The sequence below is a fragment of the Notolepis coatsorum genome, assembly GCF_963971535.1.
Source record: "Notolepis coatsorum genome assembly, chromosome: 14".
Classification (NCBI taxonomy): domain Eukaryota; kingdom Metazoa; phylum Chordata; class Actinopteri; order Aulopiformes; family Paralepididae; genus Notolepis; species Notolepis coatsorum.
Genome location: NC_140178.1, coordinates 66,230,652 through 66,336,204, shown reverse-complemented (window position 1 = coordinate 66,336,204; position 105,553 = coordinate 66,230,652). Strand labels below are relative to the sequence as shown.

The following is a 105,553-nucleotide window of genomic DNA, read 5'->3' as shown; positions in this document are numbered from 1 at the left end:
AATGTTGTACCACATCATATGAGTTTGTACTGTGGGAATGTTGTACCATATCATATGAGTTTGTACTGTGGGAATGTTGTACCACATCATATGAGTTTGTACTGTGGGAATGTTGTACCATATCATATGAGTTTGTACTGTGGGAATGTTGTGCATTTTATTCCAACATCTTTTCTTATTGTAATTTCTATTACCCTGCCCCCCCTCCCCCCTCCCCCCGTGCTGCTATGACTCCTGAATTTCCCCAAGGGGATTAATAAAGGAACATCTTATCTTATATGAGGATATACCATTATGTTTATCATCCATGGGATTTTCTCTGAATGTGGTCCACTCTTATCGGTTTTGTTATGCAATGCCTGCCAGTGAGGAACGGGCCTCATAACAGAAACAGCCTTCTCCTTCTGTCAGCAGTCTCCCAGATTTGGTTGCATTATGTCTCACAGGTAATCCTCCTGCCTGCTTCATTTTAGCTAATGGCTTACTACATCTCTTCACTGTAATCTACTGCATCATGACAAACACAAACACACACACACTGTGCACACATGTCTGTCACACACACACACACACACACATACGCAGATACACATTCTTTTTCTTGCTTGTTATGTTTTCTCGGTCTCTCTTCACACATAGGCTACACACACATAAGCACACATAGGCGTGCACACACACACACACACACACACACACACACACACACACACACACACACACACACACACACACACACACTACGCATACAGAATTAACTAAACATTTAGCTATTCTTGTATTAAATGGCTGTAGTAGTCTTTTTTATTTTTCATATTTTGGAAGTTAGGAAAATGTTTGGATGAGGACTCATTTAAGCTCACTGGTAAATCCTCAGTAATTAACCAGCGAGCTGTTAGGCTTTGGGGTTTAGGCCCTTTGTAAATATGAAGACCATGTATCCTCAGAGAGAGAGAACAGTGAATGGCCGACATCCATAAGCCCTACACAGTACAGCATGTAATTTGGAAAACAGGCCTGTGGTAGCCTACTCAGTCTTGATGTTGAGACCATTCTTGGTCTTGACTCAGATTCTGATTCAATCTTGGTCTCTCACATGTATTTTCAAAATGTTCATACATAAAACTAAAATAATTACGCTACTAATTAATTATTACTAAAGACAGTAGTGTTGTGGTAGCATGGTAGAGCATAGCTAACAGGGATGCAGGTAGGTACAGTATAATGTAATGTTCTTATTTATGAGTAGTGGAAGAGGTGGGCGTAATTACAATATGGTCCTTCACAATATGGTTGCTTGTAACTTATTATGTATTGTTTTTACTTTTGTTTAACTGTTAATAAATAAATACAAAATAAATACAATTACATAATAACACATAACATAATTACACTACCGCCGCTATGACTTTCAAAACAACATTCAGAAAAGACTTTCTAGTCTCACTGACTTTGAGACTCAAAATCTCTTTGGTCTTGATTTAGACTTGATGAGGCTGCAGTCTTGATTCATCTTGGACTCAGATGCCAGTGTGTGAGTGTGTGTGTGTGTGTGTGTGTGTGTGTGTGTGTGTGTGTGTGTGTGTGTGTGTGTGTGTGTGTGTGTGTGTGTGTGTGTGTGTGTGTGTGTGTGTGTGTGTGTGTGTGTGTGTGTGTGTGTGTGTGTGTGTGTGTGTGTGTGTGTGTGTGTGTGTGTGTGTGTTTACCACAGCCCAGCTACTTTGGGAAAAGGGGTTGAGAAGGCAGGACACACACTCGTAATATATACTGTATGTGTGTCAAACCCCTGCAGCATTTATCCCCCACATGCACTGGTGGACTCAGGGGGGGGGGGGGGGGGGGGGGGCGCGCCAAAGTGCCCTCTTGAGTGGTGAAAATGAAAGGACATGCCCTATTGGCTACCCTTCACATGGGAAAACATAGGAAGAAAATTCAATAACGTGTCTTAGTGAGTGCTCTGTTAGTGGATAAAATGTGATGGAGTGCCCTATTGGTGCCCTTCCAATGGTCTAAACTTGACATTCCCTATTGGTGCCCTTCCAATGGTCTAAACTTGACATTCCCTATTGGTGCCCTTCCAATGGTCTAAACTTGACATTCCCTATGGGTGCCCTTCCAATGGTCTAAACTTGACATTCCCTATGGGTGCCCTTCCAATGGTCTAAACTTGACATTCCCTATTGGTGCCCTTCCAATGGTCTAAACTTGACATTCCCTATGGGTGCCCTTCCAAAGGTAAAGTACAGTGATAAAGTGTCCTCTATGCTGCCATTACATGACAGTGTCCCAAAGGGTGACCTTTCCCGTAGACAAGTGGGATGCAGTGCTATATGGGTATGCCTACATGTGTGTGAGAATGTTGGAAGATTTCCTAATGGATACCCCATCCAGTGGAGAAAATATATGATGCCATACAGTAGGTGCTATGATAAACTTGAGGTTCCCTACATGTGCCTTTCTGATGAAAACTCATGAAGTGTCTTCTTAAATGCCCTTTCAAGTGAGAGGCGGAAAATGGGGAAAAGGTATTGAGTGTCCTCTGTGCCTCTTCATGCAATAAATGATTATGATGTGCCCTCTAGTCTAGAGCAAGAACAAAATGTGTATAATGCATCTTAATGGGTGCTTTTCTAGTGGAGAAAACATGACGCAGCATTTTCAGGAAAGGGGTGCTGTTATGAAGTGCCCTCTTACATGCCCTTCCAGGAGAGAAAACCCTATGAAGTGCCCTTGCAATGAAGAGAAAAAATTAAGTGAAGAAAATGAGATGCAGTGCCTGCAGTCTCCCTAAACTTACTAGGGCAGGCTTTCCCAAAGTGGGTGCCATGCCGACAGTCTAGGGGTGCTGCCAAAATAAATAGTCAAACCCTGCTTACATTGATTGATTGACATTCAAAACACATTGTATGGACATTAGCAAAAAATTATGTATCCTTTAGGTTAGGTTAGAGTAAGTTGGGTTAACAGTAATTAAAAGTAAAAGACAAAATAAATTGTTGCCAACGATGAAACAATACAGTTTAATTAATACTTTATACTCATTCCCATTGTTTACTGGTCCAACAATTTACATTTTACACCCCCTTTTGAATGTTCAGGTGTGTGAGGTAGGTAATACAGCAAGCTTTCTTTGAAGATGCAAAGCTTGAGTTTTACCAATGATGCATTAATAAATACTAATGTATGTACACTGCAAGTGCTTTTATTGAAAGCAGTATGACATGTTTTAGCCTAGGCTACTGCCTAGCTAAGGACGGAGCCAGCTAACTAAACAGTAGCTCTATTGAGCTTTGTATATACAAAGCTCTATAACGAACCACCATGGATTCTGAGGGTTAAGTCAATAATTCGCCCTAACTAATTATTGCAAGTTTGCATTGTGAGGTGAAAACACAAGCAGCTGCTTAAATACAGTATAAACTTCACAGAAGAGAAGACTGCAGCGCCGTCTGCATCTCTCAGTGGCTCAGGAAGTAGAGAAGTCATCTGCTAATCAGAAGACTGAAAAGGTGAAAGGTCACTGATACATCACAGCTCGAGTTTATGTCTATTTACGCTGTATTTCCACTTGGTCGGCCGTATCTTGTGGTAAACTATGAAATGTTACGAGTTGACGAGGGCAGACCAATAGAATAGAATAGAATAGAATAGAATAGAATAGAATAGAAATCCTTTAATAATCCAGAGGGAAATTCGGCACTACAGATCTCTCACATTGAACAACAATAAACATTTAGGTAGTCAATAGGACTAAAATAGGAATAAGAATATAATAATATAAAAAATAAGGATAAAATAGAATAAAGAATAAAATACGGTCCGAGATATACACTCTGGTATGTATATAATCTTAAATATACAACTATCCAGCCAAAGATATACATAATATACAGTAAAATGTGTGAAAATGTAAACTGAAAAGTGTCCAGGAAGATTTCGCCAGGCTGTACTGTCACCCTGTGCTCAGTGATGCAGTGAGGCACAGTAATGCATTATAGAGTCTAATGGATGTCGGAATGAAGGACTTCCTGTGCCGTTCAGTGTTACATCTAGGGAGTCTTAGTCTAACCCTGAACGTGCTCCTTCTTTTAGCCAAGTCAGTGTATAGTGGGTGGGAGGGGTTGTCCATGATGGCGTGGAGCTTAGCAAGGCTCCTCCTCTCCGCCACCACCGCTAGAGAGTCCAGCTCCACCCCTACCACGTTACTGGCCTTTCTGACCAGCTTTTCCAGCCTGTTTGTGTCCCCCGCTCTCAGTCCACTGCCCCAACAGGTCACAGCGGACAAGAAGGCGCCCATCACCACCGACTCGTAGAACATCCTCAACATCCTTGTACAGGTGTTGAAGGATCTCAGCCTTCTGAGGAAGTAGAGTCGGCTCTGGCCCTTCTTGTAGAGTGCCTCTGCGTGTTTTGACCCGTTCAGTTTGTTGTCAATGTGGACTCCGAGGTATTTGTAGTCCTCAACCATGTCCACATCGACCCCCCTGATGGAAACAGGGGTCACAGGTGTACTCCTCCTCCCCAGATCCACAGCGCCCCATAAACTCTTTGCTATCACCTGTGTGTATGATTTTGATACAAAGAGTTGATGAGGACAGACTGAACGCACCACTAGTCTTTTGGTAATAACTTGTGAACTAATTTATCTATTGAGAAAACGGTTGAGTTCAATAACATTTTAAGAGCACCACCATTCTTATGGTTCTGCAAAATGTTCTTAAAATGTTTTTTTATATCTTATCCATGTGTACTGTTATAAAATGTAATAATAATAATAGACCACTAGATGGCGACGGTCGTTATTTTTCCTCTCGCGCGTGAGGTGGAGGTTCACAGGTCAAAGGTTTTGGACACGTGCTGTGCTTGCTTCCCCACATGGATTGTTTTGTAAACAGCAGCTCCAAATCTCCGAGTAGCAGGTAACAGCATGGGGAAGAACACGCGGGTAAAACCCAATGAATCGGGAAAACAAGCTGACAAGACCGGGCAACATCCAAGGTAATGTTAGGCAGCATACACTTTATATGTTAGAATTAAGCTATGTTGTTAGCATCAGCTAAGCTAAGGATAGCTCCTAAGGTAATTATTACTAGCCAGCATACTAGCTAGGCTAACGTTAACTTACAAGCACCGTTGATGAATGCTACTCCATTGATTTAACGTTACATTTGAACATGTAACATAAACGTGCAGTTTCCGGTGTATTTGTCGTAGTTGGGTGTAACTGGTATATAGCTGGGTGAACATACTATAGTCCAGGAAAAAACGTTTAAGTCGTTATTACACTAAGTTTCAATATTCAGTCGATCGTTTGTAAAGTGCAATGTTAATCCCAGCACTGTTTGCATATGGCTTTTCCTCAAACTCAGACACGTGATCGCATGTTGCTGGTGATGCCATGCAAACATTAAGTGACCAGCAGGTATCTAAACTTTAACTCTAAAGGAACCTTCATTTTGGCACGGCAGGTCACCTGGAAATACAATCATGTTTGATTGATTGATTGACATGGGTACAATACAGTACAGCTCAATACACACAATTGTTAAGGGGATGCAGACCAGAGAAAGACTTTCGTCTTGTTTACATCAGGGTCCCCCATTTTCAATTCATCATAACACATTGTGTCACATTGTGCAGCGTAACTCAGTTTGAGGAAAATATTATAAACATTACACTACAAACGATCGACTGAATGTTGCAAACAAGGTAGTCTAATAACAAAGCCAACAAAGTAATTGCACGTCTTTAAATTACAAATGTTTTTCTGTAACCGATATCTAGCAAAATAGGGCTCCACTTCATAGTGACATCAGGAAATTGCTTTGCTACCTTGGTGTCATTGGTTGCGGGAGGTCGCTAGTAGTTAATTATGGAAGGTGGAGCAGGCGAAATGACTGAAGCAGTGTTAGTAACTTTATTTTTTTTGTTTTTTATTGTTTTTTGTGTGTGTGAATGTGTCCACACTCTGACTAAAGTAATAAGAAGCCTAAGTGGGATGGTAAACCTAAAAAACCTGAACAAGTCGACCACATCCAACAAATCCCCTTCCGCCTTCGTGAGATTATGAAGAGCAAGGAAAGAATGAAAATGGGAACCTCCAAGACCAAGAAAATAATAAAGGGTAAGGACAAAATTCAGTACAGCTCCCGTTGCATTTTGGTGAGAATATATCATTAACCCCATGTTTTCCACCACCCCCACAGCAATCACAGCCAAGGCCAAGACAGAAGAACCCCATGTAGAAGATATCCCTGTCCCGCATTTCAGGAGAAAGAAGGAGGAGACTGAAAAAGCCTATGTCAGTCGCATGCATATGGAGACGAATCATGTCCTCTTCCTCACCAAAAACCAGGTAGAAAGAAAGCCTGAGCTGGCGGAAGAGTGCCAAGAGAAACCTGCCGACAAGAGAAAGTCTGAGAAAAAGAAGGAGTAAGTGTTAACCTACGGATTGTTAGGTTGGTCCTAATTATAGACAAATCTACTGAATGTTAGGTTGGTCCTAATTATAGAAAAAACTACTGAATGTTAGGTTGGTCCTAATTATAGAAAAAACTACTGAATGTTAGGTTGGTCCTAGATTGGTCAGATATCAACAACACAGCCCCTGAGGTTCAGATATCAACAACACCCCTGAGGTTCAGATATCAACAACACCCCTGAGGTTCAGATATCAACAACACCCCTGAGGTTCAGATATCAACAACACCCCTGTGGTTCAGATATCAACAACACTGAGGTTCAGATATCAACAACACCCCTGAGGTTCATATATCAACAACAACACTGAGGTTCAGATATCAACAACACCCCTGGGCCCTATTCCCCGTACCTGGTTCAACTAAGTCGATCAAGAGTCTCATGATCCAGATTCAATTAACCCGATGTTTGAAGCCGGGATTTTCCTGTTCCTCGAACGCTGATTCAGTCTCGTTAACTCGAACCAGACTTGATACTCAGGATCAGTGCGCGCGCCCGCCTCAGCTGAGAAGACAGCAAGTGTCGATAGCAGAAATCCTGATTTTCTAACGGCATTGATTGATTGATTGATTTAAAACTTTATTAACAGATTGCAGTATGGCTCAATAGCCTCGCCGACAAGTTAAATGCATAATCTATAGGCAAATTTTAAGTCCCTCATTACCCCAATCAATCAGATTATATTTCTTTAAACGTGCCCTGCTGGCAGTAGGTTCATGGAATGGATAATCAAATGAGATCTTGCTAGCGAAAATAATTAGTTCAACAGTTTCAGAATAAGGATACGGCTCTCTTATCCATTGATGGATGTATGGTTGATGTTTCATTTGTCTGCCACCGTGGTCTGATGGTCGAGCATTTTGCCTTTCACGCGGACGACCCGCGTTCGAATCCCACTTCTTCTAGTTTTCTTTTTGAAATGTAAATACTTCAATTTGGTGCACGTTGAGAGCTATATAAAGAATGACATCCTCAATGCATGTAGATTTATAATATTTTAACTTAAAACCAGGCTACTTTTGCGTATAATCATTAATATTATATTCCAAAAAAATTATATAGGAAACGCGGGGTCTCGAACTCGGGTCGTCCGCTTGCCAGGAGTGAACACTGGCCGTTGCACCACTGTGCCAGACGGGATATATTCATTGTGTATCCATCAATGGACAAGAGACCCGTGTTTAGAATATTTTTCTTTTGAATGAAGTTTTATCTCTTTATTCTCAAATGCATTAATCCCAGTTACAATATCACAATAACGTGTGAGTGAAACTGATGATACAATTCAACAATCCTCAGATTCCTCGTAATTCATAATCTACAAAAACCACAATCCACGCATAGACACTTCAATTTTATGCTTGAATGAAACACAATCCAGGCGCTCCGTTAAACATCCACAGCGGAGAATATGAAAGGAATCAGAGCCAAACGGGCGATAGGTTTCAATCATTGAAAATATCCCCGCGGGATTCACATTTGCAATGCTGCGCGTTGTTAAAATAACCACATAATGTGTACATCGCACCTAGCGAGCGCCACGGTATATATAACGTGAATTATTTAGGACAAAGTGAATTTAGTATCAGCATTTTGGGTATATTTTACATTTCAAAAGCCCCCTCTAGAAGAATGAAGCACAAGAACATAATTCAGAATGGTATAATGCAGATCTAGACTGTGAGAATCATTTCAGGAAGCGAGCTGGCATTTCTTTGCGGGGGCGTGGCCATGGTTCATCCAGCTAACTGAACTTAACCCTGCTCTCGACCAGGCTCAAACTTTTTGATCTGTTACCATGGTGATTTTTAGACAATCGAGCGTCAGGGAATGGAAAGGTCTGGCTTAAGTCAGGCTATGCTGGAAATTATCCGGCTAACTCAGTTAGCCAGGTACGGGGAACGGGGCCCTGAGGTTGAGATATCAACAACACCCTTGAGGTTCAGATATCAACACCACCCCTGAGGTTCAGATATCAACAACAACACTGAGGTTCAGATATCAACAACACCCATGAGGTTCAGATATCAACACCACCCCTGAGGTTCAGATATCAACAACACCCCTGAGGTTCAGATATCAACAACACCCCTGAGGTTCAGATATCAACAACACCCCTGAGGTTCAGATATCAACAACAACACTGAGGTTCAGATATCAACAACAACACCCCTGAGGTTCAGATATCAACAACAACACCCCTGAGGTTCAGATATAAAAATAAGTACTAAAATGAAAATTCTCCTTTTTAATTTGAACAGTGTACAATTGATTCTCTGCTGACTCACTACAGGTATGTTACTGGAAGATTACAAAGGCTACACCAGAAGAAACTGGACAGACAAGAGGACGAGATGGAGAAGGAGAGGTTCATAGGTACCATTACTGTTGGATATGTCACCATTGATATTTATAACCCAATATTCTCTCCTACCCCACAGCTGTCCTCGAGAGTTGACTTGTTGATTAGTCTGTTTAACACTTTGATCGCCATGGGTTAAATTCATAATTTACCATCCCTCGCCATCTCTATTTGTCTATGGAGAAGTTCCCCTTCTTTGCAGGGCTATAACTTTTAAAATTCTATTGCTAAATTGCCATTATTATGGCCCATTCAATGTCCTATATGTATTGTTCAGGGTGTAGCAACGTTAAACTTTTTCATTCACATATTCATACTAAAATATGGTCTAAAGTATAAGTATGTTTTTATCGTTTTCTGCAGCTTTCTTCAGAACGTGATTTATAGCCCTAAATGCATTATATTGATGATCAAATACAGTTTGGTAGGAATCTGTGCGAGATAAAAAATGTCAACTGGATGTGCTTCTAGGAGTTACTACATATCATCTGATGATGACCGGATGGGCGGGGGATCATTTATAATTCCGTGGGCAGCGTTAGATGATTCATCCAGAGTGGGTCATATGTTCATCATAGCAGTTTATATGGAACACGTTAGAATATAACGCTGAATCTTACCGTGGCTTCCTCGCGCCGCTGGCAGATGAGCGTGGAACAGAATCTTTTCTATTATGGGATGGAGAAATGCCCGATCCATTTCCAGGTTGTATAATAGTATATGCGTCCAAATCATGTTGTTTTTTCGAGTTATTTGCACCGATCGATGTTCACTGTGTCAAGACGGAGTCTCTCTAACGATAGCGAGTGCCCGGACCACATATGGATGAGCACTACCGGTTCAAAGGGTCATTTCCGGTTGGCGATCTGCCGATCGGCCACCAGATGGCGCTCTTGAACCGCTAGAGAGTTGAGTGGAGCTTTGCAGTGTGTCTCAGGGCTCCGGAGGGGAAATATGATTTCGATCACAGATTTTTGAAATATTGACATCAAAGACGAGTTACGGCGTCTTCGGCAGAATGAGCATGGCTAGGAATGACGTCTTAACTCGTCATCGGCGATCATAGTGTTAATTGACAAATTAGTGAAAACAAAAGGGGTCTCTCATACAATCACGCAGGACCTCTGTAAATCTAAACTGCACTAGGGTGTGTATCATGTATTGCATATCAGTGTATCGTAGGGGTGGAACGGTTCACAAAATCGACGGTTCGGTTCGTATCACGGTTTTGGGCTAAAGGTTTTTCGGTTCGATATACGTTGCTTTTTATTTAAAAAAAATTTAACACTCAAATCTAAACATGCTTCTCATTTATTAAAAAAAAATTAAATGAAAAGTTTACAGTGTTTACAGCCTTAAATAATGTTTGGCACACAAAGACCGAACTGACTGAAAAATATAGGCTACATTTGTCAAAGTATTAACTTAGTGCAAACAAACAATATGCTCAGCCAGCACTAGACTTTCCTTTCTTTAATATATAAAAACACAAAAAAACAATGTCAACAATGTTTAAATTCCCTGATTGTCAGTTCTTAACAGTTTGAGTGCCAGCCATTTAACATGGGAAACCCTGTTGAATGCCAGCACCCACTTCAATGATAGCGTTGTGAACGCATAATCTCTCTCCTAAATTATGGCTATGTGTCTAAGCTGCCTGTCGTTTATCAATGACTTGTTTGCAGTCAACATTGTCGAAACGGATTGTTTTTTTATCGGTTCATTTTCGTTTTATAGCATTTTGAAAAGCCCTCGTTTTCAAGGAAAATATATAGATTCCGTGATAAACGGCATTTACTGGAATATTCTAACACACAAATACGTTTAATTTTTCGGCCTATTTATGAATCGTTTTCAAATAAACGCTAGATTATCGATAGTATATGTGTACTTATGCACGCTATAGAGGCGGGCTGAAAAATCGATTCTCTCATTTCCTCATCAGGAATCACAGCGCACACACACGCATAGGGCAAAAGCTTATATCTCCGTGAAAACAGGTCTGATTATCCTAAGACTGGTCAAATAAATTCCTTACCTGAGATCAGATGTTATCCAAAAAGATTATTCCAATTCCTGATCGCCATTCCAAATATCGATCACGCTTATTGATTACAGCGTTGGTACTGTAAATACATAATCCACGCTGTTCTGATGGCCGGTGATCACTTGGTCTCTTCAGTTGGCCTTGACGGAAAAGTAAAATGAGCAAACTGACCACTCCCCCTGCATCAGTCTAAAGCAGCGGTTCCCAAACTTTTTTGGCCGCGCACCCCCTGTCACCTGCCGACCTAGCTCGCGCACCCCCCAATGCAAACATAAAAAATTATAAATAAATAAGTCCAGAGACTCCGTGCTGCTGCTGACTTTAAATCAAATAGGTGTCTGTGGGCAGTCAGCCGACATTAATAAACAACAGTGTGTTATAATCACATTTTTATGAGCTAACGAATTCCGTTATATTGGACATTTGTATTAATTATATCAAGCGAATAACTGAGAAATTTGGCAGAGAGATGGCAAAATGTTGCTGCAACATTATCGTGAAATATAAACGTTGCGTGATGACTATTATATCTCCGCCTCCCAACGAAGCACATACCAATAGTATGCAACTGCAGAGCCGCAGAGCCAGCGGCGCTCTCATCCCGGTCTGGGGAAGCTCAGCAGAATTGCCAATGGCTGAATTGGAGTATTGCACTGTGCGTGCACAACTGTCTGCTCTGCGGCTGCATGCTTCTCGCAAATCTAGCTCTCGCTGCCAAACCAAATGAATCTCGACATCGCTTCACCAATAGTCGTTATCAGAACACTACACACATATCATAATTATAGAACACACATCGTTGTCATTATTACCCTGTTTTCTTGGTGGAGAGCCACCGGGCTGTTGTGTCTGTGCTCCAGCTGTCATCACCACTCTCTGTCTCCACTCTAAAACGCTGCTCTCCCCTTCTCTCCAATTCCTCCTGTCCTCTTTCATACTTTTATTGACTTTAGATTCACCTGACAGTTTCCCTGTTTTTAGCCAGCTCTGCATGTTGTAAGTGCCACAATCCCGCGCTGGTCCCGCGCTTTTGGCAGGAAGTTATTAATGCACTGGCTCGCGCACTGGCTTGCGCTCGCTACTGTCATCGGCCCGCTGTTAAGCCCGCATATAGGAGACCTGAGGAGACAGACTCCATGCAGAGCGGAGCGCAACAGCACAGACGAAGCGCACCTCGCCCGAGACATTGTTTATTATTATTATTATTATTAAAATGTACGTTTTTTATTAAAACGTTTCTTGAGAACTTCCGGTTTGACCGCGGAAGAACATGGCTGCTTAACTCGCGAGCTCCCCGACAGCAAAATGATTTAGCCCCGGAAAACATTTATTAACAGCACCAGGGTATATATTTAATAGGGATGAAAGAAGGGGCTATCACGAGACGTAGGGCGAACACGATTACAACTGAAAAGGACGACGGAATGGCAGAGAATGACGACGTAGCGGGAGGAAAAGATGGCGACAATGACTGTGAACAAGAGGCCACGCTGTTGAACATATACAAGGAGCTCAAAGACTTCAGAAAAGACAATGAGCGTCAATTTCGGGAAATAAAGAATGATATGAACAGAATGAACGACAGGCTCGGTGAAACGGAGGGGAGAATCGGAGAAAATGAAAATGTGCTTGATGCGGCGACGGTTTTAATCAAGAAACTGATACAGAGGCAGGCCGACATGGAGGCTAAACTGCTCGACCAAGAGGGCAGAACGAGGAGAGAGAACCTGCGGGTGTATGGTATCCCAGAGGAGAAAGAGGGAAAGGACATGCATGGATTTCTAGACGGCCTGTTTAAGGACGCACTCGGACTGCCTCATGACATGGACCTTCGTATCGAACGAGCACACCGGGCATTGGCCCCAAGGCCTAACAACCCGCAGCTGAAGCCACGGTCAATCGTGGTTAAGTTTGGGAGTTACAAAATGAAGGAAGCGATAATACGCCGAACGTGGCAGAAGAAAAACGTCTCAACGTGACAACGAACGCTTCTATGTCGACCATGACTTCCCCACTGAAATACTGAAGAAGCGAGGAGAATTTGCAGAGGCCAAGAGAATAATGAAGGAGAAGAATCTCAAGTTCCAGACACCGTATCCAGCGAAGATGAGGGTATTCTACGAGGATGGCACCCACCTGTACCAGAGCGCAGCGACGGCGGATATGGCAAAACGTGGATTCAAGATCACCGTGGTGAACCCGACTACCGACCCGGATCGAGAGGAGATACTGCGGCTGTCTACCTGGCAGACAGTGGGAAGAAAACGGGGACCGGGGGACGAACGCCCCGCACAGCAGGGCAATGGACATCACGGATACCGGGAGAAACTACAGGGATTCAGACGGGGACAGTCGGAGGCGGACAATTAAGATAAAGTTCATGAAGCGCATGGATACAGATAAGTCACGGGGGCATCGTCATAGAATAAATAACATCACAAAATGCCAATATGTATATGAAAAAAAAAAAAAAGTGATTAAAAAAAAAAGAAAGATGTGAAATGAGAATAGAGGGCAATGAATAGGAGAGTATGCTAAAAATGTGGGAGGGGAAATATCCCGGATGGATAAAGAAAAAGTATAACGAAATGAACCACAGGCCATTATGGCTATGTCATAGAAGTTACAATGTACCAATATATATCTAAGAGGTATACAAATGTTAATTGTTGGAAACGTTACCGTTTTGACAAGTTCAGTTGAATTGATCGCACTGTATATAGATTACAGTGTGAGCCATACGTTACATCAGGGTATACAAAATAGTAGGGGCACAGTTTTGGGCAACCTGCCTTGTGCCATATGCACTCCTCTGTTAGTCGAGGGGGACCAAGGTGCACGGGTGAGTATCGTTCTCACCCTCGGTACAATTGTTCTATCTGGGGTCCTATCGAACGTAGCTTGGGTAAATGTGGGGGGGGGAAATGTATTTATGTTTTTATATGTTCTTTTTTATTTCATTGTGTACTATACTATTGTATATATATCTTCACAGTCTCAGGAACTAGATATAGAAATGTGGGAGATTGCGCCCCAGACATAGAGGTACTACGTCCTGGATTGCACAGGGGAGATACATTACGAGGAATATGGGGCTGATTAAAATAGTATCGTGGAATATAGACGGATGTCATCATCCCATTAAGAGAAAAAAGATACTGACGTTCTTGAAACAAAAAAATACGGATATTGCACTAATTCAGGAATCGCACCTGGATGAGGAGGAGTCGGCCAAGCTTAAGAGGGATTGGGTGGGACAAATATTCTATAGTACGTTCTCTTCTAGGAAGAGGGGGGTGGCAATATTGGTGAGAAAAAACATAGACGTAAAGGTGCACAATAGCTTCTCACATGATGAGGGAAGATGGGTTATACTGGATGCTGAGTTAGAGGGACAGAGGACTACCTTAGCTATATATGCGCCCAACGGGTCGTCCTCAGACTTTTTCCATGAAGTATGTGAGGTGATCAGGAAAATAGGGAATAGCAACGTAATCATAGGGGGGGACTTCAACCTGGTTGGAAACACCTTAATGGACAAATCGTATCAACCCAGGACCGCTGACAACGCAGGGAGACTGGCGGTTGGTGTACTGATAGAGGAATTGGGTCTAGTGGATATTTGGAGGGTTATGAACCCACAGGAAAGAGACTACACGTTTTACTCTCACCCGCATTCCTCATACTCTAGAATAGATTATTTCCTGATCTCTAGCGCGCTGGTAGAACAGGTAGCAGATACTGGGATAGGGAACATTGTAATATCTGACCATGCTCCGGTTGATTTAGTGATCACATCCATGGAGGAAGGGCAACGATCTCGGAGATGGCGATTCAATAACCTGATGTTAAATGATGAAGGATCGTGTGCATACATTAGAACTATATTTAAGGAATTCTGGGAACTTAATGAAGGGTCAATAGATGATAGTGGCATAATGTGGGACACATGTAAAGCTTACATGAGAGGACGACTCATACAATACGGTGCAATACTAAAAAGGGCAGAGAAACAAAATGACAGCGTTAGATGAGGAAATTAAAATACTCTCGAAACAGCACAGTCAGAGACCAGACCCAGAAACGTGGAGAAACCTAAACAAATCCAAATACGAATTGAACAACATATATCAAAAGAAGGCTGAATATGCGTTATTTAGGACCAACCAAAGATATTATGAACAAGGGGAGAGAGCGGGTAAAATACTAGCGAATCGGGTTAAACAAATGCAAAATCAAAATATTATATCCTCAATTCGTAATAAAGATGACAAGATTATTACAGACAAAAAGGAAATTAATAATGTTTTCAGGTGCTTCTACCAGGATTTATATACCCCACAGAAGGCGGTGGATCAGGTAAAAATGGACGCGTTCTTCGACAAAATCAAATTACCGTCGTTATCGAAACAACAAGTAAAATCAATGGAGGGGGGGGTCTCGATAGAGGAAATACACGCGGCAATCAACAGCCTTAAATTGGGTAAAGCACCAGGAGACGACGGGTTTACTCCCGATTTCTACAAACAATTCAGTGATATAATCGCTCCGAGACTATTAAAAGTATATGAGGATTCATTGTTAAAAGGGGGATTGCCCACTAGCTTGAGATCGGCCACTATTACGTTACTACAGAAAAAGGGCAAAGACCCTCAATACTGTGGAAACTATAGGCCTATATCCCTGAGCAATTTGGAAGAAAAAGTATTGGCAAAGATACTTGCGAATAGAATAGAAGATGTACTACCAACTTTGGTACATTCAGATCAAGTGGGCTTTGTGAAGGGGAGAAACTCAGCTGATAATATCCGCAGACTCCTACACATAATGTGGAAGGTCAGGAATGATACAGAACCTACAGTGGCCTTCTCATTGGATGCCGAAAAGGCCTTTGATAAGGTGGAATTTGCATTCTTATTTCACACGCTAGAGCGCTTCGGGTTCGGACCATCGTTTACTGGGTGGGTAAAACTGTTATACACAAATCCGATGGCATCAGTATTGACCAACGGGATCGTATCCTCGCCCTTTAATCTAGGGCGGGGGACGAGGCAAGGTTCTCCGCTTTCTCCCCAAATGTTTGCGCTCTTCCTCGAACCACTTGCTATCGCACTAAGGACTAATCAAGACATCAAAGGGGTAATAGCGGGGCAGGTAGAACATAAATTATTTTTATATGCGGACGATATCTTATTGGTATCCAGCAATCCCCAAACAGCAGCTGGGGTCATTGGAACTATTATCGAGTCCTTCTCCGAAATATCTGGATACACAATCAACTGGAGCAAGTCAGAAGCAATGCCTCTCTCTAAATGTTGTCCCCCTGCTATCAGGAGGGGGTGGCAATACAGATGGATGCCGTCAGGGTTGATATACCTAGGAATAAAGCTGATCCCAGGTCTGAAAGAGTTAATGCAAGCCAATATTGCCCCTATAATCGAACACATTAGTGCTCTGACCCAGAATTGGGCCAAGATGAATATGTCCCTCCTGGGGAAGATAAACGTAGTAAAAATTATATTGGCTCCCAAATTAAATTATATCCTATATATGCTGCCGCTGACTCTCCCGACCCAGTTACTCAAACAGTATGACAAAGTCATTAATGTATATCTGTGGGGGGGCAAAAGGCCGCTATTTGGACGGGCCAAAATGTATTCAGCGAAGGAAAATGGCGGCTTATCCCTGCCTAAACTAGACTGGTATCACTATGCATTCTCGCTCTCCCAGCTCTCCAAACTGAATCACTCGACTGAGGAGGCACCTGCTTGGGTCAAGATGGAGGAGGAAATGATATATCCCTCATCTCTGGAATCCTTCCTGACACAATCAGACAGACCTATACCTTTTAAAAACCCTTTAATGGCATTTATCAGGGAAACTTGGAATCAATCGCACAGAATGATAGCCCATATTTAACTACAAGAGCCTCTATATGGTATAATAAAAAACTAAAGATTGGTAAGAAATCAGTCATATGGGACGATTGGATTAAAATGGGGATACATGTACTAGGTGATATAGCCAGGGAAGATGGGGTTTTGCCTTTTGAGGATATTAAAGAGGATTTTGATATAGATAATAAAAACTTTTATAAATTCCTACAGATTAGACATTGTATATCGTCATCAATAGGAGGGCCAAAGTGTGGCCCGATTACTGCAATTCAAGAAATATTCTATAAAGGATGGCGTAGGAAAGGCGGTGCGTCAAGATTTTATGATGTTATAAGAGAATACAATGCACCCAAATTGGCGGGTCTGAGGTTGAGCTGGGAGAACGATGTACGTGAGGATATTACTGAGGAAATGTGGGAGAAGCTGGTGTCCAAATGGAGTAAATTCTCTCGGGAGGCGCAATCACAACTTATCTTTTACAAAGTGTTGAACAGAAGCTATTGGACGCCTAGTAAACTAGCCAGACTAAAATTAAGGGACACTGACATCTGCTGGAGATGTGAGAAGGAGACAGGCACTTTACTACATATGCTGTACGAATGTGAGAAGGTCCGAAAAATGTGGGATCAAATTGTAATATTCCTAAGTAAGGTTCTGAATGTGAAGATGAATAACTCCCCATTGGCATGTGTTTTGGGTGTGGTGCCGAAAGGGATTAAACTGCCTAAATACCGGGGAATGTGGTATAGAATGGCCATGATATCAGGATGTAGAATTGCATTACGACATTGGAAATCACCCGTGGATATTACTTTTAAAGAATGGATGGAATTAATGTTCCATACAGCATCATATGAAAGGGTGACGTATAGAGTCGCAGGGAGAGAGGATATGGGAGGTATGGGACAGTTTTCTACACCTGACTGAACGGTCTGGGGACAAATGATTAAGGTGGGGTTACAATGATATCAAGGATGAATATGAAAAAGGGGATCTGATCTGATGGTACTTGTACTTTATAATGTATTATGTATGTGCATGGATTTTATGTCCGGATGGTGTATCTATGGAACGGTCACTGTAGGGCTGGGCGATATAACGATAACTATAAATATCGCGATATATTTTAATAATCGATATCGAATATCGAAATAAATTAATTAAAAAAAAAAATTTACCTGCAACAGGGCAGTTTTAAAACCAGAGACAGTGGACAGACTTGTCTTTCTTGCCTGCAACTTAAAGTAATGGCTTTGCTTGTCCAAATGACAATACTGACCAAATTCAGATTTCTTTTTCTCTTGTCCATTTATTTTGTTTGCTTTCTAATTTAAAATACATTTTGAAACCGTCTGTACACAGTAGGCTATGTGTGCTAGCAGAACTAGACTCCAGTCACGAGTCACAGTGCACATGTGCGGTGGTTTGTCCACCAAAAAAGCGCCAAAAGATCGAAAATAAACTAGCAGAGCCAGAACTGTTCAACTCCTCTGGAGCCACAGCCAGCAGAGAAGCCGGTTTACTTTAGCTTTTAAACCAGCTGCAGCCTGAGAACTGGAGTATGAGGGGATGTAACACTAAAGATGGCGGCAATGACAAAGAATTGCTGCAAAATAAACATACATCTGTTGTTAAAAAAAAAAAAAAAAAAATTATACTTATAACAATTCGATAATTATCGATATCGAGAAATAAAATAAAATTATCATATCGTTATCGCGATATGATTTTTTTCCATATCGCCCAGCCCTAGGTCACTGTCTCTATCACACTCACATATATCTAGGATACACATATTCGTATGTGTACATAATAGGTTTACACACACTCATATGCACATGGATAAGTTATACATGTCAGGGGCACACATACATGCACATACTCACTTATAGGAAATAGGCATACACACACCTACATATACACATAGTTGAAGTATAGGCTCTCACTGACACATATGGGGGATACACATGTACATAGGAGACACACACATACGTAGCTGAGACGCACATATATATACACACCTGAGATATACACTCACATAGGGGGCAGAGGCACACATGGATACGAGACACACACAAGAGATAGGAGTAGTCACATACCTGGAAGATGCGCACACACACACATGTGAGGCATGTACACATGCTTACGTGATACACGTACCCACATACGTGTGTTGGAGACACACATGCATGCATGCTATCATGCACACCTACATGTGTCTGGGACGCTTTCTCTCACATGCAATATGGAGAAGGGTGGCATCCCGATAGAGGATGCAGCACATACCTGCTCGAAGGTAGATCGGTCTACATGCAAAGTATATATATCAGGGATGTATACGCACAATGTATAGTATAGTATTTTTCTTTTTTCGTAAGTCTTTTTTTATTTTCCATGTCAGTTGTTAATGTATTTGTATGAGTCCTTTACATGTTTTGTATGTTCTTACAAAAAAGAAAAAGGCAAATCTTGGAAGTTGCATAATAGGTGATGTGGAAAGATGTTTTGAATATTGGAGAGATTTGTGCAAAAAATATCAATAAAATAAAAAAAATAAAAAACGTTTCTTGAATTTCATGATTTACACAGTGAAAATCCCCATTTGAAATAATGTATATTAGTTATATATTTATTAGTAAAATAACGCCATTAGCCTTTTCATGTCACGCACCACCTAGAGGTAGCTCGCGTGCGCGCACCACAGTTTGGGAACCACTGGTCTAAAGTAATGGGGTGCAGTTACACAGGGAGAGACGATAGGGGGCGGTATCTTCCCAATTGAGCTCAGAGAGACTCTGCAGCACTAACCCGAGGCTTGATTGATGAAATATGAATTCAAATAGCAAAAAAGAAAAAAAGGCAAACAGACGCTATATAGCGTCAGGTCGGCATGAACTAACGACAAAAAGCGTCCGTGGCATCCAATGTGTTAATGGAAAGATTAGTTTTCCGCTTGAAATTAAAGTGCAGTATTTGAAATACAATGAAAGGAATATGGCTGGATTTCTTATCAAAGGGAAAAGTGTCAGTTATTTAAAATAAATAAATAAACTAATTAGAAGGCCATCAATATAAATTGCAGCATACATCAAACTAACACACACACACTGTACTGTTTCAAAACAACACTGCTCTGTTCATTCTATTTTTAAAATACGTACATTATCTGTCTACATTTATTTAGACTAACATTATTTAAATATTGAGTGCAACTGTGGTGGATTACGTAATTCGGTGAGTTGGAACTATCTATGGGTTGGCGGGTCCGCAGGGACATTTTAGCGTGACGGACCATCAGCTCCGGTAACGTTAGGAGTTCATAACATGCAGTGGAAAAGCGGCAATAGTCCCGGTTGGAGTTAGTAAAACACAGTTGTATGTTAGCCTTCTTGGATGTTGAATAAACGCCTATCATTGTCTTTAAACACCCCGCCTCTCAGACTCCCATTTTCTCCTCTGCTAGCTAGTAGCTACGATAACATTTCATTGACTGTATTAGCTGGCGGGCTACCATAGTTAAAACGTGCGTTGTGTTGTACAAACTGCTAACGTTATGGCAAGATGTGTGTAGGCCTATGTAATGTTAATGGCTATGTTTTTAAAGTCGTAATGAAGATTGATTTAAGGCGTGTTCGAGATTGATTTCGGCTCGCCTTGAAAGTAGACGAGAGTAGCCAAGTGAAGCCGGGGGAGGAGTCAGAACGTCGGACACTTCAGATTTGACGACAGCCTGCTCGTCTAGTCTCGCATGGCAGATACGCGTTCACGTTACCACACACACATACACACCTGTCCAGCTCATTATGATCAAATCAAATCAAATTTATTTGTAAGGTCCGACAACACACGTTAATGTCCCCATGGGCCGGACACGTCTTCTTTAAACAAGTCAAGAAGAAACATAACAATAAGTCAAGAACAAAACAAGAACACCATAAGGTCCAACAAATTTAAAATAAATGCAAATAAATAATAGAATGCAAGCACTCCCAGACATATCCCACGTGAAGGTAAGGAAAAACTCACTAAAACCTAACAATAGGGAAAAAATGCTCCACATGCAGTGTGGAGGAGAGAAACCTTAGAAGGGCCATTCAAGGGGGGATCTCCCTTCTTAGATGTCGGTGATAGTAGTGTTGCAGACTAACAGTTGGTAAGCATGCACTCATGTGTGTAGTGAAACACAGATGAGTGCATGCAATAGCAACTGAACATTTTGAAAAAATAAAGATAGAGCTGATAGCGATAGCAACTGAACATTTTGAGAGATTAAAGATAGAGCTGATAGCAAATCTATTTGAGGCACAGGGGCGACGCAAAGAGGGTCGCATCCTCCCCGTCTTAATCACGGGACGTTCAACACTCCGGTCATCGCTCCGAGACAGCCGGAGACAGGGAGATGGGGGGCGGCGCAGAGAGGGTCGCAACCTCCCAGACATCATCACGGGACGTCCAGCACTCCGGTCACCACTACGAGACCGCCGGAGACAGGGAGACAGGAGGGCACGCAGAGAGGGTCGCATCTTCCCGGCCTTCATCGCGGGACAATGGGACATCCACCATGATGCGACTCGAGGGCCGCGTGCACAATTAGATTCGATTCAAATGTATTGTCATCACACAGCACACTAGACTGTATTAATATACCATATTTATATACCATCTTGTTGCGCGCTCCTGCCAACCGCAGGCGCACACGCACACACAACACACTGCTGAATAATCTGTTTTGCATCAATATATTATATATACTGTATATTGAGGCAAAACAGAATTATATATACAGTATATATAGAGGCAAAACAGAATTATTCAGCAGTGTATGTGTGTGTATACAGTATTAGCTGCTGCATCGTTAATGAACTATAGATTTATATGGAATTCGTTAATCTATTCTATAGGGCTGACCTTCGAAGCTTTTTTTGGCAATCGAAGCTTCGGGGCCAAGCTTCGATTTTAATTCGAAGCTTTGGAAAAAAATTATTTAATTTATTTTAACCCATTCTCTGCCGGGCATTGTACCCATCATTGTACCCTCTCTGCCAGCGCTATAAGTCTATGGAGATGTTCACCTTTCTTTGCAGGGCTATAACCTTTTAAATTGTATTGCTAAATTGACATTACTATGGCCCATTCAACATCAATTATCTATCGTTCAGGATGTAGGAACGTTTTACTTTTTCATTCTCACATTCATACTAAAATACCGTCTAGAGTATATATATGTTTTTATTTTTTTTCTGCAGTATTTCATAGAACGTGAGATATAGGCATAAATGCATATATTAGATGATCAAATGCAGTTTGATACCGATCAACGTTATATTAAAAATGTCAACTGTACATGGTCCTAAACGTCATGACTGGTCATCTGCGGGTGAACGGAGGGGTGGGGGGTCGTTTATAATTCAATGACCGACATTAAATAATTTATGTAGTGTGGCGGCTAGGTGGTGTAGTGGTCTAAGGCACTCGCCACCAGTGTGGAGACGCTAGGATTCGCGTGTTCGAATCCAGCTCTCCACATTGTTTTTCAGTTTGGCTGGTCGTCCGCAGTAATACACATTGGCCGTATTACGGGGAGGGAAAAACTGAAGGGTGGGGATCGAACGTTGTGAACAAGCGACTCCTACAAGTCGGTTGGTGCGCCTGCGCAGTAGAATCAGGAAGTGTCGGGGGCAGCGTGAGCCTCCCACGCGTTACTCCTCGACACTAAGAGGTCGAGCTGCGCAGGTGAAAAGATGCGACTGCTGTTACCTCAAGTACCGGAGGGGACTTGTGCTATGTATGACTTAGTCCACATTGCAGCCGGCTTGTGGGAGGCAAGAAACAGCGTTCGTGACAGGGGAGGGTTGAATTGGATGATACGAAATTGGGATGGGAGAAAATATAGAAAAATGGGAGAAAAAGTGGATCAAAAAAAAAATAATTTATGTAGTATGGGTGATATATTGATCAGAGCAGTTTGTATAGAAAATGGTAAAGAAAAAGGCTGAAACTCACCCCAGTCTCCTCGTAGCGTTGGGGCGATGAGAGTGGAGCAAACGGATCCCAATTTACATTTACATTTACATTTAGTCATTTAGCTGACGCTTTTATCCAAAGCGACTTACAAGTTCTGTACGACAAGACAGCAAGAAGGGTACAACTCTATCAGCTGAGTAACAATGTTCATCAAGTGTTGCGTGTTACAGTGTAGGTTAGTTTATTAGGACAAGTGCATGACAGTAAGGTTAGTCAGGGTTAGATTTTTTTTTTTTTTTTTTTTTTTATCATTTCAGATAATGGTTGAAGAAGTGAGTCTTTAGTCGACGGCGAAAGATTGGACGGGATTCGGCTGTCCTAACTGGGATGGGTAGTTCATTCCACCATTGTGGGGCAAGGACTGAGAATAGGCGGCTTCTCTTTGATGACCCTCCGGGAGCTTGGATAGGAGTAGGTCTGAGGCGGCCAGAAGATGCAGAGCGTAGGAGTCTTGAGGGTGTGTAGTTAGAGACCATTGACCGGAGGTAGGCGGGAGCGGTTCCCTTTGCTGCACGGTATGCTAGGTCGAGGGCCTTGAAGCGGATACGTGCAGCAATGGGGAGCCAGTGCAGGTCCCTAAGAAGTGGGGTGACATGGGCCGACTTCGGTAGGTTTGATATCAGGCGGGCCGCTGCGTTTTGAATGAGTTGAAGAGGGTTGGTGGCAGTGGCCGGGAGGCCAGCTAGCAGTGCGTTGCAGTAGTCGAGGCGGGAGATGACTGTTGATTGGATGAGGAGTTGGGTGGCTTCTTTTGTCAGGAAGGGGCGTATCCTTCTGACGTTGCTCAGGAGGAATCTGCAGGTTCTGGTTGTCGCTGCGATGTGAGCAGAGAAGTTCAACTGGTCGTCGAGGACAACACCAAGGTTCTTGGCGGTCGGGGACGCGGTCACAGCTGCATTCTCGATTGTGATGGAGAGGTCGGTCAGGGGGGAGGATTTGGCCGGCAGGTGGAGCAATTCTGTTTTGCTTAGGTTCAGTTTGAGGTGGTTGGTCGTCATCCAGGCGGAGATGTCGGACAGACAGGCCGAGATCCGCTCAGAGACGTGGATATCTGAGGGAGGGAAGGAGAGGAAGAGTTGAGTATCGTCGGCATAACAATGGTAGGAGAAGCCATGAGACGTGATAATGTTACCCAGTGATTTAGTGTAGAGGGAGAAGAGAAGGGGTCCTAGGACCGAGCCCTGGGGGACACCCGTCCGGAGGGGGCGGGTGGCCGACAGAGTCCCTCTCCATGACACTTGGTAGGAGCGGTCGTTGAGGTATGATGTCAGCCATGTCAGCGCAGATCCAGCCACTCCCATTCCTGCGAGGGCCGCGAGGAGGATCTGATGGTTGACTGTGTCGAAGGCTGCAGATAGATCTAGGAGAATCAGGACAGAGGAGAGGCCTTTCGCTTTTGCTAAGTGAAGTGCCTCTGTGACCGCAATGAGGGCCGTTTCTGTGGAGTGGCCAGTCCGGAAGCCAGACTGATTGGGGTCTAGGAGGTCATTCTGTAAGAGATAAGCAGTAAGTTGGTTGGATACAGCACGTTCAAGTGTTTTAGAAAGAAAGGAGAGAAGAGAGACAGGACGATAGTTGGCTATGACGGTGGGGTTCAGGGTTGGTTTTTTTATGAGGGGCGTGACTCTGGCTTGTTTTAGGGAGGTGGGGACCACCCCCGAGTTGAGTGAGGAGTTGATAGTTGCAGTTAGGAATGGGAGGATGTCCGGTGCTATGGTCTGGAGGAGTGGGGAGGGTAGCCGGTCCAGCTCGCATGTAGTCGGACGGTTCGACGTTACCAGTGTCAGGGTCTCGGCTTCTGTAATGGGAGAGAAAGATGACAGAGTGAAGGATGAGGTTCTCGATTCAGCGTTTGGAATGGGTGGGGGTTGGGAGAAGGAGCTGCGGATGTTCTCCACTTTTTCCTCAAAGAAGATCGCAAAGTCTTCGGCAGAAAAAGATGAGGGAGGAGGGGGTGGGGGGGGAGTGAGGAGGGAGGACATGGTAGCATGCAGTTTGCGAAGATTCTTGGCAGAGGCCTCGATCCTATGGTGAAAGAAAGAAGCTTTGGCATTAGTAATGGTTTTGGAGAATGTTAACAAGAGGTTGTGATATGTGTCGATGTCAGCAGTGAGGCGTGATTTTCTATACTTCCTCTCAGCCGCTCTCAGGACCTGTCTTTGTTCTCTCACTGCATCCGTCAGCCATGGACTGGGTGGGGAACGGCGGGCAGGTTTCTCAACGAGGGGACAGAGCTTGTCAAAGGAGGTTGCAAGGGCTGAGAGGAGGGTGGAGGTTGCCATCTCTGTGGGGAGAGCAGAGAAGGTGTCACTCAAAGGTAGAGCGGATATTATGTCAGAGGAGAGGGTGGAGGGGGATAGGGAGGCCAGGTTACGTCTGAGTGAGACGGTTTGAGTTGGGGTGAAGACCTTTCGGTTAAGCATGAGAGTTAGTGAGAAGGATATGAAGGAATGGTCAGATACATGTAGGGGAGTTACCGTGGTGTTAATGATGCTGGAGTTACGGGAAAATATGAGATCCAAGGAGTTGCCTGCTTTGTGGGTGGGAGGCATGGCAGTGGGAGTCAGGTCAAATTGTTGTAGGAGGGAGACCACTGGGACCGACTGAGATGAGTCAGGCAGGTTGAAGTCGCCCAATAGAAGGAGCGGGGTACCATCTTCCGGTAAGGAGCTTAGAAGCATGTCCAGCTCATCTATGAAGTGATCGAGGGGACCTGGAGGGCGATAAAGTGTAACAATGGTGAGATTGAAAGGATTAGAGACAGATATTGCATGATATTCGAGGGAGGAGAGTGACAGTTCTGGGAGTTGTGTTAGGTTTGAAGCCCATGAAGGAGATGTCATGAGGCCAGTGCCTCCACCCCGTCTGGAGGGTCGAGGTGTGTGAGTGAAGTTATAGTTTGTAGATAATGCTGCAGGTGTTGATGAGTTATTGGGAGTTATCCAGGTCTCAGTTAGAGCCAGGAGCTGCAGATTTAGACTATGGGCGTAGGCAGTAATGAAGTCAGCTTTCTTGACTGCTGATTGACAATTCCATAAGCCTCCCCGTACTGTGACAGGTGTATTAGTGGCTGTAGGAGGGTAGGAGAGATTTGCCGGGTTGCTAGCAAACTGGCGTGGATGGGTAGAGTCAGTTCTGGAGGAGCAGATTGTGGATATAGGTATGAGGCACATTGTGGTGTCAAGAGTGGCAGGGAGAAGGTTGTAGGGAGGAAGCGAGATAGTAGGGGAATAGCAGAGTAGGAGGGAAATATAGGATTATGGTGTACTTAGCACTGGGTGGATCGGTGGATCCCTCTGCTGAGAACTCCAGGAAAACTCCTCTTTGTCCCTCTTCGTTACTCGACGCTTCGCTGACGCTAGGCCAGCAAGTCCTTAAATCACTATCACTAATTACTGATGAGTGACACCTGCAGCAAAAGGCCACACCTCCAGTTTCTGTCAGCTGGGTGAAACTAATTACAAACTATTTCCACAACACAATTTAGTCACACACTTCAAAATGATGTACACAGTATTATTCAGTTCAAAGATCCTACCCTCTCTGCTGCTGTCATCAGAATGATTCCAACAGAGAAAAAGCTGGTCTTTAAGCAAAAAAAAAAACTGTCACAAGTGCCCACTTAACTTACAAAAGCCACATGCACAAAGGCCACACCTCCAGTTTCTGTCAGCTGGGTGAAACTAATTACAAACTATTTCCACAACACAATTTAGTCACACACTTCAAAATGATGTACACAGTATTATTCAGTTCAAAGATCCTACCCTCTCTGCTGCTGTCATCAGAATGATTACAACAGAGAAAAAGCTGGTCTTTAAGCAAAAAAAAAACTGTCACAAGTGCCCACTTAACTTACAAAAGCCACATGCACAAAGGCCACACCTCCAGTTTCTGTCAGCTGGGTGAAACTAATTACAAACTATTTCCACAACACAATTTAGTCACACACTTCAAAATGATGTACACAGTATTATTCAGTTCAAAGATCCTACCCTCTCTGCTGCTGTCATCAGAATGATTCCAACAGAGAAAAAGCTGGTCTTTAAGCAAAAAAAAAAAAAAAAAAAAAAACCCATTATGGGATGTTGATCGATGCGATCCATTTCCGGTTTGTATATTACTAATACACGTCCAAATCATGTTGATTATTGAGTTATGGCAAAGATCCATATCGACGGTGTCTGTATTGAGCCCCGGAACGATAAGCGAGTGGCCGGACGAAAATAGGGGACGGACCGATCTACAATGGGCACTTCCGGTTTGGCAACTCGCCGATCGGTCACCCGGTGGCGGTATTGAAGCGTTGCAGAGTTGTGATGGTTCAGACAGCATCACCCAAGACTCTGTGGGTGAAATATGAATACCATGACGAAAATATGAAATATTGATCTCAAAAACGCCTTACGGAGTTATTGGCAGACAACACATGGCGCTCTATAAATAAAGTGGATTGGATTAATTAATTAAGTAGCCCCTTTCGTGACTGTGACGCAGCCAACAAGGTTTCACTCGGCTGTGTGATTTAATTCAAGGTGGATTGCTGTTGTCGTTTGAACAACTTCAGATTTCATGGGAACTACCAATCCCCCAAATCAAGAATGTTTAAGATGAATGAAGTAAGATTTTGATTATTTGAAATATGGCCTGTGTAGACTAAACTATGCACAGAATTATGTCAGTCTACAAGGTCCGGATTCTACATGGTCCGGTGTTTTGTTTTGTTGTTTGTTTGTTTGTTAATTTCAACCACTTCATCCAATTGGACAGAACTTGCCTCCTTTTTATTTTTTTTTATCTCTTTTATCTTATTTGTTTTTTCTTGTTGTTACTATACACAGATCTTTTATGTATTTTATTATATTTTTTCAATTTTATTTCTTATTTTTTCCATCCTTTCCTTGTACAGTGTCCTTGAGTCTGAGAAAGGCGCTTCTCTCTTAAAATCCAATCTATTATTATTTATTAGACTCCACTACAGACCAATTATCAGTGAATGTTCATGCATTTTTAAGAAGGGCTACTTCCACAAAAAAACAAAACTCACCAAAACATCTCAGTAGCACCTTATCTAAATGTTCTATTTCATATATTGAGATTCATATTTATTTATGTATTGCATGCATTTCTAAATTTTATTTCCTATTTTGTTTATTCATCCCAGTATCTTTCTTTCTTATGTGTGGAATTCTACAAGGCATGTAGGTGTATATGTGTTTGAGGATGATATCCTTCAAACAGGCAATAGTGATGATATAATTTGGGCAGTGCTGAGCTGGGTTACTTTCCTCCAGTGTATTTGTCCCCCGGCCCCACCCAATGGCCCCATGCACGCACACGCACACACACACACACACAAATCGAAGTAAAAAAAAATTATAAAAAAAGATTTGAAAAGAAATTCATATATATATATTTTTTATTTCGATTATTTTTTTATGTTCGAAGCTTGTGCCATCGAACGAAGCTTTGAAGTATTTAAGACAACCCTACTGTAACTGAGGGGTACAATTCCCTGACTGTATTGATAAGTATGGTATCATTAAACCACTACCGCTTTATGTACTTTAACTACTGGCCATACAGTACACAATATATGAATATGATGAACACTTCCCACAATGAAATCGGTTCCAGTCAAAGGTATTAATCAAGTATTTAATGGAGCAAAAGGTACATATGATACTTATATTACATTTGATTGCACTTGTAAGGCAAATGAGTATTCGTAGGCAAATCAACACTGAATGTCCATTCTCTGGTTACGCAGGAGGCAAGTATACAACCTGGCTCTTAGGGAATTATATCTATGGTACACTTAATGATATAGCGGGATATACTGGAAGGGGTCCTCCCGGTTGTAAGCCGGCAGGGGGGGTAGGAGAGCTGTCGGTAGTAGAACGTCTGGTCAACGATATCTAGGGAGACTTCGAGTACAGAAGACAGTGCGATAGACTCTTGATCCGCAGACGAATACAGCTTGGTTCTCTTGTAGGCTGTAGCTCCACAGTGAAGAAAGCTAGGCGGCCTCAGGCTCTCTGAGCGCCGACTCGACCTTGACTCCTCTCGGGGGTAAATCCAACACTCACAGGCGTCGGCGAGTATCCGCTCCACAAATCACAGTACCAAAGCAAATATATATTCCAGCCGCACAGGGCTATGCAGACGTCGGGTAGGTAATCCAGTGTACATGTCCATTCGGTCCTCGCCTAGATCTCCTCGGATGAAAGCGCCATGTGGTCGGCCCAGCCTGGATAAGAATCTAGCTAACACGAGGAAGCGTTGGAGATGCTGGTCACTTTAGAACTCTAACCGCACGATGCACCATACACAATAGACTATTATTAACTTAATAGAAATACGTCGCACTCGACGGTACAGTGCCAAACTCTGACAATTCAGTTATTAATTCGCACGCGGTCTCAATGCTATTCTGGGGCCAAACAGGCCATACTTCACCGCACGTCGTATCGTGGGTGAGGCTTCACTTAGTGGGTAACAAACTAGGTTAACTAACTTCTGTATCCACCTGCGCTATATTTATATGCACGGTGAACAAATAGTGCCACTCTCATTTCTGTCGCCGTATCCCTGGGCAGGGCCGGGGCTAGTACAGACATGTCTTGTCGGTAACTTTGAACTTGGCTCCGGGGGCTGGTCCCCTGGCGCCTGGTCCTTTGTCCAATAGGAGAATGAACTATTATGGGCTATAGTAGGCTAAAGGGATATTCCGTGTATATGTACAAGGAATATACAAGGGATATCAAACTATATACAAATACTATTCAATATATATCAACAAATAAATATATATACTCGGTTTAATCTGATCCTTCGTAACACCTGCTATTCTATCTATTTCACTATATGCTTCCGCATTTTCCCTGATTGGCTGCGACACGCCCCGCGGCAGCACGGAGCGGAGCGGCAGAGCTTGCGGCATTATGTAGCCGTAATCCCCGATGTTTTTCATTCGACGCTTAGCTCAAGTGGTATGCCGCCGTGCTGTGTAGCCTGCGGTGCGGTTGGTCACAAGTTAGAATCACTTAAATTTTTTTTTTTTCATCTCTTGCTATAAACGTGCATTATAAACGTGCATTCTTCCGCTGGTTAAGTTTAGGCATTCTTTTGGAGTTGGTTAAGGTTAGGGTTAAGTTAAGGTTAGGCATTATTTCGGAGTTGGTTAGGGTTAAGTTAAGGTTAGGGAGGGTTAAGGTTAGGCATTCTTTCGGAGTTGGTTAAGGTTAGGGTTAAGTTAAGGTTAGGCATTATTTCGGAGTTGGTTAGGGTTAAGTTAAGGTTAGGGAGGGTTAAGGTTAGGCATTATTTCGGAGTTGGTTAAGGTTAGGGTTTGTCACAGAGAATGCCTGTCAAGTCAAGTCAAGTCGAGAGTTTTATTTGTCACGGCATACAAGTATACAATGAAATGCGGGTGGTCTTTCTTGACGTGGAGGATGCAGCCTATTTCCGCACTGCCGCTCTCTCGTGCTGCCGCGGTCACATGGGCGTCATGGCCAATCAGAGAAACGCGACGCACTCTTCCGCTGGGAATAAGCTACACGCGTACAGACTAAGTACATACGAGCGGTAATGCTCAGATTGCTCATTGAGTCATGACTATAAATGCAAAACGTAATTGTCGTATTTATTATCATTATAATTATTTAATTCCGATGATAAACAGTCCGTCTGTACTAGAATCGACTTGAAGAAGCAATCGCAAACTATTTGTTCAGGGGGGTTGATTGTTATTTTGATATAAACTCCATTGCAGATATGGTTATTAAGACAGCATTCATTACTCTGATAAAAATAATTTGGTGTCTGACGGCTTGAAGTTTATCATGATGATATGATGATAACTTTATTTGAATAAGCTCTTGGTACTCAAACTCCTGTATCCAATAATAATAATAATAAATATATCTGATAGACGGGACCCGTACTGTATTGTACCCATTCTGCAATCGGTTAATAAAGTTTTCAATCAATCAATCAAACGTCTCATAACTTCCTCTTGTGGCTGGTTACAATCAGGTGACTTTTCTGAGCCAATAGGTAGGCGCTTTGCGCAACGATAGCAAGTTGTTTCCCATCATGTATTTGCGTGGAGTAGTCGGGTGAGAGGTACTGTGGCGCCTCGCTCTGAAGGCTGAGCGTGGCTCGCTCCCGTGAGAGTTCCGCGGCTCGCCTCGTCAGATTTCCAGAGCAAGTCGGACAACATTCTAACAGTCATGCAACGCGCTTGGCGAGGCCGTAGTAAAAACTGCGCAGATCCGCGTATGCCTCGCCAATCTCGAACACGCCTTTATATTGCGCTTGCCATTTACACAAACTGACTAGCACCTGCATTGCTGCTGCTGCTGCTGCCAGCACTCACCTCTCCCGGCTCCGTGCCAAATAATTTTTTTTATTTGCGCATTCCCCTGAACCGTACGATACACAGACGGCCCGAACCGTGGAGGTCGTATCGAACGGTGTACGGTTCAAATGCGTATTGTTCCACCCCTAATCGTGATACTTGAGTCCACAATATGATATTGATAACATGATACCTAGTATCACAATATTGTTCACAATACTTTTTTAGGCCTTTAAATTAAATAACATACATGTTCACCATACAACTTCAGCCTTGTAGCATAATTAAGCAATAGCTCCTCGGTATGGTATATGGTTATTATATTACAGCTAAGGGGCGTATATAATAACCATATGCTACAGCCTGAAGTGCTTTTATAAAAATGGGTACCAAGTAGGCTATGGCAATGTGAAAGTAAGACACACTTCAATTTGAATAGTGTTTATTAGTAAATAAATAATGTTGAAAATAAAATAGGCCCTCCTGGCTGCCTGCACTGCAGGGTTGTTGCTATGCAACATACACACTTAACAACTAGCTGGCATTCTTTCTTTTATAGTCGGGCAGATATGCCGACTATTTACAGAGGCTGAACGCTGTTTTAACGTACAAACTGGAAATGCCTGTTCAACGTGAGGTTTAACTATAGTTTAACGTCCTACTATATTCCTCATCTGTAATTGATCAGTCTCCCCAGTTGGTAGCTAGATTATTTAGTGGAAGTGGCAATAATCAAATAATCTGGATAAAATCATCGCTTTACCTGTCTGATTTAGATGACGCTAACGGACATTTTGAGCCTCTCTTGGTCCATATATGGGCATATGTGCATGCCGTGACATGAGGGATTCTAATCTTGGCACCAAGAGGATTCCTCTTTTTCACTGGGCATGCATCAGCCCCAGTCTCCTCCATAGACCAGACCGTCTCATTTAATAATACTGATACTGACTTGTGAAAAGGAATTAGAATCATAACTGGATATACGCTCATTATATCATGGCTATGAACCAATCAGATTGATTTGAGCTACCCGTTTTTACAGATGCATTTATTGTCTGTTGAGCTTGTTTGCTTGCTTGAAGAATCCTGCAAGATTTTGTATTGATGAATACAAATGTAATCTATCTTCACATTGCATGAAAAGCAAAAGAAAGTCAACTTTTCCCTCAGAACTTTCTTTTTTTGTATACATTTATTTGAATTTCTTCTCTCAAATGTTGATATTGTAAAATCACAATATATTGCAGTGTTTATAATGCAATATATTTACTTGTAACCCCTACCTCGTTGATATGTATCATATCGCCAGATTCTTGCCAATACACAGCCCTAATCTTCATGGACATTCTCCCTCTTATTTTGTAGATACAGTTCACTTTGGTGAAGTTGCAATGGCCCCACCCACTCTGAGTGCCAAACCCAGAAAGGCACCAATCAAATCCCAGGTAATTGCCACAAGGCCTATATATGTGAATAAGGTAAAATATGTGAAAGTTGGCACACTTCTCTCCTGCAGTTAAGATTATTTTATTAGACTATTTTACCACCAACATGTTTCAGCCACATGGTGCTAACAGTCCAATCCAATCTTTATTGAAGGAGAGAAGTGTGCCAACTTCACAAAGAGTAAGCTCCAATGGAGGCCTGTATGATCAAATTCAATACTTTCAGTGTGATTGCACGGGATACGGTTTGAATGAGTGATTTGGCTGAGGTCCCTCTCTCCCTCCAACCTCCAGGTATCGAAGGGGCTCCTTCTGAACTCTCTCTTCGGCCACACTGCAGCCTCCACAGCCAAGCCCTCCATGGCCAGACAGAGGATAATGGAGGAGGAGAGGCAGCGCGTGGTGGAGGCCTACCGTCACCTGAAGAGACAGAAGCAGCAGCAGGAGGAGGTCCGTGTCGCCGCCCTGAAGAAGCTGAAGAACCCCAAGAACCATAAAGTGAAACCAGCTCAATGACTGTCTTCAGCAATGGGCTAAGCACTTTGCCATAGACCAGACTGGACCAACTTTACATTGAAATTGGTTGTCTAGCTTTACTGCAGCTACTGTATCTAAGCCCAAGGTCAGTCCATGGCAAGTGTACATTAATACCTCTCATCACCGTGCTTTCCTTACATTTCCCTCCTTTGTGGCTGCTGTTGATCACTAAAGCATGGAAGATCAATCACACCTAAAAAAAATTGTTAAACATGATGATTTTCCAAATGTACTATTTGTAACAAGACGTAGAAAGGAAAATGTGCTTTGATCACCTTGGAGTGATGAACCATTGCCCATATAGTGTGTGCCCACAAGGTGGCAGTCCTATTCAAAAATCAGCAATTCATTCTGTATTTTGATACTCATACCTTTTGTATGGAAAGCTTTCAACTTTATTTTATTAAATGTTTATTTATTAATAACAGACTTTGTGGATTTCATATGTGAGCTTGTTAACTATCCACTATATTGATTCAGTAATGGTGGTCATCACTGGTGTTGGAGAAAACACATGTATGGATTATCATAAAATATCTTAAAGGGGAACTATCTTATAAATGGCCTTTTTGAGTGTTTAGCATTGTTTCCTAGCTATGTGAACTTATATTAATATGATCTATGTCTCAAAATTCTCATATTGGCGCATTCTTCCAATTCTCCTCTCACAATATTCACCCTCACTGAACTGAGTCATTTGAAAATGTGCGCGATATGTGATGTCAGAAAGACACCGCTGCATGTTAATGTTCAGGCGAAGACGCCGCTGCGCAGTGGTTTAGGAGCCCAGGCTCAAAACAGCTCGAGATCTTGAGGTAGAAAAATGCTGTTTTTGAGGACTTGATTAGAAATACAAAACAATGAATAAAAAAAATATATATATTACAGAGGTGTTCCATAGACTCACAGGAATTGTGTAAAAGTGCCCAAATAGTGAAAGAAATAGTAAAATAGTTCCCCTTTAAGAAAACCTCCACAGCTGTAACAGGAAACATCAGTGTATTCTAAGAACTGCCTCACAGCCTTCTACAGTAGAAGTGACAGTTGGGGAAACAGTTTCTGGCTAACACAAGATAATCACTGGAAGACCTAGATTTTGTGTGAAAAGCCACAAAGGCAGGTGCGCTAAAACCAGTTAATCCATCGTAGGACTGGGCGATATGGGAAAAAATCATATTGCGATAACGATATGATAATGTTATCATATTTCTCGATATCGATAATTATCGAATTGTTATAAGTATAAAAAAAAATGAACAACAGATGTATGTTTATTTTGCAGCAATTATTTGTCATTGCCGCCATCTTTAGTGTTACATCCCCTCACACTCCAGTTCTCAGGCTGCAGCTGGTTTAAAAGCGAAAGTAAACCGGCTTCTCTGCTGGCTGTGGCTCCAGGGGAGTTGAACAGTTCTGGCTCTGCTAGTTTATTTTCGATCTTTTGGCGCTTTTTTGGTGGACAAACCACCGCACATGTGCACCGTGACTTGTGACTGGAGTCTAGTTCTGCTAGCACACATAGCCTACTGTGTACAGACGGTTTCAAACTGTATTTTAAATTAGAAAGCAAACAAAATAAATGGACAAGAGAAAAATAAATCTCAATTTGGTCAGTATTGTCATTTGGACAAGCAAAGCCATTACTTTAAGTTGCAGGCAAGAAAGACGAGTCTGTCCACTGTCTCTGGTTTTAAAACTGCCCTGTTGCAGGTAAAAAAAAAAATAAAGATTTTTCGATTTTTTTTAAAATTTCGATATCGATTATTAAAATATATCGCGATAGTTATCGTTATATCGCCCAGCCCTAATCCATCGAATATTTCTTGAAGAACCTTGAGTTCTTCCCCCAGCATTTGCATATTGGACATTAAAATGTGGGATAATAATTCTGATATACTGTATAGGGAACAACTCTGGCATATCTTTATGATAGCCTTTAGCTTCATACAGTAGCCTACAAAATCCTTATTGGGGCTCTATTCCTAAAACCTAATTCTTTCAAGTTTGACCTCTGCTTTAAATTCCAGTCATGAATGAGTCCTTTGTCTTGAGTATTTGCCTGAGGAGCAAAGTATACTGCGAAACAAAGCTGTTGTTGGATACTTTGTTTTCACAGATGTTTTACTTGCTGATTAGGTTGCATTTTCATATTATTATTTTTTATAGCTGCTATAGTCACTTTTCCGCACCTACTCCCTAACTCCGCATACGCTGGTTGCCTACGGAGTCTCTGGATTGTGATTTGAGATCTAGGTTTATCAATCTGCGCATGCAGAGTTCAGGAGTAGGTGCGGGAAAGTGACTAGCTCGGCCGAGAAAGTGCCATTCGACTTGGGATTGGTCTTTCCGTGTTCAGGAGACTCAGGCGTATAAAGGTCCATTGGATCATGTCTCCTGCACCCCCACAGCCGTAGCTACAACCACTTAATGTCAAGGCTCTCATCCACATTCATTCATTTTCTCCCCCCGCTCTCTCTCCCATGATTTCAGAATACCGGAAGTGTTGTGGTTATTCACCAGGACCAAATGCCCGGACAACCTCTTAAAATGAGTCCATAGATATAACTTATCAATTACCCATTTAATTCGTAAGAAAGATGGGGCCAAACCCAGTGTCCAGGGTTATGGTCAGATATGTGTATGGGTCAGCCTACACTCGCACATTACTCTTGGACCAACAGGTCAGTATGTCTATGTTAGATAGTAGTTTCAATAGAAAAAGTCATCAGTCATCCCTTATCCATATCTCGTTGGTGCTAATTTGAATATGTTCAGAATACATTCTGTCTGTTGTGTGCTCTACAGTATTTGCTGTATCACTGTGTATGTGATGGTTTGATCAGGCTGGTCTGACAGTGCAGTTGTCTATAGTCTTCCCATTCCCCATCAGTTTACTGTTTATATCACTAGTGATGGAGTTCAGGCTAGGGTTGGGTTGCTGAAAGATCATTGTGTTACTTCACTGAGAGCAATAAAATCAATAGACATTATTTACCTAAGAAATTATCTTTCCCCCCAAATAATAACCTAAAAGGAAAGTCTTAGTCACTATCCAGCTGAACATTTTACACTCATGTTTCAGTGCACATTTCCCTGTTGCTTGGTCTGTTGTAGAGATAATTAATTTCAGTTTGATTTTCCTCCTCCTAACAAGTCCTCATGGTTGCTGACAGTACATTATGGTGGGAGTAATTTGGAGAGCCATCTCAACGCGCTGCTAGGCAGCCACACAGTTCAGTAGAAAGCCTCTTGTCTGTGTGTGTGTGTGTGTGTGTGTGTGTGCAAGCACAGGGTGCAGTGACAAATTACATGTAGATAATTGTACTTCTCCATGAAGAGAACTCATTATAAAGGTACATAAGGCTATGTGTCAATACCAAAAGCTCTTGTTCTTTCACAATAATATAGTGAGCGTCCCAATAGTTGTAATGTTACAGTATTTACTCTAAATCCATGATCTATCACTATCACTGCAAATAATTTCTAAATAATAAAAGGTTGTGTGTGCAAACTGGATTAAATGTGTGATGAACGTGTTATGCAACTGACAGTTGCATGCAGAGTGCTCCTGGCAACCTTCTACTGTTGCCACAGTCAGGTGGAGCTGTTCCAATTATAATCCACATGGAACCATTCCAATTCCAATGCTTAAAATAGTTAAGAGTCCCCCATTGACTTCCAGTGGGAAGGATACCGTTGAGGTTCTTAGTCTTTTAGTTTAAATCAGAAAAGGGCATCAATGTAACTATATTATAATATGGGAGGGGACTACAATAATGTGATCACCCTCCTCAACAATATACCATGTGTTTCATTACAAAAAAAAACATAGTTACCTCATGTTCACTGGTCAATATTATTTTAAATTTAAAGCACATGATTACATCTGAAATTCAACAGATCTACGGTAGGCTATACAGGCAAAGTTATTATGAAATAAAGACTAAAGAAATAAGCGTGCAAGTGTGTTTTACTTGCATGCTACCAATAATTTTTCAAACTGATGATTATCTCGTTTTGGAACGAAACTTCCCCTCATAAAATGCTGTTCTGTTGTCCTCTGTCCCGTCTGGTTCTAAAGCCCTGGCCACCTCCACTCAGCAGCAGCATGTTCCTGCCACACAAAGGCTCCCCAGGCAGCGCTGTAAAAGCTTATCAGGCCCACACATGTAAATTATTTCTTTGGGGGGGTGTACATATTATTTTCATCTTTGCAAAGTTTCCTCTTGCAGTCTCTCCACACTCACCTCCTCACAGGTTTCCTGACTCTATCCACCTTCCACTGTCCAATAGAATCACTCTATCCACCTTCCACTGTCCAATAGAATCACTCTATCCACCTTCCACTGTCCAATAGGCCTTCTAAAATCCATTGTCCCAACAGCCACACTCTATCCACCTTCCACTGTCCAATAGGCCTTCTAAAATCCATTGTCCCAACAGCCACAAATCATGTTGAACAACACTTTTGTTTTAATGAGGAATAAATGACAGCTTTACTTACATTTACACAAACATAAACTGGGACTTTTGACATTTGTATCCTCGGGTGAGGTGACTTATGACTTACTATGAGCCATTGAGGACACAGTTTCTTCTCGTGCCTTCTCACATTTTGAGGGAACAAAATGACAAACGGGAGCATTATGGCTACTTAAACCTATGATGCGTCTACAGTGCCAGTATATGGATAGATTCATCTGGACCCATAGAAACCAAGGAGGGTAAACAGAGGAGATGTCACTCAGCATATCGCATCAAATATATGACATATGCACAGGTACAATTAGCATTTCCATCAATTTGGTCCTCAAAACACTCAAACAGCGCAATCTGAACATGCACCATACCCCCATCTCCCATTGGATGGCTGACTGGTGACATAGTCTACATGCATTAGCCTTGACCTAATCCAGGGAAAATAACACGTAGTGGGTGAGATGTACTGAATCTGGGAACAGAAGCTGTTGCGGGTTCTGAAACCCAGATACTTTTAAGGCGAAATATAATATGAACAAATACAATAGGATTCGAGCAGCTTCACTGCTGGGACCCCCAACAAACTCTAGAATATATGATGAATAAATTAAAGTCAGATTATTAATCACAAACAAGATAATTGTACAAATAAACAAAACAATAGATGCACATTATTTACAGTCAGTAGATTTAAGATGGAAACACATAATACAGACATTATTTACAGTGGTTGCAGCCTGTTGATACAAACACAGAGAGAGAGAGGGCCAGCAACCCATAATTAACACTTTCAGTGCCACGCCTCCGGTGCCCCGGAATCCCGTTGCGTGCTACCACCCACTTCAATGACAGAGCTCTCATATTTGCGAACGCATAAACTATATCTTAAATTATGGCTATGTGTCTAATATGGCCGTCGCTTATCAATGACTTGTTTACAGTCAACATTGTCGAAACGGATTGTTTTTTTATCCGTTAATTTCCGTTTTATACCATTTTGAAAAACGCTCGTTTTTTGAAAGTTCCAGAAGAAAATAAAGATTCTGTGATAAACGCCCTTTACTGGAATACACAAAACACATTGTCATTTTTCGGCCTATTTATGAATCGTTTTCAAATAAATGCTAGATTATCGATAGTATATGTGTACTTATGCACGCTATAGAAGCGGGCTGAAAAATCTATTATCTTATTTCCTGATTGCACACACACAGACACACGCATATGGCACACGCTGATATATAGGTGAAAATAGCTCTGATTATCCCAAGACTGGTAAAATAGATTCCTTACCTCAGATCAGATGTTCTCCAAAAAGATTATTCCAATTCCTGATCGCCATTCCAAATATCGATCGCATTTATTGATCCAACGCTGGGTACTGGAAACACACATTCTCCGCTGTTCTGGTGGTGGGCGATTACTTGGATCGTCTCCGGTTACTTGTCTGACAAGTAAAATGTGGAAGCAGGACTATTTTTTCTCCATGCGTTTCTGCGTTTCATTCAATCCAATCCAAAGGGGTGCAGTACCATCCGGAGAGACGATAGGGGGCGGTATTTTCCCTGTTCGAGTTCAGACAGATCCCCACTGGTAACGTGAGGCTAGATTGATGAAAAATGAATGGAAATCGATAATTAAAAACTAACGATTAAAAACGAGATCTCTCGTCTGTGGCACTCAACGGTTGGCATGAACTAACGAGAAATCTCGTTGCTGGCACTCAAAGTGTTAACCATGACCCTCTTCAACATTTCAAAAATATTATCTTTCTCAAACACACGCTATAGAAATCCCTCTGAGACTTACTTGAAAAGGAAAATCCTTCCCCTCTCGTGATTATATATGCAGGCTTTTATCTTTTGAATTTAGTTTTCTTTACAGGCTATTTATTGGATATCAGCGCCTTCTGTTGGGTTCCATGGGTGAGGCTGGCTGTGTATACTCCCTGAATGAATGGCTGTTTATGTTGGTTGTACACCCAGACACTGGCCTTGCTCAAGTCACTCATCCAGTTTGGTCATCTTTCTTTTGGTTATGATCTCTGAGCGGCTGATAGGAAGTGGGTCATATTGCTGTAGACTCACCACAATGCTTTCTTGCTGAAACCATTTCCCTGAGGGAGAGAGGGGGAAATTAAACACAAAATGGCATTAATTGGTTAGAAATTATTCCTTGGAAAATAATAATAAATGCATCTTTGGCATCAAAATAACATTCACCAAAGATTTTAAGTAATTTTGCACAACTGGATTAATTTGCAGACTTGAGAAATTACCTTTAGCTGCCAGAGTTGTACCCTTCCTGCTGACTTGTTGTACCCTTCCTGCTGACTTGTACCCTCCCTGCTGACTTGTTGTACCCTTCCTGCTGACTTGTACCCTTCCTGCTGACTTGTTGTACCCTCCCTGCTGACTTGTTGTACCCTTCCTGCTGACTTGTTGTACCCTCCCTGCTGACTTGTTGTACCCTTCCTGCTGACTTGTACCCTTCCTGCTGACTTGTTGTACCCTCCCTGCTGACTTGTTGTACCCTTCCTGCTGACTTGTTGTACCCTTCCTGCTGACTTGTTGTACCCTTCCTGCTGACTTGTTGTACCCTCCCTGCTGACTTGTTGTACCCTTCCTGCTGACTTGTTGTACCCTCCCTGCTGACTTGTTGTACCCTTCCTGCTGACTTGTTGTACCCTCCCTGCTGACTTGTTGTACCCTTCCTGCTGACTTGTTGTACCCTTCCTGCTGACTTGTTGTACCCTTCCTGCTGACTTGTTGTACCCTTCCTGCTGACTTGTTGTACCCTTCCTGCTTCCTGCTGACTTGTTGTACCCTCCCTGCTGACTTGTTGTACCCTTCCTGCTGACTTGTTGTACCCTCCCTGCTGACTTGTTGTACCCTTCCTGCTGACTTGTTGTACCCTTCCTGCTGACTTGTTGTACCCTCCCTGCTGACTTGTTGTACCCTCCCTGCTGACTTGTTGTACCCTCCCTGCTGACTTGTTGTACCCTCCCTGCTGACTTGTTGTACCCTCCCTGCTGACTTGTTGAGAACTTGTAAGTCGCTTGGATAAAAGCGTCAGCTAACATGCTAAATGACTAAATGCAAATGCAAATATTTGTCAATTAAATCAACTAGTCTACAAATTCCTATGGCAAACTTTTGACCAAGAATTGTTATTAACCGCTGCCTGAGAGATGACTGGACTGTAGAGTTTACTTACACTGCTGGCATGGCACAACATGGAAGGTGCTAGAGACTCTGCTGACTGAGGCTGGGAGCTACAACTGCCCTGGTTCAGGGGGGGGGCCGTGGCCCGCGGGAAAATCCTCTCTTGGGTCTCCCTCTGTGTACACACACACACACATACACAAAGAGACACAGACAGACACAAAGAAATCATCACAATATAACAAACATCTCAGTAATGGTTATACGAGATGATATATTCTGAGTTTGAGAGCATGATGTGTTTGAATGTTAAAAGGTAAAGCAGACTCACGATAGCGAGGCTCTTGGTAATCAGGGCTAATTCCGTGGGCTGGTACACACAGCTGCGTAGCTGAGCATTATAACCACCATAAGGTGACACTGGCTTCTTGACTGCTAGTGAAGAAAAGAGAAAAAAAAAAGTATACATCTGCCAATGTTTGAAGAGGATGCGTGGGCCACGGTTTCCATGGAAACGGCTCGTAAAATTTTACCATCGAGCGGTTTGCTTATAGAACGATTGACTGTTAGGAGCTGAGACATCTGTGAATTGACAAAAGCACAACGTTGTACTATAGAACCTTTATAACCCATGTGACCCTCCAGCAAGGGCTACAGTATGTGAGGGAGATTATGAGAAGGAACAAAGTTCACCAACCTGTCCCCCTCTCTCCACCATTTATTCTCTCTCTAATGGCTTTCTGTTATGTCGTCATAACAAAGCTCAACAATCGTCAGTATTTTGTTTACTCATGTGTAGCTCTATTGTGCTGAGTCGAACAGACGTGATACTATGTAAATACAGTATTGTAGATCAGATGTGTCCTAAAAAGTCCTTGATAGGTGTGAGTTTTTTTTCTTTATCCTACTGTACAAATCTCTATTTATATTCTAGGGCAAGAGGCTTAATTCCTACGAATACTACTTTGTAGAATCATCTTGTGTGCACTGCCAGAATGTATGCATGTCAACAGAAAACAATTCATCGTTTTGGCGAGCCTAAGGTCATGGTAAAAGTGACCTATGAATTTAAAGGGGTAGTAAGCAGGAAGAAAACTGTGTATTACAATGCCACACCATGTCCACTTTAATGGCCCTGGCTGTAGATGGCATCACACATGGTAAAGGTCTGTGTGGGTTGAGATTTAAATGTGCGCTATGTAGTCAGAGAAGCAAAAAGATTCTAAGGACATTTACATAACCGAATAAAGAAACTGTCCTTGTTGGGTCGTAGTTGTCAAACATTTTAAGCTTACATTTGGTTTACAGTGCCTCAAAATTTACATTAGTCATGTTGACATAAGATACAATAATTACAAGACGTACATGTAGTTTATAGTAAATATGTTTTGTAAACTCATTGTAGGCCCAACAAGTCCCCCTCCCCTCAAACTGCGGGAGGGGGATTTGTTTACATTTGGAGTCAACAATTACAAAACATATTTATAGTTATGTAATACTTATAATTATTCTATCTTATGTCATCATCAATCAAATAAAATAATTCCAGGTCCTGTGAACCAAATGTAAGCATAGAGTATGTTTGATTGTAAACAGATTGCAGGCCCTGCCTTTGTAAACAACAACAAGGTACCTTTCTAGCTTCAAACATTGTTCCAGGGACCATATTTTACCTTAGATTTCTAGTTTATTATTATTTTTTGTTTACTTCCTATATGCATGCTGTATGTAGAATCTAGAGATCTATTAGCCTTCGAAGTCTGTCATCTTGTTCTATTTCTCTACATATTCCTTTCCTTTGTTACAAGGATATAATGAGATAGCTAAACAGTTTTGTGCTTATAGATGCATTATTTATTCGGTTTGTGATTGGCAATATCCACACTAGCTACTATTTTTCTTTTTAAATACAAGCTACAACTGGGTGAATACGTAAAAAAAATCTGACTCTCCAAAAACTACATAGAGAACCTTTAACACAAGCCTGTTACAGCTCTTGAGCTGCCTATACCTTGCTTGTCTTCTCCCCAAACTAAGAGTTAATTTGACTCCCTCCTCACTTCCTATGGACTTTGTGTCCATTAAGGCAGACAATGCAAATAGTTGACATCCTGTGACAACCAGCCACCTAACTTCTGCTTTTGTAAACTGATTATGGATAAGGTAAGGGTAAATATAATGACTAATAACATGAAGTCACGTTGCTTGATGCCCAAGTAAAGAAACATGAACATAGCATGGCTTTGAATGTCAGCTTGGTACTCTTGCTATTTATATTTCACTGAGGTTAATGTTTCACAATTGAATGTTGATCTATGTTTCTATTACAGGCTGCAATGTTGTTTAAATGTCTTTATTTTATTTTGTAATAGTTTCATTTTTGCTGTTTTTTGTTTTGTATATTTTCTATTGGATGAGTGTATGTCTGTTGAAAAAAACATGAAGTCACTGATAGACCATGACTCAAGAGAAAGAAGCTGTATGATGCTCTACCTAGACTGAACTCATCCAGAGAGAAGGCCTTGTTCTCCAAGTACATTCTCTGGTCACATGGGCTCTGCTCTTTGAGAATGTTGTCATAGACCAGGCTCCTGGCAGGATATACAGGGTCTCCCTCGTGGGGATGCTCCTGGTCTGGATCCTCCTGGGTTAGGGAGCAGGTTTCTGGGATGATGTAGAGGACAAGGAACACCCAGGCATTGGACACCAAGGCCACAGCTAAGGTAGGGTCATCCCAGCCGGGGTTCCCGACCACCTGGTTCCCGTGTACGTACATGACGATCCAAGCCACCCAGATGGCCATGGTGAAGACCCCCGTCGCCAGGATGAAGGCCCCATCCCGCCGCCACCGCTTGTGCTTGTGTGTCAGCGAGGGCACCGCCATGAGAACCACAGCCAGCAGCAGAGCCATCACGTAGATCAGCGCCATCACAAAGTCCTGGTTGGCAATGCTGCAGGACCAGGGATCAGGGATGATGGCGGGCATGTGAGGGCTCCTGGCCACAGTGATGATCAGCCACTCTGTGTTGATGACTACCTCCACCAGCCAGAGAGCCAGCGCCCCCAGGCACAGCGTCCAGCCCCTGGGCCCCTGGCCGTGGCGCTCCAGTAGGGCCAGCCACAGCCCGTGCATCACCAGGCAGGCCAGGCAACCTGCAAACAGCACCCCGAAAAGGAACCTCCGTGCGGCACAGGTGGTGAAGTCCCGGCCCACGATGAAGGCAAACGTCAGGCCGAATAGTCCGAGAGTGAAAACTAGAACGCTGGCCTGCAGGGTGACCATCCCCTTCCTCTTCTTGTCCGTCACAAAGGGCAGGCTGGCCATGACAATGACCAGCAGGACAAAGGAACTCACCACACCGGCAGCAGCAAAGGCCTCCACTACGATCCCCCACACTGTGGCCAGGTCACATAAGTTGTAATAAAGGGAGTTGGTGGAGGGACCACACCCTTTAGGAGCACTGGTAGGGTACATGGCTTCACTGCAGACCAGAGAGACGGTGCCCTCTGCAGCAAGAACAGCCTGATTACTGCGTCACTCAAGTGCACCAGGCTGGAATCAAAGACACATGTAAAAGTGTATCTAGACAAACATTTGAAACCCAGCATCTATTTATTATTCATGTTGTACAGCCTAACAACTAATTGCAATACCGTTTTTCAATTGAATTGCTTACATAATCCAAAGCAGCGAAGAATTATGGATTTCATTTTTATTTTTTTAAGAAATGACTGGACTGGTGAATAGTTCTACCCACACACAATTATTTCTACCACAACTGCCCAGTAAAATCTGAACTAAAAGTTAGTCCCATATATGTAGCTGCTTCTTCTCTGTGGGTCAAATTATCAAATGTGAATTTTAAGATGTGTGAAAAGTTATGTGCATTACACTAAGCCCATCAGACTTTACGGATCAAGGAATTAACATGCATACTATACACACGCACGCACACATATATCCCACCATACATCTTTGACAGGAGATATGGGGTGGGAGATATATCACAAAAATATGTATGTATGTATGTATGTATGTATGTACAGTGTTTCCCCTGAAAAAATATTCAGCAGCGGTGCTGTGTCTCTAGGGGGGTCCTTTACATTTTAAAGTTAAATGCATCAATCTGGTGCACTTTGAGAGCAAAATAAAGAGGCTAGATCTATGATGAACTTTGTGCTCAAAACACAAAATCGACTAGACTGCAGTGTTTTCTCCCTGCAGCCTTTTCCTCGGGTCAGTCTTTTACATTAAGCACCCCCCACAGCCCAAATGAAATGGAAAAAAAATAAAAAAATAAATAATAGTCTATAGTTCATGCACGAATGCATATAGGGGAAACACTGATATATGTGTATACATGTATTTATGTATGCACGTCCTTACTGCGCTGCCCTGTCCGTAGCCTATACCTGTAGAGCTGATGACTGTAAAGGTAATGCCGCTGCTCCAATCAATCCAGATACATTTGATTCGGAAAGAATTTCCGCCTGGAAAGTTGCAAATATGTTGTTTGTTTCGTTGATAACTTTACTGTATTTTATAAATGAGAACTTACCCGTATTGCAGTTCGTTTAAATGTCCAGTTTTGTATACACACGGTGCTTCATACAAGGCACAGATGTCTACATGTGGAACTTCTGATCACGGACAGTAGCCTTGTCTTTCCGCCCACTCCCCGTGTTTCTGTCCTACCATCATGTCCGCCTACAAAACACAACCAAGTGTTCACTCCATCTAGCAGTATCTTGGACCAGCCGCCTCTCACCTGTTCTTAGTGCTTTCAGCTTTGCATATTCTGTGCGATTAATATGACCTACTTATTAACCAGCTTACACCGAAACAATAGACCCACTATTTATTACCAAGAGTGAGTGTGACACTACATTTTTCTAGTTTATTGTGTTTAGCTATAGGCCATTTTCGGATTATTGGGCTATTTTAGAAGTTATATGGCGGGACAAAACCTCATAACTCCAAAAACCCAACTTTTCAGCAGATGAAAAAAACGAACACAGATTTGAGGGTGAATAGTTAGGAGGTTTAGAGTGACAGATGATCGGTTTAATGCTTTCCCATTGTTTAAACTTTGTAAAACCCACACACACATATGGAGGATGATCTACGGAGTTGATTTATATAAAAAAAAAAAAATGTAAAAATGGAGTTATGTCCCGCCAGCAGCGAGATATAGATATGGTATGCTAAAATGACAATGAAGTATAACCAACCCGTATTTAAGGTAGCCCAGCCTAAAGGATTGCCTCTTGCCTGTCATAATAAATATAGTAGACAAATATTAATTGGCTAAGAACCCCCCCCCCCCCAATCGATTCTTATTGGATTGTGGTTGGATTATTTCTTATTGTGAGGAGTCATCAAGGCTCAAGCCCATAATAAACACTAGACTAATGCTGCCTTCCTCTACCGTCAGTGAGCGTTGGTGGGCCACCACAGCAAGGACACAACTGCTCCACTAACAAAACATTGTAATTGTGTTTAATTTCCCTAAAAAGGTACAGGCTTAGTGTCTAGAAATAGTATTCTAGCCATAAGAAAATACACAAATAAGAATAATGAAATAACCAAAACTGGGATGAACATTGACCCAAATACAATAACTGCCCCCATCCATCACTGCTACAAAATAATGGAAACACTGAGCAGGTCAGGTTTGGAGAGCAGAGCCACCTGCTGGGTGATATTGATACAAGATAAACTGCTATTGGTTTCTTTATGATGATCCCATTATTTTTGCTCCAAATATCTATCTCGATCAAGCTTTGCAGTTGCAACAGCTTGGACTCAAATCAGATTACATAATGAAATGGCCTACGCCATTGATCCACAGGCAATGTCAATTAGCAATTATTTGATCAAGAGTAATGTTGAATGCAGCCATTGATTTGAGGCTTTTAGATTGCCACTACTCTGTAGATTAGAGCCACGCTGCTATGAATAAACATGACTCTCTATATCCCAGAAGAATATAGAATAATACTGGTAGGTTTTCTCTGGGGTTATTAGTCCCATTAATGCTGTCAACATCATCATGAAAAATGATAAGAAGAAGTATTGTGACTGCTGTTAAAAATATAGACTATATCTGTGCTGTATTTTCTTAGACCAACGAGTCGCTAGAATGTTGGACTGTGGTGTGCACAGAATGATCTTGACAGCATGTGAGTACATTGATCTTTCTGTCTGTCACCTGCTTGACTGTTTGTCTCGTGGGTGTCTCTGTGTCTGACTGCAGATTTCCCTCTCTGTCTCTGTCATTCATGTCACATTGTGATTGCAAGTAGTCGATGCTATTAAGTGAAAATGGGACAGTTTATCACACTAAAGAACTAGTCAATTGAGTGTAGCATCAGCCTTCGGTGAACATCATCCTGTGTGTAACATGAAGGACACATTGGAACAAGAAGTCCTTTGATGGCTGAAATATTATGAATTTATGACATTAAACTTTTGTACACATTTTTGTACCTTTTTTATGTGTAGTGCCTCTCCTCTTATATAGGCTACAATAGATGCATTAAAATAACAAAATCAAATCAAATGTATTTGTAAGGCCCGACAACATGCATTAATGTCCCCATGGGCCGGACACGTCTTCTTTAAACAAGTCAAGAAGAAACATCACAATAAATCAAGAACAAAACAAAAACACCATGAAATCCAAAATAAAATGTAAAATAAATAAATGAATGAATGCAACACTCCCAGACATACCCCACGCGAAGGTAAGGAAAAACTCACAAAAAACCTAGCAATGGGAAAAAAGCACCACAGGCAATGTGGAGGGGAGAAACCTTAGAAGGGCCGTTCAAGGGGGGATCTCCCTTCTTAGATGTCGGTGATACTAGTGTTGCTATAAAACAGGCGAAACAGTTGGTAAACATGTACATATGTGTAATGAAACACAAATAAGTACATGCAATAGCAACTTGGAACATTTTGAAAGATTGAAAATAGAGCTGATGACTGATCCATTTGAGGTACGTAGAGAGGATCGCATCCTCCCGGCCATCACCACGGGACGTCCACCACTCCGGTCATCACCACGAGACATCCACTCACAGGGAGACAATACAATGCAATGCAATGGAAATATCACTGCAGGGATGTAGTGGAGTTTATTTTTGTATATTATATTTTCGTGGCTGTTGGCGTTACTGTGCCCACCTTTCATTTTACCCCTGTACCGTTGATGTTTGGCACGCAAGGCCTGCACATGGACCTGTGAGGTATTGAGTGTTTATATCCAAAGCCATTTGTTTAACCTTCCGTAGCGTGATGTTTTGGAGGCCTAGTTAACTGGTAGATCCCCTAGGGTTCTGTCACCCGCATGAGGTCATCTAGGACACCTTCTGATGCTGGCATGGGCATTTTGCCAGCGCTAAGCAGCACTGTTTAACATTGTATGATGGGCACCCCTGTAGTGCATTGATCCACGAATGGAAGCCCTCCCCAGGGGTGCTTTTACAAATTTGGCAGCTTGTCAATCTATCCCCAGGGATGGCTATCCTGTTAACAGATTCTTCAGTAGAAGCTGGCCATAGTGGAGAGGGCAGTATGACCTTGATGGAAGTCAGAAGTCCATGTGGACATACAGATGGAAAGTGGACTGGCATTGGTTTGGGTCGTTAGCTTGACTCCTAATGCAACTGCGCATGTAGAGAGTATTTGTTTTGGAAAGTTACAGCATGCATGAATTAGGTAGTGAACTGCTGGCAAACCCATCAGAGCAGAGCGGACCGATATCCTGCGCACACAGACATGAATCTTATTCTCATGCAATCTATGCCTGGCATCATTAGTGGGGTGATGGCAGGTCCCAAACTATCCTGTGTCTGTCGTGTGTGTGTTGGGTGCCAGTAGTCCAGTCTGTTGTAGCACACATCATTAGGACAGCTCAGCAGCCCAGCGGTCCTCTGAGAACATGTCAGGCTATTCATAGCCTGTAGCTCAGGTGGGACGCCTCTCCTCGCCTGCATTCTTATTAGAGCCACACAGCCTCCCGAGCTCCTTCACAACCCAATTCCCTCTGAAATTAAACTTCTCCTTGTCTGTTTTATAATGGCCATATATGGTAGACTGTTTGAATCGACATTATATGCATATATTCTGTACAGATTTATTGCATTTCCTTTGTATAGAAGTGTGCATAGGACTCATTGCCTTTTGTATTTTACCTTAGTATTTTTATCATGTCTATTTTATTTCTATTCTATTTTATTCTATTATTATTATTTGTATTTTTTTGCACAATCGAAGCGGACATGGCCACCTTCATTTCACTACATGTCTTGTGATGAATAAACCTCTTGAATATTGAATCTTGATTGACTTATTAATTATAGTTATAGTTTTGATGTCAGTCAGGGGTTATATACTGTATAATTCTATGGGTTTAGCCCACTGTAAGCTTGTCTCTCTGTGAGTTTAACAAGGATCTGAGTATTGATAGGCCATTCTCTGACAAAAGATCAATATTAAGGCTGAGTGGTGAATAGTCAGTTTAGTGTCACTTTAAACAATTAATTGAATTCAAGGTCATGGAAACCATGTGCCATTGTTTTCCGTTGCAACTTCACACTGGATCACACTTGCGGCGCATCATAGCTTTTATATGTTACTCTTGGCTTGGTAGTTCAATGACACTATGTGGCTCTTAAGCTCATTCTAAGCAGTTATAATGCTTAGTATTGATTGGCATAGCTCCATCCTGGCAATTAGCATGTCCCCTGGACCCTGCCTGCAGCAGCCTGTGAACTCCATGCACTGACTGGCTGTGTGTCTGTGAATATCACGCATATTTGTCTTGTTTTGCACACCACATATAGTACCCAGCATTCTGACACACATAAACTAATAAAGTTGGCAGCACTGACTTTTACAAAACTGATTGCAATGTTTGTAACAGGTGAAAAAAAAACATGTCTTGTCTTCATTTAACAACGCTTGACACATCTCAGGCAAGAGATCCAGTGAGCAGAGGTTTAGATGTATCTTATAATGTCATAATTGCTGTGATAATGTAGTTATTCTTCCATTACTTGGCACCCAGTTAAAGACTATACGATGATCATGTTTTTAGATAGATTGCAGGCTATGTTGACACAGATATCAGAACCTCCTAATATACTAACCTACACTGTAGCACTCAACACTTTGATGAACATTGTTACTCAGCTGATAGAGTTGTACCCTTCCTGCTGACTTGTCGTACAAAACTTGTAAGTCGCTTTGGATAAAAGTGTCAGCTAAATGACAAAATGTAAATGTAAACCTCAATTACTTGAGTGTAAATTACCTTAATGGTATGTTGATCAGATGTGGAACTGATCAGATGTTGATTGTTGATATATTGTGCCTAACCAGCCCTATTTCTAACCTCTCCAGAACACTGAACTGGATCCCCGTCTGGCCCGGTGCCACCGATCGATGCCATGTTGCATCCAAAAGGGAGGAATTCAAAATCAAAGCCGTCGTCATGGCAACGCCCCTGCCAGATTCCACCAATCAATGGAGTCCGTGAGGTTGAGAGATGCGCCGGGGAAAGGCCAGCGTCCTACATAAAGCGGGCGGGACGCGGAGTCAGGGCAACCCACGCACGCACAGACGCAGACTCAGCACCCAGGAGAAGGGCCGGAGAAGAGTGGAGAAAAAACTAAAGGACAAAGAAGGAAGAAGAGGAAACGGATGAGCAGAAATGGCTCACTCATGTGAAGGAGGAATCCCTACCTGGCTCTATCTGGGCACCCTGTTGGTCTCATTCTACTTCCACTCCGTCACAGTTGGAGGAGGTAAGATATGATGATATACTGGCATTAGTTGTTTGAATTGTTTGCATCCCTTCCCCCCCCCCCCATCGGGCAGTGGGACACGGCGTGAGTATGTCTCTCCCGAGGGCAAGAGGGGGGTGGACATCCTATCTGTCCTACTTGTCCTGTTCTCGTCTTATCGGTCTGCTGTGTGCAGGTGAAGGCAGTGATGTGAGCCAGCTCAGTGATGCTGTTTAAAAATAGAAAAAAGAAGGAGAGGAAAAGATAAAAGTAGATACTGGATAAAAGTAGATCTGACTTGTTGACCAGAGGAACTGAAGAACGTGCTCTAATGTCAAGAAATCACACATCAAAGATCACCTTTTCATTTGGAATTCCTTCGCTACACAGACCTCTTCTAATGCTAGATTATTAGGGACAAGATGTTTTGTTTCATGTAACTGTCCCTACTGAGAATCTCAGAATCTCACATTTCTTTCTAGGAAGGTCAGAAAAGGTACAATTTGCAGCACATAGCAAACACATTTACCTTTTGTTATCAATACAGATAGAAGATTTTTTTAATTGGCTGAACGATGAAACAAGAGTGTCCTACATTAAGTCATATGTCAGTGGCCCCCTAAGCTCAGCTGGCTCTGGATGCCGGCTAGCTAATTGGACAAAGGTTACTTTGAAGTGTGTGTGGGGGGGGGGGGGGGGGGGGGGGGGGGGGGCGCTTGATTGTGATGGAGATATGAAGACTGTGAGGCGGGCCAGGGAGTCTGCTTCCCCTGTGTCTCATTACGGCCAATAAGGCTGCTGATGGTTGTCCTGAAGCAGGGTGGGAACAGCAGCATGTCGTGCCGAGCCTTTCATGTGTGATTCACCAGTACATTGCCACTTGTGCTCAACCTCCAGAAGGCTCATAGCAGCAGCCATCTGTACCACCGCCAACAACTCCGGGGGATCATTTCTGAACACCTGGCACCTGAGGTTTTCTGAGTCAGCCACCTGGCATGCTGTCGTCCTTAGCGATGCATCGAGAGCACAAGAATGGGAAGCCACACAGACCTGCTTCACTCTAGACTGTCAGCTGTGGTTTGGTCATGGGCGTAGAACTTGATTTGATAATAATTCCAAAACCATTTCGATTCATTCCTCAATGGTCGTTTGGCTTGTACATCTTTAAAATGCCTGCCATAGAATGATTTACAATGTCATGGCAGTCAGTGTTGGTTTGCTGCATGCAAAGACTGTATGTATTACTTTGACAAAGGCATACATTAGAAACACTTCACATTTTTGAGTCTCATGCGCTGTCCATGCGTATAACAATGCTGATTCAAGGTGTAATGAAGCGATTACCATGATGCACTGAGAAGGGCCATTTATTCTTCTTTCATTTGGGTCCTGTGGTCTCGGGACTGTACCATGTGGATAAACAGTGATTCTCCAGTTCTTGTGATGTGAGTTTAGCAATAGATTAGAGTCCTGAACATTTATTATGCGTCTATTATTCTGCACTACTTGTTCTGCATCTGACCATCATTGTAGAAAAGGGGCACATGGTTTCTTACTGTGCTTCTGGGTCGGTCTGTGCTGCAGTTCATCTCTTACACAGGGTGTTGAGTCTAGAAAGGGCCTGGGTGAACAGCATGTAATAAGTGATAATAGGTCAAGTTTATTATTATCATCAGTTCCTGTTTGGCTTTTGTGAAGCTGCATAAACTGATTTTATTAGGGTCTTTTGATTTGATTAAATAATAAGATAAGTCAGAGTACCAATACTAGTGAGTTGTGGTGGGTCAGGCAGACTTAAGATTAATTTCCAGAGTGTTATCTAGACGTTGCTACACAAAGATCCAAAACCAAATCCCTTCACCATGTAATTGAAAAATACAAATGATTGTGATTAGGGATGTTCGATGTTGGCTTTTTTACAGATATAAAAAAAAACGAAATAATTTCAGGTAACTAACATTGCATATCTCTTTTTTTGTTGTAGCCTCCCACCCCCCCCCCTTCCCCCAAAAGGATTTTGCTTTTTGTTCAGGCTGCGTTTGTATATAATAATTTGTTCTTACTAGCTTGCCTGGGTTAATAGAGGTTAAATAAAAATAAAATAAAAACAATAATTTCCGATATTACATTTTAATGCCAATATCGGCCGATAATATCAGTAGGCCGATAATATCGGACATCTCTAATTGTGATTTGCGCTCTCTCCCATAGCTGTCCTCCTGAAGCAGGAGGTGGCACTGGAGAATGGTGCCACGGTTCTGAATCACACCATGTCTCTGGTGCAGCGCATGGATACCCTGCTGGCCAACGGGAACGGCAGTGACGTGACCCTGCGGGTGCAGACCATCTCCACGGACGAGGTGAAGGTGATCCAGGCTCACACCCTGGTGCTCACCCTGCAGAGCGAGGTGTTCGAGGAGCTGCTCCTCAGCCACAACAGCAGCACCCTGGTCCTGAGGGAGACCGCCGACTGTGCTGCCGTCTTCGACAAGTTTGTCAGGTAAGAAGAGTGACGGGAGAGCAGACCCCGGTTGTGTCTCAATGCCTTGAATAAGTAACTCTGGTTTAGGGGTTAACGTTAGATGAAATCCAAATTGTAGTTCCAATGTTGTAGTTTCATTTAGATAGCATTTTACAAATTTGATGATGCAAAAAAATATTGAGATCTTGATTTTTTTCATCCTCCCTTAAAAATATATAATAATATCTCAACATTACACTTGTTGTGAGTGACTCACATACAATGTACGTCTGATAGTGAGCATGTGGCTTTATATCTTCGAGTGACTCAGAAGTGTTGTCGGAATAAAAATGAAATGGCTCAACCCTCATAGTTACATTCTTATAAGCAGTGCTTTGTAGACCTTAGATGAATAATCCAGCCCTCATTTCCCCCCTGCAGATATATATACTGTGGTGATATCTCTGTGCGCCTGGATCAGGCCATTCCTCTACATAAGCTGGCCAGCAAGTATCGCGTTTGGAGTTTGCAGCAGGGCCTGACGCAGTACATGACCCAGCATCTGTCCAGCGAGTCGCCCTCAGGTCACGTGGTGGTCTGGTACCAGTATGCCATGCAAATCGGGGACTTGTCTCTGCGAGACAGCTGCCTCCAGTACCTGTCCTGGAACCTGTCCTCCGTGCTGCAGAGTGGAGAGTGGGGCTCCATCAGTGATGACCTGCTCCTGTCCATGCTCCAGCGTTCTGACCTCATTCTGCACAGCGAGCTGGAGCTGTATGAGGCTCTGGAGGCCTGGATCAGCCAGAACCAGCCTTCTGGCCCGACTGTGGAGAGCGCCCTGCGGTCTGTCCGATATGGCATGATCCCTCCTCAGCACCTCTTCCGTCTGCAGAAGCAGTCCCCTCTCATGCTGAAGTATTACGAGTCCATCCGTGACCTCATGTACTTGGCCTTCCAGTTCCATTCCGCCTCCCCTATTCAGCTGGCCAAGTACTTTGATGTCAACTGCAGCATCTTCACCCCCCGTAACTACTTGTCATCCTCCTGGGGCTCTCCTTGGATCATCAACAACCCCACCCGTGACGACCGCAGCTACAGCTTCCAGACCCAGCTGGGGCCCAGCGGCCATGACGCCAGCAAAAGGGTGACATGGAATGCGCTGTTCTCCCCCCGCTGGCTGCCGCTCAGTGTCAGATCCACCTACACCGAGGTGGGTGCCATGCAGCCCACCCGCACTGATGGAGGCCGCCCACGCATCATTGTCACACCTGCCACCTCCAGTCCAGACTTTGCCGGCGTGAGCTTCCAGAAAACAGTGATCGTGATGGCAAGGCAGCAGGGGAAAGTGGTGGTCCGCCACGTCTATAACTTCCACCAGAGCACAGAAGAGGCTGGGGACTTCCTGGCGGAGGCCGACCTCCAGCGCCGCGTGTCAGAGTACCTCATTGACAGCTCACTCTACCTGCACATCGTGGTGAAGCCCCTCTACCACACCCTCATTGTTGCTAAGAAGTGAGGACAGGGGGTTGGTGGTGCCTCACTCTCAGTTGTCCAACCCCCACTTCTCCCCACCCTCCACACCTCATCCTCCCTCAGCCGACACAGTCATACAAACACATTCAGAACAATACTCATATCACAACTTGTGTGTCTTGGCCTGGTATCTGACATCTCTAGTATTAGCAACTTTTTGCAATAGTGTTCAGTTTTGTCTTCCAACTATTTAGTAAAGAGATGTCCGGTACCAGAAATGGGCTCACTAAACAGCAATTTGAAGTTAGTTGATCAGCAATTACTTTTTGATTTTCCTACAGTGGGTATTTAATCAATTCATAAAAAAACGTTTACGAACAGTATAAAATGTTCTTTCTTTAATGTCCGGCTGTTTCCTTGGTTGTTTGTTATTATATATTCTGTATTACATTATTGTTCATATTATCTGCATAGTTTTAGAAGTTTTGCTTATAAATCAGTGTTTGCTACTGATTTCATTGTATGGAATTTCACTATGGTGCTACTGTACCACAATCCCTCTGAGAAAAGTATGCTGTAGGTCTATTTCTAGCATCCCACAAATGTGTAGTTTATAGCATTATAGTTATAATTATAGTATTTCAACAATACCATGTTTAATTTACATTACAAAATGTATAATTCCTGTATCAATGTTGCTTTGAATTCTGTAGATTATATGCAAGATGTTAGGTGACTTCTGAGTTCCCCCACTTCTTAATTTTTGTTTTACTGTAGTGCTTCAATTGGTGTTTAATTTCTGTTGTAGGCCTATGTGGTGTTACCCTCAACTGTTCCGCTGGGTTTACTAAAAAATTACATCTCCACTACCCTTTTCATCCTGAATAAAAACAAGAAATTGTTCATTTAGTCTGTTGCTGACTATTTATGCAATTACCCAGTGCACGTTTTCATTAGTCATAGAAAGTCATTTAAGAGGAATAAATCATTTAAGTTTCATTTCAAACTATTTATTTTGTATGTACATCAATGTCACATTATGTATATTTCTTATGTAGCATAGACCACTGCACTTAAAATTAATTCCCAAGTCGATCTGGTTTATCAATCTATGCATGCAGAGTTCGGGAGTAGGTGCGGAAAAGTGACTATAGCTCGGCCGAGAAAGTGCCATTCGACTTGGGATTGGTCTCTCCGTGTTCAGGAGACTCATGCGTATAAAGGTATCTTGGATCATGTCTCCAGCACCCCCACAGCCGTAGCTACAACCACTTAATGTCAAGGCTCTCATCCACATTCATTCATTTTCTCCCCCGCTCTCTCCTCCATGAGCTCAATGTAACGCGGAAGTGCGGTGGTCTATACACGGCACCTGGCGCAGACTACACGGCCCATGATTCTTTAACATGAGACAGGAAACACGTCATTGCGTACCAGCGTCGTTGGATCCTTCAGCTGTCAGACTTTGGCCACCCCAAAAGTGCAGTTTTTCCAGTAAACTAACTCGAGCTGTATATCCCGCGCAGTCTTTGTTAAAGTTGTGCATTAATCTGTTAATCGATTCGTAGTTCCGCGGAAAATAGATACAAGCACGCTGATTGCACGGAGATAAAAAATATTTTATCGTTGCTAGTTTTGCACGACAAGCCACCGCAGAGCCTGAGCGGGGGTAGGGTAGATGCAGGGAGGGAGGGAGTAGAAAAGGCAAAAGTCTTTGTTCCCTTCCCCCTCATCAAAGCAAAGGGGACATGTCTCTCTCTAAAGGAGGTAAGAATTTCTTACGTTTCCGCTTTTATAACGCATTCGTGCATCTACTTTGCATTTGTGAAGTGCAGTTACGTGGAAGTCGTGTTTAGCCACCATTGTAACGTTAGCCTACCAGGTGGAGCTGCATGCTTGGGGGAGAGAGAAAAAAAACTAGAACGTCTTTCCTGCTTTTATCAGTATGCAAAGTATTTGGTCGAAGCTCCGTCAGTAACTAACGTTACCCACCCTGGTGATATTCTGGACTAGCGTTTCAATAATAGATAGTCCCGTGTTGATGGCGATTTAACTATTGCCGATTGAACCATTTATCAGAATAATAAGCATTTTGCTAGCGTTAACTTGGGTTTAGCAATCAATGCAGTGGATGAGAAATGTTTTTGTATTTATCGTTAGCCAGCTGTGTCTCGCTGCACCGGTAAATATTATTTTGGCCTTTTTGGCGAGCAGCACCCACAGGTGTCCCCCCCCCTGGCGAGCAGCACCCACAGGTGCCCCCCCCTGGGTGTCATGACTGACTGTGTGGGTTCTTTCTGATTGGCCGACTCAACCACAAATATATATTATTTTTAGTCTCATCCTAAATATTCATGATTTACTCTCCTGGAAATATATCTATCTGTAATATTCCATTGGAAACGACCTCACACACACTTGGCCTCGCTCTGCTGGTATCTGTTGTTGTGTAATTCTGTAGCAACGGACACTGTTAAAGAAAATACACACATTGGAAAACCAAGGTCCTCCCCCTACGTCAGATACAGAGGGCACGATGATGATGTCAATTTACATTTCAAGTTCACCGCGTGCTATTACACAATCATGAATGAATGAATGAATGAAAACTTTATTTAACAGATTGCAGAATGGGTACAATACAGTACGGCTCAATACATACAATTGTTAAGGGGATGCAGACCTGAGAAAGACGTTTGTCTTGTTTCCATCAGGGTCCCCCATTTTCAATTCATATAGACATATATGACATACATGACATACAGATAGTCAGTACTGCTACATCTATACATTTATGACATACCAGATTTGCAAATACAGTACTGTTTGTGATACAGAAGGAGTCAAGAAAAGGGAGTATATACATTTGACGTAGAAACTGTACATTGGAGGTTGGGTGGGGGGGGTTGGGTACATTGGGATATTGACAACCATACTGGGTAATTTACATTGGAGGTGGTTGGGGGGGGGGGGGGGGGCGGGGGGCATACTGTATAAACAAGTAACACTGTACATTGAGGGGGGGGGGGAGGAGACACTGTACAAACAAACACAATTGTACATTGAACTATTGACAAAACCATACTAGGTAAATGACTGTACATTGGAGGGGGTTGGAATGATTGGGTTAGGATATTTACAGGGGCCAGTGTTACCATGGTCAGGAGCACACATTGTTTTGAGAGGGCTCTGCAGATTGGCTGTGTGCTGTTGTTCAGGCAATCGCAGCCTTTGGCCTACCATGGCATGTTTTGACTTGCGCTCTCAAATGATTAGTGCAGACGTTCTTTGTTGACAGTTCACTGGCTGCAGTCTGGCATAGCTGCTACACAGGTTCTATGCTGTTATTTGTGTAGACTGCAGCAAGTGAAAAAGGGCTTGTGGAAAGCATTTTCTGGCCACTATTTTGGCCTTGCTTTACATTTTGGGTGGAGTAGGGTAAGGTGTGTTACAGTGCAATTCAGCATTATTTAGGCATGTTTGATGGTCTGCTTCTCCTAACTGCACTGGTAGCGTGGAATATTATCTTTTGGTAGACTATATGGTCCCATTCCAGGCCTGGAGCTTCCTGGTGGTGCCTCGCCAAAGAGTCATTGGCACTTTGATCGCATGGACAGGCCAGGAATTCAGAGTATTTTTCTTCATGTGTGCCAATCTCTTATGAACAAGCTTCTGTTTTGAACACCAGTGCAAGCCTGTTCATTAGTGTGTCTGGTCTGTCCTTTTCTCTCTAAAGAATCTCCCATCTCTTCTCAATGTCCATTGACCACAGCTATCAGCATAGTAGTTTCATATTGAGTCCAATTCAGGGACTAGGCAACAGAAAGCTGCAGGAACGCTGGCCTCAGCTCAGCCTGATGAGGAAAGCAAGCAAGGCCCAAGTGACATCATGTTTCCCAAAGGGTCTTCCTGACAGCTGTTGCTCTGAGAGGATGTGTCCAGTGTGACTAGCTGTGAGTCATCGTCCACCCTGCAGTGAGGACAGAGGGACACAACACATACTCCCTTCCCGACCCTCACCCTGGCACCTGACCCCCCAGGGCAGCACCTTACTGTATAAAACCATGCAGACATTCAGCATCGCTGCTTGTCCTGCAGTTATGCTACTTCCAACTCTTTCAGGATGGTACTGGCAGAATTTATATGGAGAAATATAAATATGATTGTTTCCAAGTTCCAACTTAGTGTATACTGCTTTCTTTCAGTTTAGGACATGAGCAACAATGCTGTGTCACACTATACCTGATGTGCATTTATCATACATGCACAGGGAACAAAATAAGCACCCGCCAAGCGCCAATGGCGTGTAGATTTAAGGTTTGGCGAGTAAAAATGAGGTCTGCCTGCCACCTGGCATGTAGTTCATATCGATACTCTTATTTTGAAAATCCTGTGCGGGTCTCATTTCCGCCCCAAGCTCCAGTCATAATATCTATGGCTCCGGCAGCTAGCAACGTTCGGTTCATATGATACTCTTATTTTGAAAAACCCTGTAGCAACTCCGCGAGTCATATCCGCCCAGTCCGTGCTTCTGAAAGCAGAGCAGCGCTACACAGCAGTGCGCCTACACGACCCAAAATAAGTCTGTGGTGTTTTTTTCTTCTCACAACGGGTCAAATGCATCTACATGCTTTGCACCGTCGCCATTCCTTTATGCCCACATTGCCCCAAATGAACGTTTATGTACCATTACAATCACTACAACGTTAGCGTAAGCTAACAAGCTAATCCTGATCAGAGGCAGAGGCGCAGAGCCATAGAGAACAGCAGACAGTGTGGACTGGGGAAAGGGAAATGGGGGGGCACTCTCCCCTTCCCTGTATGTGTGCGTGCGTGCGTTTGGAAAGACGATGAAGTCACTAGTCAGGACAGGAGTATATTATAGTAAACTGAGGATTACTGAGGATGGACAGATAATGTTGATATTCAAATATAAAAAAGTTTCGAGAGGAGTGGAAGTTTGAAGACAGACTACACTACAATATGATGCAGGGGTGGTGAGTTGAAACAGTGTGTGTGTGTGTGTGTCCTGACCCCACTTCTATGTTTCAATAAATTATTTGCATTTAAAAGTATTAACGCTGACTCATTCCTTCAGTCCACTCAAAATTATGCTAATATTCCTTATGTTGTTTATGATATTAATTGAAAATAGCATATGAGAGTATTATATAGTAATAATAACACATGGCGATATACTAAAAAGCTATTTATAATTTTTGGCTGGTAAAAAATCTGCCTGGCTGGTAGTTTTTAAAATCTATCAGCCAAATGGCTGGTAAGTCAAAAAGTTAAGTTTGTTCGCTGACAAGCAGTCTGTTAGTGTTTCTCTCCTGCACTGTTGAAGCGAGAGCCTACCCGGCAAGTATTGGCTACTAGAGATTCATTAATAACCCGGGTTCACTGCAGATAGCAATGCTGCTGCGTTCTAAACGTTTGAGTATTGACTGACACCAAGGACCAGTCCGTTACTTTCATTGAACAGTATGGGTCATTAAATGAAAACAATTGAGATATCTGCTAATCTGTTGTTACGGCATAAGCCTTGAAGGGCTTGAAGCGGTCTAAATCAATCTTGGTCTCTCGTAAGTGTCTCTGGGCCCACAAAAGTAGACAAATCGGAGCTGATCATTTCACTGACGTCACACACTGAAACAGTTATCCCAGCCAGCCAGCAGAGCAAGCCACCCAGCTCAGCCATGTCAAGAATTCAGTCAATTCATGGAAACAAATGGGATACAAATCATAATGTGTCTTGTTATTGCAAATAGTTTTATGCCAGAAACCAAGCTACATTCACCACCAGCACACAGGAGCTTTGTCATATCTTCTTTGATAATAGAAGTGGATAAACCTTAGTAGTATAGCACTAACTGTGAACATCAGTGAAGGTTTGTTCAATCAATATGTACTAGGCTACACATGTTGTCTTGTACAAAGTCTTTCACAAACTATATAATGCAGGGAATCATCAGCACATGGTATTCAGATGAATTCATGAAAGCTAACATTTGACTGCTAGCTAATATCTATGCAAACAATTTTCTACTTTTGTTCAACAGAGTGTACGATAAAGCTGCTGTTTGGATGTCAAAGGGGTCTGGCAGCTAGCAAGCTTATTTAGCCACTTCATTTACATGTAACTTAGCCACTTCATTTACCATTGTAGCTAGATAAGATGACCTGTTTTGTAGTTTTACTCCTACTCATTTGGCTTGCTAATTTAATGTTAACTAGCTGACCTTGCTTGATCTAGCTAGGACACTAGTTGATTTCTTATCACTTCTAATTAATTTGCAAAAATAAATTTAAATCTGTTTGATACAGTGATTGCTGGCCGCTTACCCCATTGTTAGATTATCAGCCTTGTTTCTGTATTAGAGACTATATAGAAACTTGCTATGCTCATTTTTATTGGAGGAACAAAGGGCTGTTCTATTTTTCAGGTCATAGGAAGGTTTTGGATGCTCTTTATTTAGCTTGCACAGAGGAAATGCACAATCTATTTTTGACTGAACATGTGTGAGCAAAGCACACGTTAAGCGTTCCCCCACCACATGAGACTACTGTACAGAGACATGCAGGCTTAGGCCTAGTGGATCATTGGAGAAGTATGGGATGACTACTACCACCACCAAGCCCAACACTTTGTAGACATGTTTCAGGTCCATAACACAATAGCATGGTCTTACAGAAGTTTCAGTGGTAGGACAGGGTTTCATCTGTCATTTCCCCAATTTATTTTCTATAGTCTGTAGTGGTATGACCAGTCAGATAAATCATTTGAAGTAGTAGTGGCAGTTCATATCTACTCCATTCCACTCATACAGATGATCTTTTATAAAAAAAAAAATTGCTTGATTCAAATAGTGACCAATCAGACTGCAATCAGCACACTAGTCTTTGACTAGTCTGCTTTCATCAAACAAGCTTCCCAGACTTTGGATGAGATTTGGGTAGGTGCACCCTGGCTGGCCTAATAGTACCGTCAACATTTTCTCAAAATGGCATAGTTTATATATTGTGTTGCAAAATTATTTCACAATTAATTTGTTAGATCTATGCATAGTATTCCATTCTGTTAAAGTGAAAGGAAACTCAAATGTATATGAAAGTATAAACTAAAATTAAAATAACAGACATCTAGTTTGTATAGGCCTAATGCTACCACATTTAATTTGGGCTAAATTATTACACAGGCAAAGCAGAGGAAAAAAACTATTCTGTTACTAACTTCCTCTTTATCTTGTAGTTAGTGATTGTGAACAATATTTTCCACTCAAAAATATTTTACTTCTGTTTTTCCCATGGCGTGCAGGACTGCCCGCTGGGGGCTATGCTTGGCAGATTGTGGTCATTTGTCAGGCTCATATGCAGGTAGCGCCGTGGCTTTGTGCGATTTGGTGCTTTTTCTTGCTGACAAAGAAGAAAGTCCCTTCAATAGTGATTCACTGTGTGCAGTAGACTCAGAGTATGGAAAATGATGGATGGCATTTGAGTCCACCTCTTGATATTGTTTCCATTATAGAAATGAAGCTATAGCCTTAATTAGGGCTATCATCGATTTAAAGGGGAACTATCTTACTATTTCTTTCACTATTTGGTAGGCTTGGGCGGTATGACGGTATTAAGGTATACCAGGGTATTTAGAAATACCTACGGTATTGATTTTCAATACCGTCCGTCACCGTCAAAATCACAGATGCGCTTCAGTTTCTATAACAGTGAAACGGAGTTTTGAGTGTAGTGCACACACTGAGTGTAGTGCACACACTCGCCAGCAGAGGGCGAGACCGCTCTAGTGGAGCGAGTGGGTCACAACGGTGTAATGTTGCGACAGTGCTGTGAAAATACCGTAAAGCGTTGTGACGAGAGCAGTGTTGTTGTGGTCCTTGTGGAGCAATCAGTCTCTTATTATATGTGAACTAAAGAGTACAAGGTTTACACAACAGCCCCCACCGCCTTTTTATTGTATTTGTACCGTCCTGTACTATCCGCTGTCAGCTGTTTATCTCTCTCTGTGAGCTACTGAGCTTGAATAAATAGCGTTAGCTCAAGTTAGTAGCGTTAGCTCTGCGGCTAATCTTGGATTACCCTGAACTAAATCAATGGCTAGGTTATAAAGCATTCGAGTAGTTTTTACTGCACATAGAAGTAGCCAAACAACGGGAGCATTTCGGGAGCATATGACCAAAACCCAGGCAATTTCTAGCCCTTAAGGAATCAAATAGTCTGCCATGGCTATAGGCTAGATGCTAACGCTAAAACGGTGCGGGCTTCTACCGGTGCGGGACGGGACTATCATTCTGAGAGCTGACGATGATTTGTTTACTTGGTAACACGTAACACCCCCCCCCCCCCCCCCCCCCCCCCCCCCCCCCGCTGATGAAAATGAAAGTCATACCGTCAAATACCGTGCACCGGGGTATTATAACATAAAGGTTTGCCGGTTTGAAAATAAGGATACCGCCCAAGCCTACTATTTGGGCAATTTTACACAATTCCTGTGAGTCTATGGAACACATGTTTTTCTTAAAAAAATATTAATTGTTTTGTATTTCTAATCAAGTCCTCTAGAGCAGCATTTTCTGCACTTCCAGATTCCAAGCTGTTTTTGGCTGGGCTCCGCCCATACTCGCAATGCGCTGTATGACAGTCACCCACAGTCTGCACTGGCAGACAGAGAGAGAGAGATAGAGAGGGAGACTAATTAATTTGGCTGCGGGGGACAATGCATTGGTAACTTGTTTCAAATGACAATATATACCCGTGAATATTATTGCATCGGAATACACGTGGGAGTGTGCGTGTGCGCTATGATATTTTGCAACAGGTTGACGTGATGCGAGTGCTGATGGCGAGTGAGAGAGAACGAGAGAGAGAGGGAGATATGGAGAGAGGGAGAGAGAGGAGAGATTATCCGAGAGCGTGCGTGCGTTTTCCCCCCACACACACGCAGTCGGGAGTGTGTGTAAATGCTCCGAGACAACTCGAGTTGCACCGTATGAGAGCCTCTCTCTCTCTCTCTCTCTCTCTCTCTCTCTCGCTCGTTCTCACTCTTGTTTGAGGAAGTGTCAGTGACAGGGAAACCGCCTTCGTAGAGCTGCCGCGGTTACAGCAATAATGTTACGTCACGCCCACGACCGCAGCGTTTAACTGAATACCCAGGGAACAAACTTAACTTTTTGACTTACCAGCCATTTGGCTGGTAGATTTTTTAAAGTACCAGCCGGGCAGATTTTTTACTAGCCAAAAATTATAAATAGCTTTTTAGTATATCGCCATGTGTTATTATTACATTACTCTCATATGCTATTTTCAATTAATATCATAAACAACATAAGGAATATTAGCATAATTCTGAATGGACTGAAGGAATGAGTCAGCGTTAATAGTTTTAAATGCAAATAATTTATTGAAACATAGAAGTGGGGTCGGGACACACACACACACTGTGTTTCAACTCACCACCCCCGCATCATATTGTAGTCTGTCTTCAAACTTCCACTCCTCTCAACATTTTTTATATTTGAATATCAACATTATCTGTCCATCCTCAGTAATCCTCAGTTTACTATAATATACTCCTGTCCTGAGTCCTGACTAGTGACTCCGTCGTCTTTCCAAACGCACGCACACACACACACACACAGGGAAGGGGAGAGTGCCCCCCCCCCCATTTCCCTTTCCTCAGTGCTGTTTACTGTGGCTCTGCCTCGTCTGATCATCAGGATTAGCTTGTTAGCTGACGTTAACGTTGTAGTGATTGGTACATAAACGTTAATTTCGGGCGATGTGGGCATAAAGGAATGGCGACGGTGCAAAGCATGTAGCTGCATTGGACTCGTTGTGAGAAGAAAAAAAACATCACTGACTTATTTCGCGCCTGTAGGCGCACTGCTGTGTTAACGCTGCTCTGTTTACAACGCTGCTCTGTTTTCAAGAAACAACACGGACTGGGCTGATATCATATGACTCGCGGAGTTGCTAGAGAGTATCATATTAACCTGAACGTTGCTAGCTGCCGGAGCCCAGATATTATGACTGGATCTGCGATTGGGGCGGCAATGAGACCCGCACAGGATTTTCAAAATAAGAGTATCGATATGAATTACACGCCAGCTGGCGGGCAGACTATTATTTTTATACGCCAGGCGGTAAATCTACACGCATTTGGCGATGGGCGCCCAGTTATTTTGTTCCCTGTGAATACCGCATCAACGCTTTTTCTTATAATAATACTCTCAACCAAAGCAATGCAAGGGACATTTTTTGATTGACAGTCGAATCTGCCAATTACATCACACCGCTTGCACCCGCCTCTGCTGTTGCCACCAATCGGCAAGCGCCTATTCGGTTTTTACTTCCTGGATGTTAGCCATTGATCACAACAAGGCTAATAACATTAGCTCCCCACCGGAGTAGACTACCAGAGCTCCAGTCCACAGGAGTACTAAACGAGGCATAATGATTTTACTGCAACGAATGTTATAATAAAAGCCCTTCGTTCTATACACTTGTCTGATTGAAAACTTTATTAACAGACCGCAGAATGTGCACAACTCAGCACGCTCTGAGCAAAGGAAGGAACGGAGATATGAATTGAGTAATGCTTGCCTTGCTATGGTCCGGTAAATACGCTGATGTTATTGAACGTGTAACTATATAACGTTAATGCCACAAAACGAATGCCTTTGTTAATCAAGTAACTTTATAATAATAATAAGAAGAACGGGTCGGGGGGGGTAACCACCGGGCGCTACCAGCCTACCACCCCTGCCCGCGACACCGAGTGAACGGCGCACGACCAGAGGGGAGACTTCGAATCTGTGTTTCACTTTCAATAACTAATGCATGCTTGCCGAATCCCAAACAATATTCATGCTGCAAAGTCATCCTTTAAAGATAGACATTTAGACTAGAGGCAGGCTATATGCTATAAAGAGTAGACTACTAAAAAAAATAAAAGAAATGCATTCCAACGGTTATATTGCGGCGGTATGAAATATTACGCAAATTTGTGCGGTAAGGAAAATATCAATACCGTGGCAGCTCTACGCCTTCGCATTATTTCCGCTCCGTTGTTGAGCGAATTGTTGATTGTGGGCGGTGGCTACAACCAGGGGCTGAGATATGCAGATCAGTGCCTAATTCACGTCAGCGAACCAGTCAAATCAGAATGTATGGCTTGGTTCATTGGGGGAGGACCTTGTCTCATCTGAACTGGAGGAATGCGCAAAAAATTTAATTTGCGACATAGTGTTGATACAACCCCACATTGCTAGAAAACAATGCTAAACACTGGAAAAGGCAATTGATAAGATAGTTCCCCTTTAAAGAAATCGATTAGTCGACTAATAATCAGTAGGACTTTAAGTAATCTAATCAATTAGCCATGTTGATTTAATAAACAAATCTATAAAATTGTGTTTCCCACATGCAATCATGCACAAGGACCGTTTTAAATCTAGTGCTTACCAGAGATGTGCTTTATCATTGTTCAGGAACTAACTAGTTCAGCATGGGAAAATGTAACTAAGACCAAACTGACTGAATGAATGGTTTAAGAGTGGCAGCCCTAGCATCACCCTCCAGACACCATACATAGCTCACCATACTATGTCCACATTCAGAGGAACGGGAGATTTCTTTACCAACAAATTCAGACATTTTAAACAATTTTGAGAGCAAATCTTTATTGTAAACCCCTTAAATAGAATCTAAAGATGTCTGAATAACACAAAATATAAAAAAAAAAATAACTTTGTACGGGTGTTAATTTTGCAAAGATTTAAGCAAAGGGATAAATACTCTAAAAGGAGTAGCCTATAGTAGGTGAATAGTGAAACTATTTGTTAGCGACTACATTAGTGGTCAACTGATATTGGTTTTTCAATTACCAATATTTAGAGAGAAGGGTGGCCAATATATTACCTGTTTCTATTTTTGCATCTAATACAGTACTACAAATCGGATGCAAAATTCATTAAGTTCACTAATGTTAGCTATATTAGCTAGCTTAGCTGGTTGATGACATAAGTTTGCACTTGCTAACATTAGCCTAAATAAACACGGAGTTAGGTAAAATTGTCTGACTGAATATTGCTATATTGCAGTTTTGCAGTATTTCTTTCCAATATCTAACTTTGGAGCCCTATTTAGCCCCCCTTCCAGGTAGCTAGCATGAAGTGATTGGTATCAACGGATTCCTTTCTCTAGTTATGCCACCATTTTAGCTCTAGCATTAGAATTGAGTCTGCGAAAGATGGTAATGTCGGCAGCAGTCGTTAACATTAATGGTTGCCTGATTGTCTGGGGTAAGTAAAATATATATATAAACTAAAAGGAGAATACCTTCAAGGGAAAGAAGGGACCGCACACTCCACAGGATTGGTTTTTGCTTATTTATTGTTGCACAACTCGTTTCGCTATCGCTTCCTCAGGTGTGCGGTCCCTTCTTTCCCTTAGAGCTGCCGCGGTATTGATGTTTTCCTTACCGCACAAATTTGCGAAATATTTCCTACCGCTGCGGTTATTACCGCATACACACACAAAAAAAAAAAAAGTTTGAATGCATTTTTTTTTGTCTACTCTTTATAGCAGGGGTGTCAAACTCATTTTCACAGAGGGCCATATCAGCATTATGGTTGCCCTCAAAGGGCCAAAGACTGTATAAATGTTAATGTAATGTAAAATAAATGTAGCTACTCATTTACATATTGTTAAACATGTTTCTGTATTTATTACTTATTCAAGTTATACATATTGCATATGCATTTGCATAAATGTAAAAATATATGTTAGCTTATGTTATTTTAACAAATAATTTTAGTTTATCAGAACCCCATATTACTCCATCAATCAATGATCAAACCATTCAAGTAAATAACAAAGAAGAATATCATCAAATACAAGCTATGACATTAAGTTTGTTCAAAACCTTTTTGTCACAGTCAAGAGGGGCAGAACTAACAACTGTGAGCTGCAAAGAACACGTGGGACAGATGTAGCAAATGTTACAAAAACAAATGGCTGCACACAACCTTGCAGAGGCCATACATCCAACTAATGGAAGATAGTTTAATTAACTTTAATTAACAGATTGCAGAATGGGTACAGTACAGTACAGCTCAATACACACAATTGTTAAGGGGATGCAGACCAGAGAAAGACTTTCGACTTGTTTACATCAGGGTCCCCCATTTTCAATTCGTAATGAAATTGCTATTATGTGTCTGCATGAACACACAACTGTAACTGTACTCAAAAATAACAAAATAAGGGTTGTCTCAGTTCACAACTATATTGGTCAAGTTTTGGGTGGGACTTGTTTGCGTCCCTACAGCTTCTTATTCAATTGAGCGAGATGCTCGGTTATGTCACACAGCCAGTTTGCATCTGACAGTTCAGACAATATTTCTTCAACCCTTTGTTACCTATTTCGCCTGGATCTTTTCTGTATTTTGGGCTGTAAAATTGTCAAAGAATGTCTGAGGAGTAAGTGCTTTTTTTGCACTGGTTATTTCATCAATACCTCAGATGTTCAACATACATGTATGTGTAAGAATGTGTAATAACTAAGGCTGTCAAAGTTAAAGCTTTATTAACGCATTAACCCACAATTATTTTAACACTGCTATTTTTTAACCCAATATTAATGTAATTTTTTTTTTCTTTTTTACCTGGGCTCTTGGGGGGCCACATCAATGAGTTTGACACCTATGCTTTATAGCATATAGCCTGCCTCTAGTCTAAATGTCTATCTTTAGAGGATGACTTTGCAGCATGAATATTGTTTGGGATTCGGCAAGCACGCATTCGTCATTAAAAGTGAAACACGGATTCGAAGTCTCCCCTCTGGTCGTGCGCCGTTCACTCGGTGTCGCGGGCAGGGGTGGTAGGCTGGTAGCGCCCGGTGGTTACCCCCCCCGACCCGTTCTTCTTCTTATTATTATAACGTTACTACTTATGATTACAAAGGCATTCGTTTTGTGGCATTAACGTTATATAGTTACACGTTCAATAACATCAGCGTATTTACCGGACCATAGCAAGGCAAGCGTTTCTCAATTCATATCTCAGTTCCTTTCTTTGCTCAGAGCGTGCTGAGTTGTACCCATTCTGCGGTCTGTTAATAAAGTTTTCAATCAGACAAGTGTATAGAACGAAGGGCTTTTATTATAACATTTCGTTGCAGTAAAATCATTATGCTTCGTTCCCCCTGAGGAGCGACGGTAATCCACTCCGGTCTCCGGCGGGAGCTAACGTATTAGCCGTGTTGTGATCAATGGCTGACATTCAGGAAGTAAAAACCTAATACGCGCTTGCCGATTGGTGGTAACACACTGCAGGACGCTCCAACGTGTGACGCGTCTCTCTTCTGACCAATCAGTGGTCTGCAGTGTTTCATGTGACTTTTCTGGTACCCAATAGGGTCGCTTGGAACCTTGACAGAGAAGTAGGGTATATCTGCAGAGCCGCAAGCCCAACGAGAGCAGGGTACTTTATTATTATTATAAAAAACAGCGGTGATGCGGTATTCAGCCTAACTCTGCGGTGGGCGTGATGTAACAGCGATACCGCGGTAATACCGATACCGCGGCAGCTCTACTTTCCCTTGAAGGTATTCTCCTTTTAGTTTATTTATCTCTCTTGCGCTGACCTGCACCTCCAGTCGGGTCGGGGTCCAACCAGATGTGCACGAGTCTTATTTAGTTTAAAATATATATATATTTGGGCAAGTGGAGTTTGCTTTTTGGTTGCCCGAACAGACAAGCAGGTTTTTGCAGTTTTTTCTCTTCTCTTTCTTTTTCGTGTTTTGTTCGCTATTCACACTACATGAGATATAACTGTCCATAAATACTCAAATGTCGTTGCATTCTGCTCAGAACGCACTCTCTCTCTCCCCATCTCCAGCACGCAAACATGCAGCTGCCCAATCATACACTGACGAGCAGGGGTGCGTTGCTCATGGGACGGGGTTGCACGCTGTGCAACCGGCTATGTGAGCAGAAGCACGCGCACGCACAGCACGGATGTGCACGCACGTGCACACAGGAATGCGCTGCACTCGACTGATGTGCCAACTCGCTAAGTACCCACCTGGCTACTTTGCATAACAATAGCTCAGGTCGTCAGTAGGGCTGAACGATTAATCGATTTGAAATCTAAATCTCGATTTGGAATGATGCAATTAGCAAATCGCAAAAAAAAACAACGCAAAATATATATATATATTTTTTATTATTATTATTTATTTAACCAGGAAGTTTGGGAGAGGGAAGTAAGGGGTTTTAGATTGTGTGTTGTGAAGTTTAGACTTCAGAGAGTGAGAGTAAAGTACAGAAAAAAGGTACCGTTGGGTACCGGTATCGATTCCCAGGTAAAAAGAAAAATTTTCAGGCTCAGTGTCCCGAAAAGACCCATCGCGTAGGCCAGATGCAAGCCGCATTTTACAATAAACCTTTTTTATTATAATTGCAAATTTAATCGCAATCGCAATATCTGTCAAAAAAAATCGCAATTAGATTATTTCCCAAAATCGTGCAGCCCTAGTCGTCAAATACGTTCTCAAATACATTCACACACAACTTGTGAATGAAATGTGTTACATTCCATTCGTAGAGGCAATTAGGCATCGTCTTTAGTCTGTGCGTATGCGAGTAGGGCTGCAACTAACAATTATTTTGGTAGTCGACTAATCTGTTGATTATTTTTTCGATTAGTCGACTAATCTAACGATTATTTCTGTCACACCCTCCATCTCTGCTTCCTGTGGGCGCGGCTCCTTTTCCGGGCTCTTAGCAGACTTCTTAGCTTAACATAACAGACCGACAGTAAGTTTGGGGGAACTAATGGGATAACTGGGGTTGCAACAAAAGTGCAACTAGGGCTAAAAACACAATGCAATAAAATAATAATAATAAATAATATATCCTTCTTAGCAGACTTCTTAGCTTAACATCCCAGGGAATTAATGGGATAACTGGGGATTAGGCTTGGGCGGTATGACTGTTTTTTACGGTATACCAGGGTATTTAGAAATCCCGACGGTATTCAAAACCAATACCGTCAAAATCACAAGATCCGTTTCAGTTTATATTACAGTGAAACGGAGTTTTAACAGTGGTTGGTTGTAGTGCACTGCACACACGGGCCAGCAGAGGGCGAGACCAGTCCTCACTAGTCGAGCGAACCGCAGAGCTGGTTGTCTACACACACAGGAGGAGGAGGGGAAACCCCGCTTCACTGGAAATTAAATTAGAGTCGAGACACGCTTACCGCTGCTGCCTGGTGCTGTGGGCTAACTGGCTGTTCTGAGAGCTAACTGTTGTGTATGTGTATCACAACGGTGGTCACGCTTTACGGTAATGTTGCGACAGTGCTGTGAAAATACCGTAAAGCGTTACGTCCAGGGAGCGAAATTAACTTTTTGACTCACCGGCCAGTGGCCGGTAGATGGGAAGAATCTACCCGCCAAGCAGATTTCTTACCTGCCAACTTTTTTTTGATAAATCTTTTTTTTATTATTATTTTATATAATTTTTTTTTTAATAAAATATATATATTATATAATCATACTTGTAGTTGTATTATCTGCGAGACATCGCCACCTCGCTGTCTGCAAACAGCTCCACTGTCTGTGTGTATACTCTAGTGGCCTCCAGCTCCAGCAAGGATTCTCTGGCGCTACAGCTGGACCCTAAACTCTTACATTCAGCATGAAAGGATTCTCCTACCCTGCACCTGGACCCTAGTCAGCAGCGCTGCAGCCCTCATGCGATGTAACTGGACACTTGCAGTTGTTTATGTCGGGAGCTATCAGAAGCTAGCCAGCTGGATAACGTTACACAATGCCTCATGTATTAAACTAAAAGTGAATAGTTGACTGGGTCATTTTGTAACAGTAGCTAACATCAGCTCACGGAGGTCTCTCTGACTAGAGTAGACTAACATCAGTCACGGTGACTGTGTGTTTACATGCAGCATACAGAAACAGTTAGGGGAGGTTTAGGAGCAGCAATGCGCTCAGACAGCGAGTGAGAACTCCGCTCAGAATTGGATCATGATTTTCGGTTTTCACATGACCATTTGATTAGCCGCCACAGGGCGGTCAGTCCTCTAAGTGGGAGGCGCCAAACGTAAAAACTGCCCGCAAATGGCGGGCGGCGCTCTCTAGTTTCGGTCCCTGGTTACGTCGCAGTCCGGTGCGTTTTTGAATACACAATACTAACGTTACTAGTACTATGGTGCTGCGGGGCTCCTGGCTACCATTCTGAGAGTTAACGTTAGTATTACTAGGATGCTGCAGGCTTTTGGCTAGTGGCTCCATTCTGAGAGCTAATGATAGTAGCACTCGGATGCTGCGGGCTAACTGGCCATCTCCGCGATTTGTTTACTTGGTAACACGGGTTGCCCCCCCCCCCCCCCCCCCCGCTGATGAAAATGAAAGTCATACCGTCATATACCGTACACCGGGGTATTAGGTAATCAAGGTATAACGGTGTGAAAATTATGATACCGCCCAGGCCTACTGGGGATGTTGTTTGCTCCTGACAAGAGTCTCAAAGTCTGGGGTGATGGTAGACAAAGCAACTCTGAGGTCATGCTCAATGTCCAATCTGTTCCTCTGCTTTGTCTTCAGCTGGACCAGAGCTGAGAAGCCACTTTCACAAAGATAGGTAGTAAAAAAAATAATAATAATTATAATATTATAATTATTATTATTATATATTTTTTATGACACATCGACGCAACACATCGGCGCCGACGAGTTTTTATGATCGACGTCGTCGACTAATCGTTGCAGCCCTATATGCGAGGGGACATTTATGCGCATGCGTGCGTGCATGTGGCGTCATTAAAACACAGTGCAACCAGCTTTGAAATCAGCAACGCACCCCTGCTCACGAGTTGGCAAAATCGGCTGGTGATAAAGCATAGAGAAGGATTTCTAGCTGTGCCTAGCTGTGTGGCCCCTGTGCTGCAGGGACTGTATACAGAGCTGAGTGGCCCCTGTGCTGCAGGGACTGTATACAGAGCCGTGTGGCCCCTGTGCTGCAGGACTGTATACAGAGCTGAGTGGCCCCTGTGCTGCAGGGACTGTATACAGAGCTGAGTGGCCCCTGTGCTGCAGGGACTGTATACAGAGCTGAGTGGCCCCTGTGCTGCAGGACTGTATACAGAGCTGAGTGGCCCCTGTGCTTCAGGGACTGTATACAGAGCCGTGTGGCCCCTGTGCTGCAGGGACTGTATACAGAGCTGAGTGGCCCCTGTGCTGCAGGGACTGTATACAGAGCTGAGTGGCCCCTGTGCTGCAGGACTGTATACAGAGCTGAGTGGCCCCTGTGCTGCAGGGACTGTATACAGAGCCGTGTGGCCCCTGTGCTGCAGGGACTGTATCTACACAGAGGCACTTAATCTATTCCAATGTTATCCAGAAACACACCATGGACAGGCCTCCTCTTCCCAAAAATATACACGTTTTTAGTCCATAATGAGCCGTTTGTTCACCAGATCTGCGTTTTTCGAGACCACACGATTCTAATTGTACAGTAACTCAACTTGGCGCACACGCATTATGATGAAATAATGGGCCAACACCTGGGTCGTTTAGCAGATTTTGCCTGTTGTAGGGCATTATTTTGTCATGCGCCAAGTTGATCAGAAGCATGCAGCCACGTAAACACAGAGCTGATGAACAAACAATTCATTATGGACTCATAAATCGACTATCTTTGGAAAAAGGAGGCTTTGGGCTGTCTGTGGTGAGTGTTTGGGGAAGATTGACTCCAGGTGGATCTCCAGTTTTTTTAGTGAACCCGTTCCCGACTCAGTCCTTGTAGCACAGAGTCGGGTTCACATGGCTACGCTGGACTTGTTGGGCTGTCAGAAAATGAACAGTGAACTATTATGGTTTAGAGGGCTGCACGATTTTGGGAAATAATCTAATTGCGATTTTTCTGACAGATATTGCGATTGCGATTACATTTGCGATTATATATATATATAAGGTACATATATATATATATATATATATATATATATATACAAAAAAAAAAGCAGCCCCACAAAGGTTCATTGTAAAATGCGGCTTGCATCTGGCCTACGCAGTGGGTCTTTTCGGGACACCGAGCCTGAAAATGTTTCTTTTTACCTGGGAATCGATACCGGTACCCAACGGTACCTTTTTTTCTGTACTTTACTCTCCCTCTCTGAAGTCTGAACTTCACAACACACAATCTAAAACCCCTTACCTCCCTCTCCCAAACCGATCTTGTATCTCAATGGGACTTCCTGGTTTGCGATTTGATTATTGCATCATTCCAAATCGCGATTTTGATTAAAAAAACGATTAATCGTGCAGCCCTAAGTATGATTTTTACCACAACTTTAACACTAGAAAAGCCAGGCTTTCTATACTCTATACTGAAATTGGGACTGATGCCCAGTGGTGTTAGAAATCTGTCTAAACTCAGTGTAACACAGGAACAAAACCTATAAACTTTTAAGCTATTATGTACTGCACAACTGTCCTCTGTTGACAGACAGACATAATGTACTTCCATTACCGAGCATGAGTAACGTCCTTATTCAGAAAAAATAAATAACGCACATCCTCCATTCCTTGGTGCTGAGCCAAACTGTAAAAACAGTAGTACATGAAACAAAGCGGGGCTCGCAACTCACTTTTGATGCTCAAAGGTGTTTTAATTGTGACAAAAAAAGATAGCAGATACATACAACATTTCGACCCTTCCGGTCTTTTTCAAGTATGAGAAATACTTGAAAAAGACCGGAAGGGTCGAAACGTTGTATGTATCTGCTATATTTTTGTCACAATTAAAACACCTTGGAGCATCAAAAGTGAGTTGCGAGCCCCGCTTTGTTTAACGTCCTTATTCAATCATGATGTTAACTTACTGAGGTGCCAAAAAATGCGATACTGATATCAAAACTAGTCAACATCACGTCTAACTTTATATCATTAATACAAGGCGCAAATCCAGACAGCGATTCATCCCATTCAACTCCAAAAGCCAATCCATGAAGAAGCCAGAGTTGTATCCACACAACCCCAGCATAGGGACTGCCTATAACACAGGGCTCCAGACTAACCTTTTCCACGAGGAGCACTGGTGCTCCTTACTGAGAATTTTAGGAGCACCAGCACAAAAGTTAGGTGCACCACTTAAATCGACAGTGTAGAGAGATACAAATGGAGCAGCAATTGCTGTAATCTATCGGATGGATTCTACTAGTTTGGAGAGTGTGTGTGGAGAGTGTATTGTTGGGCTAGCAAAAAAAAGGGAATATGGTCTGAGTGGATATTATTTTAGATCCACACCTAATTAGTCTCAGTTCCTTTTACATTTTTATTAAATCACCACACAGCCTTATCTGGCCTACGTGGTGGGTCTGCTCGGGACACGGAGCCTGGAATTATATATTAAAAAAAAATCTTATTCTATTTATTTTTGAGCTTTCTGTATTTTTCACCAATCCCAATTTACTGTCATGCACTTGTCCTAATAAACTAACCAGTACACTGTAGCACTCAACACTTTGATGAACATTGTTACTCAGCTGATAGAGTTGTGCCCTTCCTGATGACTTGTCGTACAGAACTTGTAAGTCGTTTTCGATAAAAGCGTCAGCTAAATGACTAAATGTAAAGAGAGAGAAAGCCCCCCCTTTCCTCACTATTGGAACTCCGCTGTTTTCTCGCTGTGTCTGTGAATGTTTCCAGGGTTAGCAGTTAGCGTTAGCAGCTAATGTTAGTTTAGGTTTTCACCGTGACGGGGCATACAGGAATGGCGAGGATGCAAAGCATGTTAGACGCATTGGACCCGTTGCTTGCAGAGTTTTCACTGCACATAGAAACAGCGTGGGACAAAAAAGCAGGGACTTATTTGCAAGGCACACTGGTGCGCCTAGTTATAATTTCGGGTCGCACTGACTCCAAAATAGGTCACAAAATGCGACCAAATAGGTGCACTCTGGAGCCCTGTAACATGACCTGTACTTGCCCCGATGGGCAAGTGCTTTTGAGACCTTAGTGTTGTCAAGTGTCAACCCCTCGATATTTGGCAGATTCAAATAAAGTCTATTGGTCGACCACAAGACTGTAAATAACGTATTAGGCCTAACTGATTGACAGCATTCCAATTAGTGCATATCTGGCCATGTCCTAGTCCTCATACAGAGAGAGGACGTTATGTATTTTTCCTGTTCACCCTGTTAAAGGAGTCAATGTGCCGAGAAGAGGGGAGTTCTGGAGTATTTTGCTGTGTGTTCCTGGTAGGTCTACTGGTAGCTGTGTCATTCTGGCATGGACCCACGGCCTCTTGTGGGAAGTCCCTCGGCTCGTCACTGCCGGTAAAATGTGTTTATGAATGGACTGCTGTTACTGCTTTCACAGAGAAAGGTCCCAGAGCCTCTGTTTAAACTACAGCAGCGTGTGGCTTTAGTCTTCCAGATTTAATCTTCAAAAATAACATCATATAGGCTTAAATACGAGATGGTAACTAATGATGTTTTAAACGTGTTTGCACGAAAGGAAGGAAGAATCTTTCACCCTCCTTCCCTCCTGTTCTCTCCATCTGACTCATCATTCATACCAATGCTGATTAGTCATTTACAGTAGGCCTACCTTCTATTGTTGGACCTCAGCCTTGAATACACCCAATGTCCTGTTGGATAACAAATTATTTTGGAATAGTCTGGTTAAACACAAAAATACTGTACAGCTTAAAAACTTTAATTGACCAGAGTAGTTACTAGGAATTTAAGGAATTTCATTGTTATTCTTTAGGCAAATATTTGAATTTGATATATATCATAAACATTGTATATTATTTTGAACACTGTTCAATTAGATTAATTGAGATACTAATGGGTATGCAAGTGAGATGGGACAATCAGCACCAACTAAGTGTTAGTTCATAGTATCTTGTTTATAAAAGTAGGTGAACATATTAACTTTGTAACATCAATGATACATTTACAGATGGATGCAGCTGGATTTTCTGCTTTCACTACAATGCATCAGTTCTTCTTTTAACACCCATAGAGGATGTAACATGTAGCTTTTCTCCGGTGCAGCTAATGTGTGTCATGTCTCCTTCCTCTGCCAGGGAAGAAGAAGAACCCAGGGCTGAAGCTCTCCGGGGCCGTGTTTGAGCCACAAGCAGTCGCAGCGTAGGTGCCTCCTCTACTACTGGGTGCTACTGGGCAGAGGCAACACATAGGCTACATAGGGAGGTGTAGTGGTTACGTCATTGCCGTTTTTCCATGTTCCACCCTCTGTCCAATGCAATGTATTTCCCCATTGCCCATTTCTAAATCGTCTCGTTTAAAACAAATAAAGCATTAACATTTGCATGGTGTACCTTTCTGTACGTATTCATCCACAATCTATAGCTCAACATGAAAATATTCGCAATTAATCATAAAAGAAATCGCCAAATTTTATTTCAACCAAAAATGCTTAAACAATAATGTTAGTGATAGAAGGGAACTCATTTTTGTGCAAAAATGGAAAGCTTTTCAATTTCCATGCGGCAGAATTGTTACAATAGCCGATAATCCATTTTCCCAATGATAAATCCCTATACGGGTGGACCTCGCAGGCGGTCCAAAGCGACGTCAGACTACACCTCCCTTGTCCTATATATAAGATACAACAGGACTTTATTATCCCTAGGGGAGCGGGAGCCAGTGAAATAGGGGCAGTGAAATCAGTTTCTGTGGGGGGAACCACTGCCCCCTGTGTTACTTTTGTGTTACTGCAGTTAGGAGAGGCTGCGGAGAGGCTGCGGAGGAGCGGGTTGGATGGGGATGAAACTGACACATGATTTTATTGCAATTGATTGTGTGGTGGTGAAGGAGGCAATTTCCACCCTACATTGCGCAGAGAGCTTTGAGTGTCTAGAAAAGCGCTATATAAATGTAATGAATTATTAATTAATTATAAACTGACTATATAATTTGATACTATCTCATTTCTAATTCAATATTTTCATTAATTTCCAATAGATCTTATGAATCAATTATAAGCTAATGATGCAATGTGTAAATTGACTCCATATGCAGTTTTTGCTCCGTGTTTGTTAACTTCTAATGTCTCCTACTGCAGGGCCCCTCGCGATCTTGACTCTAAAGCTTGCGTCACGATTGGAGATAAGGTGAATATGGTGTTGTGTTCTCTCCTCTTTAACTCTTCTTCTGCAGACCTGAATAAAGCTGACCTGTTTCCGTCCTCTCTCTCTCTCTCTCTCTCTCTCTCTCTCTCTCTCTCTCTCTCTCTCTCTCTTTCTTTCTTTCTTTCTTTCTTTCTTTCTTTCTTTCTTTCTTTCTTTCTTTCTTTCTTTCTTTCTTTCTTTCTTTCTTTCTTTCTTCCTTCCTTCCTTCCCCCCCCCAGAACTTTGTGGTGAAGGCGGATGACTTGGAGCAGATTGCAGAGCTGGGGAGGGGAGCGTACGGGGTGGTGGACAAGATGAGACATCTGCCCAGTGGTGTTATCATGGCCGTCAAGGTAGGCTGGCTCCCCGCTGCTCAGGTTACATGACTTGGCTGCTCGCTAGATAGTCCCGGTTTTTTAAATAGTGCTATGAGTCATAGCTGTACTCGGTATGCACTGCAGAACTCAAAATGAGCTTTTCCTCTGGCACTACCAACTTTCTCAGTTGTTTGCATCAGCACATGATTTGGGTGCACCTATTATTATTATGATTATTGTTTTTGTTGTTCTTTCTGCCATGCAATATTTGCATGACTAATGAGTAATTACATACTGTAATTTCTTTAAAATTAGAATTAGCAATGGCTGATATAACAGGATAACTCCTTTTTCAGAAAAATATATAGAACGAAAAAAAAATTTATGACTATTTCATTCTCCATCGTTGAGCGATTACTTTCATCTAAACGCTGAAATGCATGTCGGAAGGAGCTCAAGGTTTTGGGTCATGCATCATCAATCCCTACACAGGTTTTGTGTTTGTAGTTTATAGCATCTCCTGGCAGGGATAAAGCAGTGCACCGTTTCTATAGTTGCCAGTTTCAAAGCTTCACTCTGAAACTGCGTTGATCCGGTACCAAGTGTAGAGTTGCCTGCCTGACTGTCCACATTGCTTACAATGCACACACATCGCTTTCTCTTCATAAATTAACCACAGCAGTTTAAAGGTCTTTGCAGACGGTAAGCAACACTCCGCCTGCATGCCCACTTGTATCGATTGAATATTTATATGACTCATTTGATTTATTAGGACAACGTTGTCTACTAACTATGGATGGGTGTGATTCTGTTACACATTCTGTGTGCTTAAACCTTGAACAGTTAACATGCATGATCTAAACAGAGACATTGACCCAGAGAGGAATTTCTTTAATAATGTGACTATTAATTGCTGCTACTACACCGATGACCAGTTCAAGGAAAAATTCCAACTTGAACACAACATATCGATCATACATTTCAATAGCAGGAGTTTATATGCTAATTTTAATAAGATTAAAGATTATATTGAACAGTTCACCAGACCATTCAGCATAATTGCAATATCGGAAACCTGGAACAACATGGAGAAAGGGGTGGATTTTGAGTTGGAGGGATATAATTTTAATTGCATGAATAGAGTAAATAAAAAGGGAGTGGGAGTAGGACTATATGTAGACAGAAGGTTAAAGTTCAAGATAGTTGAAAGTATGACGATGGTAATTGACGATTTATGTGAATGTATTGCTATTGAAATTGACATGGGAAAAAGGAAGAACATCATTGTCAGTTGCATTTACAGAGCTCCCAGCTCTAGCATAGAAAGATTCAGAGAAACGATGGAAGGTATGACTACAAACACTGACCAGAAGGTTACTTTTATTTGTGGTGATTATAATATAGATTTTTTAAATCCTAACAAACTATCATTGATAGAAGAATTTAAGGATGCAATGTATAGTAGGAGTCTATATCCTATTATTACAAAACCGAGTAGAATCACATGTCACTCAGCAACATTAATAGATAATATACTTACTAATAATTTAATAGATAATATAGAGAGTGGACTATTAATAAACGACATTAGTGACCATTTACCGGTGTTTGTAGTCTATCATTGTGATGTTAAAGTGGTTGATAGTAAAGTAATCATGCAAAGGAGATTAAGAACGATGCAAAGGAGATTAAGAACGGAGGACACTTTAAATAGGTTCAGAAAAGAACTATTATCACAGGATTGGAGAAATGTATATGAATCAATAGATGTGGATTCTGCTTATGATTCTTTTCTGAATATGTTCCTGCTGTTATATGACAGAAGCTGTCAAATGCAGCAAAGTAGAACAAATGCAAAAAAATCTGACAAACCCTGGATTACGGGAGGTCTGTTGAATGCTTGTAAAAGAAAAAACCTTATATAGAGAATTTATAAAGCATAGAAATAAAGAGAAAGAAATTAAGTATAAACTATAAAAAAATAAACTAACTGATATTGTTAGAAAATGTAAAAAAGAGTACTATAATAATGTATTAGAAAAAAATTAAAAATAACATAAAGGCAACATGGAATATATTAAACTCAATTAACTAGTTCTGGCTTTCCAGATGAATTTATAGATGAGGGAAAGTCAGTAAGTAATCAAAATGAGGTGGCAGAAGGATTCAACAGATTCTTTGTGAATGTGGGGCCTAAATTGGCAGAGGAGATAACCCCGCCACAAGGGGGAGGTGTTTCTAATTATTTTGAAGAAAGAAACCCAAGTACTATCTTCTTGAGAAAAACGGATAAAAATGAAATTATGGATACTGTGAACAATTTTAAGAATAAAACATCAACAGATTGGAACGGCATTGACATGACCTTAATTAAGCAAGTAATAATAGCCATAGCAGACCCTTTTTGTAACCTCTCATTCAAACTGGGTGCCCACCAAAATGTAAACTGCAAAAGTGATACCGATCTTCAAAGCCGGTGAGAAAAATCTATTCACCAATTACAGGCCGGTTTCTCTCCTTTCCCAGTTCTCAAAGATAATGGAAAAGGTATTTGCTGCACGATTGGACAGTTTCATTGATAAACACGCATTACTTATAGACAGTCAATATGGATTTAGAATCGAATCATTTAACGTCATTGGCACTAATGGACCTAGTAGAAGAACTGACGAGCATAATTGATAATAAGAAGTTTGCAATAGGGGTCTTCATAGATCTGAAGAAGGCGCTTGACACTATAAATCATGATATTCTGCTACTAAAATTGGAAAGGTATGGGATCAGAGGAGTAGGGCTCAATTGGTTAAAGAGTTACTTAGAACAAAGACAACAGTTTGTGCAGTTGGGGGAGTACAGGTCCACTCAGTCAAACATAATCTGTGGTGTGCCACAAGGGTCAATTCTGGGCCCGAAACTATTCATACTGTATATAAATGATATAGGTAATGCGTCTAAAATATTGAAAAATGTCATTTTTGCTGACGATACAAATGTCTTCTGTGAGGGAGAGAACCTCCAAATGCTTTTAAAGAATGTTGCAGCTGAGCTAACCAAGCTGAAAGTGTGGTTTGATGTAAATAAATTATCATTAAATATAAAAAATAAAATAAAATCATGATATTTGGTAAACGTGATATACAAGTAAATACACCGGTGGAACTAATGATTGATAGTATTAAACTGGAGAGGGTATTTGAGAATACATTTCTGGGTGTGATAATAGACCACAAACTCAACTGGAAACCTCATATCAAATATGTCAGGACTAAATTGGCACGGAGTGTTGGTGTTCGATGCAAGATAAAACACATTCTAAACCAAAAAACACTTTATACACTGTACACTCTTCCTACCATATATGAGCTACTGTGCGGAGGTGTGTTGTAATACCTACAAAAGCACTCTACAGCCAATATGCACCATGCAAAAAAAAGTAATAAGAATAATCAACAATGTAGGATATTATGAACACACCAATAACTTATTTATAAAGCTACAAGCATTGAAATGTATGGACCTAGTGGATTACAAAACTGCCCTCATTGTATACAAAGCCAGATATAAACTAATCCCAGGCAACATTCAAAAATGGTTCAGAGACAGGGAAGGAGAATATAACTTAAGAGGGAGAGGGAATCTTAAACAACCAATGGTAAACACCACGCTGAAAAGCATGTGAATATCGGTGTGTGGAGTGAAGTTGTGAAATAATTTACCCGAATACATCAAACTGAGTAAACATGTGGCACAATTTAAAAAGCAGCTAAAAAAATACACATTGGAAAAATACAGAAATTAGTATTGAGGATAAAAAAGGTTATGTTATATTGTGTATGTAGTGCTGTACTATATGCACTGCTGTCAAGTGAATCAAGTTTTTTTTCTTGTAATCTTTTAATATAAGTAAAAGTATATTCTATATTGTAATACACTAAATTATGTTATATCTAGTAAAATTAATGGAAGAACAAATATAAATGTAAGGGGGTAGGGATCAATGAGCTTAGCTTCCCTCTACTCCTTTTTTGGACATGTCTGCTAACCAAACACATTGCTCTTGACCTTTTTGTTTATAATTCCTTATTTCTTTCTTTTTTTATATTTTTTTCTTTTAATGTTTTTTTTTATTTGTTGCTATGATTGTTCGGTTCGACGGAACAAGATATCGTGAGTTGTTTGGAGAAATATGGAGAATAAGGGTGTGTTCACATCTGAAAGTCCAGGGATAGCCAAGTCGTTCATCTATTGGACTAGCACTCACAAACGTAAACAGTTGCCGATAGAGAGATAGAGAGAGAGAGAGATAGATAGAGAGAGAGAGAGACTGTCCGCGCGCGTCGCCAGTCTAGAGAGACAGAGAGGAAGAGAGAGACTGTCCGCGCGCGGCACCAGTCTAGAGAGACAGAGAGAGGAAGAGAGAGACTGTCCGCGCGCGGCGCCAGTCTAGAGAGACAGAGAGAGGAAGAGAGAGACTGTCCGCGCGCGGCGCCAGTCTAGAGAGACAAAGTGGACCATGGTTTGTTTGCTGTTGGTGTGAACGCAAAACGAACTTTATATAGTATCTAATCTAGAGCAAATGAGTGACGGGTGCCTAGTGGCGGCGGTTGCGCGACCCAACTCAAATGAATGACAGGCGCGCGGATAGTCTCTCTCTGCCTCTCTCTCTGCCTCTCTCTCTCTGCCTCTCTCTCTCTGCCTCTCTCTCTCTCTTCCTCTCTCTCTCTCTCTATCTCTATCTCTACTCTCTAGTCGACTTGCGCCACGCTCGTAATGACAGTATCTCTCTGCTTTATCACAAGAGACGCTGTCGGCAACTGTTTACGTTTGTGAGTGCTAGTCCAATAGATGAACGACTTGGCGACAGCATGTCATTTGTTTACAAATTAGATCCGCACCAAACAGGGTAGTGTGAACGCAGACCAAAATCAAACAATGTATCATTTTCACATTTGGTCCACCAGAAAGGACTATCCCCAGACTTTCAGGTGTGAACACACCCTAACATGTCCAAAAATAAACTTTTTCATTCATTCATTCATTCATTCATTCATTCATATCCAAGTCTCTACCGGGAGCTTGGTGTGTCTTGGCGAGGGCTCGTATGGAACGCACAATAATTTTAAGGGGCGAGCGGATGCTTTCGTTTCCATATTCCCAGTTTCGGGATTGGCTCTCACATATTCAAATGTAGCAGAGACAAGACTGCCTACATAACAACATTTGGCCCCTGTTCATCAAAAACAAGATTTCAAGCAGCGTCGACCAGGCCAATTCCTTTTTCATCAACAAAAAAACAATGAATAGCAAATGGACCTTCAGGTCCTTTTCTGGGTGGGTGACCACGTTCAATCCCGCTACTTGGGGTCTCAATTCATGGGTCGTGCCAAAGCGGTGGATCTACTCCCGAGAGAGAAGTAAAAGTAAGAAATGTTACCTTATCATAACATTTATTGACTGATAACAGCCACGTTGCATAATACAGGTATGTAGCAGTGGCCTAAAACTGTAACGTTACTGGCAGAAAGATGAAGCTCTCTATCACTCATCTTCCATAAGAGTAACGTTAACGTCAGAGATACCTCAGCGAGAGATGGAATTCTAGCTTACATTAACTAACATTATGTGCTGGCAAAATTTGTGATTTATAATGCAGTTGGTTGGTTGTGATGACAGACACATATTTAATAGACCACAAATATAGCAACAATTACATGTATTTCTTTTTTTTATCCACTTTTTCTCCCATTTTCTATATTTTCTCCCATCCCAATTTCGTATCATCCAATTCAACCCTCCCCTGTCACGAACGCTGTTTCTTGCCTCCCACAAGCCGGCTGCAATGTGGACTAAGTCATACATAGCACAAGTCCCCTCCGGTACTTGAGGTAACAGCAGTCGCATCTTTTCACCTGCGCAGCTCGATCTCTCAGTGGCGAGGAGTAACGCGTGGGAGGCTCACGCTGCCTCCGACACTTCCTGATTCTACTGCGCAGGCGCACCAACCGACCTGTAGGTGTCGCTGTCCACAACGCCCGATCCCCACCCATCAGTTTCCCACCCCCTAATACGGCCAATGTGTATTAGTATGAACGACCAGCTAAACTGAAAGCAATGTGGAGCGCTGGGCTCGAACAGGCAAGCCCAGCGTCTCCGCCATTCGTGGTGAGCGCCTTGCCCATTACACCACGTAGCCGCCTCAATTACATGTATTTCTATCAAGTACCTGGATGGCCCTGTATTGATTTAATGATTAGGTGACAAGCTGTAACATAACATTGGCAGCTCATTAGATAATTATAATTTTCTCAGGAGGTAGAGCGGTCGTCTGGTAATCGGAAGGTTCCCAGTTTGATTCCCACTCCTCCCTGGCAGTGGGTCAAAGTGTCCTTGAGCAAGACCCCTAACTCCTAATTTCTCCCGATGAGCAGGTTGGCACCTTGCATGGTTGCCTCTGCTGTCGGTATGTGTGAGTGAATGGGTGAATGTGAGGAACAAAATTGTAAAGTGCTTTGGATAAAAGCGCTATATAAATGCACCATTTACCATTTTAATAATATTACACACACAGAGTAGGATGTACTGTAGCTGTGGACACATTCTCTCTCTCTTTAAATATTGTTGCTAGTCGGGGCGCTCCAGTAGCACACCACATAGCGTGCTGAGTCACGAAGCGGTCGTCCCGGGTTCGTTTCCCAGTCCCGGCGACCATTTGCTGCATCTCTTCCCTACCTCTCAATACAACTTGCGAGAAAGGAATATTTTTCCAAAATGATCTCAGAAAATATGAGTAACTCCAGGGTACTTTTTTCCACCATCGACCGGCTGATTAACATGCCACCCCCCCATATACCGCAGCAATCGGCCACAAAATGTGAAGAGTTCGCAGTTTTCTTTAATGAAAAAATATCATTGATTAGAGCAAGCATTGCCTCTGATATAGATCTGGCTGTGAGTGGAAACCCACCTGAGATAACTATGGGGGAATTCACATGTATTACATTACCTGACCTCTGTAAGATTGTCTCTGAGTGTAATTCCGCCACCTCCTGCCTTGATCCTATACCAACAGCATTTCTCAAGCGGGTGTTCGATAGTGTCTCAAATCATGTCCTTGAAATCATAAATATGTCGCTTCAAACAGGCACTTTTCCAGATGCATTTAAAACGGCTGTAGTAAAACCACTACTAAAGAAAACAAACTTGGATGTAAACGAACTAAAAAGCTATAGGCCAATATCGAACCTTCCATTTATCAGCAAGATATTAGAAAAGATAGTCTCAGTACAAATAAACTCCTTTCTCAAAGATAATAACATCATGGAGGAATTACAATCGGGTTTCAGAACAAATCACAGCACTGAAACTGCCCTTACTAAAATAGTTAGCGACCTCAGGCTAAACTCCGATGCTGGCAAAGTCTTAATTTGTGTCCTATTGGACCTTAGTGCAGCGTTCGATACGATTGACCATAATATCCTGATCAGTCGTCTTGAAAGACTGGTTGGCTTTTCCGATCATGTACTAAATTGGCTCATAACATACATTAAGGGAGAAGGTTCTATGTTAAGCTTGGAGACAATGTATCCGAGAAACATGACAGCAACTTTGGAGTTGCACAAGGAAGCTGCCTTGGTCCATTACTCTTCTCACTATATATGCTGCCCCTCTGGGACATCATTCGAGACCACAATGTATGCTTCCATAGTTATGCTGATGATACACAACTATATATCTCCGCAGAACCAAATAACACTACAGCCATACAGTCCATTACAAACTGTCTGTTAGCAATAAACAAGTGGATGAACAATAACTTCCTAAAATTAAACGAAAGCAAGACCGAAATCCTATTGATCGGCCCAAAAGCGAAAAGGGAAGTGCTGTGTGAAAACCTAGGGAGTCTGTCATCCTATGTAAAGACTGAGGTTACAATCCTAGGTGTCATCTTGGACTCAGACCTGACCTTTAAGTCTCATATTAATAAGGCCATGAAAACGTCATTCTTCCACCTAAGAAACATAGCGAAAGTAAGACCTTTCGTAAATAAAAAGGATGCAGAGACACTGATTCATGCTTTTGTCTCAAGCCGGCTTGACTATTTTAATGTACTGTTCACTGGTCTTTCCAAAAGCAACCATTGGGAAGCTTCAGCTTATCCAAAACTCTGCAGCTCGATTACTAACTCATACAAAGAGAAGAGAACATATCACTCCAGTCCTAGCCACTCTGCACTGGCTTCCAATAACTCATAGAATTGATTTTAAGGTCCTTTTCCTGACATATAAAGCTCTTAATGAGCAAGGCCCAAAATACATAGCAAATTCCCTAGTTAGTTATCTGCCCTCAAGAACGCTACGGTCATCCACTACAGGTTTACTAGACACACCCAGAAACCAAAAGAGGATAGGAAGTATGGCATTTGCCAACTATGCCCCAAAACTATGGAACACACTACCAACACACATCAGAAACGCCAGCTCCATACACATTTTTAAAGGAAAATTAAAAACGTACCTATACAGTCTAGCTTACAAATAGTGTACCATGCCTTAGGGAAAGCGAGTATCTTATTGAAATGTTTTTATTATTATGTTTTTATTTTTTATGTATTGATCGTTTACTGAAATGTTATTTTACTGTACTTTGCCTATTGCCGTACTTTTATTACTGTTGTCTTATTAATGTGATGCTTTATTTTTAGTACCCGGAGCTGCTAACTGGCTAACGTTATTAGAGCTAACGTTGCTACCTGCTGTACCCGGAGCTGCTGACGTTATGAGAGCCAACGTTGCTACGTACTGTACAAGTGCATTGGTTTAGTGCACTTCCTACTTCCGGTTGCTGCTAAACAAGTACAAGTGCATTGGTTTAGTGCACGTTATGAGAGCTAACGTTGCTACCTACTAGATATTGGTTTAGTGCACGTTATGAGAGCTAACGTTGCTACCTACTAGTTATATTTCGTATCTGGCTTATCGCGTCCCGCTCAAGCCTATTGAGATACCCCTTATCTCCTGTACCTACTGTACTCCACCACGAACACAACTTGTACACCCACACCTGACCGGGTCCCGCCTCTATGGAGGCGTAGCCTATAAGACCATGGCCATGGTCACCAACACACCCTTCCTCTATTTTCGTTCCATCATATTGGATGCAGTGCACCTTATGTAACTAGTAGTATGAAAAAGATTGGAGGAATTGCGTAATGTTGAAAGCTTACCGGAGGTTTGCGTGCCCCTGGCATCTTCGAAGCATGTTTCAGCGACACGACGGACCTATGTTGATGTTTCCTCGTCTGACGACAGCAGATCGAGGGGCAGCGTACATGGTTTGGCTATCGGGCCAGCTTGTACAACGGTGAGCCCTGTGTCATCAGGCACGGGTATTACTGTTAGTAATGCTGGGTTGTTTGTTACACAACCATGTTGTGTGTCGGCGCCAGGGGGGGATGGTTTGGTGAACGTTCACTGCGGTGAACGGGTTCCAAACGGTCCTGCAAGCGTGCTGTTAAACAACTAATGCTAGCTACATGCTAATACTAATGCTACATGCTGAACTCTACTGCTACGCTGTTCTAATGTCTCCGCCGTGAGATGTTGTCACTTCTCCCTCCTCTTGCCCGGTTCATCAATGAAGGTCAGTCGGTAGCTGTTGTGGGGGTTTTGCTGAGTCCTATTTACCTTTTTACGGGTAAATGGGTTGACAACAGGGTAGGCCGTTGCTAGGTAGCCTAGCCAGGTACGTTACCTTTGTGTTCCGGCGGGGTCTGTTGAACGGTGTCCCCATCTGGGAGCCGATCCGTGAGCTCGGCGGTGTAGCAGTAGAGCTATACTACTGCAGGATGGGACTTAACGGCGGGTTAGGGCTCAGCTGGCTATATTTTGAATGAAGGCGGGACTATTTCGCTCTGGTCCGCCTCCCCTTAACGCTGTGTATATGGGTTTGCTCATTCTACAGTATTTTGTGGTTTAGTTCTTTTATTCATTTAACCCTTTCATGGTGCACACCACAGTGGAGGTTGCTGTTTGCAACCACCAATGGTGCTCCGTGTTAACATCAGTCCTTTGCTTTTGACATATTGAAACAGTGCCCCGCCCGGCCGACGCCATGGGTGGGTCGGCCTGGCGAGTGGCTGGTGGGCTGCTAAAGCCTGTACCGCCACGGTATGGAATTGGCAGCGATTAGAACTGTGTTCGAATTGCTGTTTTTTTCTATCAAAAAAATGGTGTCTGGTGGCGGGGCCTTGAGGGCCAGCCGACGTCGACACATCGCGCAAGGTTGTTGACGTTATTAGCTTTGACCTAGGGTTCCCCTCAGGGTTCCCCTCTCCGCAGGGGATTTTGGTCTTCTGCTGGAGCGCGGGCGGTATTGTCCTAGGCCCCACACCGCCTCACACCGCGCAGCCAGAAGAAGAGAGAGCACGGCCTCGTCAGCGGCGATGACGAGGCCCTCGACAGGCGGCCATGTTTTCCCCCGTCAGAGGATCCTGGGCGTTGAATCGACAGGTGTCCACAAGGCCGACAGCCTTGGCGGCCGAGGGATCGGCCATGTTGGATGGGTTCGGCTTGAACAACAAGCCGTCACCGTCCTGCCACGAGCAGCCCGCTCTCCGATCACTCCCTTCCCCAACACCAGCGGAAAAAGTGGGCTCTGATTGTTTCCTTTGGCTGCGGCCCGCGTGCCTTCGTTGAAGCGCGGGCGGCCCCACTTCTCGCTTCTCATGGGGACAGGGGCTGACACCCAGTTGATGGCTGAGCCTGGGTCTGTCCGTGAGAATGTTGTGCTGTCAAGCGGCTCCCACACCATAAGCTGTGTTGGTTGAGCCTGGTGTTACGTCTGTCAACTATAAGTGTTGTCAGCAGGGGGGCTCGAAACCTTTTGAGGCACACCGTGCGGGCTTCCCCGGCCTCGCCTTCGCCAGGCCAGGTATCATGTTGGTGCCTCCCACTCCTGAAAGATTGGCAGTGGTCTCGCAGGCATGCGTGATTTGGGTGGTAGTAATATCACTGCAGGGCTACGGTGTGTAGGAACCCATGGGGTCCTTACACCTTGCATGTCCGGCTGCAGAACAACTCCTCAGCATGTTCTGGAGGGGTGTTCAGTGGGGGGGCTTTTTCACCTAGAAAGCCCCCCGTATCAAACCGGCCCTTTCTGTCGGGGTCCCCCCTTGGGTGTGATTGCCTCATGGGTGGTGTCAGGGTCAGATGTCCCGACACGGAACGCTCTGCTCGCACGGTTCCAGGGTTGGCTACGCACAGCGGGTGGGACCGGGCCAACTATCTACAGTTCCTGGCGGACCTGCGCCACATGGCGGTGGGTGCGTTGGGAGTGTCATCACATATGACTACGGCAGTACCATATGTCGAGGTGGATGGAGAGAACGCTGAGGCGGTGACTTGTGTTTACACAACCCCACCCGTTTTCGGGTTTGGTACAGACCCTATTGTCAGGGTCTCCAGCAGTGACAGCTCTGGTCAACGATCTCTGTGGACGAAGCAAGCCATCTTCGTGGCGTTTTCCTCCCTGTGTTCTCTGGTGCCTGAGAAATCTGGAGGGGGGGGTGTCAGACCCAGGCTGGACCTGTCCCATGGGAAGGTTCAGCATTTTTTGGATCATCTCCTACCTGTTGAACACTGTCAGGTGGGGGTCTGGTTCTCCTCCATAGACCTGTAGGATGCGTATGCGCATCTCCGATCTTCCATCCTAGGGCTTACCTACGCTTCCTTTGCAGGGTTAGCATAAGGCTTGGAAAAGCCTTATGGACCCAACTCTTTAGATGAGGGAACGGGTACATACGCATACAATACGCGACCACTAATAAAAACGTAACTACACTAACGTTATGAGAGCTAACATTGCTACCTACTGTACAAGTGCATTGGTTTAGTGCATTTCCTACTTCCGGTTGCTACTGAACGGACATGTTTGTGCGGACCTGTTCTCCCAAACTGGTCAGCAAATGACTGTTTTCATTTTTACGTTATTATTATTATTATTATTATTATTATTATTATTATTATTATTATTATTATTATTATTATTATTATTTTTTTTTTTTTTTTTTTTTTTTTTTTTTTTTTTCTTTTTTTTTTTTATTATTATTTTTTTTTTAACATTGATCTTAACTGATCACTGACTTTATTGCTTTTATCGTTATATATGCCTATGTTTGTGTACAGCACTTTGAGCTACATGACATGTATGAAAGGTGCTTTATAAATACTTACTTACTTACTCTCCTCCTGTTCTCCCTCTCTCCCTCTGTCGGTCCTGCGCGGCCAGAAAAAGCTGAAAATGCTATAAATAAAAGTTTAAAAAAAGGAATACAAAATATTGTTGCTAGTATGGTCTTGAAATTGGTATTAAATTTAAGTGATATTAAAAAGTATTAAATTGAACTTGTTGAAACCTGCAGATACCCCGTGAAAGCTCATAGGCTACTTGCTAAAATTACCCATGCAGCATATTAATATAGTTGGTAGCTAATAATAGGCTAGCACAAATGTGCTTAACATAAACAAGACAAGAGATGTTGCATATGGATATATAATCTGCCATGTGATTGATCTGTTTATGTCCAAAGCAGTTTATATCAGGGAACTCATAGAATGTTTCTCCTTTGAATTTTTGTTTGTGTGGCGTCTTCTTGCCAGTCCTCTTGCCAGACTGCACACGCCTCCCTGCCTGCCCACTCGCCTTTTATTGAAAATCTATTACTTAGGTGCGTCAATCGCTCCCCGTCTGAAAAGACCTCAACAGGTATTTTTCACTGGCACTGTGACTATCTCTAGCCGGTCCCTGCCAGCACCTTCCTCTGCATCATCCAGACCACTCCTCTGTCTCCTCCTCCTCATCATTCTCTTCTCTCTCCTTAACCCTCTCTCCTCATTTTGCTTTTTTAGATGCAAAGAACCTCTATGACCGACAATGTCACTAACTCACTCAGCCAGTAATTCACGCAGTCATTCACTCACAGTTTAGCCACCCTGCCCCTAATGGCGACTAACGGACGATGCACTTTGTTGAAGACCAGTTCACTTTGCATCTATGACACTGAGTCCTTGTTAAAATAATCAGCCACAGACCATGTCATGATGTTCTATACCTAAGCAGATATTGTGATTTTACAGTCTGTCCATAAATATTTGGACATTCACACAATTTTGGCTCTGTACACCACCACAATGTACTTGGAATGAAACAATCAAGATGTGCTTTTAAGTGCAGACTTTCAGCGTTACTTTGAAGGAATTTACATCCAAATCAGGTGAACAGTGTAGGAATTACAACAGTTTTTACATGTGTACCCCCCTGTTTAACACTTTGATTGCCTAAGGTTAAATTCATGATATACCATCCGTTGCCAGCTCTATTTAACATGGAGAAGTTCCCCTTCTTTGCAGGGCTATAACTTTTTAAATTATATTGCTAGATTGCCATTATTAGGGCCCATTCAAGGTCCTATATGTATTGTTCATGGTGTAGCAACGTTAAACTTTTTCATTCACATATTCATACTAAAATATGGTCTAAAGTATAAGTATGTTTTCATCTCTTTCTGCAGCTTTCTCCAGAACGTGATTTATAGCCCCAAATGCATTATATTGATGATGAAATACAGTTTGGTAGGAATCTGTGCGAGATCAAACATTTCAATTGGACGTACCGTAATTCCTCTAATAGTAACCGGTATTCAATTAAAAACCGGGTCTCTATTAATGACCGGGTGCGCTGTTGAGCTAAGCAATTATAAGCCGGCCTCCTAATACAAGCCGGGTTTCATGTATATTAGAGGAATTACGGTATTTCCCTCAACGGATTTACCATAGGCAATATATTTTGTTATTGTTGTTATATGCTGGCCTGGCTGTGCAGTAAATACCATATAATGGTATGGTGTTAATGTTTACCAAGAGAGTAAGCCTACCTCAGAATTGTATAAAACGGTTATTATTATTATACCAGTATTGTGATTGCTTTATTTTACTTTTTTTTACCACCTGTAATTGCACTGTTTACTACCGTATTTCATACAGTACTTGGTTTCAATAAATGAACCCAGTACATTTTACTGGGTTCAAACTGACACAAAATGTTGATTTATTCATTATGATCTGTTTGAAAATTAGAAATATAGGCCTCTCTCTTATACATGCCTCCTCCTAATACAAACCTGGTATCCGCTACAGTTTAAACAAATACAAGCCGGGGTTACTATTAGAGGAATTACGGTACTTCTAGAATTTACTACACGGCATCTGATGTTGACCGGATGGGCGAGGGGGCGTTTATAATTCCGTGGGCAACGTTATACCATTCATCTAATGTGGGTCATATGTTCATCATAGCAGTTAGTAAAGAACACGTTAGAATATAACGCTAAAACTCACCCCAGTCTCCTCGGGCCGTTGGGCGATCAGCGTGGAGTAGACAGTTTTCAATTATGGGATGTCGAAATACCGGATCTATTTCCAGGTTGTATAATAGTATATACGTCCAAATCATGTTGTTTTTTCGAGTTATTTCCACCGATCGATGTTCACTGTGTGAAGACTGAGTCTCTCTAACATTAGCGAGTGCCCGGACCACATATGGAGTGAGTCCTGCCGGGTTAAAGGTTGACATCCGGTTTTTCGATCTGCCGATCGGCCACCAGATGGCGCTCTTGAACCGCTAGAGGATTGAGAGGAGATCAGAACTGTGTGTCAAGGCTGCAGAGGGGAAATATGATTCCGATCACAGATTTTTGAAATATTGATATCAAAGACGAGTTCCGGCGTCCTCGGCAACTTGAGCATGGCGGGGAATGACGAGTTCCGGCGTTTTCGGCAGTTAAAGTGTTAAGGGACTAAAAGTAATTGGTCAAACTAACAATCCATAAATAAAATGGTCACTTTTAATACTTTGTTGCAAATCTTTTGCAGTCAATGACAGCCTGAAGTCTGGAACCCATAGACATCACCAGATGCTGGGTTTCATCCCTGGTGATGCTCTGCCAGGCCTCTACTGCAACTGTCTTCAGTTCCTGCTTGTTCTTGGAGCATTTCCCCTTCAGGGAAATGCATGCACACTTTGATTCAGGTCAGGTGATTGACTTGGCCATTGCATAACATTCCACTTCTTTGCCTTAAAAAACTCCTTGGTTGCTTTCTCCGTATGTTTCGGGTCATTGTCCATCTGCAGCACTGTGATGCACTGTCCAATGAGTTCTGGATTTGGCTGAATATGAGCAGATAATAATTCCCAAAACACTTCAAAATTCATCTTGCTGCTTTTGCCAGCTGTCACATCATCACACCAGTTCCATTGGCAGCCATACATGCCCACATCATAATACTATCACTACCATTCTTCACTGATGAGGTGGTATACTTTGGATCATGAGCAGTTTGTTTCCTTCTCCATACTCTTCTCTTCATGCTGGTACACGTTGATCTTTGTCTCATCTGTCCATAGGATCTTGTTCCAAAATTGTACAAGCATAGATAGATGTTAGATGTTTTTTCTCTAACTCTAATCTGGTTTTCCTCTTTTTGAGGCTCACCAATGGTTTACATCTAGTAGTCAACCCTCTGTATTCAGTCTGAAGTCTTCTCTTGATTATTGACTTTGACAAAGATACGCCTACCTACTGGAGAGTATTCTTGCTCTGGCCAATGGTTTTTCTTCACCAGGGAAAGACACAGTTGTTGTACCATTATAATTGTCGTCATCCACCAGAGTTGTTTTCCATGGTCTTCCAGGTTTTTTGGTGTTGCGGAGCTCACCAGTGCATTCTCTTTTTAAGAATTGAAACAGTTTAGTGGCCACACCTAATGTTTTAGCGATCTCTCTGATGCGTTTGTCTTTCAGCTTGACTGATAGACGGCTCTTTGGACCTCATATTGAGTGTTGACAGCAAATACCACACTTGAAATATACTCTAGACCTTTTATCTGCTCATTGTAAATGAAATAATGAAGGAATAACACACACCTGGCCATGGAACAACTGAGCAGCCAATTGTCCAATTACTTTCGATCCCTTAAAAAGGAGGAGGCACATATAGAAATTGTTGTAATTCCTATGCCGTTCACCTGATTGGATGTAAATACCCTCAAATTAAAGCTGAAAGACTGCACTTAAAGCACATCTTGATTGTTTGATTTCGAAATTGTAAAAATTGTGTTGATCAAATATTTATGGACATGAGTCACCTGACTGATGTGTATTGCCCAGCCGTTGTAAGAGGCTAGAGGTTGGATATCTGTCCAGTACCAGGCAAATATACGCTATTGTTATGGAGGAATTTCCCCACTGATAAAATTCAATGCTCACTTTCAAGATGTTCACAATCCAACACCAAGACCCAGAGTTCACAGCAAAGATGATACTTTAGGATTAGGACTCAGAATGGTCAGTCGTTCGATACCTTCAGAAACGGAGGAAAATATGAGTTTGCTTAATATAAATGTTCATGATTTAATTAGTGTTGTGTTTCTGCTTTCTGACGCTCGGCTGATCCGGGCGTTCTTGTGTTTGTTTGGTTGTGTTCCCAGAGGATCCGGGCCACAGTCAACACCCTGGAGCAGAACAGACTCCTGATGGACCTGGACATCTCCATGAGGACCGTGGACTGCTTCTTCACAGTCACCTTCTACGGAGCGCTCTTCAGAGAGGTGCGCACTCAGTACAATACAGTACAGCTCAATACTCAATATGTCTTGTTTACATAAGGGTCCTCCATTTTCAATTCTTCAAGACATTTATGACATATACAAGACATACAAATATACAGTACTGTGTAAGAAAAAGCGATCATAAAAAATATATATATACATCCGAAGGGGAAGAAACTGTACATTGGCGGTGGTTGGAGGAGGGGATTTTGACATTTACCGGGGCCAGTTTCTAATTGCAGCTATACCCGTAGGTGCTCTTTGAGAGCGGTTTTGTAGGAGGGTAGGGATTCACATTCCTTTACGGCTGTGGGTTGGGGCGTTTCACATTATTGTGCCATAATTGCGAAACGTGTTTAGTCCCTTGTTTGAGCCGAATCTGGGTTGAACGTGATTTGTGGAGCTCCCTCTGGTGTTATGGACTTCACTGACCCTTACTGAAGTATTTCGACATGTACATGGGTATCTTAGTGGTGTAGTAGTGTATCTTATAGACCAGGCCCATTGCCAGTTGCTGTACTCTGTCGTCTACTCTAAGCCATCCTAGATTAATGTCAAGCATGTTTGTAGGGTGTTTGGATTGTTATTGAATTGTATAGCACTTAACCACGTAAAGATCCAGGGTCCATATTCACAAACACTCTCAAAGTGAAAGTACTGACCTAGAGTCCGTTTCAGTCAGTTAGTTTCAATAAGGTCATGATGGGAGTGTTCTGGTGACTACTGGTAGCACTGCTACTCTAAGAAGTTTTGTGAATTATTATGGGCCTTAGATCGGAATGGGCCTGAGAGACTTTGAGGATGGACTGTATTCCAATCAGCCAAAGAGTAAACCATCTACAGAGGTAACTGTGTTGACGCCTTTACAATCCACATATAACAACTAGGCAAGCAGACATGTGTTCTTACACTACTGTTCCAACAGGGATGTGCACACAAAAGGTTACAGGTGGCAGGCAGTTCAAATATGTAGCAATCGGTATGAAAATATCATCTCTAGAAATTCACGAATGGCGTCAAAGTGAAACCAGTTATCTGCTGTCTATAGTGATGTGTGCTTGTGCTAGAGGTCTAAGCACTCGCCTACCACCGCAGATACCCAGGTTAAATTCCCAGTAGCGGTACTTCCGGCTTGGTCAAACGTTCCAACGAACAATAGGGAGGCGTAGTCTGACGTCACTTTAGTTTCCCCGTGTGGTCCACCCGTATAGGGATTTATCATTGGGAAAATGTATTATCGGCTATTGTAATAATTCTGCCTCATGAACATTGGCAAGCTTTCCATTTCTGCACAAAATGAGTTCCCTTCTATCACTAACATTATTGTTTAAGCATTTTTGGTTGAAATAGAAAGTTATTATAAGGTTTTTAATTTGTCGTTAAAGAACTACACTTACCAGTAGAACGCCTGTCGTTCAGTGCTGTCGCCTAATACAGCCAGGAGTCTGCGCTGTGGTGACGTCGGTCGACTCAGCAGCGCCAACGTGAAGTGTAGTTCCTCAGTCAACGAAAACGTAAACATTGTTATTTTGCTACTTTTACGATTTAATTGTGAATTGTTTCATGTTGAGCTATAGATTGTGGATGAATACACACAGAAAGGTACACCATGCCAATTTTCATGCTTTATTTGTTTTAAACGAGACGATTTAGAAATGTATCCATTGGAAATGCATTACAATTTCAAGTGAGGTGGACCGTGCGGGAAACCACAATGACGTAACCACTACACCTCCCTATAGGCAGTGTTGGCGGTTGGGAAGCCGGAGAGGTCCTGGTTGTTGCATTAGCGACACCTACTGGTCGGTCAGGGCTACTGTTCAGCAGGGAGGGGAATGGCTGTTTCGGAGGAGACGTGTGGTAATCTACACCCTCCCCAGACCGACAGAGGAGACATGTGGTAGTCTACACCGTCCCCAGACCGACAGAGGAGACATGTGGTAGTCTACACCGTCCCCAGACAGACAAAGGAGACATGTGGTAGTCTACACCGTCCCCAGACAGACAGAGGAGACATGTGGTAGTCTACACCGTCCCCAGACAGACAGAGGAGACATGTGGTAGTCTACACCCTCTCCAGAACGAGAGGGATAGTGCGATGACCAGGACCATGACACAATAGGGAATTAGCATAAATTGGAGAGAAAATGGGATAAAAAACACACAAAAAGAAATGGTGATGTGTGCTTTTATCTGCATTTTGAGGAATCCGAGCAATCGGATGTCGGTATGGATATTGGAGACTCATATTAATGCCAGAGGGGTATTCCAGAAAATGGGATAAGCAAGTAATTTAAATACATGATAAACTGGAGGAAATCCAGAATTCTCAGAAAATCTCAGAAACCGAGAATGAAGTAATTCCGTCTCAATAACGATTGACTGATTGAAAACTTTATTAACAGATTGCAGAATGGGTTTTGATTGATTGATTGAAAATGTTATTAACAGATTGCAGAATGGGTACAATACAGTACAGCTCAATACACACAATTGTTAAGGGGATGCAGACCAGAGAAAGACTTTCATCTTTCCCCCATTTTCAATTCATCATAACATACATAATATGACATACATGACATACAGGTAGACAGTACTGTTACATCTAGACATTTATGACATACCAGATCTACAAATATACAGTAGGGGGGCGGGGGGGGGGGGGGGGGGGGGGTTGGGTAGGCAGGGTGGGGGAAACTACATTGGAGGGGGTTGGGTTAGGACATTTACAGGGGCCAGTTTCGAATTGCAGTCTCTCGTAGGTGTTCTTTGAGAGTGGTTTTGAAAGTGGGTAGTGATTCACATTCCTTTACAGCTTTGGGTAGGGCGTTCCACATTGATGTGGCATAATTGCGAAACGTGTTCAGTCCCTTGTTTGAGCCGAATCTGGGTTGAACATGATTTGTGGAGCTCCCTCTGGTGTTGTGGTCGTGGTATTCACTGACCTTTGGGAAGTATTTTGACATGTACATGGGTACCTTGGTGGTGTAGTGTATCTTGTAGACCAGGACCATTGCAAGTTGCTGTACTCTGTCGTCTACTCTAAGCCATTCTAGGTTGTCAAAGTGGGCAGGGGTGAGGTGGGTTTTATGAGTAAGGCCCAGCAGTAGTCTGACCAGTTTGTTTTGTGATGTTTGTAGCCTTGTTTTTAGGGCCTTTGAGGTGCTTTGGTACCATGAGGTGCAAGCCTATGACAACTTGTGCTCCAAAGCGAACCTGCTAGCTAGCGTACCCGACAGGTTAACTTGAGTTAAAAGCTGACAAAGCCTTCAAAACCCAGGGTTTCAGCCATCATCATCATGGCATGTTCCTTACTAGGTATTTGTAATCCTGTCGATCTCTCTGTTGGACAATGTTTTCTCCATGAAAGAATCACTAGACCTCAGGTAGACGTTCTGTTGTGTCCAGACAAGTATCTTTTGAGTCTCGACATATTTTCACCTCTGGATCATTTATGGAAAGGGATCTACTGAAGCCTCACATCTGCTGTGGTGTGGATCCACAACACACTATCTCTGGATACAATATGCATGTTGCGGTTCTAAATCGTATGCCTTGTTTTCCAGTATTACCTGTTTTTGTACAGTCATTGCATGAGGGTGTCTGTCTTCCGTCTCACCTCCTGGTCGTTTGTTGCTCGACTCCTGTGTTCTCAGGGTGACGTGTGGATCTGCATGGAGCTGATGGACACGTCTCTGGACAAGTTCTACAAGCAGGTTATAGAAAAAGGCATCACCATCCCTGAGGACATCCTGGGCAAGATCACTGTAGCGGTACGTTCACGACTCCTCTTCCGTATCATAGTTCTAGATGTGAACGACCTCATGGACCGACTCACTCACTCGCAGTTCTCCACTCTGCCCCAAGTGGTGGCTCACAGATACTTCATATAAGACCAAGTTGCATGAAGATGGACTGAGAGAGAATGAACACATACAAGTACTCACAATATAATGCATGGTTACTGCCATATAGAAGGTTTAGTCCAAGATACAGTATCTACTTGTCATTTCACTCAAAGCACAGAGTGCTGCATTCTAAATCAATAACAAAAGGTTGTTAACTAAAGGAACATAACATAATGTTTCCATAAATGTTGTTACTGGCATAAGAAAAACAGGTTTGAGAAACATTTCTAGTTAGGCTGCTTAGCTGTTACCACCGCAACAGTATAGTCTTAACTCACGTTTAGCCAGGGGGGGAGGGTGGTGGCTAACTTTTCTGTCTCAAAATAAATCTGTCTTAATATTTATGCAACAGACTTGTCTTATTTAGACTGGTCTGACAAGAGAATGTCTTAATCCATGCAAGAGAATGCGTTGCATAATATGACACGGTGTGTCATATTCTATTTCTATTTTTTACTTATCTATTTTATTTTTTATCTAGCACACTCTCAGGAGCAGAACAGGAAAAAGCATTTCATATAAAAGTATTCTGTATTTTTGTATGACAACTAATAAAGAAACTTGAACTTGAAACTTGTCCTTGTTCATCCCACTGTTCATCCCACTGTTCATCTTCACAGTCCTGGGTCACAGCGGTCTGATCTAATCTGTTATCTTCTGCTATCTATGCACAACTCAACCTCTCTCCTCTTTTCTCTCAGATTGTCAAGGCATTAGAACACCTGCACAGCAACCTGTCTGTGATACACAGAGGTAAGGCATTAGAACACCTGCACAGCAGCCTGTCTGTGATACACAGAGGTAACACCCATGTCGCTGCAGATTGTTGTCAAAGCAAAGGACATTGCGATGGCAGGAGATTAGTATTTCTGCTTGTTGATCTTTCTCCCCCACCGTCATACTTCCCTCGGCAGATGTGAAGCCCTCCAACGTTCTCATCAACACCCAGGGCCAGGTGAAGATGTGTGACTTCGGCATCAGCGGTCACCTCGTGGACTCGGTCGCCAAGACCATGGACGCCGGCTGCAAGCCCTACATGGCGGTAAGTGGGGAGGGTAGAAATGGAGAGGGGGGGCCTCTGGTATGACGTGGATGGGGTTTGTTTGAAAATGTATTTGTCCCCTTCTTGATTTGCTTCTATAGTTGACCTATCTCAACTCAAACACCACCCTCTTTTCTTGATCCTCCAATCACAACTGTTGCTACCCTTGGACAAAGGGAAGCAGCAGTTGTGGTTGAAGGATCAAGAAGAGAGGGCAGGGTTTGAGGTCAATTGCATATTTGTCACACTGGATGCTTTTAAATCTTTAATACGGGGAACCTGAGTGAAAAACCAAGTATACAATTATTATTTAATTTATTTAATAAAAACAAAGGTTATCCAACATCTGTATCCCATGTGTGGAAAAAAGTAATTGCCCCCTTAACACCTACAGTACACACTAGGTAACGTTAAATATGAACAAAAAAGGCTATAAAATTAAAAAGGTCACCACTGTTTGATTTTACACTCAAAATATGAGAGAAATCTAATGTTTAATTGACTTTATGAATTGTGGTCATTCATATATTCATGATATATGCTAATAAAGCAGAGACCAGCACCCCTCAATACAATTGGATGGGACTTAATGGGATTAGTCTACAGTGGACAGAATATAATCGGAGCAGTATGTGGTTCACTTATGGGCGCCGTTTGAGTCCATTTCATACACACTGCAGGATATGTAGTTGACGTCTGGGTGTTATTAAAGTCCTGTCCCTGAAGGTTCAAAGACAATATAAAGCATCACCCTCATGTCACTATCAAGTGAAAATACACATAGGTAAACATTTGAGTGACTTATTATTTGTGTCCTATTTTACTATAGAACTACTATTATTCTACCCCATGCAAAATCGACCCGTATGCAAAGAACGGTTTTATATAGGGCTATCAGGACATGGAATTGTCTTCCAAGTGACATACGTGACATAAGAGGTGTAGCAAGCTTCAAAAAGAAATTAAGATCTTACATGTGAGCCAATAATAATGATAATGTTGGGTAATGCAATATGTTATGTTACCTTATATTTTTATATATTCAGATATAATTTGTATGCGTGTTAATGTTGTTGTGTTTCCTCGGTTTGTACATCTTGCTATGTTTTAAGTGTATTATGTTTTAATTGTAGATGTTGTAATGTTTTAATGTTGTTTCGGACCCCAGGAAGACTAGTTGATGTCTTGGCGTCAGCTAATGGGGATCCTTTGCTAATAAACAATAAACAATAGAAGTCGATGGAGAAATGGTACAGGAAAAAGTCACTGAAATCACACCACGCCCGTTTCAGCGTAATGATGGAGTTGAACAGATCCATGTAGGCTACATAGAACAACACATTATGACTCTGGTGCCTCGATGAGTTGTTTAGGAACCAAACCTGTATTCTAGTCCTTTCAAAAGACACCAATAACTTTTTGGAAAGCAATCTTGTTTGTTTTTTATTGTATTAATGTTGATTTGTATTTATTGTTATTTAGTCGATTTCTGAGCAAATAAACATGTGCTGCCCAGATAAATATTGTAGCCTTAAATGGGCACTTCACCCAAAATAAAAAAAAACAAACAAACACACCTCTTTACCTGGAGTGCTCCATCTATCCAGATGATTCAGTGACTTGTCTAGTTTTGGAGATATCTGCTGTCACTCCCAATACAGTGGAGCTGAATGGCACTCTGGTGCTCAAAGAGGCAAAAAAAATGTCTTTCCAGAAATCATGACCCGGTTACTCAAGATAATCCAAAGACCTTGTTGTGAGCAGTTTCATGTAGGAACTATTTTCTTCTAAAGTACAACCGCCATATATTATTAAGGGTGTGTGCTTCAGGAGAAAATAGTTTCTACATGAAACTGCTTACAAACGAGGTATGTTCATTGTACTGGAGTGACGGCAGAAATCTCTACGGAAGATATCTCCAATACTAGGCAAATAACAGCAAAACTATCTGGAAATGATAGATGGCACTCCGGTTAAGACTTTCACACAGTACTGTATACTACATACTCAGTGGCCACTTTATGAAGTGCACCTAATAAAGGGGCCACTGAGGTGTGTTGTGCATAAGAACTGACGCATTCTGTTTCCCCTGCATCAGCCTGAGCGGATCAACCCTGATCTCAACCAGAAAGGCTACAGTGTCAAGTCAGACATATGGAGCCTCGGAATCACTATGGTGAGTCACCATCACGCTGTTGCAAAGGGTTTTGAATAACTGCACCCCATTTGAATAACATTCCAAATGATGCAGGCATTGATAAACATTGAACCTATCACAAGTCACGACATATGCCCACCACATAGTTGTATTCTGTTCTCTCTGCAGGAAGTGGGGGGGACTTGCGTGTGCGTTTAACCTGGTCTTTTTGTCTGTCCCTTGTAGATTGAGCTGGCCATTCTGAAGTTCCCCTACGACTCATGGGGAACGCCCTTCCAGCAGCTCAAGCAGGTGGTGGACGAGCCCTCTCCACAGCTGCCTGCCGACCGCTTCTCCCCAGAGTTTGTAGACTTCAGTTCCCAGTGGTAAGCCTCTCACTGTCCAGGTATCTCGCTCAGCTCCCCGCGAGCTCGTCCCAGGGCCACCAGAAGGCAGGGCTTGCTCTGTAGTTTTCCCGTCACATCTATGTTTTGGGCCTATTTACATTTTTTCATATAGACATTATGTTGTTTGATTTAGTCTGATTTTCCTTCATTCTGTTCATCTTCACAGCTTAAGAAAGAAGCCCAATGAGAGACCAGCCTACACAGAATTAATGGTTAGTCTGTATTTTGCTTTATTTGATTCATTTGTTTTTGTTTTTGTTTTGTAGATTCCTATGAGATGGCTATAGATTTGAGTAGAGTGTATTTTGATTTGACTGGTGTAGAAACGGCGTCCGTGTTGCGTCTGACGTCCAGTGGACTGTTGTACTTGCTCTTGGCCACAAGAGGGCAGGCTTGACCAAGTAATTAACCCTCCATGATTGTGATGTGTGTATTTCAGCATGTAAACAATAATGGTTGAGCAGCTTCTCATGCATGTTTATCCAGGCTTTCCATATCTTGCGGTCAGCTCCCCTGATATGAAAATGGGATCCTTTCTCAATTAAACTAAAATCATAATGGTGTTTAATCACAATTATTGTACAGGGGCCATTGTGAAGGGCTATGCAGCACACAAGTTTCAAGTTTGTTTATAAACAGATTAAGGAGTAAACATTAGTAGCATACAATGTGAAAAATTTACAATTTACATGTGATTTAAAGTCACAATCTGGGATGTGATTTACCAAAACCTTGGGTCTATTCATAAGTTTTCTTTCCTGAACAAGTTTGACTTGTAGATGGAAAGCTTTCTAAGAATGTGTTGTTTTTATTTCAGTGTTTACAGACATTCCAGATGTAAACAAACCCTTTAACTCTTTCAGGGCCGGCGGGTCTAGCCATCTTTGTTCCTACTGCGCCACCGCTCTAAGAGATGGGGATGCGTGGCGGTGTTTGCAGCGCTATATCTATATTCTAGCTATGGAGACAATACTATGGCTCATTTGACATCAACTATTCATCGTTCAACATGTGATAAAGGATACATTTCTTCATGTATACGTTCACGTGTTATACCGTGGTGAATATTGTATAGTTTAGGAGTGATCCGGGCTAATTCCTGAAAAGCTGAGTTATAGGGCGCTATATGAATTCTGCTATAAGCGTTGGCGTTTCTTGCCTGGACACGCTACTATTTCCTCTTTTTTTTTTTATCCACTTTTTCTCCTTATTTTCTATTTTTCTCCCATCCCAATTTCGTGTATCCAATTCTCCCCTCCCCTGTCTTGAACGTTGCTCGACTATGCCCCCCACTGGTCGGTTGTAGAGAGGATAGAAGACTTGCATCACGTGTTCCCTCTGGCACACGAGGAGGCAGCCTGTCGCATCTTTTCGCCTGCCAGCACGGACTCTCATTGGCGAGGTGTAACGCATAGGAGGCTCACACTACCCTCGCCACTTCCTGTCTCTGCTGTGCAGGCGTCTCCCAACCGACCTGTAGGGGTCGCTGTCCACAACGTCCAATCCCCACCCATCGACTTCCACCCGCTGACTCTGCCAAATGAGCCTGTACGACGGCTGGCCCAAGCCGAAGGCAATGCTGAGACTGGGATTCGATACCGGAGTCTCTTGCATTGGTGACGAGCACAATCTCCGCTACGCCACCCAGCCGCCTGACTCGCTACTATTTCCAAATCAAATGTATATAATAGGTATTATGTTTCATCATGAATGCATGAAAGGGGGGGGGGGGGTAGTTTTTTTATGCTTTGATCGTCACCAACGGCATACATTTTGGAGTATTGGAGTATGTTACATATGATCGTTGCGATCGATGTGAAATCATGGTTGGATCAAAGTAGGATTGATGTCATATAGTCCTTACTCCTTACCTTTACTAGGAGGTATCCCAAAAATAATATTCCAATTGTCTGATCGCGATTTCCAGTATTGGTGTCCATCATGTCCCCAACATAATCCGGCACAACACATGCATTGGACGCGTTTCAATGTGATCGGGTGAACCGCTAGACTCGCCTGACCCAAAGCAGGATGCGGCCGGTATTGCACTCTAGCGATCTCAGAATGATTCCCTATGGTAACCCAGAGGTCCATGTGCCTGAAATGAATAAAACAAATCGAATAAAAGAAATAACAATCCAAAAACATATATATACGTTTATGGCGCTGAACGGTTGGCGAGCAAACACGTATATATACGCGGTTGGCCGGGAATGAGTTAAAAGCCTCAAAGGTCAAGTACAGTTCATGCTTAACTGTCACATACTGTCAGCCCGTCCATCCCGTATTCTGCCTTCAGTGTTTTGTTTACATCTGGATTGCAGAATGGACCTTTTTAAATGGGTTTCACAGGAATTCTATACAGGAAGAGATGTTAGGAGCCCCCTGTGTTTATCCTTCTGTCCTTAGGTGCACTTCTATCCATACATATATATTTTTCTCCTTTTCATTGATGTTTCTATAGCAACATCCCTTCCTCATCCTGCATGACTCCAAAGACACAGACGTGGCCAGTTTCGTCAAGGTCATCCTGGCTGACTGACAGGCGGGACCTCTCCATCAATGCACCAATGACCTACTGTACCTTTTTAAACTCACTGGAATGACATACTCAAGACTCTTGTATACGTGCGTGCACACACACACACACACACACACACACAGCAGGGGGTGACCCAAAGACTGAAGCCAGCTCAACAGAACTGGAGTTGGGAGAGTGGTGTTAATATAAACTCTTATGGTCCTGCAGACTGAAGAGGCTTAATTTACACCCCACACTTGATGTGTGCGCAATTATCCGACTCTACAAATATGAACTGACCGTCTCTTGTATTTTTTGTTTTGGTTTAATCTCTTTCTTCTGAGCAGACAGAGCCAGCCAATTATTTCTTTATCACACATATTGTAAGCTCAATACTCTGAATTTCATCATCAAAAAAAAAAAAAAAAAAAAAGGATGCCTATGTTTTTGTGTAATGAAAGCTATATTTGCTTATGCGTTTGTTTATTTGTTTTCTCACAATACAGTTATTATTTTCTTTTTTTTCAAGTGTGAATTCCAAGGGCCTTATCCGTCAAATCGTATCTGGTGAAGAAGAGTTTGACCTCGTTCGTCGACCTCGCCCTGCAGTGATTGGTCACCGCAGGACTGTAGTCATAGGGCAGGGCCGGCAGGCTCCAAGACATGCTGCACGGAGGGGGGGGGGGGTCAAAGGTGACTGGACACAGGATGAGTTTCGGGTCGTTCCTAGAGATCTTATGTATATCGACTTATGGGGCAGGAATGCAAGGCGTCTCCCATCATGTGACCTCATGATCATGTGACCTCACTGTACTTCTTGGAGGACACTGCTCCGTTCACCATATTCAAACGTC

The 105,553-nt window shown here is 42.5% G+C and overlaps 4 protein-coding genes across 4 annotated transcripts; 3 read left to right on the top strand and 1 right to left on the bottom strand.

The window, feature by feature from the left end:
• Window positions 1-4,861: 4,861 nt before the first annotated feature.
• Window positions 4,862-33,566, top strand: ccdc137 (coiled-coil domain containing 137). The gene is made up of 6 exons (XM_084329452.1): window positions 4,862-4,995; window positions 5,976-6,121; window positions 6,204-6,429; window positions 8,771-8,853; window positions 32,538-32,617; window positions 32,912-33,566. The coding sequence occupies exons 1-6, from the start codon at window positions 4,925-4,927 to the stop codon at window positions 33,131-33,133; spliced, it is 828 nt and encodes a 275-aa protein (XP_084185578.1). The 5' UTR covers window positions 4,862-4,924; the 3' UTR covers window positions 33,134-33,566.
• A 4,117-nt stretch (window positions 33,567-37,683) lies between these two features.
• Window positions 37,684-45,448, bottom strand: LOC311240857 (G-protein coupled receptor family C group 5 member C-like). The gene is made up of 5 exons (XM_084329450.1): window positions 45,357-45,448; window positions 43,291-44,350; window positions 41,129-41,229; window positions 40,850-40,972; window positions 37,684-39,749 (listed from the first exon to the last, which is right to left on the bottom strand). Exons 2-5 carry the CDS (start codon window positions 44,270-44,272, stop codon window positions 39,717-39,719), a joined length of 1,239 nt encoding a protein of 412 aa, XP_084185576.1. The 5' UTR covers window positions 44,273-44,350; window positions 45,357-45,448; the 3' UTR covers window positions 37,684-39,716.
• Window positions 45,449-50,516: 5,068 nt separating this feature from the next.
• Window positions 50,517-54,566, top strand: LOC311240552 (BTB/POZ domain-containing protein 17-like; the record flags this gene model as incomplete). The annotated part of the gene is made up of 3 exons (XM_084329130.1): window positions 50,517-50,610; window positions 52,801-53,089; window positions 53,492-54,566. 3 exons carry the CDS (start codon window positions 50,517-50,519, stop codon window positions 54,564-54,566), a joined length of 1,458 nt encoding a protein of 485 aa, XP_084185256.1.
• A 1,438-nt stretch (window positions 54,567-56,004) lies between these two features.
• LOC311240905 (dual specificity mitogen-activated protein kinase kinase 6-like) lies at window positions 56,005-105,193 on the top strand. The gene is made up of 12 exons (XM_084329516.1): window positions 56,005-56,290; window positions 76,660-76,723; window positions 77,661-77,709; window positions 77,946-78,059; window positions 94,565-94,684; window positions 98,341-98,457; window positions 99,294-99,345; window positions 99,507-99,634; window positions 101,733-101,810; window positions 102,018-102,157; window positions 102,345-102,390; window positions 104,643-105,193. The coding sequence occupies exons 1-12, from the start codon at window positions 56,272-56,274 to the stop codon at window positions 104,718-104,720; spliced, it is 1,005 nt and encodes a 334-aa protein (XP_084185642.1). The 5' UTR covers window positions 56,005-56,271; the 3' UTR covers window positions 104,721-105,193.
• Window positions 105,194-105,553: the final 360 nt, after the last annotated feature.

Bases quoted from the DNA above. Each gene is read 5' to 3' on its own strand.
- ccdc137 (XM_084329452.1), top strand. From the start codon at position 4,925: ATGGGGAAGAACACGCGGGTAAAACCCAATGAATCGGGAAAACAAGCT. The intron at 4,996-5,975 runs GTAATGTTAGGC...CTCTGACTAAAG, and splicing joins AAGACCGGGCAACATCCAAG to TAATAAGAAGCCTAAGTGGG. The intron at 6,122-6,203 runs GTAAGGACAAAA...CCACCCCCACAG, and splicing joins GACCAAGAAAATAATAAAGG to CAATCACAGCCAAGGCCAAG.
- LOC311240905 (XM_084329516.1), top strand. The intron at 94,685-98,340 runs GTGCGCACTCAG...CTGTGTTCTCAG, and splicing joins ACGGAGCGCTCTTCAGAGAG to GGTGACGTGTGGATCTGCAT. The intron at 101,811-102,017 runs GTGAGTCACCAT...TGTCCCTTGTAG, and splicing joins GGAGCCTCGGAATCACTATG to ATTGAGCTGGCCATTCTGAA.
- LOC311240857 (XM_084329450.1), bottom strand. From the start codon at position 44,272: ATGTACCCTACCAGTGCTCCTAAAGGGTGTGGTCCCTCCACCAACTCC. The intron at 41,230-43,290 runs GTAGAGCATCAT...CTTCACTAGCAG, and splicing joins TCTGGATGAGTTCAGTCTAG to TCAAGAAGCCAGTGTCACCT. The intron at 39,750-40,849 runs GTAAGTAAACTC...TCTCTCCCTCAG, and splicing joins TGTTGTGCCATGCCAGCAGT to GGAAATGGTTTCAGCAAGAA.